General features: G+C 41.4%; 4 protein-coding genes across 6 annotated transcripts; all 4 read left to right on the top strand.

The window, feature by feature from the left end:
* Window positions 1-2,964: 2,964 nt before the first annotated feature.
* Window positions 2,965-26,736, top strand: gas2l1 (growth arrest-specific 2 like 1). The gene is made up of 5 exons (XM_083912494.1): window positions 2,965-4,165; window positions 13,369-13,476; window positions 19,282-19,378; window positions 20,258-20,567; window positions 22,010-26,736. The coding sequence occupies exons 1-5, from the start codon at window positions 3,464-3,466 to the stop codon at window positions 24,078-24,080; spliced, it is 3,288 nt and encodes a 1,095-aa protein (XP_083768620.1). The 5' UTR covers window positions 2,965-3,463; the 3' UTR covers window positions 24,081-26,736.
* Window positions 26,737-27,580: 844 nt separating this feature from the next.
* ap1b1 (adaptor related protein complex 1 subunit beta 1) lies at window positions 27,581-51,367 on the top strand. 2 transcript variants are annotated; one of them, XM_083913068.1, is made up of 22 exons: window positions 27,581-27,614; window positions 29,499-29,559; window positions 31,039-31,144; window positions 31,251-31,386; window positions 31,471-31,716; window positions 31,899-32,089; window positions 32,206-32,427; window positions 32,594-32,714; window positions 32,828-32,923; window positions 33,426-33,541; window positions 34,906-35,071; window positions 36,033-36,131; window positions 36,790-37,049; window positions 37,232-37,439; window positions 38,477-38,506; window positions 38,602-38,739; window positions 38,834-38,979; window positions 39,062-39,191; window positions 42,876-42,960; window positions 43,386-43,472; window positions 44,008-44,162; window positions 50,009-51,367. In XM_083913068.1, the coding sequence occupies exons 2-22, from the start codon at window positions 29,523-29,525 to the stop codon at window positions 50,081-50,083; spliced, it is 2,850 nt and encodes a 949-aa protein (XP_083769194.1). In that variant the 5' UTR covers window positions 27,581-27,614; window positions 29,499-29,522; the 3' UTR covers window positions 50,084-51,367. The 2 variants fall into 2 exon arrangements, with proteins under 2 accessions (XP_083769194.1, XP_083769193.1); XM_083913067.1 differs by lacking the exon at window positions 27,581-27,614 and adding an exon at window positions 27,780-27,875.
* A 3,026-nt stretch (window positions 51,368-54,393) lies between these two features.
* Window positions 54,394-64,746, top strand: rasl10a (RAS-like, family 10, member A; the record flags this gene model as incomplete). The annotated part of the gene is made up of 3 exons (XM_083912554.1): window positions 54,394-54,609; window positions 62,069-62,193; window positions 64,476-64,746. 3 exons carry the CDS (start codon window positions 54,394-54,396, stop codon window positions 64,744-64,746), a joined length of 612 nt encoding a protein of 203 aa, XP_083768680.1.
* A 3,447-nt stretch (window positions 64,747-68,193) lies between these two features.
* osbp2b (oxysterol binding protein 2b) lies at window positions 68,194-116,404 on the top strand. Of its 2 annotated transcripts, XM_083912533.1 has the most exons (15): window positions 73,439-73,555; window positions 73,661-73,708; window positions 75,455-75,663; window positions 98,544-98,794; window positions 102,621-102,819; window positions 104,457-104,580; window positions 105,558-105,624; window positions 106,080-106,232; window positions 106,321-106,566; window positions 106,721-106,841; window positions 107,551-107,654; window positions 109,164-109,259; window positions 109,651-109,835; window positions 109,964-110,184; window positions 111,611-116,404. In XM_083912533.1, exons 2-15 carry the CDS (start codon window positions 73,680-73,682, stop codon window positions 111,751-111,753), a joined length of 2,148 nt encoding a protein of 715 aa, XP_083768659.1. In that variant the 5' UTR covers window positions 73,439-73,555; window positions 73,661-73,679; the 3' UTR covers window positions 111,754-116,404. The 2 variants fall into 2 exon arrangements, with proteins under 2 accessions (XP_083768658.1, XP_083768659.1); XM_083912532.1 differs by lacking the exons at window positions 73,439-73,555; window positions 73,661-73,708 and adding an exon at window positions 68,194-68,405.
* The last annotated feature ends 6,975 nt before the right edge of the window (window positions 116,405-123,379 follow it).

Raw genomic sequence — 123,379 nt, 5'->3', positions numbered from 1 at the left:
ACTTTTGACACATCTACTGTATATTGTGTGCAGATGAGAACATCTGCAGGTCTAAATGGCTGCTGCTGTTAATTTTCTTGCCAGTAGATGGTGCAGTTCTGACTCATGATACTAGCTGAGCCTGGTTAAAGAAAGAAAGAATGTCTTCATCCATCCTGCAAGGGGAAATTATTTTTTTTCAGTTATATTATTTACGTTACACACGCATGCACAAACAGGACCAATTAATGGAGATCTGTCAGAGCGAGGGAGCTGCCAATGGATCGACGCCCTGAGCTGTTGGGGGTTCAGTGCCTTGCTCAACAGCACCTCGGCAGTGCCCAGGAGATGAACTGGCTCCTCTGTAGCCACCGGTCCACACTCCATTCATGGTCCACACGGACACGAACCGGCGACCCTACGGTTCCCGGCCGAGTCACCTATGGTCTGTTTCTGCTGTTCTGCATCAACAGTCTCCTTAACCTGAAAAACTGAAGGGACTGACCTTACTAAACGGTAGCATACAGGACTTAAAGCATTTTATCATAAATGATTTAATTACATTTTCTCATTCAGTTTGAAGTAACGTTCCAAGGTGATTACTTATTTTCTGATTTCCATGACTTACTGCTGCCAGCAATAAAAGTGTAAACTTTCATAACTAAAGACAAAATGAGATACACAATTAGCCGATCTTAACGCTGGCGTCAACTCTGAGTTGCAGAAAGTTTTTTCTCCACATTATCTGCAGTCAGGTTTGGGTTTCATCACTTGTTTTTATTTATTTATTATTTAGCAATACTCCCTAAAAGGCAATCAAGTTGAATTAAACTGTTATTAATGACAGATGTAAATCTGGGCCCCATTTTTAACATCTGGCAAACATATGCTTGTTACGACCATCCTGCTGCTCTTTGATGTTTTCTTTTAATTCACCTATTGGGTTACAGCTAGATAACCCAGCCTGTAGGATACTGTCAAAATACTAGGTGAGACATTATGTTGCATCCTTAACATGTTACATGTTAAGGATGTATGTCCAGTTGTTCAGAGCTTTGTACATAAGAAGTGATCACACATCACAATGTTATTGACCAGATCCAGTCATCAAGGGTCATGTCTTATGGTGTTGTTTTTACTCACGGCCCTCTTAGTTATCCGTCGTGGAAACCTTGTCGCAGCTGACATCTTTAAGTGCTTCTCATTTACTGTGGCCAGTTGTTCGTGTGGATTAATAGTGCTGAATTCTCTCCCTCGCTCTCTCTCTTTACTGACAGAAAAGCTGATTCATCCAGGCCCAGAAAATGATCTCATCAACCCCCACCGTCTCCCTCTTTTTCTCTCTCCCTCTCTCTCTCTCTTCCGCCCCCTCCCTTCCTTTCTTTCTCTCTTTCTTAAACAGACACATCCCTCTTTTTAAATGAAAACAAGCCCTCCTTGGCAGTGGGCTTTGCTTAAATTCAAACAGTCACACGTGAGGAGAGTTCATGAGACGCTCCAATAGATTGTTAAAGGGGAAATTAGATGGTGGAAATGACTTTTAAAGGACCAGTCAGAAGTTTTTGAACAGACAAATTCAACATGTGTTTTTGAAATCTTCAATTTATGGATGAAAAATAAGGGTTTCTGTGTGTCCCAACAACTGATACTGTTAAAAAAAGAGTTTTCAACAGCATTGGAGCACATTAAAACTTTACTTGACTTAGTATTAAAAAAAACACCTGAGGATTCTGAGTTTCTAATCAAAGTCTTGGTGGTGAGGACGCCCTTTGGTTTACCGTTTGATTACAGTGTCTTTAAAGCCCAGCGCAAGTTTCCCTGATGTTTTGCCATATTTTAACATACCACTAAAACCAGAAAATCTGATCTCTTGCACCAACGTTTGACCCAAATTTGAAACCTTAGATTGAGCTGTACAACCATCAGCCCCCAACTGTACCAATGTCTGGTCTTGCATTCTCATTCTGACCTTTGGTATTTTTAAGATGATGTTGAAGAAGGAAAGAAATGTACCGCATTTTCCTGAGTTAATATAACACTAAAGTAGCACTAACAGCAGCCCTGTTATCTTGTGCAGTATGTGACACACATTTTCTAGCATGCACACAGAAGATCATGTGCTCTTGAATTGACTACTTTGTCTTGCGCTCTGTTTACAGCCTATTTGACTGGACTGGATAACAGCCTGTCTACTGTATATATATCACTATCTCTCTTTATAATCCCCTATCTCCTGCTGTTTCAGGTTTACTCTCCAGGTGTGACATATGTCTTGTGTTGTGCCTCCTTCAAAACCACTAATCATGCATTAACTACGAAACAGGTTTAGACAATATTGTTCAAGCTTACCTGACATATCATGTTCTTTAACTATTTGTTGAGATGATACAGATGGAAGGGGATTTCTTGCACTGAGCAGAGCTGGTGTCTCGTGATGCTCAGATGCAAACTTTATTGGTCTTTATCACTTTAGGCGATTTGGCAAAAGAGACCACACAGAGACTTCATTATAAAGGGACTATGAAGTCTGCTTGTGTGCTAACCCAAACCCATAAAATTACAGCAGAAAAACAGCATTAACATCCGGTGCAACCAATGCAACACCATCATGAAGTCATGGATGGAAAATTACCGTAGAGTTGAATAAATAACCCTGACAGTATTACAGGCTGCAGTAGTATACTAACTAATACAGAAGCCTACTATGTTACTCTTCTCATTCGACAGCTGTAATCAATACTTTGCATATTCATACATATGATCATCAAATACAATATGGTGTACTGTTATAGAGGAATCCAACTATATATGGAATAGCTTACTTTTGTCCCCGTTTTTAAAGACTGTATGTTGACTTGGTGAACATGGGGTTAAGTTTTCTTCCTCTGCCGAGCGTTGATCCCTCATAATGGGATGTGCCACCGAGTCGCTCTGCTGGTCTAAGCTACAGCAGGTCAACATATTCAGTGCAAGAGGCGGGCCTTTATTGCAGGGGTAGGATGAGCTGCGGACTCGGTGCTGCTCAGTGGTCGTGATTTCATCGGTGAGGAGATGACCGGCCGCCTCACAAACACACACACACAGACATGGTGACACGTGGATTTCTGTGGGTGAGAGGACCCACCGGCCACCGGTTGGATTAACGGGGGTCGTCGCATCGGGTGGTGTATCGGCGTCGCGGACTGCTTCGCCCTCTTTTCTCACTCGTGGACCGGGGCGATGCGCTCTTTAAAGGAAACGGGTTTCGCAGAGACATCCGGAAAACGCATCCATGCGCCACGGCCAGTCCGCATCCCGACATGCCTCTGACAACACAAAGCCTGGTTTCAAGGAGCTCCCATAAGACAACCACACATGCAATCGGCATGGGTGCGTCAACACGGTTATTTCGCTATATTTTGCGGATGAGGCTTTGGAGCGCAGTTGTGCAATGAGACAATCGGGAATTATCAAGTAGACTTTTATTGATACATAATTCGACAATATGGCTGATCAGAGCAACATCCAGTCCGCCGCCTCCAAGAGTATCAGGCCTTTTAAATCCAGCGAAGAATACCTGTATGCCATGAAGGAGGATCTGGCTGAATGGCTGAACACCTTGTACGATCTAGATATCTCCGCGGACACCTTTATGGATGGGCTGGGGACGGGCTGTGCCCTCTGTCGGCACGCCGGCAACGTGAACCGCGCGGCGCAGGAATTCCAGCTGGAGCACCCGGAGGCTGCGCGGTCAATGAAGGTGCCATCCAAAGATGTTGTCTTTCAGTCACGCAACGTCGTCCCCGGCTCGTTTGTCGCACGAGATAACGTGTCCAATTTCATCAGCTGGTGCAGGCAGGAGCTCTGGATCAAGGACGTCCTCATGTTCGAGACCAACGACTTGGTGGAGAGATGCAACGAGAAGAATTTTGTTCTGTGCCTCCTCGAAGTGGCGCGGCGTGGGTCCAAGTTCGGCATGTTGGCCCCCATGTTGATCCAGCTGGAGGAGGAGATCGAGGAGGAGATTCGGGACCAGGAGATCCTGCGGGTCGATGTAGGGGAGCCAGTTGAGCAGAGTCCGCCCAGCAGGTGTTTCAGTCGGAAGGAGAGCAGTCAGAGTGTTGAGGATGAAGATGAACCGGATCCAGAGCCGTTCATCTGGCCGCAGAAGAGAGTTTTATGTGACATGCGAAATTTGGATGAGTTGGTGAGTGAAAAAGATGAAAACACAAGCCTCTGTATATTAGTAGGCCTACTCTGATTTAACTACTCTGAATTACTCAGTTGAATCCATAAAATTGGTCATAACTGCAGTATGAATCATGCTTCATGTCATAGATGATGTAATGCTCTTACAGCTCAATCTTCAAACCATTTAATCATCACTACTCCTATATCAAGTCTGAAATACAGTCTTGCACAGGCTTCTCAGCCTCTGGTCAGAAGTGAATATCCTCCAGTGTGCTTGTTATGGTGCGAAACAGTATGAAGCAGCTGAGAGAAGGCCAATCTCCCAAAGCAAAACACAGAAAACTGTCAAAAGTGTAGCACCCTCTCTGAAAATATCATGTAAGTGTTATGAAGAAGGCAGGCGCCATAAAGATTCCCTGTGGTGTGTGTGTGTGTGTGTGTGTGTGTGTGTGTGTGTGTGTGTGTGTGTGTGCGTGCGCATCTTAACTTTGTTTTAGACTGCAGTTGAATTCCTGCTCACCTGTAGGGTCAGATTCTTTCTCTCTGAAAGCTCGCAGGTCAACTGACATTTCTCCTGCATTCTTGTAGAAATGTCAGCTGTGCCTCTGCAGTGTTGACAACCATCTTTTAGCCTCTTTCATTCAGCTTGTCCATCAAGAATAATGAATACAATCTCCTGCAGGCAAGGGATATTCTTCTGCAGCTCCTTTGCCAACACCAGGCCTACAAAAAAATGTCCCATTTGGCAGTTTGGTTCTAACACATTTACTGTCCGGTTGAGTCCAAACCATTGATTCTGGTCGTTTGTCCCGTTGAACTGACTGACCTTTGCCAGGGCCTGCCTGACACGAGCACATTAGAGAGGCAAAGGTCTTTTCAGGGCAAAAGCTAATGAGCAGACAGACAGGCCGGCGCTTGGGTTGTGAGTGGGGGGAGAAGTTGATATTTTCATGTTGATGGAGTGAACAATGTCCGTCTTTGGCACCCAAGATGTGAGGGACAGCAGAGAAGGGAGGAGGGGAGACAGTCACACTCAAGCTAGTCAGGCAGCAGAGCGGCTCCAGTGTGACCTCCACAGACAGAAATAGGAGAACATGTGGAGGAGGATGTGCGCTGTTCGTATCCAGACTGTCTGAGTCCGCACACTCTCACTCATATGACTGAGCACTGAGGATTAAACAAGCCGACTGCGTTTTGGGACAAAAACATCACAGGGAAGCTGACAGAGCATATGCCTGTCTCTCCTTTTCTGTCATCCGCACTGACACATACCTCAGCAGTCCGACAGCGACCACGTTTGACTTCTTGACTGATTTGGGGAGTGGTATTTCCAGTCACCGTGTGTCTGGTGAATTTAATCTATTGCCTGTCAACTTTAGAAATTGTTTTCACCCAAGCTGTGTAGAAGAGCGTACAGCAGCAACATGAGGCTCTTCAAACGAGAAACCACAGTGGTCTGAAGATGAGAGGCCGCAATATTAAAATAGTAGTTTATTATGGAGGGTAGTTGTACCAACACATCCTGTCTAATGCATTCAGCTGTTTGTGGTCCATTTTGCATTTTAAGGCCCAGATGTGTTTCCATTGGATGACTCTTAAAGGTCCCATATTTTAAGAAGTGAGATTACCATGTCTTTTTAGATTATTAAGCAAGTGGAGGTGCTATATAAATACTGTAAAAGTATCAGAACTCTCAGTCTACAGAGAAATTAACACAGCTCGTATTCAGAAACTGTGTCTTTAAACGACTCGTCAGGACTTCTGTACGGTTGTGATGTCACAACTATACTATAAATAGGTAGAAAGTGCGGATAGAGAAATGTTACAGTAATTCCCCGGCTGAATAGAGACGCTGAGAGCGCAGATGCAGAAGAGCTGTAAACACTGACCAATCGGAGCAGACTCTGCTTTTTTGGAAGGGGGGCTTTAAAAAAACGGAGCATTTCAGACAGACGACGAATTCAGGTATATACAGGTATTATGAGAAATAATAAGGTGTTTTTTGAACATTAAACCATACAAGTCTAAACCTCTAAATGAGCATGATATGGGACGTTTAATGTCCTGGACATTAGTGTATTTTCTAATCAGCAATCAAAATTAAATCCACGTTTTTCTTCGTATTATCAACATCGGCTCAAAGAGCGACCCCGCTCAGTTCTTGCCGCAAGGCATCAGACCTCTCTGTCCCCTGAAACGTTAGTCACAAGTTTATCTTGCAGAATACTTGCCTTTGTAGTTCTGTCTTACACGAGATTAGTGTCTCATTATTACTGGAATCCTCATGGCTAGTTGACATAAGTATCTGACAGGCAGAGTGAAGAAAAAAAAGTTAAAGGGCTTAGTTTCATTGGTCCACAGCTGTGACACCAGACTGTGTGTCCCCTGCCCTCAGTCAGAGATGACTTTCCTGCATCATCCAAGATGGATTGTATTTGCCAGGATTGTTTGGTTTGGCTCTTTTGCTTTTATTTTGATTCACTCTTTTTTCCTCTGTACAAATGCATGAGCTGCTATTCATGATGACTTTATTTTCAATTACTTTTTTAAAATAGTTGATTTATCAGCTTATTGAGGATTTGCCTCCCTATTTATAACCAATAACATTATTGATGAAATGTCGTCAATTAATTAGCAGGCCATTAACTCCCACAGAGATGTGCACACAAAGCAGCCTCAGATGCTTGTGAAAACTGAAATGCTACAAATGTTCAGTTTCCATTTAGTTATCATGTTTCCTTTACAAAAACCTGAATGTGAGCCAACAGCAGGTTGTGGAAAACATCCACCTACGATCCCTGTCAGTAAGAGAACCCGTCATTACATGTCTGTGCCATGCCCTAATACAATTAAATCTCAAGCAAAAAAGGAGTGCTGTACCTTTAGTACTTTAAGTATTTTACAAAACGTGTAAACATTGCGTATTTATACATTATTAAGTTGTTAATCTAATTCTAAATAGCATAACAAGAAAAACAAATATTCTGGTGTACTTATCTTCAAAAAGTTTGGCATTTGTTTCGTGTGCCGCTCATAGTGTCTCAATGAGGTTTGTACATTCAACAGTTGTAGTTTCTTCTCCAGATTGAGTTGGATGAACAAACTAATCTTCTTGTTGACTTCAACGAGACAATACAAGTGTAGTGATAATAGGATTATAGGACATTATTCTAACGAGTTTATAGTAACAGTCTGCATACAGACAAGTCCCTCTAAGGACATCTGGTCATTCAATAATCAGAGTAAAAATACCTCTCAATATATATTGTGAGCTATGATTTGTTATTTGTATGTTTTGTTCTTGTATAACAGTGAAGTGAGTATGCTTGTGACTCTTAATGCAAACAGTTGGGATGTCACTACCTGCTGTATACAAAAGGTATTTAATCTTAAGGAACCAGTAGTCTATCCGGGTTACAACACACCCTTATGTAAACAATAACCCCCGCTGTCTCTCACGTATTTGTCACTACATGTGTTATTATTACTCATATCACAGTGGCACGGTTTTCCACTGATGAGTTGAGGAAGTGACCGGCGTCTCCTTTCCTTCATCATAGATTGAGTCAGTGATAAATGTTTCTTTTCAATATTAGTCCAGACAGCAGCTAGTTCACATGTCCATTTAAAGTTTATCCTTTATCCATTAGGGGATTTTCTTTCATATCACCATTAGACAGGGATTATTGGATCTGTACTATTTTCCTATACATTGCAAGCAGCCTAATGTAAAGAAACACGGCCATCTACCTACAAAAACTGACCTTTCTGTATATTTTCTAGGTCTTGCTATTAGGCCCTGGGAACATACAGAGCAAAGTGACATACATGTTTTAATTGAAATTACCCTTACATACGCCTTAATGCACTCTAATTGTTCTCATGTTTACTGCATGCATAGGTATCTATACAGCACAGCATTTGAGACTACAGTATAAACAACAGACTGTTGGAGCTTCACAGCTTTCCTTTATTCGCATCTTTCATCCTTCTTGCTCAGTCATATAAACTGGTTCATGTGTCTTCTCACCCCTGGGCTTCAACATTACACCCTTGTTTAGTACATATATGTACGAGCCCTCAATCCCATCCCCCACCCCTGTCGCTGCTATAGAGATGATAAAGCAAAGGGCAGAACAGTATGTCTTGTTGGTGGCATTGAAGGGTGAGATGTGAATAGACGACCACTGTTGTCAGCGAGCGAGGTAATCACAGGGTGATGTCTCAATCAAAGACTTGATGGAGACACCAGCAGAGCAAAGGTGGGGGAGGGGTAATAAAGAGGGAAAATAGTGTATTATGCGTGTATGAACTGTTTGCTCCATTTACCTTATGGCCCGATTCATGTATTCAGGGAATAAAAAAGGAGAGTAGACAACAGCTAGTGTGCCTAGAGTGACTTCACTGTACACTCTGTTAAACCTGACTGGAATGGATGCTACTCTGGGAGGGAGAGCTACAGTAGAGAGGGGAGCTAGAGTGAAAGAGAAAAGTAGGTCATCATGGTTTGCATTGGGTCACACTCAAGCGAGCGTGGCATCTTTCAGTGTCTCTCCCTCCTGTGTCACATGCACTCATGTTTTTAGGTGTTTAAAAATCTGAAATGTTTTTCTAGAGTTTTGCACGGCAAAACCAGACCAGATCCTGCCTCTCCTCCTTCTCACTATTTTGCGTGCGGCACGGTGCATATGGAAACTGCTGACTCTTCGCTTTGCATGTTGCCCACTTATGTCGTTAGTGCATCGCGTTTGATGCTATCCCCTGATCATTTGCATGATTATCATTTAATTGGATGTTTATCAGATCGGGCTTCTGTTTGTGTGAGGTAGTTTTCTGCACCTGTCTGAAACCTCCTCATGCTGGTCTCAGGCGGACACTGTCATGGCGAGAAGAGAGAATGACATCAATCCCTCTAACCTCGGCTGTCATAAGGAGAAGTGCTGAGTGTTCTTGAGCCTCATCGCGACAAACAGACGGATGGCTGTCCTGATGTTTAACTTCCTGTGCTGGGTGATTACACTGCTGTCTGACTGAAGCAGATGAATTACAGCGTTGTTCGCCTTGCAGCACTTGATGTCCATTAGATTCATATATTCTTCCAGCACCTCAATGGGCAGTTTGTCATGGGGCCAAAAGACAGGCATCGATTTTTTTAGATTTCCTTGAGGCGGTGGATGAGGCCTGCCCTGGAGCCAGTATCATAACATTTTTCACCCTGATTAAACACACAACACAGGTTATATATATTATAATTTTTGAAACCGATAAAAGCACTGGTTTGACATTTTGTATCATATGCTCATTCGCTTTCTTGTGTCAGTTTTCTTTTGCCTGCATGGTAACCTTTGGACAGAGCCAGGCTGGCTGTCTCTTCTGTTTCCAGTCTTTGTGCTAAACTAAGCTAACCGTCTGCTGACTATCCTGATATTTAATGGATGTATCGACCTTTCTCATCTAACTCTCAGCCAGAAAGAAAGTAAGCTTACTTCCCAAAATGTTGAACCATTGCTATATGCATTCTTTGTTATGCTATTCTGCCTATTCTCACGTTGGAAAGTCGCTGTTATTAACTGACACACCTCATCCTGAGGCGCTTATCCAACTCTGTTTTTCTGTCTCATGTCTGCTGGATAGGCCTGTTGGACCAGCACGCTAACACTTTCTACACACATGTATTTACATGATCTCTCCAGTCTGTCCTTCCAGGTTATAGGTCCGCCATAATCAGCATTAATTCAGTCATTTGTCACCTGTTTGCCCCCCCCAGGTTGTTTAAAGAGATCACTTGTGCAAAGGAGGTTGTTTCTATGTTTATGAGATGTCGTCCAAAAGAGGAGTTGTAAATGCAGCCTGTCAGGACAGTTGTTTAATAGGAGGAAAGAGTCTGATATGTAGCTGTTTTCAGCGTGCGTTCACAGGCTTTAGGATTGCTTAGTGGGGCTGGTGAAGCAATAAACCCCACAAGTTCCAAAAAACGCTCCAACAGTGCAGGCGCCCTCTGTGTTTTCTTGTCTCTGTGCTTATCTGATGGTGAGGTTTCTTTATCTCGGAAAGTTTCCAGTCATGACAGGAGATCCTTAGGGTGACAAGATAAGCTAAGAGAAGAGTCTTGTTGTCATTTTTGGAATTCACCCTGAAAGCACCGCGTAACTGCCATGCCATCTTTTAATCCTCCCAATTTCCCTTACCTTTTGAAAAGTCTATGTATTATGTCGTAAACCCTTCAATCATCTCTCAGAAGTCAAATTTTGGAAACACCCCCGTGTAAATTCCTGTGCAGTGAGTTGTAATGTTCACTTTTAATGGTTGGAGTTTGGCAATAATTATCCTTTGCATAGCAATTGTAAAAAAAAAAAAAAAAAGCCTGTTACAACAGGTCAACACACCTATGTTTGATTACTGCACTGGAACAAGCTGTGGTTGTACCTTGTTTGTTCACTCATGAAGAGAGCAGACTTTTCAAATGGAAGTGCAGCTTCTCACAGTACGTTTAAGAAAAGTAGATCCGAGAAATCTAAAACCAGATCTATATTTTGTATATTCATAAAAAAACCACACCTTTAAATTCAAGTCATACAACAGCACATTTTACGATTAGATCAGAACAGAACAGGACATTATTGGGACCTTGTATATTGCTTTGTTATAGTACCATGATGTTAAGCTACCGTACACAGTATTCGAGTAGAATGTAAGTTCACATTTCAAATCAGTAAAGAAAATGGGGAATAAATCCTAAACATCTTTATCTCCCCCTCCCATTTCCTCTCTTCGTCCCCGGGGTTTGCTCAGCCCTCTTCCACAAACTGCCCTTCAGATGTTTGCAGGTCAGGAAGGAAAGGAATGAAGAGATTGTTGACTCGCACTATACAGATATGACGCTATCTGAGCAGTGGGGTCATTAAATCAATACGTACTGTATATGTCATGTACATTAAAGTGCCTGCAGACAAACCCAGCTGCTCAATCCAAAGGAAAGGTTGCAGCGTTCTCTTAATAATGAAAATGTTTCTCTCTCAGCCCAAAACATCTCTTGCATTCCTATCTTAAGATAGCAAATTCTCATAGGGGCGTGCCAGGGATTGCTCAGTTCCTTTCTTTTACTTCTCAAACATCTGCAGCTCTTGCTGAAAATGTCTCTCATGTGACCAGCATGCATCCATAATTCATCCTTTAGTTTTTTTTTTTTGCAGTGTTCCAGATCCACTTCCGCATGTTTCCTGCATGACCTTGTCTCCCTCCTCCCCTTTTGTCTCTTTCTGGTGTGTGTGTGTCTATGTGTGTGTGTGTGTGTGTGTGTGTGTGTGTGTGTGTGTGTGTGTGTGTGTGTGTGTGTGTGTGTGTTTGTGTGTGTGTGTGTGTGTTTGTGTGTGTGTGTGTGTGTGTGTGTGTGTGTGTGTGTGTGTGTGTGTGTGTGTGTGTGTGTGTGTGTGTGTGTGTGTGTGTGTGAGAGAGAGAGAGAGAGTCTACCCATTGTTGACACATTGAAGACATGGGAAGTGCACACATTTCATGCCAAAGGCTCCAGAGTAAATATTTCAAATGCCAGGGCTGCTATTGATTAGGTTATTATTATAACCTCTCCATGGTTCTTCTGTGTATCCTGCTCAGTGTTTCAACTGAGACCCAGTGTGCGAGTCCTTCACCTTCCCTCTAGAGGAATGATCTCAGCTGAACAGCTCTGGGGGAGGTTTAGGGAGCGAGAGAAAGGCTTTACTATAGCAAGAATGAAAAAAAATGAGTACAGTTTAAAAAAGGAAGGGTAAGTCTGTGTGTGTGTGTATATGTGTGTGTGTGTCTGTTGCCATAGAAATCTTTCCATTAAGTCACTGGCCTGGGTTTTTCCAAACAGGGCTCGTCCACCTACTGACAGAGTGAAAGACGGAGTGACAGAGCGGAGAGAAAGAGAGGGAGCGAGCAGATGTAGAAATGTAAGCAAAACAAAGAAAGCGAAGACAAATATAGAGCCGGTGAGCGAGCGCACGGGGCTAAGAATACAGGCTGATAAACGACAAAGACAGAAGCAGGTGAGAGGGAGAACAGAGGGGCAGGTGAGCTGCTTAGGCTTAGCACTGATTCCTCTTTAATCAGCATGGGAAAGAATGAGGGGTGCTGTTTCAAGAAAATAACAAGGTGCAACCTTAATCTTCCCAATACACCGTAATGTAGGTGGTATAGTCCAGCCTCAACACACACACAAACACACACACACACACCACATGCGAGCCGTATCCTATCGGCCCTGTACACAGCATGAAAGCTATTGTAAACAGCCAAAGGGTGGGGAGCTCACAACCTGACATTTTCCTCTAACACGTCATTTGATCACTTAGATATCAATAAAATACCCTCCTGCTCTCTGTAATGGCTGCCCCTGCGCGCACAATTATAGAGCAGTTATCCACTCTGTCCACTTTGCTGCTTTACTCTCTCTCTCTCTCTCCTCCTCCTGGTTGACAAGTGTGCATACGCCTTTGTCTGAGAGAGACGCCAAGAAAAACATCAAAGTTGTCCAATCCTGCAAGAGGCCAGGCCTGCGCAACACAGGCGGATCTCACTCCACCCTGCAGTTGTGCCTGTGCCTAATAAGCACCCCCAACCACAGCAAGGGCACCAGCTCTGATTCTCCCGATTCAAAACCCAGCTGGCAGCACAGTCCTGCTGACATCATCAGCACCAGTCTGGTTTCTCAGCTCTTTCTCTCCTCAGCTTATGATGTCATGACCAGAAGTATTGTCATGTAACAGCCCGGGAGGCAGAGAGGGAGAGTATTCATTAGCATGTCCATGTATGTATTTTTGTGCTTTTGTGACACTTTGCGGTGAACTAAATGACCAAAATGTTCAGGGAGAGATGAGATGAGGCAGGGCTTTTAATGTGGTGAAAGAGCGGGGTGGGGCACCTTAACACCCAGTGGGTGCTTGAAAAGAAAAGTTGGCAGGAAGATGACGCAAAAACAAGCCACACTCAACACCCTTGTACACTCAGGCAGCCAAAACTGCTGATTTCTCACACAGTAAAAAAGAGTTGTGTTGTTGACACATAGCGCTAAGGGCCGGCAACGCTTTGGCCATCGGTACAGATATATGTGACTAAACCTGTGTCGTGTGGGTTACTGACCTGAAGAACAGGAAGGGGTCACTGTCAGGTTCCTCTCGGATGTGTGTGTCATGTTTCTCGTCTGTGGATGTTAAACTGCTTTTGTTTTGTTCTCCTCAGGTGCGTGAGATTCTGGGCCGTTGTTCCTGTCCAGCTCAGTTTCCTATGATCAAGGTGTCAGAGGGGAAGTACAAAGTGGGAGACTCCAGCGCACTGATCTTCATAAGGGTAGGCTCTCACCACCATAAACAGATTATCTGTCATTGTGAGCCATGAGACACGTCTTTTACTTTTTGTTTATAGATTAGACAGAAAAATATTTAAATAGACATTGTATTGTCAGTGCTAACTTTGTATTCAAGATGTGTTTATCACTTGCATGGATGCTTTGAATATCAAGCACAAATGCAAAAGTTAATTGCTTTCATTAATGAAATAAACTTTAACCTCCAATAAAACTAAAAGGCCTGGTACAAAAAAATTCACCCCCCTCAGTGCTGCCATGGAGATATGACCTAAACATACAGACCAGAATGCTTTTTTTGTTCCAGGCCTTAAATAGGTTTAATTATGCTCACTTTCAATTTTACCTCCAGAAAAAGTGGTCTATCTGAGTGAACAGTCTGATTTATCTGACCACAGTATTTCTTGCTCCCTTCGTTGTGTTGCCAAATATAGACCAAATTTGTACTAAACCTGAATTATGAGTCAGTTTTACATCAGATGTTAATAGAATATGCTTTGGCACAGCGCAGAAAACTGTGATGCCTGGAGAAATTGCATGGAACCCTACGGTGTTGGCATATGGCATCATATGCTATTTTATGGAGAGCAAGGTTATGTAGCAACAGATAAACCACTCAGATGCCTGGCTGCATTAAAGCTCAGATAAGTCTACACTGTATAAGCAACAGCATTGTGATTACTCTCTTTCTCTCATTCAAGTGTTTACAAACTGGCTTCATCTGGCCCACACCCAGGACTGTACTTTTTTCCACTGAGACACAATTAGAGCTTTAGGTCATTTCCTGAGTCGGCCCTTATCTTAGCTATAGCCTGTTTCTGGACTGGACTGTTTGTCTCAGTTTCAGTATAAGAGCTGCCACTGAAACCATATCAGGCCTCTTAGGACTGGGCGGGAAGGCTGGTGGATACCAGGGATTGATTTGGTCTCAGTTACCTAAAATGTACCCCAGCCAGATTATTGGACTTGTTGGATGGCATTCCAAGTTGTCTGCATTTACATTATAGCTCTGTAGTGTCAATATTTCTTCACTTTTAGTGGCACCACTTATTCCAGACAGGGATATACACTATATGAAGCAATGTTTGGCACACCCTTATCTGGGAAATAGCTTCTTCTACATTCTTCAAAGGTGTTTTATTGGGGTTTGGAGAGTTGAATCTTGTACACTAAAAAGACCCTCCCCAGTGTAAGGCAAGGCAAAATTATTCATACAGTACATTTGAGCAACAAGGCAATTCAGAGTGCTTTACATTAAACTATTAAAAGAATATTATCAATTCAAACCAGTCATTTAAGAGAACAGCCAACAAAAACAAGCTATACAGTGCACTGTAAAAAAGTATTTGATTTAATAAAAAGTCTTCAGCCTTAAAAGAACAGAGTTTCAGCAGACTTGCAGGTTTGTGTTTTCCATATGTGGTGTGTAAAACCTGAACGCTGCTAAAGCAACTGTAGTATTAAGAAATTAATTCAACTGGTGTAAAGACCTCAGAACTGGAGTAATGTGATCCAACTTTTTTGGTCTTACTGAGGACTCAAGCAGCAGCGTTCTGAAACAGCTGCAGCTGTCTAAGTTTTTTTAGGGTGACCTGTAGAGACATTGTAACAGTAGGCAAGTCTGCTGAAGACAAATGCATGGACAAGTTTTGGTGATTTTAGGCTGTTAAAATCCATGACACACCAAGATTTGTCTTTGTCTGTGTTTTTTAACATTGCTGATGAAAGCTGAGCACTGACTTTTAATTGTTTCTCCTTGGATCCAAAAACAAATACCTCAGTTTTGTCTTTGTTTAATAAAGAAAGTTCTGGCACAACCAATCCTTGATTTGGCCGTTTAAGCAGCCTAGCTCTGCTGGCCATTGAGAGGACACTGGTCAAGTCCCTGGAAAAGACGCCTAGTTGGTACAACAAGGTCACAGATACTTTTCTTGAAAAGGAACGAAGGGTAGAATTTACATATAAATAAACAAACACCGGTTGGCCGGAAAAATGAGCTTCCATTCCTTGAAAGTCCAGCAGCCGCCACTGGACTAGTGCCCTGATGATATGGTTATGTAAATTTGTGTGTCATCTGCATAATACGTTAACTTATTTTGTTGTTTTCCAGAATCTGAGTCAGTGGAGGCATGTAGATGTTAAGCAGAAGAGGCCCCAGAATGGAGCCTTGGGGAACTCCACATGACATATTTATTCGCTCAGATGTGTAATTACCTGTAGACACAAAGTAGTCACTGTTCTTTAAGCAGGATTCAAACCAGTTTAGTACTGTGCCAGAAAGTCCAACCCAGTTTTCCAGTTGGTCTAGTAATATGTTGTGGTCAACCATGTTGAATGTGGCACTTAGATCCAGTAATACTAAGAGACATTTTGCCACATGACTGTATTTAAGTGGATGTCATTGAAGTCTCTAATAAGAGTTTTCCGTGCAGTGGTATGATCAAAAACCAGACTGGAAGACATCAAAACAGTTGTTTAGTGACAATAAGTTGTTAAGTTGTTGAAAAACAGCCTTTTCCCCATTATTTTACTTGAAAAAGGAAGGTTTCGTATGGGACTATAATTGCTCATTTAGCGATGCGTCTAAATTGTTCTTTTTTAGATGGCTTGATGATTGCAGTGTCAGGGCCTTTGGGGTGACACCTGAGGGAAGAGATGTGGTTCAAATTGGTAGAAGATATGAGTTCATGCAATTTGAAACTTTTTTTAAAAGCTTGTTAGCATCAAATTATATTTTCTTTGGGGCACTCTACTTTACTTAGAAAAAACACCCTTCACCTAATAGTTTAAAATATACCAATGACAAATTGTTTCACCACAAATAACTAAAAGAGGCCAAGCATAAAAATTATATAAATAATTTAGTGTAATCCCTAAAATGTACAACATAACATATAATATTGTAATAACAATTTCCACAATAGCCACCAATAAACACATTGACTCTTGAATTAAAATGTATGGCAAACATGACTCACAACAAAATTATTAATATTCCAGCCACTCTTTATTTTTCAAAGACTATGTAATATATTCTATATTTTATTTTCTGTAATGATACTGACTTGGGTGGCTGTCCTGAAACAGAGACATGATTGTTGTTTGCTGCTTCATTTCATGTCATAAAATGCACTTTATGAGTGATTAGGCGCATTAAAACGGTCATTAGCATCTGCTAAATTAATCCTGCGAGGGAAGGCTGAAACATAAATTCGGGGTAAGGAAAAAATAAAATACCTTCGTCCCTTCAACAAAATTAAAAATACATAACTGCTCCTCCCATCTAATAATTTTCTTACAGTCCCTAAGATGGAAGTGTTTGTTCAGTGGAAGCTCATGTTTGCCTGTAGGAACAGCCATTTGAACTGGACATATTTAGCGTGCGTGTGTGTGTGTGTGTGTGTGTGTGTGTGTGTGTGTGTGTGTGTGTGTGTGTGTGTGTGTGTGTGTGTGTGTGTGTGTGTATGTGTGTGTGTGTGTGTGTGTGTGTGTGTTTGTGTGTGTGTGTGTGTGTGCGTGTGTGTGTGTGTGTGTGTGTGTGTGTGTGTGTCTGTGTCTGGGAGCCTTTGACTTGTCAGATTAGCTCTCTTCACACTGTCTCCACCCTCTCCTGATTCCTCACTGGGGATGACAGCGATCACACATATGTCCGAGCAACTACAAGTGCAGTCAACACACTTCCCTTATTCTTCTGAGGGGAGAAAGCGGGCACACAGTTTGAAAGCCAACAAACCCCTATTCAGCTGCCAATGCTCTGACAAGGATCTCGGACTGAATGAGGGGATGAAGCGGAGACAGCAAATGGGCGAACAGGCCATATGAACAGAGGAGGGAGTTAATAAGGCGTCTTTGTCCCCAGGGAGGTCGCTCCCCAGAGGGAGGAGATGCCTTCAGTCGTGGTGCACATCAGCTGAAATGAACCATGAGCTTAATTTTTGAGCTCACCAGCAAGATTTAAGAAGAAATTGGTTCAACACGCCCCCACAATGATGACAAGAGGGCTCTCTGTTCGCTGTTGCCATAGAAACAAGGATTTGGTCTCTCCACACTGAAGACGGTGATACCCCTTCAGTGGTTGGTAAATTAGGCAGCTAACCCATAAAGTGGAACATGGTCCCAAATTGTCTATTTAGCCTCAACAGACTCTTTAGTAGTGCTGCTGCATTGTGTATAAAATATGAAATGCATCATAAGCTGGTTAGATATTGAAACAAGTGGTATTGAATGCAATTTAAAAAAATAATCATACAGCATTTGAAGACCCTAGATAATTTTATTGTTTGTTTTTTATAGTCATACAATTATCCCACTCCAGTTAAACAAAGACATTTATTTATTTGAATTCCCACTAGCGGTTACCATCATGACAGCTACTCCTCCTCCACCGTTAACAATAACACACTCATAAAATACATATATGAAGCCATGTCTATATATGTCGCAACATCTCTATTATAGTAGACTATACACCATTCAAAACTAATGAATTGATCACAGAGTCAGAAATGACAGCAAATCTTTTCTATTAACTGCTTTGACGAATCAAAAGTCAACCTATTGTGAATTCTTCCTATTGCTGTTGCAACTGTTATTCCTCCGTGGTATGTCGACCTTTGTTTTACAGCCTTTTATGATGCTTTTATTGTGGAAATTATACATCAGGAATAATAAAAATATGTTGAAACTCGGTCAGCATTGCTTTTCACCGCGGCACATGATGGGGACGCAGCATCACACAAACAGTAAACCTGTTATTGACGTAAGGCCAGAGCAGAGGAGAGTAAGCAGTTTATACTCTCAGGTCTGATAGAGATAAGCAGATCAGCTGTTTTGATGGATTTGATGTGGTAAGGGAGCAAGGCTGATGAAAAGACTTGCAGTGGATTGGCAGGGATTGTATTCAAGAGAAGGTGGGGTCGGACTTTAGTGCACTGTCTGTGGCCTCTCTCTGACCGCGGTTATGGACCTGGAGTTGAGGCGCTGTGTCACATGTGATTTGGTGGAAATAAACTCTGTGCCAACCCACGCAGACCAGTACCATTATGGCTTTGTTTCGCCTGCCATCTGAGACACGGGTACTACCTTTAAAACATGTGGCTGGCAGACCCTATTATACAACCCTCGGCAAGGTGGAAGTTTCCACAGGGCTCTCAAATCACATCAGGCAAAATGTGTTGCTTCAGTGACGGCAGCTTCTGCCTCGAGGCCCTTCGGTCTGATATTGTGGATGTGTGTGCTTCAGAGGGGAGAAGAGAGTAGTAATGGCCTCTGTTATGGCTGTACAGGCCTACTCTCCTGTCCTCTGTGAGCTGAGGAACAGAGAGGGCAGCAGGGGTGAGTTGTTACCATGCTAATTCACCCTACTCTCCCTCTGAAATCACGGGAAGCCAGCTGAGGGGCATGAGAGAGAGGCTAAAAAAAAAGAGTGTCTTTCACAGCACTTTGGCTCTTTCTTATGCTACCGTACTTTAATTGTGAGTCGGCATGGCAATGAACAGCGCTCATAATGGCAGCAGCTGGGGGTGATGTGGGAGAAAGAGGAGGTGCGGGGGAGGGAGAGGCAGGGGCACAGGCAGGGGTGCATCTAGATGTTATGTAACACTGAAGGACAGGCCAGCCTTCAACAAGCTGCCCCGCTTGTATAATTTACATATCTATTGACTTGTGCAGCGTGTGTGGTAGTGCAATATATCAAAAGGTTTAAACCATTTTATTTGTGCATGAGTGTGTGTGTTGCTTCCCATTTATCTACAGTATTGAAGCCTTGTTGTTCTCTTTTCCTCCCTCAGGTCCTTCGTACTCATGTGATGGTGCGTGTTGGAGGGGGCTGGGACACATTAGAGCACTACTTGGACAAACATGACCCGTGTCGCTGTGCTGCTTTTGGTGAGGTCACTTCCGGTTCCCCGTCGGCACCCTTGCAAAACTCCATTGTTGTGTCTCTGTGTTGCATAATTCATAATTAATTTAAGATCCTAAACAAATGATTCACATCTGATGTACTGTGTTCGGACTTGGAGCAGACACCGTGAAGGTCAGCAATGTTGAGAAAGTGTTCATCATACTGTCCTAGTATCCAATTTGACATGGTAATATCATAGTTATATTCATACTGAAACCTCACTAAAATTGCTTTGAGCTAAGAAATGTCGGCCTGCAAATTGATGCAAGTATGTAATGGAAAATGTGAAGTCATTCTCCAACGCCGTAATTCCTCTTCTGCTACCTGATTCCACAACACATCCATGTAGCGACTCATCTCAACCCAAAGACTTTGCTTATAAACCCTAACCATCCAATGTTTACTCTCACTTTGATTAGCAGCACACAGCGCAGTGATACATGCCCATATAGTATGCTGGCTGAGACCATCCCCCCTTATCTGTGGGTCGAAAGCGCTGCTGAAGTGGTGATATCAAAGGCTGAGTGTCTGGCCTGGACAGCTGACATCATAATTGGTGCTACATTTCTAACCAAGTGGCCATGTTGATGAACATAGAGTATTAAGTGATTACAGAAATATGCCTTTTGTGTTCTATAAATGTTCTCCCTAAACGGTGGGATCATCAGCATCTCTCCGGTTGGCTAGTTTCACAAGGGTCTCTCTATCTCTGGTTCGGGGAAGCATACAATATGTAATCTACAGTATGTGATGGGATTATCTTGGACATACTTATGGACCTCTAAATGAATTTGATCGTTGGTGATTATCAGACAATGTCAGCTAGAGGTCTGTCTTAAACGCTTAACAATTTGTCTCCACAGCCCACCGATACCACCAGGCTAAAGCCAGTGGCCAAGGTCAGGGAGGCCAGAGCAAGTCCTCGAGCGCCCACTCCTCCCGCTCCACCAGCCCAGGTCCACACTGGCGAAATGATGGCATCGCACCATACAAACCCCCTGACAGGCGCTCCTTTGAGCCCCCCTCTGCTCCGTGTGCCTCTTCCTCCTCCACGCGGCCAGGTCGCTCTCAGAATCCTTCTGTCCCCGCCGAGCTCGACTCCGGCGCAGCACGCACTCTGCTCCCACGGCCGCCACGAGACCGCTCAGAACCCCGCCACTTTAATCCTCTCAGGTGAGTTTGTGCATCTACGCAAGTGTGCGGATAAGTCTGCGGTTAAGTGTGTTACCATGATAAGAAATTAATCTCTTACAAGTATCCCGGCAGGTCACGGCAGGTCAGAGTTTGCTGCTTGCTCTTTTGTGCCGACAAATGACCATTCACTCAGAAAGGCACACACACGCACACATGCACGCATTCACACACACACACACACACACACGCACACATGCACGCACGCACAACGCAAAGAACTGGGAATATACACAACAAATACACATGCCAGGAAGCCAAAGATTAGACTAGAGCAGATTTATCTAATCTCAGGTGACATTGCCCAGATAAACCCGTCTCACGCAGCCCCCTACAGCACTTCCTAGCTGCTACAAGGCGGACACTAAACATATTTAATCAGCTCTCCTTTCCCCCATGCATCTTTCTTCTACTTTCATCCAGTTAATCAGACTATCCACTGCCTAAAGATGGCTGTGATTCTGTGTGAGCTTTTGCTCTTACCATGGCAAACAGATGAATTAGTATGGAGCCAGTGACAAATGAAACCAAACATCAGTTTTCTCTGATATGCTTCTGAAGCGGCACACCAGTGATAGACTATTGGCATGTAAAGGTCATTAGAAATGTCTCTTTTTTTTTGTGGGATATAAAGACAATAAAAACTGCTTACGTTCTTTATGAAGCTGGCAAAAGGTTTAGTTGGTCACATACCTTCCCTATATGTCAGAGTGTGAAGGCGCCATTGTTTAACACAATTTGGAGCTGAATGGTGGTTTACTTTGGCTTGGAGCCAACGTATGGCTCATTTCTGGATTGGGAGATGGCTCAGACCAGACGTCAAGGCAACAGCTCATTGGAATTAACCCTGTGTGGGTGTGGCATTCCGTTTCAAGTGCGCCAGACTAGATAAATACTAATCCGACAACTATCCCCAGACAACTGTTCACAGCTAACTAGGGAAGTAGGTCAACAGGTGGGCTCCATGTCTGAATATATACATGTCTAATTTCTGAGGATAACTTTAGAAGTCCTGTGTAATGAACACTAATTAATGGCACAACCTGGGATCTAAATGAAAACTAAACCATATCTTCAACATCAAAATTCAAATGCTATTTTCGTACAAAATTATTTATAATATAGTATATTAGAATTATATATATTTGGGATGACACCTTGAATCTTCAAAGTTAAACAAATAAAACATCCTCTACTGAGTATTTAAAACTCCAATGTACGCACACTACAGACTTTGATAATCTGTGCTCATCAAATCTGTCAAGATTTGTTCTTCCTGTAAATGAACTCCAGGAGCTGATGGTGCGTGACAGTGGGGTGTCTAGTTGAGAAAGGGGGGTGCTATGTGTTGGATTAGAAATTTTACAAAATGTTTGTAGTATTATTTAAAAAATAATACTCCATGTCTTCTCTCTACATTGTAGGAATAAGGAGACAAAGTTGCCACTGACAAGACGTCTGTCTGGAGATAGTGACTCCTCTACAGCCTCCTCTAAGGGAGGAGGAGGAGGGGGAGGAGGGGCACGGTACTCTCTGGGCGGTGCCTCACGGCGCTCTGGTGATGATGTAGTCCTGCTTGTCAATCGCAAGGAGGGGAAGCATGTAATTGAGAGGCCTGGTGCTGGAAATCAGACCCCATCCCTGCGTCCCTCACTACCCCGTGCACGTAGCCAATCTAGGGAACGTCCTGCTCTCGCTCCAGTACTTAAACCAAACCCACCACAAGGATCCGCTGATGGATCGCGAACATCCCGCACAGAGAGGGGCCGCTCCCTAGGAAACGAGGGCCCACGGAGGCTCCATGCTCCACGTTCCCATAGCCAGAGTAGGTTAACTAGTCGTACTCGGTCCAGTGATGCCAGCCCGGGACCCGCTTCCTGCTACAGAGACCCTCAGCCCCCACCCCAGGACAGACGAGAGGACCTTCGGGCCAAACAGTTGCCCCCATCCTCTCCCAGAATAGGTGGTGGGTTCACCAAGAGACAATCGTCCTCATGCTCTAACTCACCTAATAAGGCGGTCCAGAACAACAGCAGCCCCAGTAAGAAGATTATAACTACTCCCAGACCTCCTGCCCCTCGCTCACCCTCCATAGGAAAAGGCAGACTTCTCCCACCAGTCACCTCAGGAGGTCGACGTTCACCTCACTCATCTCCCCGCAACTCTCACCATCATGCTGCCCGCTCCCCTCGGGTGTCACAGGGCCCCCGCTCTGCTGGGCGAGGCCACCATAGAAACTGGCCTGGCCTGGAGCACCAGGACCCTGAGGAGGAAGGACTGGGCCTTGGCTTCCAGATGCTGCCAACGCTTGATCCCCAGAAGGAGCAGGACCTATATCGCAGCTTTGAGGCTGAGTTTCTGGCCAATACACAGCAGGCTAGAGGAGTGTCTTGTAGAGCTCCAGTAGGAGTGACCCTTCAGGGAGCTGGGACACATTCATTGCCAGCCCCCACTGATCCTAATGTCACCGACTCTGCCTATTCCTCTTCTAACTCCTCCACCTCCTCCCTGAACGTGGGTGCAAAGATAGGAACTCTGCCTGACCTCAGGGAATCCAAGAGAACTAATCCCCGTCACTTCCCACTGGAGGAACCCTTGAATTTACTTTATGGACACAACATTGGAGGACCACACAGCTTTGGTCAACGGGAGCCTGAGCACTGGGGGGGACGTGGAGGGGGGCTCAAGAAGCTCCCAGCTATCTCTAGCTCCATCGAGGAAAGGGAACCTCCATCTTCCCTTCCTGGTCTTGGAGACACAGACAGATGGATGAATCAGGTCCCCTCACAGCCCGCTTTCCATTGTAGGAATATGAATGGGGACCATGGAGGTTGTCCTCCTACAGGGAGGCTGACAGGGCAGCAGGGTCAGCATGGCTGGGGCACAGGGCCTGAAGGAGATGTTCCTCTGGAGAATCATCAGCCGGGCTTACCTTATGACTTCGAAAATGGGGGTGGCAGCGATGACCTCCCGCCCCCAGAGGCTTGTCCTTCACCTGTGCCCTTCCCCCCCTCTGAGGACTGCTCCTTCCAGGATTCCTCTAGTGAACACTCTTCCATGTGCTTCAGCCTGAGCGAATCCCGCTCTGAATCCCCCCCACCATCTTCACCCCTGGCTAACGGGGACACCAATGGAGAAGGGCTGCAGACTAAGAAAGGACAAAAGAAGGCAGACGGCGTAGCCCCTATCTCTAAGCACAAACTGAGAGGCAGGATGAGGCCTCGCACTGACAACAGGCCAGAAAACAGCCCCTCACGCATCCCCACCCCAGTCAGCTACAGAGATCTGCAGGCTCATGACACGTTTTCACCAAACCACACGCCACCCATGTCCCCTCAGAGCTCGCGCTCTACCGGCCGTCTAGCCACGTGCAAGGGCTTGCACCAGGCCTTTGCAGATATGATCCATCCTCAACCACGTTCCCCAGCCATGGGTAACAAAGAGTGCTCCTACCCTGGACAGTCAGGGAGCCTGGACACTGAAGCTTGGATGTAGCACGATGACACAGGGGGTTGTTCTCATGAACTTTGACTACTGTGTAAAAAAAAAAAAAAAAAGGACTTAAGATCGGGCTATAGACTGTTTTCATTGCATGTCTAACACTCCTTCTATTTTACTTAGTTTCTCCCCTGGATAACTGCAGGGGGTTCACATTGCTTTTATGTTGCACTCAAGCCAAATTATTTATTACCAAAGGAATGGTCTTTAATATTACTTTTACTGTAATTTTAATGTGTGCATGGGGATGCCTTGCCAATCATTTTTTTTTGACACTTGTGAAATTCACACGATTGATACAGAGAGATAGAGAGAGAGCATATGTGCTGCCATGTGCCCCGTTGAGGGGCATGGTGAAGTGCCAGGGATCTAAAGCTGCAACTCTATAAACAGTGTTAACACTAAACCTTTAGTCAGATGATTGGCTCCCTCTTGTGGTTTGCCACTGCATCTCTGCTTGCCTTGGTAGTCTAAATACTGGTATGATGACTGTGATATTTTCAGTCTCTCCACATTAGTGGTCTTCATAAATGACTCACATTTACTCTCATTTACAATATGTTAATAGGTTACATAGACAAAGGTACCCCCATCATTCCTCTGACTTTAAGAACACTACATGCACTACCGATCTAGTTGTCCGCTGTTATGATATCACTTTTTTCCTCTGCAGAAATTGATGTGGTCAAGTTAGATATTTGTCTTTAAATGCTTAATGTGTTACAGGTTTTCAAGTTTATGTTAAATGCAGTAAAACATTTTAACTTTATTTCTACTTTTAAGTGGATTCAGTGTAAAAATATGAGGAGCAGCAAAGGTTTTGTTACTTTGTGTCATTGTCACTGAAACAGCTCCTCCTCTGACCAAACTGTTCTCTGGAATACATACTACATATATACAAAAGACAAAGGCTTAGGAGAATGAATGTGTAAATACATGTTGAAGCACTCACTAATAGATGTGGGTATTTTGTATATAAAAAGGCGTTGAATATACTGTTTAATGTACATACTCACTGTAATCAGTTCTGTGCTGCCTTAGCTATGCAATATTGGTGTTGGAAATGCCTTGACAATTCCCTTTGCCTTAAAATGTATTTGCAGACTAGTTTTTGAATGTTTTTGCCCGACATCACTAAGATCTATTTGGTAACACTACATTGCCATCATTAACTGTTTATCATAATAGAAATCTGAGAGTTTGAGTGTGAATGTTGAAATAAGTGAGGAGCATTGCCAATTTTAATCATACATTATACTGCACAATACTGCCCTTAGATATATCTATAATTCATTGCCTCGGAATCCTAGCAGTTGTTTTGAAACACAAGAAGCCAGATAACCTACTTAGCAGATGGATTTCAAAGACACGGCACAATCTGTGGTGACCTCTAGTGGCTAAAGAAAGACATGTTTCCTTCTCAGTAAAAAGAGATACTGTTTTGGGAATTATGTGTTCTGGTGTTGATGCCAGCCAATAACAATGGTATTACAAGATGAAGTTTGATGGATGAAGAATGACTTTGACTTGAGTGTCTGAATGTGCAACAGTGCATTAATATACTGTACTGAATAATAGAACTGAAGCTCCTGTACAGCACAAGAGGCCAGACTTCAGCCATAGTACGTCTGTTTTTTGGGTATTTAACAGGTGTGGACTTTGTAAAATATATTTGGAAGTGGAAAAGTTTGACTAGTCAATTAAGAGAAGTTGGTGGCCATTTGTTTTTGATGTGTTTACAGTGGTTTTAATAAATCTCTCCCAGAGAGATTGTGGAAACCTTGTGGGTAAAAAAGAAAGTGTGGAAAGCCTCTTTTTGCATAGCACTGACAGTGAATGGGCTAGAAAAAAAAGAAGACGCGTGCGCATATATTTGTGTACATACAGTATGAGAATATGTACAGAGTTGAAGAGGGAAGTGATGTAGGTCTAAGTTATTTATTTATGAAATCAAGTCTCTTTGGGCTCACATGACATCTGTGTCTCAATACTGTTAAATCAGCTGTAAACGTTTAGGAGAATCTAAATGGAAAGTATGCTGTAAAGAGACGCACTCCCTTAGAAATGTTGCCAGTTTAAAAACTGGTATGAAACAGACAAACATATATTTTGCAATATTCAGCGATTAAGTAATTTGATTTAATTCAGACTGCTACAAACAGTTTATGATGTGTCAGTATTGTCAGTAGAGCTACATATGTAGCTGAATATCACTTTCACCTGTATAAACTGATTTTTACATGTATTGTTTTAAATTTGAATTTGTCTCGGCTTATTTGAATCCATTTAAATTTTTAAACAACTGGTGTTTAAAATCTACCAGTTGCGTGAACTGTGACTTCATACAAACATTTGGTTATCAATCACAAAAAGAGTGATGTCCTCAGAATCTGCTCTTTGTCCTGCACAACTTTGCAAATTTCATGAATCTCTCTCTCCTTCTCTCTATCCCTAATCAGTAAAATCTGAATGTTCATGATTTGACAATTCTTTGTTTGCTAATGTTATTTTCACTTAAACTTCAGTTTAATGTACAGATTGCTTGACTTTGTTGAATTGGTATGTATGAAATAGCAATACTGCAACATTTCACAGTTTTTTTTGAAGTTGAAAATGCTGTCAAGTTGTTCTTGTAATAAATATTTTCCTCTGAGATTCATGGGCTATCTCTGGTCATCTTTCACGTAGAGCTGCGGTCACAGCTGTGTGCAGAACAGATCGGGGTTGGATTTGGGGAACACCATACAGTGCCTGTTTGAGAAAAGTCAAAATGTGACCATTGATGAACGCATTATCATTGTCCACGCATAATGTGATATACTAACTTTTTGTACTTGAACTCCTCAGCATCATCAGGAGTAACAGTGAGACTTTTACTACTAAAAGCCACCAGTGGGTCCCAGGTTTGGTGGAGTGCTGTCAAAGATTCCCTCTGTGAAATCCTTAACATCTCTAACCGCAGACGTTGTATAATTTCACGTATCCAACTGTTGTGAGTCGGTGGAGAAACATGTTTACAGCGGTTACAAGCATCACTGTGACTAGGGTGTATTTTAGCCAATTCAGCGTTAGTGAAATGGACTCTATGAAGCACAAATCGAAAAAGAGTGGACCAGTTTTAAAATGTCCCTCCAGTGACAATGCGCAAAGTTTGCAATGACAGGAGACTCTACCCCCCTAAGGCGGACCCACCTGACCCAAGTTTTTATTGTTGTTTTTTCCCCTGTTTTTTTTCATTGTTTTTCATATTGATACGTTTGAATTACAAGTTATTTTGTTTATTATTTTGAAAATAACTAAAATATGCACTTTTGAATCGTTTTAGTTGGTGTCAGATTATTTATGATATAATGGTGATGAATGCTGGGTCGAGGGGCCCCCTGTGATTTTCGGCCAGGGCCCCCCAGACTCTAGACTCGCCTCTGATCTTTGAAAGCTGACGCTGCTTGTAAACGTTATTTTGTGTGAAGACGGAAGTAAATCAAGTGGGAGGGGACGAAGGCCATCACAGCTACTACTACGCCTGTCACGGTAAGGTGTTTGTGGAGGTTTTGAGTCTAATTTTAACTCCAGAAGGTAGGCTAATTCGTTCGGTAGGGTTTTAAATCGGGCCGATAGATTAAGAGCTTAACAAAGACTTCCTTAAGCCTTTTCTCAGAAGGTCATGTCTCAGCTGCGCGACCTGAGAAAAGTGTCCAGGCAGGCACACTGCACCAGACAGTTTAGCATTTAGCACCAGTTTCATTCATCTAAACTACCGCAAACATGCAAGAATGGGCGAATCAATTATGCGTGAGTAATTGACCGAATAGCAATCGTAAATCGCAGACAGATCTGTACCCATTTAAGTAACTTTAACCGTCCCGTATTTGTAGTTTTCTTGTAAACTCGAGCCTGCTATGCTAACGTCATGGTAGCCTGATGCTAGCCAGTTAGCGAACAGTTCCTTTACTTTTACGGCTTTAAGTTAGCAGCAGTGATAACTTTAAAGTCAGCTAGTGTAAAGTGTTCATGTTGTCAGTCTGTAAACCATTTAAGGGCATTCTGTTAGTTTCGTATCAGTATGGCGCCGCAGGAGCATGAATTATCGTGCAGAAGTACCATAATCAGCTTGTTAGCTTAGCTACGTCGACAGTTGTGGTAACGGTTAGCATCTGGCGTTGACAGCTGACGCGACCTGTTAGCTCAGTTAATAATGAAGCTGATGTTACTGTGGATGCATGAAACAACCAAGTCTGTAGACGAATTTCTTTGTCGCTAATGGAAAGTTTACAGTTAATGACTGTAAGGCCTCCGTCATTCATCAGACGACTATTAGCTTCACTCTCTGTTAGCATCACATTGTCCCTGCAGGTTTCATTAAATTAAACTTTATCAGTGCAAAATAACACTGATGCTACAATCTCTATAGATTTAACATCTATAGAGGTGGATTTAAAAGGAAAACGTTAAATCCCTTCAAAATTGAATTTTAGAAATATATTTGAGTCTATTTATATTATTAAATATAAGAAATGTATTAAGAGAGCTGGTATAATACACGATGTTTTTTTAAAGAAATGTGGTTATATAGCCTACCTTTCAATTTCTGTTTTGTATTTATTAATTTACTTTGTATTGTTTCATTTGTTGCTATCTTCTTAAATTTACTTATGTCATCATAATGTAAGATTGTAATGTTCAAAAGGAGGAAAAAAATTAATGACTTCTCATTCATTTTAATTGAATGAACGAAAGGCTAATTAATTGCCTAGCCATAATAATGGTTTCAGTGTTTGCAACAGAGACGAATCAATGTTTTTACTGTGTATGACGTTAACTTACATTCATAACAATACATTATGGTCCCCACTAAAAAAGACACAATTTTTCATGTTGTTAACATTGAAACCAGACTCATTGTATATTCAGGGCCAGCTAAGAAATAAAAGGCAACATCATATGAACTGAATGATCATGTGCACACATTTCTTAAAAGAAAACAACAGCTCAATGTTTTTGTGTAAATCCTGGTTTTTACTTTCCTCACAGCAGGATAATGTTTCAGTTTTTATTCAGAATTTCGTTTTGCGTTAAACTTTTTACTTGAGCATTATTTTTCAAATTTTGTAGTGCAAAGCGTTATTGCATAAATGGGAGAATACCCTTTACGGAGAGGTGCTGCACCAAGAGTGGAAATCACCACCAGGAAATGCATAGTTACATGCTGACCAACAAGATACATGTTTAAATGGGAGATATTAGTGTCTGTTTTCTAAGCAAAAATCCATTTTGTATTCTCATGTATCACTGCTTTTTGTTCAGGAAAGGCAGGAATTCCTTTTATTTCACTGTGATTGCACTTCTTGTGTTTCCTGTTGCTCGTGATGCTCAAAGTTTCCACTCATCGATCTCACCCTCTCTTATGTTTTGCAGGAGAATCGACAATTCGGATCCAAGATGACGGACTCCAAATACTTCACCACTACCAAGAAAGGTCTGATAGCTAGGCTAATTTGTTAAATAAGATAATTGATTTAACATGTAAAGCACCTCAGTGACAAGTTACAGTTTTCATCATTGCGAGCATCCATACATTATAAGTGCTTTGTTGATTTTTTTTTTTTGCATGGCCTGCTGGTTGGTGCTAAATTATCATTTCTGCAGAGGGAGACCTCAACTTTTGGTTGCTGTTCAGTGGCTTCAGAGAAAGATAATGTGTTACATGTTAATTACCATGCAATCTATGAAGCCAAAAATGCTTACTTAATTTAAGATTTCCTCAAGACATTTATGCATATTCTGTTGATGTTTAAGTTGTTACATATATATATACCCTGTTACACTATCTAATTGACTTAGCTAGACCCTGACAAAATGTAACTAAAGATCACTCTGCTTTGTGAAGACGTTGTTGCCAAAAACTGAACAGCTCTGCTTATTGTAAATCAGATTAGACATATTGTGCATTGGCTGTCAGAGATTTAACTGTCCTGCTGTGCCTCCTGTTGTTTTTGTGTTGCTCCCTCTCACATGACACAGAACTGTGCATGTTCTCACACAGCGGGCTTTAGAAATGCAAGCAAACGCTTATGAGTGACAGTCTACTATATACACTCATACAGTTTGCTGGGATTGCTTGAGACATAAGAGCATGTTTCTTTCAGTGTGTGCTGTATGTGTTCATCTGCCGATGTTGCTGTGTGTAGTCTGTTCTTAACATCTTAAAGGAGATTGGGAGTAATTAGTGGTTTACAATGTCTGGGAAAAACTCAGAGTAGGTTCCTCAAATTTAAGCCCAAAATTGACTGTACTGACAATTAATGTTTTTACAGTCTAACATGTCAGTGACACGGAAATGCAAACAAATTAAAGTTGAGTCTCTTTCAGTTGCAAAGCAAGAAAAAACTAAAATGACTGGCATCCCCAACATGTGATCATTTCATGATATTAATAACAATATTATTCTGTTGTGGAGACCTACTCAATAGTCAGGTAACAAGCCTGTTTTATGGAGCTGTTAGTCTGCCGCTGTTCAGCTACTAATATTGGCAGAGGAGCACGTCCTGCTGCAGCTCTGTAATATAGGCTTTTTATCACTGGACCACTAAAAGGCTTATAAGGAGCAGCAGCTCTTGAAAGCGTCTCCTTAGTCACCGAAGTCGGTGATGTGCTAACTCATTGTTAGTTAAAAACTTTAAGATAAGGACAAGTTTTAGATTTATATATTGCAAGGAAAGAATGGTAGAAGAAGCAGCAGCCACAGTGAGCTGGTTGCACAAAGAATGCAGGTGACGAAAGAAAAATAAATCATGCACTGTTCATCAGGATGGCTTCTTGCAGCATCTAAACAACACCCTGACAACCACTACCACTCACCAGTATCAGAAACTGACTGCTGGTCAATGCTTCCAGTTTCCTAAATCCCAAATGGATTGCTAATGTGCAATGGCCGTTTGTTCTCTGGTGTGTACAGGGGAGATCTTTGAGCTGAAGGCAGAGCTAAACAGCGATAAGAAAGAGAAGAAGAAGGAGGCTGTGAAGAAGGTTATTGCATCCATGACAGTTGGCAAGGATGTCAGGTGAGCCAGGGGAACTGATGTCTGACACATCCAAACAGAAATAATGCACTCAAACAAATCACCCTCCATTTTGAGTCAGTAGTCACATAACTTGTCCCTCCTTCAGTGCTCTGTTCCCAGATGTTGTGAACTGCATGCAGACGGACAATCTGGAACTGAAAAAGCTGGTCTACCTCTACCTGATGAACTATGCCAAGAGTCAGCCGGACATGGCTATCATGGCTGTTAACACCTTTGTAAAGGTAAAGCTCAATCTCATGAATATTTAAAAACTAAAGAATTCAAAAGTCATGACAAAAAGTCTGACTTGTCTGAACCCCTTCTAGGATTGTGAAGACCCTAATCCTTTAATCCGGGCCCTTGCTGTTCGTACAATGGGCTGCATCCGTGTGGACAAGATCACTGAGTACCTCTGTGAGCCACTGAGGAAATGTCTAAAGGATGAAGACCCGTATGTGAGGAAGACAGCAGCTGTGTGTGTAGCAAAGCTCCATGATATCAACGCCCAGTTGGTGGAAGACCAAGGCTTCCTGGACACTCTTAAAGACCTCATCTCTGACTCCAACCCAATGGTAATATTGAGCCAGCCAGATTAGATTTCTTACTCAGGGTGGGGACACAGCTGTCTACAAGCCCCAGCTCTGCCTTTCACTGATAAGCCCTTTGCTAAACGGCCTCTCATTTATAACTTAATGTAGCTGGAGATTTCTTTGTTTCCGTCAGCATTTATCTGTACTCTTGTCTTCATCTTTAGGTTGTAGCAAATGCAGTGGCAGCTCTGTCTGAGATAGCAGAGTCTCACCCCAACAGCAATCTACTGGACCTGAACCCTCAGACCATCAACAAGTTGCTGACGGCTTTAAATGAGTGCACAGAGTGGGGACAGATATTCATTCTTGACTGCCTGGCCAATTACACACCTCGGGATGACCGCGAGTCCCAAAGGTAAAAGAAAGCACTGTCTTCATTAACACTGCATGGCAGTTAGCAAATACTCCCAGTAAATCCTGTGTAATTTTCTGCTCTCTGTTTTTTTTCCCAATGTCATCAACATCTACTAGCATCTGTGAGCGTGTGACCCCACGGCTCTCCCACGCCAACTCTGCAGTGGTGTTGTCAGCTGTTAAAGTTTTAATGAAGTTCATGGAGATGCTACCCAAAGACTTGGACTACTATGGCACTCTGCTGAAGAAGCTCGCCCCTCCACTGGTTACTCTCCTCTCTGCAGAGCCAGAGTTGCAATATGTGGCTCTTAGAAACATCAACCTCATCGTACAGAGACGGTAAATGTGGGGAGGGCTAGTATTCTTCATACTTTGGGAATATTAGGTCCTAATAAAAGTTGCATTTACTGTAGCATGGTGCATTTCAGCAAGATCCCTTTTTTACTTTATTGTATGTTGTATAAGTTGATTACAGTTAACAACAAATGTTTGGTTTTTTTTTTAGCCCAGAGATCCTGAAACATGAGATGAAGGTTTTCTTTGTAAAGTACAATGACCCAATTTATGTCAAATTGGAGAAGCTGGACATCATGATTCGCCTTGCATCTCAAGCCAACATCGCCCAGGTAACAGACCAACAGCTGTATTACTTCATTGTGTTGGAATGTTTTTTTTGAGAAAGCAAAGAGGTTGTTCACAAGAGCATCTGAGTGACTAATGCTTGCCTGTCTTGCTGTAGGTCCTGGCTGAACTGAAGGAGTACGCCACTGAGGTGGATGTGGACTTTGTCCGTAAAGCGGTCAGAGCCATTGGCCGCTGTGCCATAAAAGTAGAGGTGGGTGGAAATTATGTCGCTGACTGACGCCAGATGTTTTGTCGGTCAAACCCTTGTGTCAGCTATGTTGTGCAACAAAATAGCAAGTCCTTGGACTCTCAGATCATAACATTGTAAATCACAAAAGGCCACCACTCAGGCACCATTTCAGTGTTTTTATAATTGATACAAGGTAGCTCTGTCATCATCACAGTGCTGTGTGTTTTTAATAATACACTATAATAGGCTTAACTGTAGATTCCATTTTGGACATGTCAGACTATAGAGTATATCTAGTCTTTTTCTATAAAAATTTCAATAGAACACACTCATACTTTTTAAAGGCAGCAAGGAACGAAGAACAGGATTTGCAGAGCTTTACACTGCTATAAAGGGTTTTGCTCAGCAGATGTATTGAGTAATATATGCCTGTTATATGCACATATTTTATATGCATTTGCCTCTACTGTTTAAATTTGCAGACCTATTCTGAGAGATTTATTTTTCTCTCTCCATTCATTAGCAATCGGCGGAGCGCTGTGTCAGCACACTGCTCGACCTCATCCAAACAAAGGTCAACTATGTGGTGCAGGAGGCCATTGTGGTCATCAAGGACATCTTCCGCAAGTACCCAAACAAGTAAGTTAACTCTTAAGCATCAGTGTTGACATCTGCACAAAACCCTGCATTATCAAGATCAGTTGAGGAGTAAAGAACATTGAGCTTGTGCTTAATTGAAACATCTATTTAAGCGAGGAAGACCATTGTGAGCAGGCTCTCTTTTACAAGGAACCCCTGGTTATAGTACAAAATAAATGCACATGAAAGTTCTAGGATACAGCAACAAATTGTATAAAAAGCAGACCAAGGACATAAGGGACATCATCAATTGAAAGAAAACACATGCATGTACCCTGTTCTGTCAGTCAAAGGGGATACAAGGGACTAGCTTGTCTGATTTTACACACTTCTGCAGATTGTCAGTCTCAGTATTAACTTGATGATTTCTTGGGACCCGGTGCAGTGTAAAAATGATCTATCGTTTAGTATCTTTCTCTTCTCACTGCCAATGCCTGCCAACCAACTGTCTTGTGTAGTAAACAATGATGCGTTTTAAAGCCATCCCCAGTTAAGAACCTGAGGGTGGAATGATAAATTGCATCGGGAGGTTTCATTGTAGAGGAGGGAAAGTGCATAGAAATTACATGGGCATAGTCTGTAACAGATCTCAAATAAAGTTAACTGAGCAATTTGCTTTCTGCAGTTTGTAGCAGACAGCATTGAAAACCCTGCCTTGATTGCACCTGATTAAAGGTCAGGCACATTTAGTGCAATCCTGACTTCTGCTGTGGATCCAACAGAGTCAGAGAGATGTGCCAGACAGAAACCTCTCTCACGCGGCAGAGGACACCATTGAGTTGTGAGTCTCCAAGGGAGCAGTTTTGGAAAGTTACCAGCTTAGCATGGCTCATGTCTTTTGGCTATATGAGTCACTCCCTATTCAAACTTATTCCTTTTCTATAAATGAGACATAATAATAATAATCTTTTAGCCTTAGCATTTCTTGTAATAAAATAATTTTGTAAATTGGTGGTCATAACCATGATAATAATGCACTTAATGCAGATCAGAAATGCCTCAACCACATGAATTCATCGACTGCAGAAAACATTGGCTGGTTGAACATCTAGCAGGTGAAAGACCCAAAGATCAAAGCAGGGCTAAAAGGACAGTAATATCTGCTTTGTCAAGCTGCCAGAACACACAACACCAAAATAATGCTAATGTTGCTCTGTGTGTGCTAACGTTGACGTAAGGTGACTGTCTATAAGTCTTGTTTTACTGGAGTTTTTTTTCTTTCTCTGGCTCTTTTTCATAAATAGATTAATGAAGCATTGTAAATTATAGTACATTTCCCATGTGATTGTTTGCATTTTGCATCTCTCCTAATACATTTGCAATATTTGAGTGACTACAATGTGGATTTGTGTTACTATTTCCAGGTATGAGAGTGTGATTGCCACCCTGTGTGAAAACCTGGACTCCCTGGATGAGCCGGAGGCTCGTGCCGCCATGATCTGGATTGTGGGAGAGTATGCTGAGCGCATCGACAACGCTGATGAGCTGCTGGAGAGCTTTTTGGAGGGTTTCCATGATGAAAGCACTCAGGTGTGTTGAAAAAAAAGTGTGAGGAGGTTATTTCAAAAGTAGGAAGTCCATTTTTAACGGTAGTGGCAGCCATAATTTGCAGTCAGTGCTGGCAGTAAGCAGCACACAATGGTTTCTGTAGTTGGAAATAATTAGTCATTGGTATGCCGCTAACCCCATCTCCCAGAGTTCCTTTTGAAACCAAATGTCAACTGTATGATGTCAGTAGATTGGCAGCTCTCCACTGCCTGATACTACATGATGCCTTCATATGCTCCACACTGCTAATGGGTCTGAAGAGAGAAGGGGACCGACATGAAAAGCGTCTGTCCACTGCATTTGACTTTAGTGTTGGAAAGTTGCCACAGACACTCAGATCGTATTTCTCGGCAAAGTAGTAAATACAAGCACTTTCATTAGTGGGACATATGCTGAATCACCATTTTTTTTAACTCTCTCTGTGATAGATTGTAATTTAACAGACAGTTAACTCGATGAAAATTTTACAGACTACAACTTTAACAAGAAGTTATGGGAATAATAGGAACACTTTTTATATCTGGCTCAGACACATTTTGTAGAAAAGACAGCCTTCACACTGGACAGTATTCTGCCACAGGCCTTTGTGGGACTACAGCTACTTGTTTAGATAAATCAATTCTCATATCATTGCCTAGGAAAAGCTGATTAAAATATCATAAAATGTTCCCTTTTGTGCTGTTTGCTAACAGCAAATTAAAGCCTTTGTAGCAATATTTACAGTTTAACAGGGTGTGGCATCCATGGGAAACCTCAACCCTGAAAGGTAAAATTAGTTTAAATGTTGTTTATTATGTGTTTACTGTAGTTCAATCAGTACAGGTCATTGTTTATAGCTCATTGTTGTCATTGTATCTGGATTTCCAGGGTAACTTACACTAGCTGCATTTAAAAGTAGTATGTGAGCAGTTGTAACATTCTGTGTCTTAACTGTGTCCTCTAGGTGCAGTTGCAGCTGCTGACGGCAATCGTCAAGTTGTTCTTGAAAAAGCCCACTGAGACCCAGGAGCTTGTTCAGCAGGTGTTAAGCCTAGCCACACAGGTGAGACACGCAGGCACGCACATACGTCTGGTAATGTTTGAAGATTTCATCATCGTGGAAATGAGTCACTGTGTTCATCTTTTGTCATCTATCATTTATGTACATGAAGATGAAAGAATAGGAGAAAAACATCTTTCATGATGCAGTCTAATAAAACACCATTGACAATTATGTATTCAGAAACAATCTCATCTCTGTGACACAATGTCAACAAAAACGGAATGTTATAATCTTCACAAAGATTTAGACCATGGGTGTCAAAGTGATCCAGTAAAGGGTGTGTTCTTGCTTGGTTGGAATGAAAACCTGCATCCACACGGCCCTTTACTGGATCAGTTTGACACCAATGATTTAGACTATTACAGGCCGTGTGTACTGGTAAGACTAAACGTGTGCAACAACATTGGATGAACTGGATGGACAAACATTCGTGTTGCACTGGGTGAACAAGAGTCTTGCATATTATTGGCATTTTTGAAATTATACTGCATTCATAACATTTAGGTCTCTTTGATTTAGTTGAAACCCTGAGAACTTTTTTGATCACTTTGAATCAGTCTCTCATATCAGGACCAAGACAAAAAAAGAGTCCAACATTAAGTATTTATTAAACATGCTTCATGAATAATAAACCTTCATCCTCCATCTCTCTCTGCAGGACTCTGATAACCCAGACCTCAGGGACCGCGGCTACATCTACTGGCGTCTGCTCTCGACAGACCCTGTGGCTGCCAAGGAGGTGGTTCTGGCTGAGAAGCCCCTGATCTCTGAGGAGACCGATCTGATTGAGCCCACACTGCTTGAGGAGCTCATCTGTCACATTGGTACTCTGGCCTCTGTCTACCACAAACCTCCCAGTGCCTTTGTTGAGGGCAGCCGAGGTGTTCAGCACAAGAGACTCCCCGGCAGTGCTGGATCGTGAGTCATGCACTTTCTTTTTATCTTTTTTTTTTTAAACACTGGAGGCAAAACTGTTTGTTCACTCAAGTGTACTAGATTCTTGACTTTTCTTTTATGTTTTCCTTCAAATCTGCGAAGCAGCTCTTTTTTTGTTCCTTCCTGCCTTTAAATAAAACTCACTCTTGCTTTATTTCTGCTAGTGGGGAGAGTGTTGAGAGCCCAGATACAGGATCTGCTGCTGGAGCTTCTGAGGCACCCCCTGCTGTCATCCCATCCCAGGGAGACCTCCTCGGAGATCTGCTTAATCTGGATCTGACGCCTCCGACTACCACCGGACCAACGCCACCTGCCTCCTCTGGCATGCAGATGGGTGCTATGGACCTTCTTGGAGGAGGACTGGACAGCCTGGTAGGTCTGCTGCACACCACTGTTTGAGTGAAGCTGTCGGGTTCTGATCAGCTGTTACCGCATATCTTTTTTCTAGCTTTTGATGCTTTTTTCTTTACTTTTGACCTTTGTGTGTTTTCCTTTCTTTGTTCAATGCTGCACCTGCAGATGGGGGATGAGTCTGAGCCGGTAACTACATGCAGGGATAGGGCACAACATTTATAAACCATGCCAGGCCATTTTAGGATATTGATTTAATCACTGCTTTTTTATTGTAGTTCTCATGCATCAGTCTGACATTTTCATTCAGTTATCTTTTATTCTTGTGATATCTACAGTAAGTAAGCATGCTGTTAAATCCTTGAGTCCATCTCTTTTCTTATCTCTGGGCTCTGCAATGTCTTTCAATCAGCCGCCCATACCCCTGCGGACGGACACTCCTCAGTCACCTCAGCTCCCACATCAGTCCCCATCGCCCCCAGATTACAGCCCCACTGAGGTTGGTCCAGGGGACCGAGCTGGATCAGTAAAGGCCAGCACCAGCCTAGAACCTTCTCTTGTCCCCTGTTGTACCACTGTGTCCTCTGAGTAGTCTTCCCCAGCAGCAACCTCTGCCTGTTTACACTTTGTTGCATTGTTTATGTTTCCCACTCCATTTAGGTTAGATTTTAGTCAATTTCGCCCGTGTTTCTTGTCAAAATATTGTCTTCCACAGTAGTTAGGTTTTGTCACTGTGGTATCACTATATATATTGAACCATCAGTCTTGTTCACAGTACCCCCAACCTTTTTCTCACCACAATACACACATTTAGTGAGTAGCATTTGAACAAAACCTATTAATAGCCTGACCTGTGTGAGCAACAAAAGGTCAGTTACATAAAAGGTTCTTGCTGTCACTTGTAAATAGTGTAAACCCCATAGCTGTCATTAATCACGGGAGGACACTTCTTAGACCTTTACACCCCTCCATCCATCTTCTTGAAACCTTCTGAAATATTATTTAATGTTTGACCAATAGATAACCTGAATTTCTTGTTCTTCTTTCCTCCTGTCTAGCTTGGTGGAGACCTTGGAGGAAGTCCAGCTGTAAGTCATTTTGTCTGAGCTTTGGTTGGGCTTTGATTGCTCAGTTTCGGTGACATTGAATGTGTTAACGTAAGCTGTTGTTTTGTGACCCACAGATGGGGACAGGTTTTGGTGCTCCTCCAGCTTCAATGCCAGCCTCTTTCAATGCCCCTGTTAGTGGTGGTCTGGATGACCTGTTTGATCTTGGAGGTGGAGTTGGTATGTCTATGGGACCCTTCAACCCTCCTAAAACAGTGAGTCTTGATTAGCCGGGATAAGAAAATACTAGAACAATGTAACACCAGTGATGGGATCCATGATAAAATAACTGAGCTTGTCTCTGTTCAGGTTTGGCTTCCAGCAATGAAGGCCAAGGGTCTGGAGATATCAGGCGCTTTTGTCCGCCGTGCTGGGGTCATCCAAATGGAGATGACCCTCACTAATAAAGCTATGAGTGTCATGACTGATTTTGCCATCCAGTTTAACAGAAACAGGTAAGACGGCCTACTAAGTAATGTGCTGCGATTTCTGTATCTTTACATATTTTGTGACACGTTTTTCTGTTTCCGTCCGTAGCTTTGGTCTCGCTCCAGCTGGTCCCCTCCAGATTCTTACTCCTCTTAGCCCAAACCAAAGTATTGAAGCAGCCCTTCCCCTCAGTACTGTGGGACCTGTGATGAAGATGGAGCCTCTCAACAACCTGCAGGTAACGGCTTCACTTTCCCCTTGAATTTATGTGACTGTTCTAGTTTTGGCCGAACTTCCATTTTTCAAGAATGATTCAGGACTGAGTGTTTGCGTATACCGCCCGTGACAGTGATGCGACTTGTCACCATCAGTCATTGTCAATTGTCAAATACAGACTAGAAGCACAATGTTACATATGCAAAGTGTTTTCATTTTTTCCACACCGGTCTTATCAAGACCCTGAAATTTCTCAGGGATGCATTGAAATAGGGCTGCACAGTTAATCGATTGGCATGTGCTGCAGTGTTTACATGTTCCCACTATATACATTAGCCTGGTGAGCTGAGCTTGAGACACTGTGCTGCAACATGTGTCTTTCGGTTTAATTAAAGGCATTCATTCTGAAGGATTCTGTTATTCTACAGGATTAGGGGAAAAAAAGAGTTTAAAACCAAATACCTACTGAGCAAACATTTATCTGAATAGTCAAATATTCGGGTCCAGCCTTATGCATTTTGATGCAAAGATTTGTACATTGAGCAGGAATGTAGCACAGCATGGAAATAACGCAGAGCTCTTGTTTTTTAAATGTGAAAGTGCAATTAAAAATATTTTGTCTTGGGGTAGCCGGTGGCTGAGTTGGTAGAGCAGTCACCCCATGTAAAGGGCTAAAGGTCTTCGAGGCAACGGCCGTGGGTTTGACTCCGACCTGCGGCCCTTTGCTGCATGTCTCCCCCTCTCTCACCCCATTTCCTGTCCGTCCTATGTAATAAAGGCTTGAAAAACTGCCAAAAGATATATATTTATTTGTCTTAATCAATAAATAATGGTGATACATAATCACAATTACAATATTGATTAAAAATAATCATGATTATCATTTTGGCCATAATCCTTCAGCCCTACATTGAAATGTATACAAAGTTAGCAATCATGGCTGCATCTCAAGTTTTTGATAATTAAATAAAAGCATTACTATGCTCAAATTCAATTTCAACTTCTTTGTCATGAATTGCATCTTACATGTACAGAACAAACGTATAAATGCCTCATTGAAATATTAATGGACATAAAGTTGGGCATTGAAAATATGACCATGTGTCCAAATAACTTAGTAATGTGTCCTCTGATATTCAGCTATACTGTTGAATTCCCATGTCGTGAATATAACAGAATTAAAACATGAAACAACCTTCAGAACGGTTGTGATAAGTTGTAAATAAAAAGAGCGGCAGAGGCTGGCTCGTTTTTGATCAGGGTGGTTCTTTTCACCGTGCAGAACTGAGGCCAGGTGCTGTGTGTAGCTGGAGAGAGAAGATAAGAGTGGCGAGGGGGAGGACCGAGGTGGGGGCCGTCATTAGTGGTCACACGGCACATGCCTCCTTTGTGTCCCCTGCCTCGGTAGACCTGCTAGCCTTTCTACTCTACTGCCTCTGGGCCCGGCTTTGATGGGTACTATCGTCTGTTTTAACATTATCTCAGATATTTTATTTTGAGAGGTTCTGCGCTGTTTTTATCATGATGGAAGAATGTCACAGAATATTATTTTGCGTACTCTTTTAACCACTGATGTGTGGTAGCTATCAATGAAACCCTTTCATCACAAATCAGTACAATTTAGGGAAGTTCAATTTTATTTATAGTGTGAAATCATAACAAAAGTTATCTCAGGACACTTTCCAAATAGACTAGGTTTATATATCTATGTATACTATAGTTTATTTATGACGTACAGAGACCCAACAATTCTCTCATGAGCAAACGGCAACCGTGGCAATAAAAACCTTATTTAATAGACGGGTACGTCAGACACAAACCCTAGGCTCTAGACCCGGAGATGCACTGCAACCACCATAACAACGACCAACAACAACCAACAACCAATATAATAATAGAAACATTACTAATAACAAATATGCCAGTGGCTATACTAGAATGATATGAATAATAGCAATGAAAGCAGTAATAGTGGTAGAAATATGATTTATAGTTATCGGAGTGGATATACCAGAATTGTATGAATAACTGCAGTTCTTTAGTACGTTTTGGTGCAAACTTTCTGCAATGACACAGCAGTTAAATTTAAATGTGCTGCTGGTAACAGAAGTTGACATATGGTAAAGAAATGGTACAGTGCCCCCCAAATTTGTGAAGGCTGACTAAATGCTGTGGTACTACTCCAGTGGTGAAGTGTGGTCTGGCAATGTGAGACGATTAATACCACGGAATTTGTGGGTATAATGTAATTTCATTTTTATTTGAATCTCTTTTGGCTTATTAGCTAATCTTCTGACATTCTGCGTTACAATTGTTTATTAATACAATCGTTAATAGTCAATTGTTGAGGCACACATATCCAATACAAACAAACACAAAAACAATCTTTGTACGTTGACTATGTACGAACATGTATACACATATTTCTCTACATTCATACATACTAGATACAGCTTACATACAACACCAAACTTACTGACAATACAATAGTGCAACGATAACCACATTTAAATATTAAAAACCTTGGAATCAACAATCTAACTGTCTTACGGTTCTAGAGTGAGTTATTGTAACAAATTACATAATTTAACAGTTGAAAATGAAAGTCTGCCCTCCCATTACAGTTTTTATTTTTGGTATACTATTTGTATTCTTATGTTACTTGTTTTGCATGCACAAGTTACAGGTGGGCTTTTGTAAAGCGTGTTTGCACATGTGCGAGCACGAGCGTGCGCACGTGTCTGAGTCTGAGCACGATATCTACGGCGGCTCTGACGTCATTTTATGTGCGCCTGTTCGGACATAGAAAAAAACAAAAAGATGAACCATGCGCGGACATTTAACAACAACAACAATCTCTAGTCTTAACTCAGTACATGAGACCTATAGTTTGACTTCTGATCTCCTCAGATTTATACTTTATAATAGGGCTCTTTAAGTTCACAAATATACAGGATGAATCTTTGTGTAGTTTGTGTATGAGTCGCTGTATTACTGGCAGTCCTGCATTGCACCCAGGAATAAGACACCTTAATGAATTATTCACCAGTCATTCTGCTGCTCTCCTCTGGCCGAGCTCACTGTCCTCAACACTTCTCTGCCACCTGTTACTTCAGATGGGTCCATTATACCACAGTTGTGTTTGTGTCTCAGTGTCTTGTACTTTTGCCATCGAGGTCAAAAGATGTATCTGAGCAGCTGAGGCCAACAAATTCATTCTTTTTCCAAAATACAGACCTGCGGTTAGGTGCTGTTTTTATTTTCTCTCACCTGTCAGCTGTGTTTGTGTCTTATCTTTTTTCTTTTACCTCTGTCTGCTATTATCTCGTCATATTTTCATATTTATTTATAGCCTCATGTAAAGCACTTTGTAAAAAAAGGCTGCTTGTAGAAATTGTTATTTTTGATATATTTAGCTTGTAAGTAATGCCTGCTGATATTTTTTGGCAAATAAAAGCATCTTGCTCACTGTGAGACAGTGTAATGACGCAAGTAAAAAACATAGATACCATCATAGATACACTATTACCTGTGTGTTTGAGAGAGAGTGAGATTCCCAAAGGATTGTAGCCATGTTGTTCAATAAACGGCACACATGCACCAGCAATGACAGTCCTTGAAGGGCACTCGAAAAGTAATTACCTATGTACTGCTTCTTGTTTCTCCTCCTGTCCTCCTCCTCCTCTACCCCCTCCTCCTCTCGCAGGTGGCTGTTAAGAACAACATTGACGTATTCTACTTCAGCTGCCAGTACCCTATCAGCATGCTGTTTGTAGAGGACGGGAAGATGGGTGAGTGCGTTTCGGCTAAACCTCTTCACTCAAAAGCCTCAAACTCCCTCTGACGTCAAAGACCTACACATACTGTGTGTGACGTAGATGTGTGTCTTTGTGTGTGTACTCACTCAGCTCTTGGGGCTGTGTAGTTGCTCCTAAATCATACACATGTGCCGTTTGATCTTTTTTTTTTCTTTCTGTGAAAGTGTGTTTGCCTCCTGTCGGGGCTATCAGCAGGAGAAGGCTGCGAGCTAACGCTCCAGAGCCTAAGCCATAGCAGGAAACCTTGTGACTAATGTTGAATCAAAGTACTTGCTCACTACTTTGATATGTTTGTGTGCACATTTTCCTTTACCACAAATCCTATAGCAATTCTCTTTCCATTTCAGTGTGTGCTCTGCTTTTGGACTCACCCATTAATTGTGTCTCTTTGTCCACAGAGCGACAGGTGTTCCTGGCCACATGGAAAGACATTCCTAATGACAACGAGTCCCAGTTTCAGATCAAAGATTGCCATCTCAACTCAGGTGAGAAGGATGGAAAGGGAAGAGAGAGTGCGCTGCCACTACCACTACACCATGCAGCCATATCCTGCTGCTGCTTCTTCATATGGGAAAATAGCCTGACAACGCAGTGGCGATTTAAAATTCAGATGCTCGCTAATGAAACAAATTGCATTTGATGAGAGCTCATCAGCTGCAGTCCCAGTATTTACGTGTGGTAATTTAGTTTTACACAAGCGAGAGAGCAGCTGAACTGGAGAAGAATTCCTAATGACAGCTTAATGGAGATTTCCCCCCACAGATTAAATTTCTTCTTTGCGAACAAAGAGATGGTTTCGCTCCGACTGGAGAGCAGCAGCAAGGCTGAGGAGAAAAGTTAATTCCAAATTAGTGACTGTATCTTTGCTGCACAGATAGCCTGAGGTGATATTATAAAGAAGGAAAACTGCGTCGTCTTGTACATTAAATGATTTATTTATTTTTATGACTGAAGTTAAATACTACAAAATTAGCAATAGCATGTTCATATTTATTCATTTTGTATTACTTCCCTCAACAGATGCAGCTTCCAACAAACTGCAGGGTAGCAACATCTTCACTATAGCCAAGCGTACAGTGGAGGGTCAGGACATGCTGTATCAGTCCATGAAACTCACCAATGGCATCTGGGTGCTGGCTGAGCTCCGGGTGCAGGCAGGAAACCCAAATTACACGGTGAGTACTGTGCTTTGTGTGATAGCTGAATTCCTGAGTTGTGCTGGTGCTGCTGTGTTAACTTTTTACCACCAAAAGAAACGGCTGGAATAGTTGACAGTGACAGCTATTAGGCACCATTTAAAGACCTACTACAGTTAGTGGTGCCTCCAACGGAAATACATGTCAGGATTAAGGGGAGTTAAGTTTGCCCACGGATCTTTAAGAGCGATTTGGCATGGCAACATTTATGTACATACAGTTTGTCAAAACATTATTTCTGACAGCATTATTATACCTGCCACATAATCGGGAACAACCATCTTTGGTAGAGATGTCGAACTTGATATCGGTCCTGGAGTAAAATGCCCACATTAATTAAAAAATTGGCCTGCCCTTACTCTCTACCCCACTACGTCTGGCGCCTTTGCTCAGACCACACCCATTTCCAACCTCCCTTTTGATCTCACCGCACCTTTAAGGTTTTGTGACTTTATCTTATACCATTGTGATGTTATTCCAGTGACCAAATTTAATAACGACTATTGTATCATCAAATTGTATTTTACATTTCATTCATTGTTTACCTTATAATTAGCCCTACTTGTTTATATCTTTTTATATTTCAAGTTTTTTAAGTTGTTGTTTTTTTAAGAAAGGGTTGTTACACTGCAGGAAGAAGATCTCTACATCATTTCAGTGTCACAGGAGTAGACTATAATATAATGTATAAAAAATAAATTGTGATGAGTCCAACAAAAGTCCCATCTTCCGCACTACCGTTTTAATCAACTGTGCACTGACTGACGCTTTCCCTAACACTGCTTTCACCCAAGATGTAATCATGCCCATCATAATAACTGACTACACACATTTTGATATGCTTGGTATTGGAGATCTGTCCCATAATGAATCAGGGCTTAAATCAAGGGATTACTGAACGAAACCATCCACCCAGGTTATGGAAACTTTGATCCAGAATAGCCTCACTACTAATCTACATTCAAACATACAGCGTAGGGAAGTTATACAAATTACAGTCCGACGTGTAGAATTAAGTCTGTTTGATGGAAATGCTGTCACTGTCATGGATGGAGACAAGTGACACAGCAGAGACATGACAGACTCATGTGCAGTAATGAGTGGTGAGCGTGCTGAAGGGGGGAGGCTGGTTGAATGTGCGGGGGAGTGTGCGCTAGTATTGGTGACTGTGTTGTTGCGTGTCTCTGCTTCATCAGCGTGCCACAGTCTCTGCTCTTGATGGATTGTGTTTGGCTTAGAAATTCAGCATGACTAGTCTGGAACGACGACCTTGGTGTGACTCTCCTCCCCGCTCGTCACTCAGTCTGCTTTCAGATCGTGTTTTTATTTATAAGGTGGCATTAACTGTCTTTTTGTTCTCTCTGGTCTTGACTAATCCATTTGTCAGTCACCCAGCTCTGATCATTAAATCTTCAGAGATTGTATCGGTTGACACCTTCTTAGTTTAGTACCTAATCGTGCAGACTGACCTCATTTATTAATTTCTTGAGATGAAGTACGAGATTAATCGTCTGAAGTGAAGTTATTTTTACTTAATGATTATTTGTAGAGCATTTATTTTTTCCATGTCTATTTTTAATTGCATTGCTCTTGATTTGTTGCTTTTTTCTCCCCCTGTGCATCCATTTGTGGCATAACCTCATTAATTCAGGATTTTTTTTTTCTTGTCCTGTACTTTTCCTGCCTTTTTGATTCCATGTTAATTTTTAAGTTCAAATGTTTCCTCAGCAGGGGCTGGAAAGGCTCTCTTACTTTTTGGATCATAACTTGTTAACTGAAGAGAAGGCTACCATGCTGGATGGACAGTGTGTATTGTAATGTTCGCCTCCTTCCGCTTGCTCTCTGGTTGCTTCATGGCACATTAAAGGCAAGCTACTAAAGCCTTTTTGTCAGCAGCTATTTTTAGACCTGAAGAAGTAAAGCCCTGCAACTGCGTTTTTTTTCTGGGTTTTATTGTGCTTCTGAAGACGAGACATGGAAACAATTATGATTCAGTACCATCAGTGGAGATGGTACGTAGCATGTTTGAGTTTTACTGCTGCTTCCCCATGCTGTTTTAAGGGCTTTTCTGTTGTATCGAAACATAATTGCCTCCAGCTCTCCCATGATGCATCCCATCTCATATCAGAGAGCTATAGCTTCATGGTGATTCTTACTAGAGTTTGTCTAGGTTATACTATGCATTAACAATAGTGTTGATGGGAACTATTACTCCCACAATGCAATGCACAATGAAAATGGAGGAAAGTTAAATGGTGGTTGACAGTAGTATGACAGCTCATGGAAGATATTCAGTAGACAGTGTTGGAGTTTTTTTTTTTTTTTACATTTAGCTCTCTTTTTAAACAACGGAAATAAGTTGTGAACACAGCATTGCCATATCATCACCTTTTAGGTTGATGCGGCAAACTTGTTAGCAAACAGTTGCACAGTGTGAGGCAGCAGAGCTTCGAAACCTGCAGAACCAACTCTATTAAAACTCAATAGCAGTGAAGCTGGCAGCGTGCTACCAACGCAGTCTGTGTAGCAGGTAAAAAACCTGCCCTGCCTACTTGTGTTGCGTGTGTTATCTCCGTGTAGTTTGGCTGTAGGGCTCCACTATGTTCCCCAGCCAGTCACGGGCTTTGTCTTTCTGTTGTTTGGTGCTGAGCAGGTACTGTAGCCTACAGTGGGTTTTTAGAGCTTTTTTGTTGAAAACTGCTGCCTGCTGTGACTGAGAACAGTGAAATTGTCAGTAGCTCTCAAATTCCCTTTGACTGACTTCCATCGCAGCTCGTTTTTACTAGATCAGGACACCAGTTATCATTTTGACATGAAGCACGGTGTCCTAATCTGTCATCTCCTGTCCCCATGGCAACTATGATGTTTGCTGCCTTTCTCTTTTCACCTCTTGAGCCGACAATTCTGAGGGTTTTGGTAAAATTGAGCTTTGACACAGAAATGGACACCAAAGTGCTGTGCAAAGATTGTGCAATATCCCCATGGTATCTGTCCTTTTGATATCACAGAATTAGACCGTTTGTGGGTAGTGTTACTGTAGAAATCGATGAGAATGATGGCTGCCTGCTATTGCTGTCTGCTATTATTAGGTTTCAAATGATTTTTGCAGCAATATGATAAAGTACCTTTATTCATCAGGTAATAAACCTCGAGTATGCAGTTTAATTTTGCCGTTGTCCGATTATTCAACCCATAAACAAGTTTCTTAATTGATTTATCCTGAAATGTATGATATCACTATATACAGTTTATCAATACAATATGACTTTTACAATTTCAAAGGGTCTTATGTATATTGCCCACCCCCAGTTAACACTTACAGGTGACATAAAGGACACATTTAATGATAGGGTATTAGGTCTAAACCATTCGACTGGATTCTGACCTGCTAACCAACTGTTGCCCGCTAAACAAGGTTGTATTTAAGTATATCAAAAGGTAGGATTATGAAACATTTCCCCTAATCAGACCTTGATCGTGCATTGAACGGTCACCTTTCTCTGATTTGCCCTTATGCAGTGCTGCAGTGCTGCATCAGAGAACTGCAGTGGCTCCAGATCCTCTTTTATACTGTTTTTACTAAGACTCCTGCGGTGTTTTCAGGCTGGTTCGTCACCTGTGCGATCAGTGTTGTGAACCCATGTTTCTGTCTGTCACGGGAGAATTTCGGTTGAAAAGAGAATACCACCTGTTTTTGTTTTTAAACATCAGAAACACAGAATCATGTAATCACCTTGATACTTGAAGTTCATTGTGTAAGTATGATGAAAGAACGCTGGATTTAAAAACAAGACTTTAATATCTTAATCCATACCAGACACACACATTCAGGTGATTACACCCTCCCTCCTTACTATGGCTGCTTTGTCCTTTTATTGTCTGTTATTTTCTCATGTATAATATTTTACCAGCAAGCTGTAAGATGAACACATGAACGTCGCAGTTTCTAGCTCTCTTAATAGGAACTTCCACACAGCGGCTAGAACATCCACATTTCCTCACATCTTACCCCACGCTGACAGGAGAGCGGCTGCCTAAATGTTGCCAGCAGCAGCATGCATTAGTAAAGAGCCTAGAGTGTGCAGAGGCAGCACTTAAGAAGCTCTGCAGTGTTATTATTATTTCATTGCAGCTCTGTGGTATCAAACGCAAACACAATCGCCTTCGGCAAATCTCGGTCTCCATTGAGTCAAGGAGGAACTGGTGTCAAACTCTTGTCAGTCACTCACCAAATGTCTGGTTTATTACTGATCACTGTTATAATAATAATGGCGTCTAAAAGACAGTCTCACAATAGAGGAGTTTCAAACTGAGACACTGTATGTTAAAAAATATTAATTTTAGGTCGCATTTTCTCAACTACAGGGAAAAAACAGTTGAAATTTGAAGGCTTCAGAACCAAGGAAGTACTGAATATTAAGTACTTATTATTTTTAGATTTCATTTCTTCTTCCAATTGTAGAGGTTCTGCACTTTCAATCTTGAGCAAACATACACCGTAACCCTCCCAAACTATTTTCTCCTGGCACAAATATGATTCTAGGGAATGTAGGTGATGGAAGCTGAAAAGTGTGTGTGTGCTGTTCTTGACTTTTTACTTAACTTCCCACACATCACATAGCCGTTGGTTAAGTACTATATTTGTAATGGGAGAACACACAGCAGGTTTTGATTGTGCAGCAATTAATTAGTGAAACATTTTTAAATATTCAGGATGGCTGTCTTTTGTATTTATAAGTGCAGAATCATGACAGCATCTGTCCTGATACAATTATTGCTAAACTCCAGCTGTGTTGTGTTTCTGGATCTGAGGAAATATTGTCTCTAGTAAAATTACTGATGTGGAAAAAACTCACTTAGTGGCGCTGCATCAAATCGTAAACCTGCTCACCAGTTGAGACAAACATCAAAGAGTGTCTCTAGTGTGTTTATCTGTCCATATGTTCTGTCTGTGTGTCAATCTGTGTCTCTGATGAGACTAAACTAAGTTTCAATCCAAAGATTTTTATTTTTTAAACTGAAAATAAGTAATTTTGTCTCCTGGAAAAAAGACCAAGATACTTCTTGGACTTGGGTCGCCCAAAATGTCTGTGATTTTGTTTTGTTTTTCGTGATTTAACAATTTTTTTATTATATCATTTCAGCAACACAACAATAACAGTACCCCCCCCCCCCCCCCCCCCCCAAAAAAAAGACAAAAATCCCCTCCCACGCTGCCACCATCCATCTTATATAGCTTTTACGGCATCAATGTAAACTAAACATACACTAATCTAACCATAGTAGGATATAAATAATACACATAAATTAAAAATTAACTCCAAACAACATTGTTTCAACAAAGTAAATGCTACATTAAAAGAATAACTAGCTAAAAAAAAAAGCAATAGCTACACAGAATACAAAAATATGTGTTTTTGATTGTTTTTAAGAAAACAAGCCAGAATGTTATTTTTTTGTTTGTTTGTTTTTTACCCTTATACCAGAATGTTGACTCATGTAGCCAGACTTCTCTCCAGGGATGACACAGTGCGTTGGAGATCTGGTCTGGCAGTCTGAGACTTGCCTGCTATTACGTCATCGTACTTACACTAACTCAATTCTTCTTCACATAGTTATTAAAACAACTACTGTGTCTCTACATGAATGTATGAACAGACCTCAATATATTGGCTTCTTTGGTGCATTTTGTTGTTAAAGGTTTATGGGACATGTACTTGTGTGCCGTTTGTCCAACAGCGAACATTTATGAAACCTTTTTTTAAAACCCATTTATTTCAACGGTGAAATCATATTCAACCCTGCTCGACTCTTCTCTCCCTCAGATCTCCCTGAAGTGCAGAGCCCCAGAGGTTTCCCAGTGTGTTTTCCAGAACTACGAGACGGTGCTGAAGAACTGAAAAACCCTGGCTGCCGCCCTCACAGACTCCCCCCTGCTCTCCCTCGACACCCCCACGGATAATGTTACAACCTCACGCAATGCAGGAGCAACTACCTGCTGTGTGCCCTCTGTATGTCAATCCATCTGTAAAATTAGGATGTTTAATGATTTTACTGGTTCTTTTTCTTTCCTTAGACTGCAGGAAGTCTTGGCTAGCCTTATCATATCCCCTCTTTATATGTTTTTTTTACAGAAGTTTAATTTCAGGATATTATTTCAGGATACATTTTCTGAATGAACACTTTTGGTCCAACACTCTGTGATGACCTGTGTTCTTTTGGGGACCGACGGCTGTATTCCTGTGCACAAGGCTCTCTAATTATTATCTCGCCCCACTTCTCTGCAAATTGGAGTTTTCTTTTTAGTGTCTGCAGTCAGCTGGTGAATCATCACTTTCTGCATATTTATTTAGGGTATACCCTAAAAATAAAATATAGTAGAAAATAGGACTTTGACTCCGTAAACCCCGCCCCTGTATCAAGTGGCAGTCCGGGCCTAGAGACGCGTAGATGCTTACAGACTACATTATCGCTGTCTTTGTCGTTTTGAGTTTTCTTTAGTGTCTATGTTAGCAAAGGGAGCGGCTCCTCTGCTGTGCCTGAAAGCAGAATGTGTGCTGTGTGGTGCGTGGCAGTTGTTTTTGTCTGTGTGCATTTCTTTAACTTTTCCATGACATTTTTATTGACTGACAGCAGTCGTCCACTGCCTGCTCTCCTACTTAGTCATTCCATGGTTTGATTTGTGTTTGTCGTGTTGTTAGTGTTCATGTGGCAAACTGGGAGAGAGCCTCAGGTGTTGAGGATTTTTGTATTTGCTGCACACACATCCCCCCCGCAGCCTCTCGTGTATCATGGCCACCTGAGATGAAGGCTCAGGTGAGATAACTCTCTGAAAGTAGGAAGCCATGGTTTGTAACACTTGTGTGTACATATAGGCAGCACACCGTCTACATCCAGTGTCCCTTCTTAACCTGCAGACTCGACCACATTAATTGGCGTCCTTTTTTTCCAAGTCATTACACTGAAGCCCTTTTTACGGGTTCCACAGGACGTATGTGCCCACGCGAACACCTTGTAAAGATTACAACAGAGGTGGCTGTTTATTCTGAGCGTGTGTCTTTGTGTGTGGTGACAGCTGATTCATATGAAATGCTGTTTAAAAAAAAAATAAAAATCAAATGTTTAATCAGATGTTTTTGATTTGTATGATTTTGTTCATTGTGTACATCAAAAAGAACTATTAAAAGTCCTGATAACTTCACATAATCAGTCTTCAGTGTTTATGACGTTTATGATCGAACATCATTTCTTTTTGTGGCACAGTCAGCTGGTGCCAGAGTCCCAGTGTCACAAGATGCAAAGCGTCATCTCTGTTTTATTTGCTCGGTGAACTCCGCATTCTCAAAGTGCCTGGAAACCAGCGTGCATTGTGCATTTTCTCTCTCTCACACACACACACACACACACACACACACACACACACACACACACACACACACACACACACACACACACACACACACACACACACACACACACACACACACACACACACACACACCGTACATTCTGTAATCATTGATGACCTTTTGAGACGATTACGTCTCCTCTCATGGGCGGCTCAGCTTCTGCTCCAGTGTTAGACTTGGCAGCTCTCACAGCTTTGCAAACACAGTCTCTGTGTTGTTCAACCTTGAGCCATGAGTGAAGTCTGAGGTTTATCCTCAGCAGAGTGCACCTTTTTAAAGGCGTAGCAGCTCCATTAAATTCCGAGCTGCTGGGTAAATAACAAGGATTTCACCTGCATCACCTGATAGTGAATGCAAACACCTCTGGTCTCAGATCTGTTCCTCTGTGAATGGTGAAGGTCAGCTCTTTTCAAAGACTGGAGAGGAGTCAGTGGTCCAAAGCTGTGACAAGAGTCTCTTCTACTAATGTATGATCTATAATATCGATCCTGTGTCTTTATGATGAATGGCTTCCAATAGGGGGCGCCACTGAACTGCATTTTGGTAAAGGCTCAGTCCGTATAGAAGGACAACCCCTCAAAGCAATTTCAGTCAAAAACAACTGGACTGGTTGTTTGTCTAGGAAGACGTTTTACCTCTCATCCAAGAGGCTTCATCAGTTCACTGATGAACAGTTCACAGTTGAACTGATGAAGCCTCTTGGATGAGAGGTAAAACGTCTTCCTAGACAAACAACCAGTCCAGTTGTTTTTGACTGAAATTGCTTTGAGGATAACGATGACCTGGACGAATGAGAACATTCACAGGCTTATAGAAGGACAAGTATTGACTTCCAAACCACTAAAAGGTAATCCTGAGAAAGTGATCATTTTATTCAGTTGATTCCCAAAACAATAGGCAAAATACAGTTTATTTATTTGGCCTACACGGAATAATCCATAGCAACACTTTAAGCCTCCAACTGCCTCCATTTAGCAAATTTAGGCATTATTTATAAATTTAATAATTGGTGTAAATAAGTGTTGAAGGTTTTCAGATCATTTACTCAATGCGAAATTACAAAACTACAAGTAAAAGTCCTGCATCCAAAGTCTTGCATCAGTAAGAGTACAGAAGTAAAAGCACTTATTAGGTGGTGTTATATTATTGGATGATTATTACTTATTCATTACTGTGTTAGAGAAAGATGCATTTTATAGTGTGGACTTGATGCAATTGTTACAAGGAAAAGAAACTCTTTATTGCTGGAATACTAACATTTGTTACAGTATTATTATTAATATTGTTTTTAACCAAACAGAAAAACAAATCGGGTCTCCCCAGATTCATTTACTGTAGCCTCCGAAACCAAACTGTGTTTCTACCGTTGAATACCCTCATGTCTGCTGTCTAAGTAAACACGCATTTATCCAGAAATATCTACAAGAACTCAAGGCCCATTTGCCCGCTTTCCCAACAACCTGAAATAAACCTTTTACAAGCAGCGTCTCTTTACAAAGTGTCGCATTGGAAACCCATCGGCCAAGGTTACAAGCTCATCTGCGGTTATTGTAAGGGGCTATAAACTGTGTAATGTTTATCCCTCAGACCTGTCACTGCGCGGATGTGCTGATGCCACCCAGCAGTGATTGATGGGACACATCGCCCCTGACCTGCCCGAAGACCCTCTCCAGTAATAAGTCGTGTCCCTCAGAGGCATGATGTTCAGTCTTGCGTCGCTCCTCCGTGACCCCAACACTGAGATGATGTATAGTGTATGGCCTGTTGCCATTTTCGTGTACCGTATAGGAGCTCAAAGCTTTCACACGCCTTGCGAATGACAAGATCCTATTGGATGGGGAGAGAGAGAGAAATCTATCTTCACCAGCTCATGTCTCTCCAACGACACACACACACACACACACACACACACACACACACACACACACACACACACACACACACACACACACACACACACACACACACACACACACACACACACAATGAGAGAGGGAGAGAGAGAGCGAGAGAGTGCACGTCAATATGCTCCAGATGCCTTTACAGAAGACGCAAGTCTGCAGGCGGTGTGTTGTGGACTGACTCTTCCCTCCTGAACCGCGCACATGTAAATCTATTTTTCTATCATCGACAGATTGGGGGGAGGGGGGTTGCGTGCAATTTCAGAGCACGTGGGAAGCTTATTTGTGGCTTCTTGTGCGCCCCTGCTCACTGTGATGGAGGAGCGTCGGAGGAGGTGGTGCATCGGTGGAAATGAGCGAGAGGTGCAGAGGAGATAATCAATGAAGACACCGAGAGCTCCTGTGCGTTCGGGCAAGGTCAGAGTCTAGCCTGGATGAGATTATGCCCGTGCGGGGACAACAAGGGCGGACTTTTTACGCATCCTCACGCGGGGGAAGGGGTCGCCCGGGGATGTCCCCTGAAAACCAAGAGTTTCTCTCTGTGTTGGTTTGCACAGGCAGCAAAAATCCCTCCGTCCGCTTGACTATGGCTGAGCTTTATTTTTGACAACCTTCAAGCTGCATGGCTTCTTTCTTTTCTCCCTCAGCCCGGAGATAAAGTTTATACGCTCTGCTCGACGGCCGGGTGATTTATTCGGCCGCCGTTCGGTGCCCTCGCACCCGGTTGAACCCCTGGTTAAGGTGATTCAGAGGCTGCTGGTTAAACAGGTTGGGGGTCGCAGCGGCGGATTGAATTCCTTCAGAGCAGCATCCAAAACAGCGCGCGTGTGTTTTCTGGACGCTCGCATCTGTCGCCGCTGCTGTCGTCGCTGTCCATGGTGCTGAACTCGTGCTCCAGGAATGGTGGAGACGCTGAGTATCGCAGTCATCGGTGCTCCCGGAGTGGGGAAAACTTCTATAATCCGCCAGTTCATCTATAACGATTTCTCGGAGGTGTACACGCCGACCAGGACCAGATATGTGTACAGACCCTCCGTCATCCTGAACGGGATCATGTATGAGCTGAAGATTTTGGATGTCCCGCCGATCTCCTCCTTTCCATCCAGCTCCAGTCAGGTATACCAGTCTCTGTTTGAGGACTTAGATTGAACTTTATTAGAGAAGGGGTTTATAAAAGCTTTGGTCATCCATCCCCAGGTCGTCTGCATCTCATTTATAGATCTCTACTTAATATCCCGTCTGTTCAGAGCCAATGGCGAAGACAAAACACACCAATTTTATTCATTCCTCTATCACAATCAGATGTCCCTGTAGTCTACTAGTTGCTATGGAGACCCGACTGTCTTAAAGCCTTAGACAGCTTCACTTTGACGTTGTAAACACACACTCTCTCTCTCTCTCTCTCTCTCTCTCTCTCTCTCTCTCTCTCTCTCTCTCTCTCTCTCTCTCTCTCTCTCTCCCCCCTCTCTCCCCCCTCTCCCTAAACCCCCTCATGAGGAAGGAATGTCAGTTTGCATATTGTTTATTAATCAAAACGCGTCTTCAGATATATTCAGATGAGTTGGTAAGAATATAATGCTTACAGTGGTGAAGTTGGGTTGAATCTGGCTCACATGCACAGAAAATGATGCAGGATTGTGCCATAGCCACGCACAGCACCTGGTTAAAGTCCCAATTTAAAAATAGAACCGGCTGCCCTTTTCTTCAGGCCACAGGTCATATGCCACACCTCATTAGTTGGAGGCACGTCTGATTGCACGATCAGAGCATAAATGTACTGTAGCTCCACATGCCCAAAGTCACTTCTAGTCTTCTTCTTAGGGGACACTGGAAATCTCTCAAGCTTTTGTCTTTGGATTTTTATTTTTTACCCTTTTAAGGGTTTTTACCCTTTTACAATTTGTTCAAGTCTGTCTCAAAACAATACCCAAATGCTCATTATGTATACATTAAAATTAAACATGAATGTTTACATAGCTCCTAGTGCATTCTTTTTGTTTTTCACCGGGGACCATCGATTTACTGTACAGTACTGTGGTACTGTATGTAGATGGATAACAATAAAGTCTCTTTGGGCTTTTCTTAAATGCATTAATGTATCGCTGTAATCGTTTGCCTTTAAAGTTCAGCCAAAGCCTAGATGAGACCTCAACAGTGTTAATGAGTTAAATGTGTAGCAATAAAACACTGTGAAAACGTAGAGAGGGAATTTGCCACCAAAAGGCTGTAATGTTTTCATATGTCCATTTGATTTGATTCACTCAGACTGCTGAACCCTCATTTTAGCTCCAGCTGATTTTCTACCCCATCACTCAGGTTGCAATCGCTGTAGCAAAAGGAACACTTTCAGGTGACAATGCCTGATCCTGTGTTTTTAAGATATCTCTTTCCCTTCCTTCACCAGTACAAAAAGGTATGGATTTGCTAAATGTTACCCTGTCCTTGGGTATTGCAACAACATGGCCAACTCCAAGTCTCTATTTACCTGAGGGGTGTGTTTGACTCATGTCCATTGCAGCCTCAGTGGAGAGGCTTAAGAAAAACTCTCCAAGGTCACCACACTGCTGCTGCTGCTGCTGCTTCTCTCCCCTTTTGTGTCACAGATAGCCCTCCAAAGAACAGCTGTTGTTATCTACACAGATGGTGGGGGTAAGTCCAGGGAGAACCAAAAAAAAAAAAAGAGCTGCTTGAAAGAGAGACCCCCCAAAGTGTTGGTTTAATGCATGCTCAGAAAAGCACAGGACACATCTGACAGACGGGCTGACAGGCCACAACGATCGTTCTGTCAGGTTGCTGCAGAATTACATGTAGCCGTTCTACTAGATTTAACGTTTTGTTATGGAGTGTTAAGAGGTCTGCAGGGTGCTTCACTGTTTCCTGCCCACGACGTTCAGATCGAGTTTGTTCTTTCTCCTGCTAAACGATGCTTAACCCCCGTTAGGGAACAAGTTGGTAAGTGAGCAGAAGGCAGGAGTGAGACAGGATGAGTCTGGTGTAGGTTGTGTTTAAGTCTCAGAGTTTGAGTCACACAGCTTTCATCATTCGACATCATGTTGTGTGAACATTTCATGCTCATTTCAGAGTGTAGTACAGCAAGCGGGTGCCTCTTTGTCAGACCCTTTTGCGGAAGGTTTACTGTCCAGGCAGAGAAAAACCATTTGCTGAGTGCTGCCACAACATTTCTATCAGACAGATTTATGGTTACTCATTTGCTGAAGAATGACCCTAGGAGGCCTGCTGTACTTTTTCCTCTCCTCTTCTGTCATGTCCTGCTTTGTTCTTCTGCTTCATCTGATGGCGTTCTCTATTCACAGTGATTGGACTCACCGCCCTGCTCTGTTTGTACTCTGTTGTTCATAGAAACATAACCTGGGTCAGGGGCAATGGACAGCAGCACAAAGAAGAAAGAAAAGCTGATTGAAATTTACTTGCAGTACCCAGCAGATTGAATTAAAGCACAGTTCCCCCGCTAGAACACTGCTGGGAATAAAAGACCAACAGAGGAGACAGTAGGAATTCACTGCAGTCAATTAGAAAGGTTGCACAGAGTTTAATGGACACTGTCGAAGTAAGGGTTACCAAATGAGGTTTTATAATGTCCTCTGAAATTTGTGATGAATAAGCTGCAGAACGGAGTGAGTCAGTACGCCTCCATGCTTGCAGCATGGCAGTTTCTCATCAGTTCAGATTATATCTGAAGTAAAAGCAGCGATGTTCTGGCAGGCTACTTGTGACCCCGTTTTTACCACGCAGACAGCCATTTTTATCCTTTCGCACCCTGGAGACAGGCAAGATTGTGAGGCTGCGATGGTGTAATGATTTGTTTGCTTTGCGGTATGTCTGTTGCTGATAGCATTGCGTTTAGAGAGCATCTGTCACAGTGTGTCAATAGGATGTGATGACAGATGGATTTTAGCCTGACAGCGGATTCGGCAATTATTTTTCTTCTTCTTTTAGCTATAATGTATCTTCATGAATTCCTCCCACACAGAATGCTCCCTCTCCCTTTCCTGCTCTTTCTGGAGATTTTTCTCAGTTATCTCCATCGATACGGTGTGTGACAACAAGGTGGAAACTATTGCTTTTCATGTCACACACGTAACTGTGACTCTTGCAAGCGTGGGAGGAAATAAGCTGTGGGCCCTCAAAACCAAGTGTGTGTCAAAGTTTTTGCTTACAGGAGTTGAAAGCTTCTTTTAAAATGAAATGAAATAGAAATAGACAATTTACTGTTAATAACATGAATTATTTGTTCTTAGAATATAAAACATTTAAATGAATTATAAACAATGCACGGCTCATTGAATAGTGTCATGATTGTTATGTACAAGCATGATCAACATTTTGAGAAGGTACAACCAGGAGATGGTTAACTTAGCTTAGTATAAAGACTGAAAACAAGGAAAACAGGTGGTCTCCGTCCAATGGAAACAAAATTCACCCTAAAGCACCTCTTATGGTCACCTAATAATATGTTGTTTATATTTTGTTTATATATGTTGCGTTGTATATCTTGTTTGTTTAATCCATAAAAAACTAAAGTTATCACTGTTCCAAAAAATAGCCCTGCACATGCTTCTGTAAAACCACAATGGTCATTTTTACACTTTGCTCTCTTGCATGGATTAAACAAATGAGACTTAACATGTAGACTAAACGAGAGAGCTGAAGAGGCGCTTCTAGGTTGATGTTTTACCTTTGCACAAAACCAGGCCAGCTGTTTCCAGTCTCTATGCTGAGCTACGTTAACTGAGTGCAGGCTGTAACCTCACATTTACTTTAGAAATATAAAAGTGGTTACAATCTTCTAAACCACTCTACTCAAACTAGAAAGTGAATAAGCATATTTGCAGGAATGCCAAACTATTCCTTTAAAGCTGTCTTAACTTGTGTAAAATCGTTGTTACAGTAGCTCCAGCCAAAAACCCACCCTCTCCATATCATCCCCTGCAAAGTGCATTAATCACGAATAATGATAAAACCTACAGATTTTAATGGTAGCCTGGTATAGGTCACCATTGAATAATGGGAGTTTCATTCCTGAGGGATGTTATACATTTTAATTACTATAAATCTGCCAGGGTGGCTTGGGTGTGACATATCTCTAATTGCTCGGTACCCTTCCCCCAACAGGTTACCCTGGCCTTCCTCCTGTGATTGATCATTGATCCATTACAACCACTCATTACCGTTAAGCTGTGTTGAGATGCGAGAGCTTAGCCGTAGCCTGCAAAAAAAAAAAACTGACCACGGCCTGCGGTTGTCAGGGAAACATGTTCTGTTTGGCTCTTGAGGAGCGATGGGTGAGATGCTCTTTTTGTGTGCTCCGCGTTAAGAAGACCAACTGGATGATACAGGCGGTGGCACCACACTTCACATTCACGCTCCCACAAGCACATTCTCACATCCTTGCAAGCACACACAAATAAACATGCCCACACATGCATTTTAAATCCAACTTCAGTTTATCGGCCGTGTAATGCTGCACTGTCATGTCCTCCCCAGCTCTTAATTTCTTTTATTTTGCCTCTTGTTGAAATAGTGTTGCTGTTTCTAGCCCCTCCTCCACATTTAAAAACAGGACTTGGATGAAAAAGAGATATGAGATGAGAACACAAGCTGCTATTTTTAGCTTCATAGGGATGCAAGGCTGCAACTGAAGCCGCTGTGCACACCTCACATTGTCAATCGCCTCGATTATCAGAAAAAGGGTGAGCTGTGATGAAATGCTTTCTTATGACAGGGATTACGTCTTGTGTGTTTGACAAAAGGTGCTTGACATAACTTTAAATCGTACTGGACAGTCTACAATAAAAGCGTCAAGGGAAAATTACAGTTCTTTGACATGTATTCCCCTCTCTCTGACAACTGATTCAGCATGGAGATAGACAGAGAAAGTCAACCCATAATGCCAGTTTTCACAACACAGTGCCCCCCCCCCCAAACTTCCTCTCTTCCTTTGTCCTCTCTTTCACTTTTGATGACAGGGATTTTTGTGCCACATGTTTGTCTTAATGCCTGATCGAGCTCCTTATCTCCCCACTGATGTGGATTTGTTTCTTCCCCACACTCACCTCGACACAATCCCACAAACACCCTTATCCAAATTTGATGCATGTGTTAACGTTATCATCATTAGAAGTTATGCTGATTATTGTCTCCTCACTTGGCCTTCTCTGTCATACATTTTCAGTTCATCTTATTTGCACAGACTGCCTGTACAGATTTGAAAAAGCATATTTTCTCCACCCTTGAGAGAAATGTAATTAGATTTCCTGCATTTCTATTTCAAGTTGTTGCAGGAGGTAAAACAAAATCATGCAAACACCACGTGGAAAAATCACGTCCATCAATTTCCAACACTGCTGAAAGCCAGGGTCATATTAGCTTGATGCTAATCAAAAGCACTGGTATTAAAAGAGGTCTGATAATCAGCGCTTTGATATCTGAGTTTCAAAGCAACACAATGAAACAAACATGGCCGAATCATTTGTGCCAGGTGCAGGTGCATCAGTCAAAAAACACAAAGCCAAATTATCGGCTACATCAAGCAGGAAAGCTTTTAAAATCATAAACATGTTAAAAAATAAACCACTTCTGCAGTGGTCATACAAGGGATTATATTCGTGTCTGAAGTGAGTGGTGGAAAGATATTTTGTGAATACAAATGATTCAGGTTTTCTTTGCTAAAACTGCTCAGAATTTAAACACAAAAACAATGTTATGATCACAAGATGAAACACACCTACTCAGAACTTATCTTACATTGCCAGACCACAGTTCTGTGTCAGCCCTGGAGTATGGTTTGGCTTTAGACCTGAGAAAAGCTGGTAATTTAACCACTCTGAAGTTAACATTTTGGGGAATACACTTATCGGTTTAATTGCAGAGAATAACAAGAGTGACTTCCTGGTGTCTCCACTGGTTGCCTGGCAACTTCACAATGATATCAAGTCATTGCCCCTGGCCAAGACAGAACCAGGCTGTGTCTTCTTGTTTCGAGTCTTTATGCTAAGCTAAGCTAACTGACTGCTGGCACCAGTTTCATATTTAGTGTACAGACATCAGAGGGGTATTGAGCGTATTTCCCCAAAATGTCAAACCCCTCCTTTAAGATCTTCTGTGATGAACTGGTTGAAATGATGACAGCATTCTGCCATACATTAGTAAAGTATATAATAGTGAATAGAATATAATTGAATTGAACTGCACACATTTCTCCCTACCCTTTATTAGCATTGTGCGTACACACCAGAGGCTATGTTGACACCCTGTCTGCTCGTCCCTTGATCCACGGCTGCTTTTTTCATCTTTTCAACCTTTTTTTTTTTAGCTGCGTCTGTTTGTTTTCTCATTCCCTCAGCAGATCTTTTCTTTCCACCCCCTGAAGTTCCTCTATATTTTCCGCCCCCTCTTTTATCAGATCAAATGCTTATAAATTCATTGCATGCTGTTGGCAGAGGCAGTGAGGGTGGCGGCGGGTTGGTGAGAGCTCTGGGAGAAACAGCATGAATAGAACAATGGGTCACTGTGTTTCAATTGAAGCAACTGTTCCCCAGTAAGGTGCATATGTACCCACTTGTGCCATGTGCTTTAAGTACAGTTTGAAATTCAGTATCATCAAACAATTATTGCTGCGTGTGCACTATATCACAAAGCTTAGAACAATTTTATGAGTTCCTTTTCCTTCTCCTGACAGAAGGCTCCATGTTTATCTCTTATCAGCTCTAAAGTCATTGTCCTTGGACATATGTAGCTAGGACACTGTGCAGTGCTTACTGCTGGGCGGTTACAATGTTTAATAACTTTATTCTAGGCTGTGGGACTCCTAGAGCCATGCAACTTCAACTTTATTGGCTCTCTGAGTATTTTTTCAGAGGCTAGGTAGTAAATGAATAAAGGAGAACTGTGACTTTGACCCAAAGTGCTTTAGAATAATAACAGAAACACATGCACATGCTGTCCAGCAAGCTGCTCCCTTCTGACATTGTTTTCTAGAGATAAAACTAGATATATTCTAGAAAAACATGATAATGTCTCCTTTAGGGTAACATTGAAAAGACATGATGCAGTGCCCTACATGTAAGCAAACATCCTGTCCACTGGTGCCCCACTGCATTTATCTGGTGCATTCTTTTCCTTTTTTTGCGCCCCTGCTCCTCAGACAGCCTGAATAAGCTGGTGGACCTATGAGGCTCTAGTTAGCACAGTGGTGCTTTAAACTAAATAGTAACATCAGCATGTTAACATTTTGTAAAATAAAATAAAATAAATATGATTAGGCAATACTTTCTACTAGCACTACAGCTGCGGTTAATGGAAATGTCTTCAGTGCTGCAAGTATTTGGTCATAAAACAGATAAATGGACAAATTTACATTTTACCTGATGGTGACAAAAAGAGAAAAAGTGAGAGGATAAGCATTTGACAGGAATATTGTGAACCAAGGATATCTGCACCAAATATCATAGCAATCCATCCAGTCGTTGAGTTGTTTCTAGCATGGCTCAAAAATTCTCTAGTTCATATCTGTTTGTTCTAAATTTATGTTTTTCTCTTTTTGTCTGTCCTGTAGGAGTGGCTGGACTTGCGATGCAGAGGTGTTCGTAATGCCAACGCCTACATCCTGGTGTATGACATCTGCTGCGTAGAGAGTTTTGAATACGTCAAGATGATCCGACAGCAGATAGTGGAGCACAGGTATGGTCAATCGCACGTTCTCAGCCGGCTCGACTGTTACTGAACAAACAACAAAGTGACACGCAGCTTGTTAACCCTCACTGCTGATTTATAATTGCGTCATCTTGTCATCCGTTGGGGGACAGCATGCAATTTCACAGTCCTGCCACAAAACTGTACAATTACACATTTGTGACAGTGTGGCGGTGATAGATAGTCTGATTGCGGTGGTGATAGATTCTAATTCAGCACACTGCGTCCTGACAGTTTAGTAATGACATTTGATTCTGCCATAGCTGCATGAGAGACACCTAAGATATCATTAGTGATTCGAAGAAGATTTATGCTTAACTGGTCAGAGCCCCGGCAGCAAAACACAGTAAGCTTGAGAACCAGAGGGAGATACAATAAAGGTGTCCTAGCTGGCTTTGAACAAATACAAGAGCCAGGAAGGACCCAACACTAGTGGGGGAAAAAGACCAATGTAAAGGCATCCCCTGCTCTCTATCATCCTTGCTGGTGGCAAACTTGCATACATTTACATATTGAAAGACTACAATAAATGGTGTCTTCTACTCCGCTCCCTTGTTCTGTGCCCCTGCACAGATCATCCCCGCCTTCCTGTGGCTGCAAATGTGTTGCCATGAATGTTTATGGCCCATGACAGAAAAACCATTATCACCAGCAGCTGGGGAAGGAAAGGTGAATGGAAAAAAGGAGAAATGTGTAATCATAGGTCAAAGCTCTCAGGCCAGACTGCAGAGGGCAAGGAGAGAGCAGAGAAGTGACAGATACATAAACTAAGATTATGAATAATGGAGGCTGTTACAACACGGGCTGGCTGTACTGTAATTATCATATTTATTTTTCCCGGCTTGAAAAGGGCCATGTGCTCATTTTCAGGTTAACACTGTGTTTTGGGTTTCTACTAGAACATGTTTACATACATCTGCGCTATCGGTGTCTCTACAGAAGTCCTGAAACATTACTTAAAGTCACGGTTTCTTAATAGGAGCTGTGGGCATTTCTCTGTGGATTGAGAATTTTGATACTTTAATAGTATTTATATAGCACCTCGACCTGATTAAAAAAACATGGAAATCTCACTTCAAAATATGGGACCTTTTAAATATATTGTTAAAATACTCCAAGAGAATCTCCTGACAAAATCAGTTCATGCACACACACACACACGCACACACACACACGCACACACGCACGCACGCACGCACGCACGCACGCACGCACACACACCCGTGTACAGTACATTTCATTCCGTTAAAATACTCGAGCAGATATGTGAGGAGATATTTTTAAGTCTGTTATGTGAGCACAACCTGTGAAAAGGAGCCAAGTGAGATGATTACTTCAATGAGTTTTTTAACCCTACATCTTTAAAAACATCGCCTCAGTGGCTATAAAATTGAACTGTACATTTCTCACTCTCTTTCTTTCCTCTCTGTCGAGTTATCCGTCCATCTGTGAAGGCAGGCGTGCAAATATGCATAAGCATGTGACGCCTTGTCAGAAGATGAGGCACAATGTGTCAAAAAGAAAACCTCCATTCAGTATAGGATACAATTTATACCTCAGCTGACACTGAGCTCAGCAAGTCAGCAGATGCCTTGTGTTTAAACACATCACTCAGGTTGTTACATTACTGCTCCTTAAAGTTTCATAATTTACCTGACTATACTAAAGTTTGATATTATTTTTCATGAAAAACAATAATTAAAGCTCCCAGCTCCCCTGACTTTGGTGCCCAAACAAACAAAGCCTTCAAAGTAAAAATTAATCTCCTTTGTAAGAGATTTATATAATGAGCCTTGCATCCCTCATGGTGTTTGCTCTACAATCTAATCCAGGATTCCTTGTAGTAACTGCTTTTTTCTGCACTGCCGTAGAAAATGTCTCCTTTTTAAGCAGAGCGTCAGATCCTATATGCAAACCACCACAAATCCGGTGTTTCTGGAAATGATTAGACTGACATCCTCCTAGTTATTAAATTATATATATGTTAATTAACACTGTAGGACTAAGCATTACAAGTCTCGAGCCACTAATTCATTCCTACCTCTGGCTTACCATACATTTTCACACTTCATAATGCTGTAAACCAGTAGCTGCAGTGCGTGGTGGGAGGCCCCTTGAGCCTGTGTGCTCTAATCCTCCAGTCCACCCCCGCACACCTCAGAAGGAAGGGGAAAACTGCACACAGACATGTTGCACACGCCCAGCGAACCAACACCAAAATGATAACTGTGCCTTTTTTTTCTTTTTTTACCTCTCACATGCTCCTGCAGGGAAGGCAGCAGCAGCGAGGTGCCAATCCTGGTGGTGGGCAACAAGAGAGATCTGCAGCGGCAGCGCTTCATGCCTCGCAGGGCGGTGTCAGTCCTGGTGAAGAAGACCTGGAAGTGCGGTTATGTGGAGTGCTCTGCCAAGTTCAACTGGCACGTGGTCCTGCTCTTCAAAGAGCTGCTGGGCATCGCCGTGGCGCGGGGCATGCGCCAGAACCACACCTCCATCCGTCTGCAGGGGGCGCTACAGAGGAATCGCTGTGCCATCATGTGACCTAGAGAGCTCCCTCCACCTTCTCACCTCAGGAGTGGAGCGGCCGTGGAGAAAAAAAAAGGACTTTTATCTAAATGGCTGGAAAAATACCCTGTGGCCTCCTGCTTTACTGAGCTGATTTTTCATAATGAGGTTTATTAGCGCTGTAAAAGACACTCAAATTTCACACATGATCATCCAACCACTTCCTTGTCAGATTCTGCCAGGTGTGTACATGCAAGAAGGGACGAAGGACAGAAAGCAACCAATACGACAAGCATAGCACAGTTATTTTCTCTCACATCCACTAGATACTCATTTGAAGCTTCCCAAATTACATAGCAGCAGGTCTTATTGAGGGTTGTCTCATGTCTGTAGCTGGGCCTGACATGGTGGAAGCTTTGAGCCTCGAAACGGAGAGGCAGCAATACCGTCGAGTCTTCCTTTTGGAATTTGTCATATTCAGTAAGGTTAACAGCAGTTTGTGTGTTTATGGTCAACAAGGCAAGAATATCGTGAAATGAAGTGTATAGATATAATTAGATGGTATTTCATTTTAGATTTTGAGAAGTAGCCAGCATTTTTTTTCCCCTTTCATTGTCCCTGTTTCAAAGTTGGCCCTCGGGCAAAGCTGTCTGTTCAGACGAAGGGTTTTTAAGGTTTTCTTGCAGCAGAAAATGCTGCAGTCCCTATCATGATGTACTGTGGGGCTTTAATCTGCTCCCTCCCCTCACTCAGTGTCTGTTTCTGATGAATACATTATATCCAGCAAGCTGGGAACCTGCAGGAGGCTGCAGAGTCTGAAAGGAGAACATGTACATGCAATGTGAAGGTTTGTGCGTGTGTGTGTGTGTGTGAGAGAGAGAGAGAGAGAGACAGGTTTGATAGCTGACATTCAAGTAAAGGACAGTGAGATAAGAGACCAATGTAGAAGCTTTGGATTAGGGAGGAGCAATAAAATCTCACAGTGACTGACTATATGTACCACTATGTTATATTAAAAATGCCTCACATATAATAGACGTAATCCACTCGCGATCAGATATCCCGCAGAAATAAGGAAGCAGAGCTTACCGACTTCCACAAAAACCCCCATGAGTGCATCACAGATAACAAGGAATCTTAATAAAAAGCTTTCATATCAGTAAATGAATAGTATCTAATTGGTAATGTTGTAACAGTTGCTTTTTCATTTGATTAGGCCTAGTTGGGTAGTTTGTGAACACGGCTGCACTGAAAGTAAGCAGACCTATTGTATATAAGAGTGATTCATGGAGTAAATCGACTTGCATGCGTTTGTTGGTAGAGCCAACGGGTCAGGGTTTAATTGCACTCATGTGAAACTTTGATATTGTGTTTAATTTTTGTACTACATGGTTTTCTGACACTGTAATGAGCAGCTGAGTGGAGTGAATGTGGTCGATTTTCACTGGCATGTGAGAGCACAAGCTCATGATTCTCTCCAAGATGTAGTGTTGGACCCTTCAATGAGGGCAGATGGCTGTGTATTTAGTTATTTATTTTCTAGTAAACAAAAAAAGAAGAAGAGATATGTAGCAGCAACTGTGTGTAGCATGAGTTCTCATCGGTTTGTCTGTGTGCGCGTTTCCAAATAAAAAGGGCTACAGTTTTTTATCAGAAACATGTTAGTATTTATTTTTACTGTGCTAGTACTGTGAATATTTTTTTGGACATATGATGAAATATTAATTAAAAATGAAACAGCAACCTTCCTCTCGTCACTTTTCAATCCTGTGCTACACTTCCACCACATTAAGATCATTTTGACAACACTGCCTCCTTGTGGTAAAGTGATGTTATCAGGAGCCACATCAGAGGCAACGGATCAGACATCACACTGACTGAACACGTTCCCGTTACTAGAGTTTTGTTTAAATGTATTCTTGATTGCATTCAGCAACACTAGATGACATCTGGTGACTTCCCCCGATAGAATAACAAAATCATTTAAGTTGACAGTGTTATTATGATTATAGTCAATAAGCAAATTACTAAATCAACTGAGCAATTATCCATGTTACTGTACTGCCTGTGAAGCCTGACTGATGCCTTGTTGTGGAAAAACTCCATACTAATATTTCATCATATTTTAATTCAAGTGTTGAGAGAGCAAACTAGACCAGCACCTCATCTTGGCTGAGAGAGAGAGAGCTGCAAGAAAAGGTCTCACTCTGCTACAAATTTTGGCATCTGAAGCTTTAACCTGTTGTGGAGTCCAGGGGGGGAAATGTAGTTTGGCCCATTATCAATCAGTCAATATTGACTCCAAATTCCAGATTAAGTTTGCAAATGCCGGACCATTTGTGTTAAATTCTTTTGATGAAACAAATGTATTCAGGAATATGCACAATGGGAGCACAATAGAGGCTGAAATCTTGTGAAGGTCTTAATTCATTTCAAACATAGGATCCCCTCTATAAGACAGAGTGTTCAGATTAATACAGAAATAATACAGAACTAACTAGCAAAAGGCAATAAATTCCATTTTCAATTTAATTGTATTTATAGTGCCAAATCAGAACAAAAGTTATCTCAAAACACTTTACATATAGAGTAAGTCTAGACAACACTCTGACTTGTGATTTACAGGGACCCACCAATTCCTCCATGAGCAACAGCAAGTCACACTATCTTTAATACTAATAAGAGGAAGAAGAAGAATATATTCGTTGCCACTTTGTACAAGATTGCTGGATAAATACTGCATCAATCTTGTGCACAGTGGCAACGTAAACCTCCTTCAGTCCTCAGTCAGCAGGTGTCTTGGGTGCTTTGCCTGCTTGATAACCCAGACATGGATCACTGATAATGTAGTTCATCATCTTCATCATTACTTGCAATGATAAGAGGGCTTCTTCACATGTGCAACGGTGCCAGAAGCGTATCATAACTGTGTAACGTGTGTTTATGTGCGTTGTTTATAACACATCTAAGCGCCTATCCTAACTCCTCACCTGATCAGCCAGCAGCCAAACCAAACAGCATGTCAAATGTTTGGGAATGTTTAGATGACAACATCACGTGGGGGCAGAGCGGAATCATAGACTTGACTTTATAGAGCGGCCATTTCCATTCAAACACACTTCACTTCTTTAGGCGTCAGGTCAGCAGCTGCTCCGCTCCCTTACTGGAATTGCTGCCATAAACTGTTTCAGCCCTAAGGAAATCATTGTTGACTTGGTGACAGCAGCCTTATCATCAGATTTTTACGGAGGCCATGTGAGGAGGGGTTTCTCTTCTACCGTGTCCAGCTCTGTGCTCTGAATCCTCTGCAGTCTGCATCAGCAAAGTGTCTTGGCATCACTTCTCGTCCTTCCTTTTTGGTGTCCATTCCGGCGTCATGTGAAAGGGGGGTTCACGGCGGTTTATCTCGCCCTAGACCGGACCCTCATTCAGTCAGTGCCGACGTCCTTACCCCCGGTTGTCCTAGTGGTGGGGTTTGCCCTGCCCCCCGCTGTTCCCCGGTTCATCCTTCATCCGGAGCGGAGGATGAGCGAGCAAGGGAAGGGCTCGGCGTCCGCCTCTGCCTCTGCCTCTGCCGCGGCCCCGGCTCCAGGGTCGGATACTTACAAAGGCTGGCTTTTTAAATGGACCAACTATTTGAAAGGGTACCAGCGACGATGGTTCGTCCTCAGCAACGGTCTGCTGTCATATTACAGGTAAATTCTGAAGACGCAGCGGTCGATACGTCTCTGGATAAACGTCTTATTACTGTCACCATTACAGCTGGCTGCCCCTGGATAGCATCAGGCTAAAGCTAGCTGTCAAACGGACAGTCAGCTGTTTACTTTAAAGGCGGACAGTGACGTTTTACTGTAAATTAATGTTTTGCAGAAAGGCACCGACACAGACACACACATATACACACAGCAGCAACAGCAACACGGCTTTTTACTCAATAAAGTGACAGAAATGTGGCAACAGTTGATACAGACGTTGACGTTAGTTAGCACACTGAGCTAAGCCAACTAGCCTCAGTGACACTAACACAACAACAGGTCTTTAAAGGTGTATTTAGTAAAGTCCACGTCCAAATTACCCTTTTATGGCAGTGTCACAGTGTCAAAATGTTATTTCCTAAATATAGATTAACATGAATTGAACGTATTATTAAAAAAAGATACATTTGAAAAATAAATTAATACATTTACACAACCTTAATGACAGGCTTACTGACTTATAGGAAAGGTAACTACTAAGGTAGATACAACGATAAAACTGAGCTAAAGAATTTAATCTCTCTTCCAAATGTATGTTTAACATTAACAAATGATGTATAAATATATGAATATGTAAATAATTATCATTGTAATCACTGAGTATTTTTGCACCATAAAAAATAAAAGTTAAAAAGTTGTTTGTATAGGCTTTGGGCCACTCTAGCTTTTAGGCTCAATTTAATATGCATCTTAATTTAATACAATATAAGTAGCTTCGGGGTCATTTCTATGTTCCCACATTATAAGATTTATTTTCAAAGTGATGCCCTATGTATTAGGGTTAGTGTTAAAAAGTTTCCCAATCCATCACACCGTGGGATAAATCTCAAACGTGGCAACATAGGACTGTGGGAACATATAACTGTGGGAACATAGAACTGTGGGAACATAGAACTGTGGGAACATAAGACTGTAGGAACATAGGACTGTGGGAACATAGAACTGTGGGAACATAGAACTGTGGGAACATAGAACTGTGGGAACATAGGGCTGTGGGAACATAGGACTGCGGGAACATAGAACTGTGGGAACATAGAACTGTGGGAACATAGGGCTGTGGGAACATAGGACTGCGGGAACATAGAACTGTGGGAACATAGAACTGTGGGAACATAAGACTGTGCGAACATAGAACTGTGGGAACATAGGGCTGTGGGAACATAGGACTGCGGGAACATAGAACTGTGGGAACATAGAACTGTGGGAACATAGGGCTGTGGGAACATAGGACTGCGGGAACATAGAACTGTGGGAACATAGAACTGTGGGAACATAGAACTGTGGGAACATAGGGCTGTGGGAACATAGAACTGTGGGAACATAGGGCTGTGGGGACATGGGACTGCTGGAACATAAGACTGTGGGAACATAGAACTGTGGGAACATAGGCATGGACCCCCTGCTTCATCTCTCTTTCAGTTAAGGGGTCTTTGGCCCAGAAAGACCCCTGCTCTAACGAGATGCAAGAGATGGTCGCTATCATTATCATCCTGTGTTCACTCCGATCACGCAGTTGTTTGCTGTGAGCTAATATTGGCTGCACAGCCGAACACCTGTGGCTCAGGTACTTCTTCGTTTCCACAGGTGTGGGGGTAGAGGCACCATAAAGGTATTTCCCCTTTATGTTGTAAAGGTTCATGAAGGTCTAATTTGACTTTAGGCCATAAGGGCAAATTAAATTCAGTATTTAAACATGCCTTGTTGATTGGACGGTTAGAACATATCCAAACTTAGCCTTCCAAAAAAACCCCAACAACAACAACTTAGCCATTGTCAGTCCAGTTAAATTAACTGTCCCATGATCGAGTCTAAGGAGGTTCAGTGCTGGGAACATGGGTGGCAAAATAGTCTGTACTTTAAGGTACACTTTCTTGTATTTTTCCCGAGCTAGCCTCTTTACTGTGATTATTTAGTCAAACAAGAGCTTGATACTTTTATTTGCTTTCATCGCTGGGTTCTTGCATGTTCAGCCATCTTGCTTGCTTTAACGTCACTGCTTTTGTCAACATTTAAATAGTCTGCCATATTGCCTTCTCGGTCACACCGCCCTTGGTGCATAAAGACGTTTTGTTTTTTTAAACCAATTTAAACCTAATCTTGATTCCCATAATGTTTAGTGCCAGAGTATCTCAATTGTCCAGATAAACAATTCATCATAGACCTGTTGCACTATGGGAAGGGCATTAGGTAATGAACAATGCCACGCCAGGAAGTCCTGAACCACCTGTGTAGGGTCCACCTAAAAGGAGAGATGGAGTTCTTGTTGCTGTTGTTGTTCACTCTGTCTTACCCAAGTTTCTTAATGAAATGGTTCACAGCAGAATGAAGGTGCCCCCACTGGAGTTATCCTTCCTCTGCTAACAGTACTATTTATCAAAGCTGTGACTGTAAAGTTTAAGTGCCTTCACAAATCAGATCATTAAAAAAAACGTTCTAGTTTAATGCCTAAATGAGTACTGCAACTGCTTGTAGTAATTGAAATAATGAATATATGTGACTCTAAGCTGATCCCTCTAAGATAATTGTCTTTTCACAAATCAGATATGGTTAGAATAAAAAGAAAGATCTAACTTCCATCTCAATGTATTAATTCAAACTTTAAATGCTTGCAGTAATATAAATAATTAATGTGGCACTTAGCTGATTCCTCCCGGATAATTGCCTTCTCAAGTGTCATCTTTCACTGGGAGGTTAGAGACTGATCGGCTAAAGGGATTCCCTGCCCTGTTTAAAGGCCCTACTGCAAAGTCAATTCTTGTCAGTATGGTGAGTTTGAGTCTGCGTCCTCTGACTGCAGGGCACACTTTTGACTCACGTTTCTTCTGTGCAGCTCCAACAGTCATAGAGTAAATGCCATCTTTAAAAATATGAATTTTCAGATTGGATGGAGGACATTCTCTACTGATTGTGCTTGTAGAAAAACCTCCGATGCTATTCCTATGCCACAACACCCAAAACCTCAACTAAAGCCCAAAGCCCTATGCCTGCCTGAGCTTTTGATGAAAGGAAAGTTTCTCTCTTCTATTAATAGTCCATTATGTTGTAAAGTGACTGTTGTCCCTGATGTAGGCGTAGTCTCAGCTAAACAGAGGCAGGGAAGCGCTCAAGTTGTCCCCTCCACTGATGTCTTCCTGGCAGACCACATTGTGTGTGTCTGACTCCAGGCTTTGTGTGCCTCTGTCTGGGCCTCCTCTGGCCGACTATCTGCACTTTTATTGTGAGGGAAGTTAAAAGGGATACAGTCAGACAAATCAGTAACAACATGTCGATTAAACTTTGCTTTCTTTATATGTCAAGTTATTATTGTCTTTTTTTTCTAGTCCTATAATTATGAGAGGAATAGACAAATAAATGGCAGTTGTAAATAGCCGTATACTATTGACACTTACTATTTTAATCACACTTAAGCTTACAGTTGCCGCTCTTACACATAATATTGTCAGTCATATTTTGCCTTGAACTTGAAGCACTGTAAGAAACAAGCAGTTCTCTTTTTTTTTGTTAGGATATACTGTAATAATATCACTTTGGATAAGTGTATGTTAAGATTTGATGGATAGACATTTCATAATGGATTAAACTCGATAATAAGAGGAAGCACTCTAAAGCCAAAAAGACTCATCATGTCACATCACATCTACGCCAACATACATTGATCAGTTGTTTGATTTGTAGCGTTCGCCATTTGGATCCCCTTTTTTAAACGGCCATTTGTTTTTTTTTGATAAATCAATAGTGACTGACAACTGCCAATTAGAGATCTAACCAATAACCTGATAGTTCACTTTCATTCCCAAGGCCCGTTGTTGTCAAAGCAAAGGCTTAGTTCTCTTACTTGTAGCTGAGAAGCCAAAGGGCGATGGAGGACCATAATCAATGCTTTTTCTCTGTGGGCGAACTGACAAACTCAGCACTTGGGCCTGTTAAAGTGTAATGAGTATTACAGTTAGGTTTATTGATTAGTTCTGGCTCTGACACTGCCAGGTTGGCTGTCTTTTTTCCCACATCAGCCTTAAGTCTGGTCTATTTTCATATAAGTCAGCAAAAGAGCCTCATTGAGCCGTTCTCACTAGAACATGTGACAAGATCTTCTCTCTCTCTCTCTCTCTCTCTCTCTCTCTCTCTCTCTCTTTCACTGAACTTCTTTCATTTTTAATTTCTTAATTGACTTTTCCTCCCAGTTTTAATACTCTCAGCACTACTTACACACCTCTTAAAGTTTATCCGGCTTGGTGCGTTAGGAAAGATTACAGGGCATTAAAGCTTTGAGTGCTATTGGAGCTGCCATATCAGTGAATCCAGCCTTGACTTCAATAGTAGAGTGGGCCTGCCACATTTCCTTCTCAGCTGCAGGATAGTAACTAGATAGTATCAGTTTAAGTGCTCAGTGGGGGTTCGGCATCATTTGTGTCCCTTTGGAGAGTCAGGCTATTGTGTTGCTGCTGGCACACTGTGTGCAGGGAGGCGTGGTGGGAGAGTGGTGAACTGGCCAACATTGGGCCCAGCTGGAGGGTAGAGCCTGGCCTGAATCTGAGTCTGTTTACTCGCCTGGCACATCAGCAGAGTGAATAGAGCAAAAGATGTGGATGTGGATGTGATGCTGTAATATTCCTAATGGGCACTTGGTTAGTCTTAGGTGTGTGTGTGTGTGTGTGTGTGTGTGTGTGTGTGTGTGTGTGTGTGTGTGTGTGTGTGTGTGTGTGTGTGTGTGTGTGTGTGTGTGTGTGTGTGTGTGTGTGTGTGTGTGTGTGTGTGTGTGTGTGTGTGTGTGTGTGTGTGTGTGTGTGTGTGTGTGTGTGTGTGGCCTGTCCAGTTTGTCTTGGTGTTTCTATGTTAAGGTGAGAGCAACAGAGGGATCCTAAAGAGAGCAGGGAGTCACACATTCTCACCATCTCATCGTTTAAGACTCTCAGCAGGTCATGTCACGCTGTCCATGTTGCAGTGTCATTGCTTTGGTTTTCTTGTCTTCTGTTTCCTCTCTGTCTTCAGCACAACACGTTCCCCAGCGTTTCTCTGGCTCTCTCCCTCCATGTCTTGTGATATTTCAGCCTGCAGCCACAGCAAAACCTTTCTACATTTTCATGCTCTGGGTACTGTGTCCTATTTCCTCTGCCTGTCTGTGAATGTCTCCTCATGCTTATGGCTCTATGTTCTGTGTCGTTCACTGGTTGTTGTTCTGTCATTACATGTTCCAGATCGGTGGATTTGTGTTTTATGAGGATATGTACACAGGGGACTGACAGGTAAAGCACTGCAATTCTCTCCTGGCTCAGCAGGACCCTCTCTCAAGCCCTCAGCCGCCCCCACTCACCTTCGCGACCTACCCTACTAGTGCCTTAATAATAGCCTCTGTAGTCTCTCTCTTTCCCAGCTTCTGTAGTTTCCTAGACTTTATATTTCATGGCCTTTGCATGGCCTTGCCTTCCAACAGGGCCAAAACGATCAGCGTGGATCTCATGTCAGACACTCAGTTTTGTTGACCCACTAACAGCTACGACTCTGCAGCTGAGCTCGGGCTGGGTGAGGCTGGAAACTGGGCTGTCGAGGGTCCCTGCCGACCCTCCGCACGGCTTCGCATGGCCCCAGCGTGGTCTCGTCTGCACAACTGATGTGCACTGAGTGTCGGCAGAAGGGCGGTACACTGAAGCGCTTGTTCTGGATTGGCATTATAACAAGACTTGACTTCAGCCAGTAGAAGCAGTGTGAGGGAAATCACTGCCTGGCAGAACTTATAAAAACACTTCAACCTCTGACTTAATGAGGCGGCAGCCACCTTGTCAGTGTCAACCGAGAGTTGATCTGGTGTAGAGTTTAGAGGCAGCTGCTCACGGCAGCAAGGGCTCACTGAGGATGGATGAAAGGATCTACTGTAGCACCCACAGTTAAAATACACACGCATCCACATGATCGCATGGCTGCATGCTTCCAAGTGGCTGTCTCAAGAGTATGGATGGGCAATCATGTGACACTGAGAGTTGAACACAGCATGTGATTTTGCTGATTAGTGATTAGTAATCAGCAAATTCAGCTTTCTGTGGCTGGAGTGAAGACCTGCCTATGTTCAGCTCTCTGAGGGACATGATTTTCCATCCCTGCACTGCAGTTTAGCTCATCAACCGTGACGTAGTGACTGGCAGCCAGCTTCCCACCACATACTTGGTAATGTTTCACTCTAATTTCTTTTTCAGTATTAGCTGTGTTAACTCTGTTCTAACAGAGCCTTATGTATAAACTTGTCATGAGGTTGAATAACTTTCTCATAATTATGCTACTTAATAAATTCTACAGTATTTTTCCATTTCTACTTCACTTGTTTTATTGGAAGAGGTTTTTGCAAACATACAGTCTACACGTTTGGCTTGCACAGTGCATAAATTGTACGTACAACACTCTCTTGCTCTTGCTCTTTGTTCTAATCTCTTGCTCCGCTGCTTTGGCTCTCTTCCCCGCTATCTCTCTTTTTTACCACCTCTCACATTCTGTTCTCTCTTTGTTAATGCTGTTATTCATTGTTTGGTTTTGTTCGCTACAGAGGCTTGGAGGCAGACAATGGCCTTGTTATCTAGACTACTTTGGCCCACAACTGTGCAACAGTTGGTTTTAGTGGAGGCTACACTGAATACCCACAAACTGGCACACTCGCAGCAGGGCAGGCCAGGCCACACTGAGTGAATTAGATGTTAAAACTATCCATTTTCTTTAACATTAGCTAATAAAGGTTAAGGTTTCATGAGTGGCTGAATGTGATACAGAGAAGGTTAAGTGAAATAACCAAATACCTCCATTGCTGCTTGGCTTTCAAAGTGAATCCTTATATAATTTGTGGCATTTGTCTGTCCCTCCTTGCCTCCCTGCTTCTGCTTATTGGCCAAAGGAATGTCAATTGTCCTATTCTACCTGCATTACTCTTAAATGATTAAAAAATGTCCTAAATTAGTGTCTTCAGCTCTTTCTTGTTTCTTCTTCTTCTGCCTGGATTTCTGACGCAGGACACAGGCAGAGATGGCCCATACATGCCGTGGAACAATCAACTTGGCCACAGCGCACATCGACACAGAGGACGCCTGCAATATTGTCCTGAGCAGTGGGGGCCGCACTTACCACCTGAAGGCTAGCACAGAAGTGGAGCGGCAGAGATGGGTCACAGCACTGGAGTTGGCCAAAGCTAAAGCCATCCGTATGATGAACGATCAGTCTGGTAAGGGCAGTTGAAGCAAGCAGCTACTTGTATGGAAAATTTAGGCTGCATGGAATGTTTTTTTATAGCCTGATAGTTTTATATAGTGCAATCTGTAAGAGCGTACTGTAACACATCCATGAGGCACTGACATGAATGGTCATTATTTAAGCTTGATAAATAAAGGCTGGGCTGATACAGTCTCAAGGGTCAACATACAAGAGAGTGTTTATCTTGTGACTTACTTGTGTTAGTTCCAAGATCCAAGGTGAAAGGTGTGTTCAGCACTGGTTCAGCATGGTCTTCAGGGTCAGCCTAGATATTTGGATAGATTTGGTTTTCAAATGTCCCCCCTGGCATTTAATATTCAGCACAGCGCTGGTATTTCAGCTCACACCCTTTTTCTTTTAAAGTCATTCAGATTCCACTGTGAGACAAGAGGGGGCAGCGTCGTCTCCTCAGTCCAGTCGGAAAACAAACTGGAGTATGCTAATGGTACTGTGAAAACTGGGCTTCCATTCAGCCTGACAACAGACCACTCTCTTTTCCAAGGGGACTTATTCGTTTATGCTTGTATAAGGTGTCGTAGGTCAAAGGCTGTGGGAAAAGCCTGGGAAAAACGTATTTCTTCACATTTAACACTGGCATCAAACCAAAAGCCTCTCTGTCCCAGTCTTTTGCAGACAGGGTCTTCAGAGACTGAGGCAGGCTATATTTTCCTCTGGCCTCCATTTGAAAGTCAGATCACTAAATATAGACTGTGGGAGAATGTGAGTGCTTTTGAGCTCACCACTTCCAGTAATCAGAAGAGGAATGTTGGTATTTTGTATTTTGAAAAGGTTAGGCTACTGAACTACCTGCATATCTGATGTGTGTCCGATTGTTTGTGTGTATGCGTATTCACTACAGCCTATGTTCAACTACAGCCTGTTCTCAGACCAAATATGATACAATGCCAATTGCAAGCTTTACCTCCCACTATTCATAGCAAACTGTTGACATTTGAATTCATGAAAACATACAAAGACACCTCAACATACATCACCACCTGTATCTAAGATACTGTAGTCTGCTGCCACTTGTCACACGGGCACACACTATTAAATAATACTTTGTTTTAAACACGAAACTTTAAATGTGTAGTATTTATTGCATCATTGCTATAATTTTCTGAAGCAGTAAATTGTTTGTATTTTGTTAAATCTTTGACTTTCACACCTAATCTATCAGTGGGAGGAGGATTTGCGACAATGTGAGAAAAGGGACACTGTGTGGGTCTGTCTACAGAAAATGAAGTATTTGTTAATGCTTCAATACTACAGTGAATGTTATTTGTCCACTGTGTTAGACAAACATGGACCACTGCCATTCATTGACCTGCCCTCTTCTTTTCACCGCTGGAACAATTTGATCTCCTCAGCACATGTGTAGGTAGCAACCAAAGTTATAACTTTGTATCTTTGACATGGCTTGTTGTTACAGTACAATCTCAGATGTTGCTTTCATCTTTTCATCTTAGCCTGTGAGAAGCAGGTTTTAAAGCCCTAAATCCATTAATACGCTGTAAGACTCAAATGTCAAGTCTCTCTTTGTCTGCGAGACATGAGATTATTTTCTATGTACAGTTGACCTGAATCCTGAATCAATTATGTGAGTTTCTCATTATTACTGGGGTCACATCAGCAGCCTTTCCATTTATGAGCCCACTCTTGTAAATTGCCTGTCCTTCCATGAGTGCACCTTGTTCTAATTTGTGTTAAGATTGCAATTTTAACACCTTTCTGAAGCTAGTACCTGCAGTGTGGGGCAAACGTTCAGCAGGTGGCAGTGTTTGCCTTCACTTCAACATGCTCTCTCATCAGTTTGTCTGTGCTATTTTTGCCACAGCCTGGGAAAGTGAGCTCACAAGCCGTTGAATCACTGGTTCCAGTGGTGGCTTGAATTTGTGAGCCGGACATGCGGTCCCAATATAAATTCTACACCAGGGAAAATTTGCCAAGAGATGAAATTTAGTGGAAACTAGGATGGTTTAGTGGAAGATGGTGGAAATTGAGAAATACATAAATGCTGGAACCAGTCATCCAGTTAGTGGTTTCTTTGGGTGTAGCTGAGTTCAGACAGATACAGCTGACTGCACCTGACCCTGATGTGACAGCATGCAAGCTAATGTAAGGGCTAGGGATGTTTGAGATATCAGATTTCCATACCCCGATTAATGTCACAGAAAATATCACGGTTTTACGTTTTTCACGATTATTTATCAGTGAATGTATTCTTGGACCTGATTGAATAAACAAGACACACAAGCAGTTTTTTGGTCCAGTCCTGCACATAAAACATGTCAGTCTAAAGATTCTTCATGTACTTCCTGTAGAACTGAAGTTGCATCCAGGTAATTACTAAATATCCCCCTAAGATTCAGAAAGTAGACAGTAACACGTTGTGAACTACTTCCTTCTTGCCGACATTAAACTGTTTTGTTCCAGTATTTTGAAACTTTACAGTCACTTTTAGACGGCCTGCTTTGCAAATAAGATATACGCACACGCACACGCACACACGCACAACGTGACTCGCAAGATTGATGATTCATTGTCAGAGGGCATCGGAGGAATCTGGACTCCATAGTTTCTATAACTTTTATGGTTATGTAACCGCGGATATGGCAAAATCAGTTAATCCCGACATTCCTAGTAAGGGATGGGCGATAAGGCCAAAACGATATATATCATGATCTAGTATGTTTTCTGGTAATAAATAAATAGTCCATAAATAACCACATGGTAAAGCCTATTTTTGTATACTTTGTATACTCCTGTGTGAATTAAATACTTAAAATTTTCATTTTATTAAGAACTTTACTTAAAAGTAACATAATGTACACAACAAAGTGCAAACCATGTAAATATTGGCCAAACGCAATATGTGTGCTTGTTTTTCGGCATTGCGATAGAAACGACAAAAAAATGTAAATATCATAGACATTTTTATGTTGTTCTGATGAAATATGTATTGTCTTATCGCCCAGCCCGAGATGTATTTACATAATTTACTTGGTTTGCTTTTACATGTATCCTTTTGCTTGCCTTATTTTTCTCTTTCCTCTTTTCTTCTTTATTTTCACATCCCAACTGCAATTCTCCCTTTAGTAAAAGGTAGAGTGCTCTGTCCATGGTTCTGAAACTAAATATCCAAATTAGGATAGCCTCTTTGAACAAGCTTCATTTGTCATTTTCCCCACCCGCACTGGTCCTGACTGTCCCTGTTTTTTTCCCCCTACATTCGCTCTGCCGCTCGCGCTTCCTCTCTTTTCCAGCTACTCTCTCACTCGCTCTCTGGTTTTCTCGCCCCCTCCCTCTTTCTCTCTCTCCTCCTCTCCCTCAGTAAGCCATTTACTCTTCTTTTCATCCAGGGGGGTTTTGAGTTCTGAATGGACTGACCTTTTTCCTTCTCCAACTCTTCCCTCTTCGCTCGTTTCTTTTGCTTAATACATTGCTTTTGTCCTGCAAAGTCTGGAGGGAAAAATAGAGACCGGATAAGGCGTTGTTTTCTTTTTGTGAGTATCTGCCTTTTATTTCATCAACGCTGTGCTCAGGGATGTGTGTGCGTGAATGTGTGCATACATGTGTTGTCAAATTGATTAGATGCTGATTTGTTTAAATGCTTCACCTTATAGTATATTCAAGTATATTGGTGAATATTGGCAGATTTATGGTGGATAACTCAAGAATATCTGTGATTTCCTTTGTTAGACAGAAGGTGTTTACAGTAGACATCTGTCCCAGAGCTCATTAAGGGGACAAACTTTGCTTTGAAATGGAAAAACATTGCTAAATTATCAAAGGGAGTAGGTAACAAGTAACATGCTCCTCAATTAACAGTCAATTGAAAAACAATAATTTGTTTTTATTTACTCTCTTGTATACATTTTCCCTACATAAAGGGGCAGGATACTCTGTGTAGGCTGCGTTAGTTTAATTACATCCATCTACATGACAATAAATAACGATTTGCTAATAAGGTAACTAATGTATTCTGATGACAGGTCTATAAAATAAAGCTTGACTATTAAAGAGAAGATTCACTCCTGTACTACTCTAAATGTGTTTTAAAGTACTGTATTTTATCACCTGCGCTCCCCTCTGAGCTTGTGAACGGATCTTAAAAATGACAGATGTAATGCTTATCATCGTCATCAATTAGTTCTGCAGTGGCCGTGTATCGAATCGCTTGTCCGTGTTTGTCTTGTATGTAAAAGCGGCTGAGGTCGATTTGCTAGATCAGCTCAGTCCCCAATGACGAGGGAGATGCAGACAAAGAGATCAGAGTCAGTCTTGTAACATAACTTAAATCACCGGATGAATCCAGTCCCTCCACAGAGATCACAGGCTCTGTGGATGTCCAAGTAAAAATGATCCTATCACCCATGATCTGGGTGCTTTTCTATCTCATACTTGTTTTATTCAGCCATATTTAACTTCTTTCTACCTTAATTGTCTCTTAAATCTGTCGAAAATGTAACAGCCCGGTGTCTCTGTGAAATCAAACCCTTGCTATCTGATAATGGATTTGACCTGTCTGAGCTCACACTCCCTATATAAACTGCACATACCACCCACCATTGATCTTGGAGCTACATGCCACCTGCTTCCTATCCTACTGGTTCGACTTGCTCTGTGAAACATCGTGTCTATGCTGAAGTATATTCTAAACAATGGAAACTAATCAAACCCATTGTCTTTGTCCTGTTTCTTCTGGGCTTGCTGTCTGTTTGCTAACTTCCTCTCCTACATCTATATTTTCACCTCCTCTCTCTTTGTTCTTGTATTACAAGCAAACGGTGCCTTTTTAGCTTAAGTAAGTGGAATGGACTCTAAACCCACTAATTATTATGAGTGCTGTCTGGACAGAATAGGGACGGCACTTCCATTACCTCTGCTAAGGTTAAACCACAAACAAACATATACTGATACTGTTTTTGACGTATCACACATACTTTACTATTCCCAAAGTCCGCCCCAGAGGAGGTGAAGGTCGGGAACCAACAGTCGACGTTGACTTATTTTAAGTTACTTTACTTACATAACAAACCATGATTTTTCCTCAAGCTAACCAAATAGTTCTGGTTCAATACGAGGACATGTTGAAAACAAAGGTAGGATCTGGGAGAAAATACGTTCCCTCGAAACATAATTGACTCATAATTCATTTTTTTTGGAGACAGGGTTGGTTACATAAGTGGTTTGTTACATGAAAGTAACATTCATGCACATTCAGAAATAAATATTTTACAGTTAACATGATTTTGATTTCGTCTTTTTTCTTTATTTCTTTATTTTAAAATAAAAATGCATGTTTAGATTTCGTTATGTTTGTTTTCTGACTTTTAATTTTTATGTCTATAGATATATTGTGTGTGTGTGTGTGTGTGTGTGTGTGTGTGTGTGTGTGTGTGTGTGTGTGTGTGTGTGTGTGTGTGTGTGTGTGTGTGTGTGTGTGTGTGTGTGTGTGTGTGTGTGTGTGTGTGTGTGTGTGTGTGTGTGTGTGTGTGTGTGTGTGTGTGTGTGTGTGTGTGACCATTGTTTACTCTATTTAATGGATCTATACATTTTATTAATCATGACTCAATACAATCATTGGACAGCGTTATTGAAGCACTCCATTGTTACAGGATCCACACTTCATTACTGGGATTATTGTGCTGTCCTTTGTTGTACTAAGTATTGTTGTCTGCTCTGTAGGGTTCCAGTGTGTCCAGTGATCTGCTGTATGCTGCATGTAACTTGAATTCATTATTAAGCTCCAATTGTGTCCCAGGCGACAGTCATATTTTCTCTGTCCCTCGCTTTTCTGCTCTATCAGCAGAGAGGAGAAGTTGAGAAATTGAGAATGCAGTTACAGGCAGGTCATTAAATGGGAGTTAAATGTCGTGCAAGGCGGTCAGCTAGGACAATGGAGCTTCAGTATTCAGCTTTTCCATTTTGCTCCTTTCTCATCCTCTTAGTAGATTTCTGTCGTTGTTCTGTTCTTTTTTCGCTGGTCAGGTGTAGCTCTTTGTGACTAGTGCTAAGTGTTTTCCCCACAGCACCAATCCAACACACTGTTTTGTTGTTATCAAAACACTGTTGGAAGCGTTATTCTCTGTGAGTAATATTCATTTAAACTGTCCATCTGGCATTTAATGCTAGGGGCAGGGAGTGTTTTTTTTCCAGACATCAGAGAAGAGAAGCAAAGGGAGACATGATTTGTAATTATTTTTATGTCACCTTCTGTGCTTTCTCACACCATTATTTCCTTTCCATTTAGTTCTCGTGTGTGTCTTTTCTGTTGGGAAGAGTCAGCGTTCATAGCAGCATCGGTCATGGGATTGGCATGGAACCCCGTTTTATCTCTGTGGCTGCTTGTTTCTTTTTAAGCAACAGTGTAACATGATGCAGTCATTTATAGAAAACATGATGATGAATGTAGAAGGGATGAAGAAGGAGGTGATGTGAAGCACGTTTGTAGATTGTAGGGATTATTCCATTCCTTCATTTCAAACAGTAATACTTACCTACTCAACCTTTTTAAATCTTAGTTTTAATGTTTTGACACTAATCTAACCTTGTAGAGTAAAATATGAAAGGTATCTGAATGTTAAAGTGAGGTCAGGTCTCACAATACAGCACAGAAAGTCTTCCACACCAGGTTTTGACTATTGAAAGTTTCTTTACAGTCTATGGAGAGATCTGACCTTAAGCCAATTAAATTGTACGTGCTAGAAACCCCACAATATCACTGAACTGAAACTATTCTTTAATGAGCAAATGTTCAAACACTGCTCATTTCTGCAGCTCTGGTCAGCAACCATGGAAACATTTTGTTAAGGTTACTGCTTATGAAAATGGTTTTATCACGTCTTCAACGCAACATTTGCATACTTTTTTTTGAAAAGTAAGTCTGTTGATATTTAAGTAGCATCTTCATTCAGGACATACACTATGTACTATTTAATTTCAATGTGTTAGTAGACACATTTCTTTTTGAATATATTATCAAAACTCTTACACAAGGTTTATCATCTGATACCATTTTGGAGCTTCTGTATTTGCACATGAATGAGAAAACATTTGTATTACCATTACTTCTATGCTTCAATACGCGTTATGATATTTTTTCAGACTCCCCAAACAAAAAAAATGTAAAGGCATAGCTCACAGAGGTTCTTACAGTGCCAACACCAACAGCTGCTGCTCAAAGATGCTACCTGGATGCCAGTTTATTTGTCAGCGATGACTAAGTGCACTCAGGGTTAGATGATTCATTGCCCCAGCATATTGAGAGTCAGCTGTAATTTCACTCTGCTGCGAGGGGCATTGACATGAAGTGATATGTCTTTTTTTTTTTTTGATAAATCATCAAGTTGATACGTGGTTTATCCACTGTGAGCCAGTGCAGGCTGACAAAGGAAACAATTATAACTTAACTCTTATATTTGTGGTTAATTAAAGATCTTCCACCTCCTCTGGATAAGCAGATTGTTATCGCCACAGGAGGAACATCAGTCCATTAGGAGGCCTCAGTTTCAGCTTGTGTTTCACTGCAGTCAATAAACCGAAGACCTTCAGAAGAGTTTCTTTTTCTACATGCAAGACTTCTGTCGTCCCACAGTGTCACACAGCATAATGAGCCCTTTCAGCATGGCTCTAACATTTATATGGCTACAGCTGCTAGGATTGCCACAGCATAATGTTTTTAAAAGGTCTCAAACTCCGAATGTGACTTCTAAAATGTAATTTTCCTGTTAAAAGGAGTTCCTTCCAATTAATAAACTGTTTTTCTCAAGCTGTACGAGCTGGTTTTAATGAGCTCGCTGCTTGTGTATTCAGGCTGTGTGAAGTGTTTTGGTTCCTGGACTTAAATGCAGTAATTGGTTTAATGAGACTGTAACTCGTGCTCTTTAAATGCCCTTTTTTCCCTTTAGTTTGTCTTTCAGATGGTTTGGACTTCGACTGTCTCCTCCAGGGAAATGTGCTGTTGAATTTTTGTTTAACTGTGAGATTTCTAAAGAATATCATTTGGTGCAACTTGGGCTTCACTCCAGAGTTCAGAGTGCTTTTAAAACTCTCATGGAGATGATCTTGTATAGATTGGAGTCTGGAGTATTTAAAAATAAAAGTGCAGTAATGTTTTAACTTCTAAAAGGAAATTGGTGTAAATATAATTTAGATGTTATGTTAATTTATTTGACTCTTTTATTGTACTGCATGTGAATACGTGTTGGATAGCTGAAAGTAGAGTCTAACTACATAAACTCATACACAGGGATGAAACAGTTATTCGGTTAATGATAAACTGTGGTCAAATTTCAGTTTGGTTAGTATTACCGTCAAACTTCAGTTATCGTTAAAACTGTGTTTGAAAAACTGCAGCATAAACCAAAGTTGGCAACAGTTGCCCAGAAGCAGGTGCAGCAACGTGGGTGTGTTTTGCATTGGTGAAAAAAATGGCGAAAGGAAGTAACAGCGCTCCGGATGGTTTTCAGCCGGTTCTCGAGTCCGAAGTGTGGTTGTATTTTGGGTCCTTATAAGAGTGCTGAGAGAAGCTGGATGGAAGATGGTCAACCTGTCAGCAGTACATGCTATAAGTTTAATGTTTATGCAAAAGAAAAGTGCTATAAAACTTGGTGTGTAACAGTACTTTTTAAACATTAAAATACTGCAATAACACTGATAAATGTGATAATTTTGATTATAATTGAGATGTAAAATGATCATACCGTTTCATCTCTACTGTACATAACATAGGTGTGTGCGGTGCTACTGAATAGTCAAGCAGTGTTTCACTTCTATGAACAGGAACACCACAACAGTGACTTTATTTATTTCAGTTTAACTTATGGATAATAATGATAATTTCATAAATAAAATGCAGCTTAAAGTGTTTAAAATTAGGAGTAATGACTGAAAAATACACCCCAAACAAGACCCTATATGAAGTACATCACAAAGCTTTGTGTTTTCACCCGTCATGTTTGCCTCTCTGTGCATGGTTGAACTTGACAGTATTGAAGAAAAGAAATGATGAACGTCAAGTATGAAATTAATTGAGGTTTCATGCTTCACCATGCCCTAAAACATGCTCTGGGACATCTAATGGGATCTACTGTAGGTGATGTTGTTTTACAGTCCAACAATCTTTCCCTGTCAGCACTTCTCTCACCTCACTTTTAGTCCACAGCAGCTCTCCTGTTACCTGCTGTGAAGATATTTTACAGAATAAAAATTTTAATACACAAGCTTCATGTGATGCTGTAGCAGTTGTTCAATCAAAGAGGGACTCACTTTACTGCTGGCCTAGTTTGTGCAGCTGATTTTATGCTCTTTTCGTGCTTGGTCCAGAGATATTCATAGCATTACTGATACATGTGCTGTTTTCAGTGTAAAAATAGATCAAATTTGAACATATGACTGTGTGGTACCATCCCCCAAAATGATGGCAGTTACATCACACTTGATACCATGTAGCTGTGTCTTATATCTTATATAAGAATTTAAAATGTGAATGATAGCTGGCATAAAACAAATAACCTCTTGATCTTCACAAATCAAGATTGCGTTGTCTAACAATTACATAGCCTTCAGTGCTGAAAATAAATAAATAATTCAACTGTGAATTTGATCGAAGTGTGACCTTAAAATTGAAAGTATGATCCAATCCTGGATTTGGAGAATTGTGACACCCCTACTTACCTGGTATATATTTATCTGGATTAGTTAATACAGATTTTAGACTTATACAATTTGAGCTGATGGGTTGGTTGGACGTACAATTAGATGTCATTGGTTTTTGTTGATATTCTAAGTGTATGGGATTCAGATTATGGATTTACTGAAAACTGACATTAGAGTGTATTCAGATTTTGAGGGGGTTCACAATACTAGTAATTTGATACATTTCGGTTTCTGGTGATACGCTTGAGATTGTTATCACAATAATATTTAGAATATTTTTTCCCGATATATCACAGCAACATATAATCACACGTGATAAAATAACCAAATTGATTGTACAAAGCAATTAACTCTCTTCCATTGGCTTTTATTCCATGTGATCAGACTCTTCATACTGTATGTTTGAAATAAAAAGTAAAAAAACACATTTTAGCTTGCCAAATCAGTAATTTGACTAGCAGAAATTTGTGAAATAATGGCAGGATATGGTTATTTTGTACATAATGTAATTCAGCTGATAGTAAATTAACAATATCCTAATTAATTATAGGCCAGCCCTGCCAGCCCTACTTAGGACAGATGTAATGTAATGTGTTTACAAAAGCCCACGGTTAAATCTAGCAGAGGAGAAATAGTCCAGGTAGCCGGGGTGACCTTGAGTTACAGTACATTACAGTATGTGCACTGTCAGCAATATTTGAACGATGACCTTCCCCTGCTTTGAAAGGGGAGGGCGTGAGGCTTGTTATTGTAGCCCAGGGCTAACTAGAGTATGAATTGTGCTGTATTGGTACAGTGACACTGACTTTGAGATTTGAGGTGGCCCATCAGCAGCTGGTGATCAGCACTATAAAGAGATTCTGACATCTTTTATTGAAGGATGTTTTATTTTAGCTTCCGCACTTGGTTTAGTGACACCAGTCTGAGTAATCTGAAATTTTTCCATCTCTCATGTCTCATCATACATAAGCTCTTCGTGGTGTCATTTTTTAAGCGACACAGACTTTTCCTTATACCATCTCTGCCATCTTCGCTTTCCTGAAATAGTTGACGTTTTCTGTCAAGGAGGGGTTGACCGAGAGGAAAGAATGCATTCTGGTTTTAGTTGTGTTGATGACTGCTGTCTGTCGAGTCCTATATCTCCTCTCTGCTTCACTCACTCACTCACTCTCTCCCTCCCTCCCTCCCTCTCCGGTCTGCATTGCACTGAGAGAAGCATGTGGAGGAGAACTGTGAATGTATGTACCCCGAGTGCGTGTGTGTTTTCGCAAGAAAGGGAAGCAATGCAGGAGAGGAGACTGGAATCACACGAGGGAGCGCCTGCTTGGCTCCCCCGCCTGTGTACCGTATGTACGTGTGCAAGTGTGCATGTGTGTGCGTACATGCTGCAATGCTGAACAGGGAAAGTCGCTTCCTCTGCCCCCACCTCGCTGGGATTATGTAGTGGCACAGGGCAGCGTTGCATCTCAGGGAGCGCAGCGTGTGATCAGGCCTGCAGAGAGTGGGATGAAGGGCCGGAGCTGCTGGGAGCCAGGGACGGTCCGCTCCCTTTGCAACTCGGGCTGCCTGAGTAAAGTCAACCAGGGTCAGTACAGCTATGGTTAAAGCTATGACATTAGCATGGAGCTGTCACACTCCTCTCCATCTGTTCAATGACAAAACCTTCTTCATCCTGCCATCTCTTCCTCATCCTGTGTCTGAGAGGTAGCCGTCATCCCTCCATCCGTCTTCCTCGCTGTCTCTCATCTGTCGCCATGAATGCTCACATCTCGGCAGCCTCCCTCAACATTGCAGCACCTCATGCTGTAAAGAGTGCAGCGTGTCCTCTCTCCTGCATGCAGTCTCCTTTCCTCTTTCCCTTCTTTCTCCTGTGCTGCTACTCATTTCCCCTCTCTTCTTTGCGCCTGCTCCACCTCAGATTTGCATGTGGATGAGTCGAAGCCTGCCAGGCCTACGCGTTGTGGTGGCAATGTGCATCTGAGTTTGCATGTAATGTGTGTAGAGTTCATTGCACCATTAGCAAGTGTAAAATGCAACATTCTGTATTTCATAAGTTCCTAAAGTGCAAATGTGGCAAGTAGAGTGGTGAGAGCATTAACTAAGGTCTTCAAATTACCAGTATTTTATACTGCCCACTCACAATAACCTTGCAATACTAGCCTGTATGACATCCTGTTCAAATGGTGAAGGATTTTACACGGATCAAATCAATATTCTATTACTGCTCATGGCAGGTAAATAGCATCCCATACAGTGTACTTAATTGTGTATTCATATGAATATATACCTTGAGGAACAATAAAGAAACATGGTAACCATCATATCCCTTAGCCTCTCTCTGCTCATCCTATTCTACATTTCCACCTCTCTAACTTCATCTATCATTGTGTTTGCCCATGGCAGGGTTGGACAATGTGGAGTTGAACAGCTGTGCTCTTAAGCCCCGGGCTCTCCGTCTCCTCACTTTGCCTGTTTGTTCACTGAAATTAGTTTGGCATGGGTGGTATAGCCCATGTTGTTTTAAGACTTTTCATAGTAGGCTTCTGCACACACTCTGCATTATGAATGATGTGATTACGGAAGAAACGGAAAGAAAATGAGCCAGAAAACCATCGATGCAATAGTTCGAAATCCTCCAATAACGGACAATACTGTAGTACAAGCTGTTCTGTTCACTTTTAGTGTCTCAACATAGTGTGATAAATCAAAGGCTTTCATAAGGATGCCCTGTATGTCTCAGGAGTAACATTCAAATATGTAAGGGCTTTGATACTGCCAATAGAAACACTTGTAGTCTCGCATTGCAAGTCTGGCTGCACAAGTTCATTTTCTGAGATAGTCAGAAAAAATGTTCTTGCTTGTTTTAATCGCTTTCTTTAAACCATCACAATTGTCTTGGGCAGTGCTAAGCCCCAGATGCAGCAACGGTGCCCTTGCAAATAGATAGTGGAAGGGAAGGAGATGCCTGATTTTATCCCCACACCAGTAAGCCAGACTACCTCTGATGATATAGTGTTTCAGTTTGACGTGTTGAAATTTGAAACATAAAAAATGAAAATACATTTTACATGCTATGTATGTGGATTTAGGTTATTTTAAAACAAGTTTGGGACATAAAAAAAGTAGCTCAACCAGCTGGTTTGGATTGGCGATGAGTATTTCTTGGCCACGATCTTTGTCATATTGGCTACTAAATTAACAAAAAAATAAAATGTTACTGTATTATTTTCTTGATCCACTTTATTGTATCCGTGTCCATAAACAACTAATTAATTTAGCTGTAATACAACCAACAAATATATAGATAAAGAAACGTAGCGATGGACTATATGAATTGAAATCACAGCGGATTGCCTTTTCTAAGCCACTAAATCAACCTTTACTAGTTCCAAAGTAAAGACCAATTCTTAGTGAAACACAGTTATATATGGACCTTTTCAAAGATGTAAACATAAACATTAAACAGTCCTAGTTTGTTTCCAGTTGCAGTGAATGTGAACGACATCAGCTGAGAGGAAATTACCAAGGACCAAGGCTGTTGCCTAGCAATGGAATTCCATTGAAAAGGTCTATAAATTATGCAAAGTTCAGTAACAATGGTTAAGTGTTAACTGCAGTAGGGGCCAGTTTGGCTCAGTAAATTGGAGAGCTCACTGTTCCAGCATGGCCACTGCTAAAATAAAGCAACAAATACAACTATAATAAGAATAATAGTTGTAAGAATAATAAGATGCTTTTACAATGTTGCAGCTCCCTCATGATAGAGCACACTGGGAGGCACACACCTGCAAACAATCATTTCTGGTTGACAGCCATGTGTCATTGTCGTGAAGGCATTGCTCCACTTTTAGGCAGGAATTGTGATTTGTGAAAAATAGAAGAGGAAAGCTCCCAGACAGAAAGTCACTTTATGTAAATATGAATTCTTAATGCAAACTCTGTTGCAATCTGACATGCCCCTGAAACATTTTGAGACTTCTGCCTAATTAAAATTAGGTGACCAAGCAGTTGTGAAAGACCTATGGGCATCTATCCTTGTAAAGTGACTTATAAACCTATACAGACAAGGTCTAAGCCTTGTACTGTAATGATCCCAAAAAGAAAAACCTTGTACCATATTTTGTAGACCTGATCTGACCATCCATTCTTATAAACTTTTTAACAGAAGCATTAATCCCAGTGCATGAAAAAAACCTTTGAAGCTGAAGGGTGAATCATTGATTGAAATGTACTCTCCTCCAGTGGCAATAGCTGCTGTGATAAACAGACTTAGTTTGAGTGGTTTGTTGACATGTAAAACCTCATTTGGAGTTGCACTAATATGTGAGATTCTACATCACATTGATAATCCAACCTTTTCCAAACAAGCCAAATACAGCAGCTTGGTCATTGGCCCTCAGTGTCTGATACAGGCGCACAAGGCACCCTTTAGTTTGTGAAGAACGACACAGTCTGTGGAGGAAGGAGGAAGGTTGTGGATGGAGAGGTCAAACAAACAGGACAACTAACAAACATATTTATCTTAAACCAAACCACTATCTTTTCCTAAACCTGACAAAGTAGTTTTGTTGCCTAAACCTAACCCTTCCCCACAGGTTGATTATGATATGATAAATTACTTTTTATCCATCCCTTGTTACAGATACACATCTTTTTTTGCATTTTTTAAGAGGGGTCAGAGCGCAGGGTCAGACACTGGAGCTTTTTTAAATAATTCAAATATCAATGCATAACTTAAGGGTTCTTTAGAGACACCTCTACAACTGCTCTGTAAAGGCTCTTTTCTAGTTTGATGGCTACCTGCATGGCTCATTATCTTGTAGCTCTGGCCCTAGGACAGTTAGCATGATGGATCACGATCTTGACGTGTCCCCGGGTTACTGACTCATGGATCATGGTTTGCAAAATCATTCCACATCATTAGGGTGAGACAGTGACAGTAACATGAGTTCCTATCAATAGTATGAATTGTCAAATACATGTAGATCCAAATACTTTCCAACCTGTTAAAACTAGCTTGTTGTTTGAGAATTGTTATTGCAGTGCTAAGTAGGACTGGTTTATATGGATAAATTACTTTTTGTAATGTCATTTTTTATTGCCATATAGTTATGAGATACATGCAATCTGGTAAACTGTCTATGGATCTGTATTTGATGTATTGGCCAGTGAATTAAATGTTTTACCAGTTAAGATATTTTTATTACATAAAATGCAAAAATCAAAAAATACATATTCAGTATTGCTTAAAGCAATCCTGCTCATTGACATGCAACATGCCCATGATGACCTAATACAAAACAGACAGAGATATTACAGGGAGCGCTACCAAGGGATAAACAGTAAGGTAGAATCTTTCTCGGTTAACATATTTGTACCGTATCATGGTTAAAGGTTGAATATGGAGACTGAGCAGAACACCGCCATCTAGTGTCTCAAGATTGTAGTCGCAACAACAAAAATAATTAAAAGCAATCAGGTTGCCAGGTTGGTCAGACCTGGTCCAGTAGCCAACAGGAGACCGGAGTCTGAGTCTGTTTGAACTCATCACCTCCGGCAAATCACACCATAAAAACAAGTATTGCAGAGGAGTTTGACTGACAGTTACTGTTAGTCGTTACAGCTAAGTAAACATGAAAGTTAGCTTACCAATCAAGGAGAAACGTAGCCATTTGGGCGTGTGTTTTAATGACGTTGAACCCCTTTATCTCAGTCCATGGAGTGAATGCTTGGCCTGCATTGACTTTCAATTTTGCCTGTCTCCAGTCACTCCGCTGCTGGGACAAATAACGCTGCTGCAGGATTGGTAAAGTCCATTTCACCCAGAGCCAGCCTACAGTAGCTGCACCGAAAAACAGACAACCCTGGCAACCAGCATTGCCGGCTGCTATTGACTTTACAATGTAAACAGAAGGTGACGTCATTGTCAAACCCGTAAAAGTTAAATATAAATTAATTAAAAGACTAAATATATTTTTTTTATGGAAAAGCAATATGTTCATTCTGTACGCCTGTGGGTGTATTCTTTTTTCCTTTTTTAAAAATATATAGCTTTTAATGAAGATTCTACATATTCAACCTTTATCATCGTAGTGCTGAGAGGAATAGATGCAAGCCAGATTATGCCTTCTGAAGTTATTATTCAATCAGGAATCAGTGCATGATCTTTATGTAAGTCACACAAATTCTGTCATTAAAGTCCTGACACCTGTGGTTACCATGGTAACAGTGAGCACTGTTTAATATTACAGGTCCCAGAATATGTGGGTTAAAATTACAAAAAGTAATGCTGAATTGCATGTATGGATAATTTTCTGTGCCTCTGCCAATCACAATACACTACTATATAGAGGGGTAATTACAGAATCATTGTAAATACTATAAATGGTCCTTTCACAAAGGATAAGTTACTGTATTATGTTTGTGTGTTTGTGTTCATGAGCAACTACATTAGTGTGTGACACAAGCAAATCATTTAAGAAGGGAAGATAAGCACTACGATAAACTGTGCCTGTGTCAATGAGACATGTCTTTAAAAAACAATATTTTAATCCTTTTTTCTTTTAATACCTGTCCTGTTTCATAAGAAACAGGACAGCTTTCAACAGACCCTCCTCCTCCCACAGCCTGAGCAGCTCTTTGCACGCATATAAATGAAGGATGTATGTGTGTGAGCATGCATTCAGTTAAGGTATGCTTACCAGTCTTGCATACATGGGTTTTAATCATGCTCTATGCCTTTCAATGATGAAAACTCTCTTAAATAATGCACATCAGACAATAAAGAGATCGCTGCAGACTGTTTCAGATGGTAAACACAGGCTTCATAATTGGCTTGTGATTCACAATCGCTAGAGAACAGAAAACTTTTTATTTTTATTATTGCAGTAATTTCCTGAAAATCCTGTCATAGTGACCAGACTTGTGTAATTGAGCTCAGTTAGTATTCTGAGGTTGTAGGATAATTAATAACCTCAACCTTCAGACGGTAGAAGTTATACAGTAAGCTAGAGACTGTTTCCTCTCACAGGTTTGATGCACCAGCTGGGAATTCATAAATTGTACTCAGCACTCCAGAATATAAATCTGCATCCTGGTAGTCAGCAGTGTGATCGTTTTTCTTTTTGTCCATCCTTGCACATTGTAAAATGTTACTGAATTAATTCTCATTGCTTAGTTGCTGCAGTGTTGCTGGCTGCTTTCTGAGAGTGTTCGATTGGATACACTGCCAGAGCTGTACTGCAGAGCATCGGGGACAGTGATGAGTTGCACTGCACAGTTTCTCATTTGCTTGTGGAGAGCTGAGCGCCGCGGTGTTACTGGGTTTAACCTGCTGTCTCCTTGTTATGTATCTCAGAGGAGGTATGGAGCCAGTTAGCAATTACTGGCCAGGATTACACTCCAGTCCCTTGGGACGCGTCTTCGCTCTTCATCTACCTTTGTTCCCTCTTCTGTTCCTGATATACTTCTCATTTATTCTCATTCTCCTGCACGCACTGTGAAAACAGTCACTGCAAAACACTCATCTCCCTCTCTCTTTGCTGTCAGTGCTGAGAGAAATATGTTTCAACCACAGGTACAAACTCTCTGTGGTCAGATTATGTGCATTAAGGCTGGATAATTTGGAATCAATATCTGATAATCATGATTGTTTCTGTGCTGATATATATCACAGCATGTATGCAAAAGAAAAAGTCTCGACCTTTGAGCAAATAAAAAAGTAATGTGCTGCGATGAGTTGTCTTATACCTTTTCCTGTGTCTAATTAGGTACATTTGGATAATTGTAATTGTCTATTGTATTAGTCTATTGAGATTAGTGTGTACAGTATGCATTTTCCTGATCTATCTAATTTTTTTTAACAGACATAATTAATAGATATGTTGCATTCCGTGTGTTAATTTTTAGTCTACAGTCCACAGCACCACGGTGACTCTGACCTGTAAAAATTAACTGTAATAATTTATTTGCTAATAAAAATAATAATAATTCTCTGAACCTAGTTTTCCCATTGATAAGATCTTTCAATACCATCTTTAATCAAGACACATCTCCTATGTACTCTGGCTGCTCAACGTACATGTCTTTAGGCCTGGCTCCACTGATCTGACAGCCTGTCCTCAGGGACGAGCAGAGAGACGAGCCCTGACAGTGGGATGGCAGCAAGACTACTGCTCTCCCAATTACACTCTCCCACGTGTCTCCTGCTTCCTCTCTCTCCCTTTCTCTCTCTCTCTCTCATGCAAAATAAGGAAGGCGTGAAGGGAGAACAAGCGACATTATGCACATGCTGGGGAAGGACGGAAGACGGATGTGTGTTTATGTGCTGAGATGTTGTGATTTGATGAGCTGTGACCTGTTAACTTGTATCCCCGACCTTGCCTCAGATGTAGACATTTGCTTCAATTATATCATCATCCTCTGAGTAGGAGGTTTCAGTAGAGATAAGCTGGGAACTGGAAACAGACACATATTATTGTCGACACAGGGTTTTCTCCGAGGTGGTGGACTGTGGGGGAAGGGGGGAGGTAGACCGCCCTTGAGACATGACTGGCGTGGTAATGGGCTCCTGGCCATGTCTCGTGGTGTCGACTTCGCAACAGAGATCCATTCATCCTCCAACATCTGGAAATGTGACGGGGGGCAGCTAAGGCAGTGACACTGATGTACAGGCAGCAATAATAGGGTATTTATTGACACAGGTTTATTGTAAAACACTGTCTTCCCTTTTTATTCCACGTGTGAGTGATACGCAGTTGATAGAATATGTTTAGCCGAAAGGGTTTTCATCCCCAGCAATCAAACTTGTCCGCTGTTGCTTGACATTGTATCGATCCTACATGGATCTGGCTCAGTGAAGCAAAAGGAGATTGCAGAAAAGACATTTCTGACATAATTGTGGAGGCTTAATTTTAGTTGAAGGGTGTCTGTACAGTAAAGCCAACAGCCAAATTGTTTGTTCTTGCAGCTCACAACATGTTTCAGTGAAGTTTAGTAAAGAAGAGGAGACGTGCTTGCCCCGGTACGTGTGGCAGTTTATTTTTAAGTGCCATTGCTTTAAGCTGCTGAACTCATTGGCAGAATGAGGGAGTGAATAATAAGAGCACAGCTTCACTGCAGTGCTGCACATGTCTTCAGTCAGCCATGTATTTCAGTTTATTATTTAACGTCCCATCTGTGCATACCATTTACATTTTACATGTGTGTGTGTGTGTGTGTGTCATCAGATGTGGTCCTGAAGACACCTACTGTAGCGGGAACTACCACTTGTGTTCAATGCTCACTATACTGATAGACACAATCATAGCATCCCATGAGCCAGTGTTTTTTCCTCACAGCACCTCTGAGATGTCTGAACACCATCCTGTGGCCCTCTAACGTCCTCCATATTATGCTACTCTCAAATGTGGACATTATGCAGAGCAAAGCGGCAACCTCTGGAGCTAAAAAAAATTAAGCCAACACAGAAGGAAGCTACTTGAGGCTGGCTCAAAAAGCGATGAATCCCCATAAAGCCTGATGTTAAAATGTCAGCAGAAATAAACATGTTTTCAACCATGTTTACTAGTGCCTGACAGATATGGGGTTTTTGGCAGGTGCAGAGAACAGGTTTGGTCTCTTAAAGTTATGCATAATTAAGGGCTGGTTGAAAGACATTTTCCCATTTTTTTTCTTATATGAAAAATATATCTCAAATATCTTTTAGCAGTTTTATATGAAACTCTTCTCTCATCCTGTAAAAAAAAGTTTTGATGACTAATTTTTGAAGTTGGCGGTGTATAAATAAATGCATCCAATCAATTTTGGGGCAGGTTTATTGTTGCCTCGTGGGAGGAAGTTGAAAACTACATCAACTCGCTAACTGACTCAGTTTAAAGCTGCTCTGCCAAGGTCACACTTTATCAGTTTAAGGCTTATTTCATTATCATCCTGACGCTGTCATCTCTTTCGCTGTCGCTTGCTTTCCTTTTGCACTGCAGCTGCCCGTCTCTGGACACACTCCGGTCAATATTTTGACTTTACGACTTTCCTCTTCTTCACCTGCTTTTCTTATTGAAATGCAGTGTTATTTGATTCCTACTCTGTTGATGGCTGGTGATGGCTGGATGGATTTCTGATCCGTGTTGCCTTTAGGGTTTGTTGTCGCTGTAAAGGACCTTTGGCTGGACTGTACAACCCTTCTAATGGTCAGACAGTTTTGTCTATCTGAAAGCCTTTTCAACATGTTCACACATTACCTCTGAGGCTTGAGCTCAGTGTGTATGCTGCTTTTTCCTGGCGGAACTTTATTAGTTAGGTAATCGGGTGAGAATGGATGCCCAGGAATGCAAACATGGTGAGAGGCTTTGTTTTCTTCCCTTCTCTTTGTCCTCTTTTCGCACCCTGACCTGGTTTCTTTCTACCACCTCTCCTCGTGGTTCTCTATCTTTTTAGATGACAGTACTTCAACCCATTTGTTTATGATCACCATATGTGATTCTAACGTACAGTAGGCTTTTACTAAACACGTCTTGTCTTTTGTAGTTGTTTTTGTAATCTTGGTCTGTTGATTGAAGCCCAATCTATATATTCACATGGAAAATATTATCAGCAGGTTGTAGTTTATAATATGTGTATCAGCTAGAACAGGCATTGCTGCTGACAGTGTTTTACTGAACCAGTGTTTTACTGAACCATACCAACAAATTCCATCGACTCTGGTTGTGTGGCCGGTAAATTGAAATGAATGGAAATGACTGCACAATACATTTAAGAAAATATGTGTTTTGAGGCAATTCAAAGAAGACCACAGACACACTAGATGCTTTGTGAAGCTGCTCTAATTCACAGCGTTGCGTTGAGGTGATCAGCTCTCAGTGACAACGCAAACATGCTGATGTTTAGCATGTAGGCTGTGATGTTGTTAATGTAACCATGTTAACCATCTTAGTGTAGAGTTTCAGTATGCTACCATCTTCGAATCAGCACTAAACTCCAAGTGAAGTATGAGAATGTCAGTATTTTTTCAAGTCTTTGTTTGTGGACTATTGAACTATTGGACAAATTATAATTTTGACCTGATGGTGGTGCTGGGTAAGAAATCAGATGAACAACACATTTTTATCCTGAATGGACAGTCCCCCACATGACTGTCTGAACCACATTTCATGACAATCCATTCAATAGTTTTGAGACATTACACAATTTAAAAACACAAATGTCTGTCCCATTTGTCACACAAGATGACAAGTCAGGGGATCTCCAGTGTCATTAGGGTTAATTGTCTGGACTCCATGAATATCTTGGTACAAAATTTCAGTAAGATTTAAAGTGGTGGTCCGACTGACAGAAGAAGTGATTGTCTTTTTTGCCGTTATCAGACCTTTTTAACTCTCTTGGTTTTTGAGAGATAGAGAGAGATAGAGTATCTGTCACAGTTGCTTGAATCAAAAACTATTGATAACCTTCTAAGTCGTGATTTCTTGTAATAGAACTAAAATGTTGCTCACTTAGATGACCTTGATGACAGATTTGAAAACACTTTAATTGTAATTTTGTTTCTGATGTCAAACACCAAACCTTCCTAACAATAAGTCCACTGCGGATATACTGTATCTCTGCGCTGCTTGTGCCTCAGTGGAGCTTGATTTTCCAGTGGCCAAAGTTCAAAGTCAGATTTGAACTCTGTACATTGCTGTTACATGATGTATTCCTGACACTGCCAGGCGACCAGCATCCCCCAGGCGGAGGTCCATGGTGTACTTGAAAGGTGTAATTAGGCCTGACACGGGTGATAGTCTCTTCCACTGCGAGGTCACAGCTAGCTGCAATGTTCTTAGGAGAAAGTGTTGCTGTAGTGCTGCCTCTCACCAAGTCTGTGGCAGTCTCTCATATTAGCTATATAACAGACCTTTTCAATGTGACAAAGCATGCCCTGTATTGAGGGAGTGTAAAAGGCAGCAGAAAAGAAGTTTCTAGACATTAGAGCAGGGGTCGGCAGCCTTTTTGATATGAAGTGCCACTTTAAAAGTGCTCTTGTTAATTTGTGTGTCATATCGACATTAAGCCTGCCATTGACTACCAAGACTGCTAATTTATTTTGCACCCGCTCCACATTCTTAGTAGGGCAGGTCTTCACGAAATGCATATGGGGAAAAAGTCAATCAAACTGCTGTAAATAACAGGCCACACACCTGCCAATACTCTCCTGCACGCTTATTGCTAGTGTGCCATTGGTTGGGCTAGCATGTGCCAATGGTGGCTGACTTCTACATTACAGGAACAGCCTGTGGAATAGAGGGTGGAGAGACTGTCTCACTGCACCGAAACCTTTAAATATATTGTCCTCGTTAAGATAACTGTGTTCTCCTTGTCCTCATTTTCTTATTTTTCTCTGCGTTCCCCTGCTTCTAAAAACAGAAACACACACAAAAAGATGATTTTATGTCAGGGAATATTTTTCTGTGTAGATATAGATGGCGTGCTTGGATTTGTTCCTTTCACATTGTCACTTGGCATTTTCTGGTGTATTGATGCTGCAACTCTGTTCTCATATGTTCTGTTTAAACTTGAGAAACCTTTCTTCAGTGACATCATAGTAAAAAAATCATGTAGACAGGCTGTCTGTATTCAAATGCCCTGATATATCTTACATTTAAAACGTTACTGAGGATTTCTGCAATCAGTCAGTCATATTTATTGTGTCGCTGTCTCATGTAAATGTCAGTAAATGTCAATAAATGTAACTAATTTGTCCTTAAATTATTCAAATATGTTTAAGCCTTTTCATTATTCAACAAACACCAAAACAGAAATGACTGAAACAGCAGTTAATGGACACTAAGGCTTCCTATCTTTACCGATTTACCACTATTCTTGTCTCTCCATTTTTAAGTCTATAAGTCATGTGTGTCTTTTTTTTGTCAGTGGAAGTCATTGTGCAACGGAGGAATCGGATATGCGTTTGCCATGGTAGCTTGTGAAGTCAACTCTAATGGAAAATATGGGTATCATAAATAGGAAGATGTGTACTGTACATATTTGGCATTTCAGCAGCTATGCAGTGAGATATATTGCACATAATTACTAAGAAAATCCCTTTTAAATTGTCTTTGTTAATCTTCTCTTTCATGATTGGCGTACCCACACCTCAATAATCGTCTCCTGCTAAAGATGGTGTTTATTTGACCTCTTACGTTTCCCCTCCAGATGACTCGGGGGACGAGGAGCCAACATCGCAGTCAGACCGCAGTGAGATTCAGGGCACCTTGAAGATACTCGTCAGCAAGCTCGATGACCTCAGCACATGTAATGACCTGATCGCCAAGCATGGGGCGGCCCTGCAGCGTTCCCTGAGTGAACTCGAGGGTCTGAAAGTCCCCGTGGAGGGAGGGGAGAAGATCAAGGCAGTCAATGAGCGAGCAACCCTCTTCCGCATCACTTCCAATGCTATGATCAATGTAAGTAGCTGGGACGGTCCAGGTTTCAAGACACAGCAGCAGTGAGCATGCTTCGCTGTGATCAGTATGACAGGAATGCCAGTCATCTATAATGCCCTTGTTAGTGAGCGGTGAGAGATGAGATCACTTTACAGTGTGGCATTTCATACAAGAGTCAGCTGTAGTCTTAAAGAAGCACTTCCAGACCCTGCCAGAAACTGTTATTTCTAACTTAGTGTTTGAAAATTATTTAAAAACTAAGCTGGTAGGGCCCTGAACTTGCAGCTCAATAAAATCGCAACTTATTGATGAGAATACTTACAATTTTATTGACAATTTTTCCCCAAGAGGCTGTACAATGTGTATACCGTACGTTTATATACTTTATTTGATTTTGCAGTAAATTCTCCCTAATTACTATTTAAAAAAAATATATGTACATTTCAGGAAGAGCAAAAAAAAGAAAATGAAAAACTGTGAAGTGTAGCTTCATCTTATCAGCTTCAACTCAGTACAAGAAACTACCACTTTCTCAGTTATAACACATAACTGAGAAAATGACTGATGACCAACATGCTCTACTGTATCTGACCCTGGTCCATTCTCCTCAATGGTAAATACCATGGGCTTTACAGTGTGTTCGTAGTAGACGAGAGTTCACGGAGAGTTGAGGTCCTGAGGGAGTGATACTAGATATGATGGTGGGTGTGTGAGGGGGAACAGGAATAGCCCCTGCTCCCCCCCTCAAAAACCTTCGTCCCTCTCTGCCCGGTGAGGAATGTCAGAACCTTCTGGACTAAAGTTAGACAGACAGACTTGCTCCGACTAAAACCAGACAATCACACAAGGTTTGTCTTTTTTGCCTGCTTCTCTTGATGGCTTTGTTGATAGCACTGTATGCTCATTGATGTTTATTTTTGCTATAATGCACGCCTGACTGATTGTTCTGTGAAATGTCTGTCTGCTAGGTGTAAAATATTTTTTCCAGGGAATGATATCAGGCAGTAGGAAATCCGTACCCCTATTTTGCTTAGGTATGTGCTAACATTAAGTAGCATGTTAAGAGACTTGAGCCATAGTGTTATGATGAGAAAAAAAAGTCAAATCTACAGTAGATTGCACTTAAATTATGCAAAAGGCCGTTGCTCAAAATGATGAGCACTTTGTTTTTCTTTGTCATTCATTTTCTTTATTAATTTGTATGGGAAGTTGAAACTTACTGGACAAGCAATAAAATAGGCCCTCTTGGATTGCCTCTACTCATTAAAATGCCATTAGGTTTGCCAAGAATGTGTTTCTAATGAGAAAGAAGTGCTGCCACAAACTCCCTAGTAGTGATTTTTAGGCTTGTAAATGGCTGTCCTCAAGCAGAAGACAAGGATATGGGTATTTGGATTTCTACAGCCATATTTTCAGCCAATGTAAAGGCATTTACTTGGATATAACTGTAGTTTCCAAAGAAATTAGCTTATGCAGTACAGGTAAGGAGGTAAAGAGGGAGTAAAGGAGGAGGGGTTGAGGGAATCAGGGGGCCATAACGGCACGACACAACTGCATGCTCTCTGTGATCCGACCCAGGCCTGAGGAGAGGGTTGCATTAGTTCATTCAGTAGTGATGTAACTTGTCACGTGTGTCATCGAATCGAGACTCTTGCTCATTTGTGCCTGCATGCGTTTACACATCTACAACTTTATGTTTGTATGATTTTACCACATAAAACTTCACTCTAGTTCACTGTATTCTTTGCCACGTCATTCATTCATGGCTTCTTAATTTGACTCACATATCCCCGTCTGCACACCCAATCCCTTTTTTTAGCCTTCATCAACCCCGTCTTCCCCCCCAAACGGATGTCACATGCAGTCTGCGTTTGTACTGGAGACTCAGCATAAAAAAAGTGGAACTATCTTAATTTTCTAAGTGGGTGTTTAGTTTCATATCATGGTTATGTCTGAGGAAGTGGACCACGACGTCACATGCATGTCTAAAATTTAAACTCAGACATAGTTGATGTTTAGACACTTTGTGCAAGACTGCTGGAGGTAAGAGATCGATTGTATGTTTTTACTATCAGATACTTTGTGATTTCCATACATTGTTTTGAGTAAAAAAGAGTTATATTCTAAAACATCAAAAGCCAAAGAAATGTAACCTTTGTAGGGGGTAAGGATGTTTGGTATTTCAGTACTATCAATATGATTTTAAAAAAGTATGTTAAAATCATTTAATCCCCTCGATCTGTTCCATCAAGCCTGGACACTTCAAAAAAAAAGTGCTTGTAATGAAGCTAAATGGATATAACTGCATGACTGTGTGTCTTTTTTTCCCCCAACATACCACTTACTCTCAGACTCACTTGCAATGATCATTGAACAGTCAAAGCAATCATTTTTTTGTTTCTCTTCCTGGTTTCCCCTCTCTTTATTTTGGCCTGGTATGTGGAAATGTCAATTATGATTTTTTTCAATATAAGTAAACTTCTATATGGTTAAATAGTATATTATCTATGTAAGAAAATATGTAATAATAAATAGTATTGATTATGGTAAAAAGGTACAACCAAGATTTGTTTTTAATTAAAACAATTGATTTAACTACTTGGTAAAAGTAAAGACTTGAAATTGAATATATTTAGAATAAACTTTAAAATTTCAATAAAAATATCACCTCTTTAAAAAGAGACAACAATATTGTGCGTGCGTGTGCGTGTGTATGTGCGTGTGTACGTGCGTGTGTGCATGCGCGAGAGGAGCTTCATTTGGACGGAGGCTTAAAAGCATTTTTTTAAACAGACAGATTGGCATCATGCTGTCTGGAAACAAATCAAGTCAGGTGTTACTGCATCCTTCTTTCTCTTCCTTGCTGCCTCAAAGTGATAGTGCTCTATCACCAGCCAGGAAACAGAGATTATTTCAGTGACACATTCGTCCCTCCAGCCACAACTTTATTTAAGTGGTTCAAGCTACCTCTCAACAACCCCCCTCTGGCTCTGGAACCAAAGAGACATTTGCTGTAAATACTGAGAGGACCATATGTAACCATGTGCAATGATGAACCCTCACAAAACGCTACGCACATTTGAGGGCAATTATTTTCCAAATGATTATTCAGAAACCCTCCTCTTACGCTCATTATGCTGACAGCTCAGTGACCGTCACATGACATCTTCGTCGTGCATGTTTTCAGCTGTAAGTTGTTATTTAGGTTCATTGACCTTTGAGCGCACTACGGGGAAAGGCTGTCAGAGAAATGCTGACATGTGAGATATGTTTGATCTGAAGTAACCTCTCAGCAGTAAAAGCAAGGCAGTAACAATGATGCCCCCTCTGGGCTCAAATATAGTCTGCAATCCAATCAGAGCTTTAACCTCTGCCTAATCACTCATTGATGTTTTCTATGCTCTGAGACACATTTCACACCGCAGGGAGACCCTGTAAATGCTCGGCAGAAAGCTAATTAATATATTGCTGATTGCGCGAAACAATGGAGATAAATGTCCTTGATTGCACTGATTGGGACAAATGTGTTTCCGTCTGTTTTTTTGTTGACTGTTGACTCAAATAATGGTGAAAGCCTTTATAAAGGTTTTATGAGTTTGACTGTTTTAAGAAGGTGGCAACTAGACTTCAACAGGAACCAAAAGAAGTCACAATTTTTTTCAAAATCCCCATTAAATCTAAGAAACTGGAGCTGCAACTTGAAATTATCTTAAATCTTTTTGAGATTTATGAGCAACAGGTTTTTGTAGCAGATGTAAATCAATGTTTTTCCACACTGTATATTATAGAAATTAAACTTTCAGCGCTGTCTTTGTGTTAATGTTCTTGTGTGCATGTGTTCCCCAAGGCGTGTCGAGACTTTTTGGACTTAGCGGAGACTCACAGCAGGAGATGGCAGCGGGCGCTGCAGTATGAGCGAGAGCAGCGTACCCACCTAGAGGAAACCATTGAGCAGCTAGCCAAGCAGCATAACAGCCTGGAGCGAGCGTGGAGAGAAGCTCCCACGCTTGTTTCCACCACACCCAGTGCCCCTACCGCCAACAAGGGTGAGACTGACTGTCTGTGTGTTACTTACTCCCGTGGGCCTCAGTGTGGAGGTTATGTGTGACCTCAGGCTCAATATTATGGACAGTCAGAAGGTTTGGATTAATGCTCATTTAGAAATGGCAATTACCATCACAGAAAGTCATGTGGTCTCATCTGTCAGTATGTCCATCCATTTGTTTATGGTCTTGTTTGTTTACCTACAACCAACATATTGATAGCAAACGTCCAGGCTAGTATTAAGGAAGAAAGGAGGAGGAAGAAACCTGATGATTTTAGCGACCCAATCACCTTGGGTGGTGTAACTTTCTTCTAGCACAGCATGAAATTACAGGGAGGGGGACATGGTTGATGGAAAGACTTAAGTGTTTGTGTTTAAAACTGAAGAATGGTCGGTGTCCAGCCAAGGATCTGTCTTTCCCTCATTTCCTGCTATCATGCTCTGCTGTCCGTAATAAGGGCTTAAAATGCCCCCAGCCCTCCCCCCCCCCCCCCCCCCCCCCCAAAAAAAAACTGGAGGATATGGTTCATGTCCCTTTTCCTACCATCAGGCAATCTCTCCATAATAGTTAACTAATTGTTTAAGTTGCCTTTACTTGATTATGCCTAAACCATAGAAGCAAAACATGGGGAGAGGCTCCTATTGGTCAGGTACTGAAAAACAACCTAGGTTGTTGTTTTAAGTGTGTGGAATTCGGTGCTACCAGGTAAAACTTTGGCTACACTTTCTAGTATTCTGTAATGTATACAGTGCAATGCTGAATGGAAAGGCATTGGCTTACCTGAGTAATGAGTCTTTTCCCTTTTTTTAAAAGGTTGGAGCGGTGAATGAACATTTCATAACCCTTACAAAGATGTATTAAAAATCTTTATTGAATATTCACAATAAATATCGTGGTGGATTTTATCAGGATAATCATGAAAATCTCCATGAATGACTACAGTACAGTCCTGTATTGATCCTATATCGAGTCTGTATCTTTCCAGTCATTCCAAGTTTGTCACCATGGCTGAAGGCTCAGCTTGCCTAATGTATCCCCCACAAAAAATAGTTAAATCATATTTGTGGAAATACATGACATGCCCATCTGCAGAACCTGCCAGATGAAGGTGTCTGCCCGCAGCTCTGATCTGTTCACTAAAATAGAGATGTGTGTCTTATCTGTGATACAATAAAATATAATAAGATATACAGTATAATAAGAGTTTTAAGCATATTTTGATGTTTGTTGGGATAATAACATGAATCACAGTTACTTAAGCCAGGATAATCCTGATGTGAAATTTCATATTGTACCATGCCTAAACAGTACATTTTGTTGATATTGGTAGTTGTTAAATGACTGAATGTCACAGTTTGACCTCATTATTTAATAGAATCGGTTTTAGAAAGAACTGAATTTATTGTTGGATACTGTATTAGAAGCACACCCGAGGAGCTCACATCATTCAGGCCAGTTAACCAGCAGGAACACCGCCAATTTTACTAAGCTGATTATTCCATGATTAATCGCCATGGGTATGTGATTACACACTGCTCTCTCCTTAACTCTGTAAAACACAGACCCACCACCATGTGATAGTTCTGCTACTTTTGGATGCTGTTTGCATTTTCTCACAAATGTATATGTCTTGACAGGAGGGAGTGAGAGGCTGCGCAAAGAAGAGGCGAGTGATGAAGATGAGGATACTGAGTACTTTGATGCCATGGAGGACTCCCCTGCATTTATCACAGTGACTGCCACTGAGAACACACAGCACAGGTCAGGTGCACACTGGGTATTTTCTATTGAAATGTTTTAACAGCAGGACAACTGAAAGGCAGGGATGGATGTTTAGTTTAGTTTTAATATGTAGTCTCCATGTGCACACGTGTAATAAATCAGTTCTGTGGATGCTCTAGTTTGTCACAATGAACAAGCGTCTGTTGATGGCTCAAGGTGTGACAATTTAACCTCCACACACACAAATTAGTCTTGCGTGCACTTCACTCTTGGATTTTGTTAGAGGTGTTCACTCTGAGTTTGGTCTTGCATTGCCAGGCCTTACTGAAGTAGGTCTGGCCGCACCATCTTATCATTCAGGGGGGAAAAATGCTCTGGCTTGTTTTTATTTCTTCAAACCAATCATAATTATCTTTTGTGGAACCAAGCGGAAAGTGCTGTGACATCTGGCCACGCACCAGATTTATCCCACCACTGTACATACTACTCTAAGTAACACAGAAAAAATATGACTCTTACCCCTGCTGCTTCCCTGAAGAAAAATAAACCAATTTCTGTTTTGTTCGCCTTCAGTGGACAGAGGACATTGTAGAGGAGAGAGCGAGTGGGGATATGACATGCAACAAAGATCCCAAGGCTGGAACCGAAACCTTGACATTGCAGTTATTTAGCAACCGCTTTAACCACTCTACTACCACCAAGGCGCTCCCTGTTCCTGCTCTCTCGGAACATTTCCATAGCATATCTGTTTGCAGCATTGGAGTCAGTTTCTTGCTGGCAGCTTAACTTTTTTTTTTTGCAGAACTTTATTTCTTTACTTAAAAATATACCTCATACCTTTAGTGTTTTCTCCCTCATCATTGTTAAAGCCCATCTCTTGCAACATATCCCTCAACTCCACTAGCACCATTCTGAATTATAGAAACAGTTACACTGTATTCATCTGTAATACCCAGCTATCGCTTGGGTCCCTTCTGTGTATTTCATTTCAGAAAAATATTTTCATTTGCTTCCAGGCGATCTCAGAGTAATTTGAGTGGAGCGAGTGGAGGTCAGGCCAATGACTGGAACCAAGACGACCATGTAAGTGTCTTTCCTCCTATCCTCCTAGCTGGTCTGACTAATAGGACAGACATTTGTGGACACTGCTGACTTGTAATCTCAACATAGTTGAATTGCTGCTAGAAAGTGCACAGCTCATTGATGTATGCTCACACACACACACACACAACCTTTATACGTGTGTGTCCTGCGGTGCCAAAGATACACAGCTGCTTCATTCCACTAAATATTAATTATCAGTCAAACATCTGCACTTCTCTCCCCTCAACTCTCCCTTGCTTCCTCCTCTCTCTAACACACATCTGCGTCCTCTATTCCCTCTCCTCCTGTCTCTCACTCGCTCTGTCGTTCTGTCTCTGCCTGGTGATTTGCTGCCAAGCTGTCCATCCTGTACATATTGAAAATGCTCAGCTTTTCACACAAAGTTAAAAGAACACCTTCTCATCTTCCGGCCCTTTCCTTCCAACTCATCCCAGATGTCTCCAAGTTGTAATGATGTGTCAGGGAAGGAACTGCAGCCCCGCAGACAGAGGCGGACTCATGTCCCAGAAAAGCCCAACTACTCCCTCAATTTGTGGAGCATCATGAAGAACTGCATCGGCAAGGAGCTCTCCAAAATTCCCATGCCTGTAAGTGTATGAGGCATGCCCCTGCCTCTTGCTGACTGATTTACATAAATCTGTGTGTGTCTCACGTCTCCTTGATCCACCCATTTAGGTAAACTTCAACGAGCCCCTCTCGATGCTGCAGCGTCTCACCGAGGACCTAGAGTATCATGAGCTCCTCGACAAGGCGGCGCGCTGCGACTCCTCCCTGGAGCAGATGTGCCTGGTTGCTGCCTTCTCCGTCTCGTCCTACTCCACCACGGTCCACCGGACAGCCAAGCCCTTCAACCCCCTCCTGGGTGAGACCTACGAGCTCGATCGACGGGAGGAGTTTGGCTACCGCTCGCTGTGTGAGCAGGTAACAGCATGGCCACAGGGAGTTTTTGCTTACACGCTCACTGATGGGAATGCACGCAAAACTGAAGTACAAAGGGCCAGCCCGTATTCTTCAAAACAAGTAAGTTGCTGCTTATATGAATATTCTTTATCTTTATGTCTGTGTTTCTTCTAAGGTGAGCCATCACCCCCCTGCAGCAGCACATCATGTGATTTCCCAACGAGGCTGGACCTTGTGGCAAGAAATCACCATTGCCAGCAAGTTCCGTGGCAAATACCTCTCCATAATGCCTCTGGGTAAGACAATTCATATTCGTTGGGGAAGCGAACAAGCTATATGTGCAAATAAAGGTTCCATCTTGCAAATATAACAGTCACACTAGGTAGGGAGTTTGCTTAAGAAGGACTCCACATCCCACTTGAGAGTATCAGACGACTGTGCTGCCTCCCACACAGTCCAAAGCCAGAGGAAAGGTTGTGAGAATGAATCAGGAGGGTTTTATGACCCTTTTGACACATACATAAAGTATGGGTATAAAGGGAGTTCTCAATTGCACTGGGACAGCAGAGAGGTCTGTTGGCTCAGATAAATGAGATATTTGATGGATGCAGGTCCAGCCAAGGCATGCAGTGGTATTTATCTGACTCTCTCTGCCTCCACATTATAAGCCTGCTGTGAGGTGCCATGTTATAGAAAAAGAGTCTTAAGTGGAAAGCGTTTATGTTGAAATGCATGTTATCAATCTTCCAGGGTTAGGTCACACTGGAAATAGGTGGAAATGTATTGCCTGTGCACAGGGACATAAATTTGTTAGATGATGTGTTTTTCATCTGCTGCAGGTAGAATTGAACATGTTCACAATAGAATCACAAAAGCAAACTTACAATCTCACATTAACGCAACACAACACACATCACTCTCAGGTCTGTGATTGCAGATTAGTAAGAAGAAAGCAGCAGTGATATTTCTTTTCTCTCATAGCCTTTTGTCCCTGTCTTTCCCCAGGCGCCATTCACCTGCAGTTCCACTCCAGCGGCAACCACTATGTGTGGAGAAAGGTCACTTCTACAGTGCACAACATCATTGTGGGCAAGCTGTGGATTGACCAGGTTGGTAACCCTTCACCCAAAGCTCCAAAGACACAACCCTGCCTTAATGTCTCTGACCCTCCAGAGTGCATTATAGTTGTTTTTTCCCTCCCGTGTTGCAGAAGTGTGTGGTAAAAACCGAGCAGAACGCTGTAAAGAAGGGAATCGAAGCCTTACAACACATGAATAAGGAGCTTCACAGTCTCTAAGGATTCATCTTCAGCTTTGATCTCCATTAACACCCTAAAATAACAGCCTCTTCTTTCTCTGAGATGGCCCAGTTACATAAAGGGAGGGAATTCTTGGTTTTTTTCAGCACTTTTTCCCCCCTGTTTCCACTCATGCTGTGCGTCGACTTGTATCAATCATCTGTTAGTATGCGTGTGTGCTTGTGTTCACGTGTAACCTTGTGAGAAGACTTAAAGAAAATGGCAGATTCACTTGCATCTCTGAATTATTACACTGGCATGTAAAAATTAGATATCTTGGCTACAGGCTGCTATAGGAATATAAGCGCTGACTTATTAAATCAAAGACTGAGTTGGTAATATTGAATAGCTTAAAATATCCAGCATTTCCTCAATATTTATGTTATTTGGCAGTGTCCATACTGATGTGAACAAAGGCACCCTGTGGAGACCAAAACACCAACAAATTTATTTAATGCCTTTTCTATCTCGTACAAAAATTACAAAGTCTTTTGTTATATTAACTTGATTTATTATTATGCTGAATGTTTGGACACCCATTGCTTACAGTTTGTGATTACATTGGATTGTGGTCTGCTTCTGTGATTTTTTATTTGAAACGTATTTATGTATAGCCTCACTAGTGACTAAAAAAATGCCTGTAAGTTTCAGAAACTAGTGTAGCAAAAACAACAACACTTCTAAATTGATACAAATTCCTCTCGCCAACATTTGCTGATGTTCTGCTTTCTGCATTCAATACTTATGCACTCTATCACCGCCTCCATGCATCACCCTGCCACTCTGCTGCCCTCTGGTGCAGAGCAGGGTCAGCAAACAACTCCCTGTCAATCTAAAGAAACTATTCTGCTTCTGCTGCCAGCCAGTGTAACAGCAGATATTGCTGTCAGGAGCATAGTAAGTGAAGCCAGAGAGGGTGATCTATACAACATTGGGATATATTATGTGACAGTATGACTATCCATAACACATTTTACGGCTCTTTGATGCTGGAATGTGTGTCAACGGTTAAGTATGAAAGACACATTCCTCAGCAGTGGCCAGAAATGTTTATCACTCCACCCCTCCCATGCATGTCAAATCTCATGCAAACAGTATGGGGACCTGCTCACCAAAACATTGTTCTGCAGCACCACTACCTTTCAGAAACTCCATATGGTAGTGGTTAAAGCACCTTTCTTTATAACATCAGATATGATTAGGATGTGGCAGGATACTTTTCTGTCTCTGCTGTAAACACACTGTTAATAGTGTTGATATACTCGCTATCCGTGAGTTTGTCTCTCTCACTCTATGTCTGTTTGTGTCTGTATTTGTGCAGTCGGGGGACATTGAGATTCTGAATCACAGGACTAAGGAGACCTGTCAACTCAAATTCTCTCCCTACAGTTATTTCTCCAGGGATGTTCCTCGGAAGGTAAATGTTTCCTTTCCACATTTATCTACCCGACCTTGGTATGATGTCATATCATGAGGGGTTAATTTGTCAGATGCTGCCGCCTGCTGGACAGTTCCAACAAATATATTAGTACCTACAGTAGTGTAATATAAAAGTAGCTCACACTATGAGATCACATTGCAGTGAGGTAACCTCCTTTGGACTCATACCAATTATCTAGAAGTGGGGCTCAATGCTGCCCTCCTTGGTAGATGACATTTATGGAAATGTACCATTGTCCTGCCTAGGGGAGTGTGCATTTAAGTACTTAACATTAGAAAGAAAGGACATGGTGATACATTTGGACCTGCAGAATTTTGTTCTTCATTTTCTGTTGTCTGTTTCCTTATATCCTTTTGCACTTTTCCAGGTGACAGGTGTTGTTGCAGACAGTGGGGGCCAGGCTCACTACATCCTCTCCGGTACGTGGGATGAGAAAATTGAGAGTGCTAAGATCATTCAGAGCAGCCGAGGGGGCAGTGGATCAGAGGGCAAGCAGAAGACAGTCTATCAGACGCTGGCCCCAAAACTGCTGTGGAAGAAATACCCTCTCCCGTAAGTCTCATCAGCCTCATGAAGAGAAACATTGTAATATACAGATGTTGCATTACAGCTGCAATGTTCAGTTAATATTGTTAATTGTACAGCATGTAACTCCTGTTAATGTCCTGTTGCTCTCTCAGGGAGAACGCTGAGAACATGTATTACTTCTCAGCGCTGGCACTGACGCTGAATGAGCAGGAGGACGGAGTGGGACTGACCGACAGCCGTCTGAGACCAGACCAGATGCTGATGGAGGAAGGGCGATGGGATGAGGCAAACTCAGAGAAACAGAGGCTAGAGGAGAAACAAAGAGCCGTGAGGAGGAGGAGGGAAGCGGAGGCCTCAGATGCTCTGGATGACGGTATGGAAAGGAGATATATATATATATATATATATATATATATATGTACTTTTTGTCATATTTGTCATAAATTTCATATTTAACATTAGAGACAGTTTACAGCTGCGTGTCAAGACATAAGTTACTGGGACAAACAGCCAAGACCGACGTCAAACCAAAGAATTGGAAGAATAATGTTATTAATGTGCACTGTCCCTGTTTTCAAATAAACTTAAACTTAAGCTTAATTCTATAAAACGATTCATAAGTAGTAGCTGTTGTAAAAAAAGTTTGATTTAATTAGTATGGATCATTTCTTAAGGTGTCCCCACCTTAATGGTAAGGATTCAAGAAGTAGTTATTATCCCAGTGTGTCAGCGGGGCTTCAACACAAACGGTTTGGTCTAAAAGTTTCTGTAGACTGAAGTCAGCAGAAACTTTCTGTGTGTGTGTGTGTGTGTGTGTGTGTGTGTGTGTGTGTGTGTGTGTGTGTGTGTGTGTGTGTGTGTGTGTGTGTGTGTGTGTGTGTGTGTGTGTGTGTGTGTGTGTGTGTGTGTGTGTGTGTGTGTGTGTGTGTATGTGTATGTGTGCGTGCGCGCGCGTGAGTGTAAGCTAGATTGTATTCGATGTACCCATGACTTGTCTTTCTTTTCCTCCCTCTATTGGTGGTCAGAGTGTGATTATGACTCTGGTGAGTGGGGGTTGCCCTGTGCCCCTCAGTTGTGCATCACACACACACACACACACACACCATCCTCTGTGTGTCCTCTGTTTGGGAACTGCATGATACCCTTCTCATGTCAACTTCTCCAGAAAATGACTCAGGAAAATATACTTTTTCTTGCATACATGTGACATTTTCATTTAGACATAATAAGTTACATGAAATAACAGATACAACTCTCAGATCTACACATCTCAATGTGCTATGGTGAAGCCACATTTGCAAGTGATGAATTTGCACTGCATCGTCATCCTGTCTATTGGAATGGTTGTGGTCACTTTTCTGGTGCAACAGTAAATATGTTATTTATGATTTGGTCATCCAAGTTAAATTTACATGTTTTTATAAAGGGAACAACAAAATGAGCTGTTTGCTGAGCTGCAATTTCTCCCTTTTTTGGATTGGGTTTCTGTGTTAAGAAACAGATTGATTATTCAGTTGAAGGAGTTCCACAACTGTGATTATAATTTTCCCCTTCACTATGATTGATCCTGGCTTTTGCATCACACACATTGTACTTATTTGTACTTTACTGATGCTGAGTTCACTGTTACATTAGCCTGGTTTGGAGCTATTCCAAAAGCAGTGCACAGCCATTGATTGCTTTCCCTGTATATGCAAATGTAGGAAGTAAACCCAGTGACTTGCCTGCAAGTGTGGCTTCTCCATAAGAGTGTGGGCTAAATGAAGACGATTGAGTAACACATGTGCTTCTTCCTGCAGGGAAGGAATATGAAGGCTACCAGCCGTTGTGGTTTCACCAGAGGAGGAACTCGGTTACAGGAGAGACAAACTTTGTGTACAAGGGAGGATACTGGGAGGCGAAGGAGCGACAGGACTGGGGCATGTGTCCTAACATCTTCTAACCCAGGAACTCACCCCGGATCACTCCTAACCTCATCGAACAGGGAACTGCTCTGCCTCTGGTCCCTCAGCAATGGGTGTATCTTGCTTATGTGGACTTTGTAGTGAGCATGAGAATGTGTATGTTTCACACACTCTTGATTACCTCCAAATGTAGACTCACTCTGGTTTTACTATGGGGAAAAAGAAGGGGTGTTCCCCGTGTCTTTGACACTATACTGAAACAGCAGTGAGGTAACGTGTGGATGTGAGGTGGTGTTTGAGTTGAAACACCACACAATAAAGGCACCTGCACACTCCTGGAATCAGGTGCTCCGTGAATCTTACTCACAATGCACTTTTCTGTGTTCACCCCAAGAGTTTTTACCGAAAAGACACAAACCCATATCAAAACAGCTCACACTTATTGTCAACTAACAGGGACAAAATCATAAACGGGCACGTAGTATGAGCAGTTTTGAATACACATAATTTTTTCAGGGTTTACAAGAAAAGTGTCCTCGTTCTCCATTTTATTCAGCACAACTGAGATTATGCCAGACCTACTTTATAAATTAGTTTCACAGGAAAGATTCAAGTGCTCATTATTTTCCCCTTTTTAGTCGCTTTGAAAAGAGGCTACGGCCTGAAATGGTGTCTGGAAATTTCTGACACAAAGTTAATTAAATAAATAAGACATTCTGGGGAAAAGTAGAAATAACTACAGACTAAATAAGTAAAGTAACCATGACCTTGTGTAATAATGTAATACATTTTTACTCTTCGCTTTATTATATATTACATGTTATTCCAAGCTGCTTATTATCACAATAGTTTGTGGCAAGTGAGTTTATCACTTTTAGTTATGTATTATTATAGATTGTATTATGATATTTTAAAATGGCCCACACTAAATTCTATCATCGGGAAAATAAGCAGAATAACATTTCATAATAATGAGCAGTGTTTTAAAAATGTATTGGATTACTTCACAATGTTATCTTTTGTATTAATATGATTATTGTCTGCATAATGTTGTATTTATTTACTTTTTAACACTTTGGTTCTCCATAACCAACAGCTAATATTTGATTCGGCAAACCATCTTTCTTATACAGCAGAGGCTCATTTGTCTAAACTGATTAAATATGCAGCAGTGCAGAAATATATTTTATATGCTGTGTATGTTGGAGTTTCCCTCCAGAAATTACAGTAGTCAATTAGACTAGAGTCCTTGTAGAGATAATATGGCTGCTTATTCATTTATTATGTTGAATATGACTTGCCTCTATGCTTCAATGCATTTAAGTCCACTAAAAATGCTTCAGACATCTTACATTTGTGATTCTAATGAGTATAATTCTGCAGTAGTGAGTCATATAGTCGTAACAGTAACACATTGAACATCCACATCACTCTAGTCTCCATCAAAAAAAACAAATAAGCACTTTCCTCTGTGGTAGATCATAGGTTAGTAGTACATATATCTGTGTTGAGAAGATTTCACTCTGTTCATGTACTTTACCTTGTCCTCTGGTGCTCTCCCACAGCAACACATGCCGTAACCTTGGTGACGATTTTCAGTGACATCATTCTGAGTGATACCAAGTATTAAGTCTGCACCAAAGCACTGAAACATTTAGTGGTTTCCACCCAGTACATGTGGGAACATGCCGGTTTCTATAGTGTGCATTGCACTAGTTCCACAGCTTCCATCACTCACTAGTTTGTAGCTCAGGAGGACTACCGTACCTGAGACTGGAGCTTCAGCTGACAGGAGGTCAAAGGTTATAGAAGCAGACAGGGCTGGTTCCTGTAGCACACCTCTGTGAAATTAACCCCAGCCACAGAAGACTCGCCCCAGCTGCTGCTCCAGGCTCGACACAGCCCATGTGTGTTGTCCTTTAATTCTATGTTTGTGGACAAGCTGATCTGGGATCAGCTCACAAAAGTACCCCTCAGTCTTTTACCGTTAATTGACTGAACGGGGGAAAAGAGTCCCCTGACCTGTGCACTACATGTCTATGGAGACAAGAGTTTTGTTAGTATTTTTTTGTAATTATTGTTAGGAATGTAGAATTCAAGGCTGGAGGTATTGTATCTACCGTCTAGTCCGTTTGTCTGAATATTTTGTGATAAGCGAATGATATTGTGAAATGAAGAATAAGTATTCAGTTATCTGTACAGTGCAGTCCAAATCTGAAAACAAAAATGGACTGAATGAGCCTGAAGGATTTGCTGTAGTTTTAACTTTTAACCCAGATTGATTCTGCAAAGATGGATGTTAACTCCAAGGCACCAACAATTTCCAACCCAAGATTTCTTGTTTTGTATTTCCAAAAACTGTCTTAACACACTGAAAATATTTTTTTATAGAGTCCTTGATACTAGCACATTAGTAACCGTGGTTCAGTGATGATTTCATAGATCGACACATCTGTTAGTTCCTCTGGTGTGCAGGCTATAAAGATGTATCAAATGAAGCAGAAAAGAAAGATTCACACGGAATATTCACGTAGAGTGGAGGAGATGTTCAGCATGATGATATTATGGCAAAATGTGAATTAAGGATTTGATAATGAAGTGAATGATGATTGATGCTTTTTTTTGCACTGAAGATGCCTCTTCTTTACAGTTACATAAAATATTTTTAATGCATTAGTGATTTATGGTTGACATGAACACAGATTGACTAAATCACTAAATTTCTCGTACAGATTGACATGCTTTAAAAAACAATTCAACATTTTTGGAAATACACTTTACATTTTTGGGGGGCCAAAAGTTAAACGACACCGCTCTCTGTCTTTATGATAAATATTTAGCTGGTTAGCTTAGCATAAGGACTGGGAACAGAGGGAAACCGTTAGCCTGGCTCTCTCCCCAGGTAATAAAACCCACCTACCAGCACCTCTAAAGTTATGTTTTTAACTAAATATCTTGTTTGTTTAATCTTCAGAAATTCACATAGTGTACAAATTGCACACACACATACAACTCATTAATTAGTTGTTATTTGTGTCTCATTAAATAACTTTCCGTATTTCATCTGTGGACATGTTGCTACAGTGTTTGTAAGAACAAAATACAGCATGATGCATTGGTATCAGCTGGTCTTGCTTACAGTGGCTATGAGCTGTTAAATATAATGGTCTTCCGAATTTGAAACTGGAACGCGGTCAACTTCGGTGTGACGTCATTCCCAGTTCCAAGTTTATAATTCGATTAAACTTAGACTTAGATGTTATTGGACCATTACAACGAGCAGCAATGTCTGGGGCTGAAAAGCGAATCAATTCCCATAGAGTCCCATTTAAAATTGCCAAACTTAACGTCTCACTCATTCACTCTCCACCTCTTTGCCCATTATAGGGTTAGCCAGGAGCAGGTGGCATCAGGCGCTGCCCAGATTGAGCTGCATATTTGCGCGGGCTATGTCTGTATATTATACAGTCTATATGTTTTACTCTAATGCTGAACAGAGAGTGGTATCAATCTTCTCATCTAACTTTTGGCAAAAAAAAGCAAATTAATGTATTCCCCAAAATGTCTAAATATTCCTTTAATTTCACAAATTACTGCTTCGGTTCTCCTCTTCAAGGTCGTACATAGATACGAGCTACTGATAGAGGTTGTGTACGCTTAAAATCATATCAAGGTTGTCACATATGAGTTGGAACACCATTGCAGCGAGACGTTTAATTTTTTTTGCTATTATGAAAACTGTACATTTAAATCTGTATCATCATGCACAGTCATGACATCACTGCTGAATGGCGTGGAAGAAATTGTACAAATGGAAAGTTAATCTGTGATTTCCTTTCTCAGTGATCACTTTGAGGATTTTACTAGAGCTTCTTAAATATAGTGTGTTTGAGATGATTTTATATTTTAGGATACATGTTATATTTTGAATGATAACGGAGAGCTCATTGTACGTAATCAGTGCATTTCCAAATAACGTGACCTCAGTACTTGATGGTGACTTGATGTTGCCCCGGCGAGGGCCTGTACAGTGTCGGACAGCTGGAGCAATAACACAGTGAGGTGTAGATGTGTAAGCTCACGGCTGCTTCAAACAGAACAGTTTTCGGCCTCATGCAGAAAGGGAAAAAAAACTACCAAAGCGTCTGTGGAGAGCGTACTGTAGACTAAAAAACCTCTGCATCTGCCTTCCCTATCTGGGAGGTTTCTAATGTATCATTGTTACTCAGTTCCTCTCACTTAATTACCTATGGTGTGATACTTTTGTTTTAATTTTTACGCTTTTATTTCCTGATTTCTACCTTCTCATGGGTGCCATTACTCTTCTGTTAGTGTTTTCATACTGTTTGTATGCAAAATGAGCTTGATTTGTGTGCACACGTCTCCTTCTCATTCGATGCTGCTCAGTTTGGAGGCAGAAGGAAACTAATGAAGATGGGGAGATTTCTCTTGCCTTGTCTAAACTGAACCCTGCTTCTCTTTGGACTGTGACTGACAGCTTTATTGTGAGACAGTGATGTAATAATCTGTAGGATGATGAAAGTTATCACATCACATCAGCGGCCTGGCACAGGAGGTCGAAGGTGATTGACCTGCCTTGGCTCTTACTCCCCAAATACACATAAGTGTATTCAGGTGTAACTGCAGATTCAACTGAGTTTTTGTTTCTTCTTTTTTTAATTGTGTATTTTCTCCCTTAATTTATACTTGTATAACATTGTCTTTAAATTACAAAGACACAATAATGAAAAAAGAAGATAATAAAGTTGTTATTGTTGATCCCTGTCTGCCTTTTTCTCTCTCTCTCTGCAACAGCTGAAAGATGGGATGGCTTCAAATGACATATTTGAGATTGTATGCCTTTTTTAGTTGAATACAAAACATTTTAAAGAGTAAAAAGTGTCAATCCTAAACAGTTGAGTTGGTGAGAAGCAAAACTACAGCAGTATCATTACTACTTAATGCAGTAAAAATGTCAAATGTAGCAATAGCCTATAGTAATAGTAATAAAACTATATGTAGTAGGCTACAGTACAGTTTTATTAGGTGGACAAATACAGTAAGTTGTTACAGGTGTTCAATAAACCTGACCTTCATTCCTGAGACTGTATACTTTGCAGCATCGTAGTGCAGTAGTGTGCCATTTTAGTATAAATGCCGTGACCACCAGGCAGACAGAAGGACTAAGACTCTGGGGCCCCATAGTGCACAAAACAGGTTTAATTATCTGCATATTTGCTGTGGCAATGCATTGTATCAAAAGGCCTGAGACTTATGTATAAAACACACTGCAAATTAGCAAAATCCTGAAATCTCCTGTGGCCTTGTCTGCATATATCAACACGCATGGGATCGTGATTCATAGGAGGTTTTGTGTGACATAGTGGCAGATCCTTTAATTTTGCCCGTGTAGTCCATCAGTTAGTTAATGCAAAACAAAACAAAAAAACCTGACTGGGCCTAAACCTCTGCTCCAAGGCTGACAAACTGGATCAAAATAGTAAAAAAATGCAATGATGGTGTTATTAGATGAGGTCATGTGGCCTATTTAAGGAGAACTGGGAGAGTTGGGCCTTTTGGTTAACAGCTGATCCATTTAGACTCAAAATATAGGCTGCCTTTAGCCTGTAGGTCAAGACAGAATAATTCATTCATTATTTCCCTGCCAAAAACGTATTCTTGGCTGTGGGTCCGGAGAAGGCTGTAGCTACTAGGAAAAATAATACAGGATATATAATTGTAAGCTATTTGCATAAATATATGTGAAAATCCAAATATTCAGACATAGTCTTTTAGTTGATTGGTCAATATTGTCTTAGGACTCCCTTGCGCTGGGCAGACTCATTACAGCATAGACATAGACTTACAGTATATATACATATGTATGTCCATGATATATGTATGGCCTGTGTCTATGAACTACAGCCTATTTATGTTTTCAACTCATTTATTTTCAATTCTTTAATGACTCCAGGCATGTCATTTTTTTTTTTTTTTTTGCTTTTCTACTTGTTTGTTTTTATACACATACATACGTATATATATGCATTGTCGTTTTTTTGTCATTGGTTATGAATACCAAGTTGAAATAAAGTGTTTTTTAAAAATTAAAAAAAAAAACTCTTTTCTGGACTTTGCCGCTAAATTGCCGCTGTTTGACCGTTTCCAGGGCAACCTACAGGCCTGTCGACGAAGCCCACGGAGCGCCGCAGCTGTCTGCTCCAGCATCCGCTCAAAATCTCCGCGTTTGTCCCCTGACTGAAAGTGAGTACATTATTAATGTGTAGGAAGGTCAAATGTGACACAGATACACTTTGCTATCTGTGCAGTTTTAAAACCAGAAATTCACAAATGCTAAAGGCTTAATAATGTGCTTTTTCTGAGTAGTCCGTGCTAAGAAAATAGTCTTCAACACTACTGATATTATCATTTAGGCAGTTCAGTCATGGCGAGCTAAACATTAGTAGGGATAAGTCCTGCGTTTAGGTGTTTAAGTGGACTTTTAACAGGAATGTGTTGTCTTCCTAGTGAAAAGAAGTCAGTTTGACTTGCTAACAAGCTAAACTGTTTTGGTTTCCTGGACAACAGTGCAACATAAACCCCCCACTGCTCATGACTGCCCAGTCAGCCTTAACCAGTAGGTAGATACTGGGACTGTTGTGAGTGTTTGGTACTGCTGAGTGTCTGCATGCTTGTGCTCAGCAACAGGTCATGGCTGACAGAGGACATGGCAGAGATGCAGAGGACACAGATGAGCTTCTTTACACAGGTTTTTATTAGTAGTACATGTATATCATACATAACGTACCCTCTTAGGAGTTTGCACCCTCTTTTAGTGGCCCGTTTGTCTGTCCTCACAGATCTACAGGACAACAGGAGTGTGTCTGGACTGGACTGTCCTCCACTCAAAATGGACCACTGTGACCTTCTCCTAGATGCTATTGATGCTCAGCTTGATCAGCTACAGGTCTGTGATTTTCATTCTGTCTGTCTGCACGTCTGTCTTTATGTGCGTATGTATGTATGTATGTGTTTTAAGCTGTAAGTGTGATTAATGTATGCAGGTCCAGCCCCAGAAACGTCAGGCGATTTCCAGAGAGTGTGACTGCAGTGATGCAGGTCATCTATGTCCTAACACACCTTATACCAAATTTGGAGGGTTTTTTTATTTTTCAGGTGATAATCAGTGTTTTTTATTTTATTTTTCTAGCTCCTCTCAACTGGAGTCAATCGCTAAGCAAAGACACGGGGCTTGGGAGTACAAGTCAAACAAATGACACTCCGGTGTCTTGTCTTGATTTCATACACACTCTGACACTGGAACAAACATCAGGTAATATTTCAATATTAGTGTCATTAAAGGAAGAACATGAGCACTTATAACAGAAGGTTATTAATTCTTTATCCGACAAACACTGCAAAGCGATATTTGAGACAGTAGTTGAGAAGGGTTTTAGATGTAAGGTATTGAAAGTGAAAATACTAAAGTGCACTGCAGAGTATCTAAATGTGCATGCTTTTTGAACTTTGCCAGTTCAGGGGCTGCATAGCTGTATCTGAGGGCATTTGGTCACACTTTGAGAAACTGTACTATACTATGTTTATGACATACTATATTATGACTTTTTATTACTTTTTATGACAAAGGATTTTTATTGCTTTTTATGGTATACTATACTATGACTTTTTATAATATCTAATGACATACTATACTATGACTTATATGACATTTTTATGACATACTATATCATGTTTTTATGATATTTTTTGTGACATACTATACTATGACTTCATGATCTTTTCATGACCCACTATAAAGACTATATAGTCAAGTAGTATATTAGATTTAAGTTATGAAAGTGGAAATACAGAAGTAATGAAATGTTGCTGAAGTCCATCTTTGTTTCACGTGCCACACTTTGAGAAACTATGATGTATGTGAAAGTGTTTTGTCCTTAGTGCAACAGGACCACAGAATCAAGCTTCTTCTACCCCATCTCTCCTCTCCTCTTCCCCCAGAGAGGAGCACAGGTTGCCGTGAAGGTCCTGTCACTAATGAGGAAACTAAACAGAAATCAGACAGAAAGACAAGAGACAAAGAAGAAATAGAGTCTCAGAGGGAGCAGGTCATCTGGAGGCTGGAGAGGCTGCTTGGAGACAACTGCAACCAGGGAAGGATGGCAGGAGAAACTCCCCCACCTTCAGATAGCATCTGCACTGAGGACTTTGTCAGATGTTTTAGAGATGAGATGGTCGAATTGGCATTGCCAGTGACTAATATGCAGCAGCTAAACAAAGAGGAAGAGGAGGATAGGACGGAGATACTTGACTGTGACACTGGGAAAAACAGTAAAGATGCAGAGACTGCTCACAATTGTCAAAGTAAGGAACTGGAGGAATGTTTTTACAGCTGTGGACTAAATGCATCTTGTGGTGAGAAAGCAGGAGCTGGACAGAGATACAGCACGCCACAGAGGCTTGTGGATGATGGCGGCAGTGAGTACTCGCTTCACAAACTCTTTAACTTAACAGAACTTTCCTCTTCCAACATCTAATGAGCATATGGCCTTGAAATGTCCTGAGCCCATTCATTTCCCTGAGAGGGTGAAAACTTTCCATTCTGTTTGTGATCATTTGCGGGGCCCTTATCCCAAAATGTCAACTTTACACACATACATAACCTACATAACCTGAATCTATTTAAATCACTCCATGGCCTTTCCTAAAGTGCCACCCAAAGTAAAAACTGTACATATTTATCCCCAAGAATTGTACAATGAGTATGTTGTTTGTATAAGCACTTTTCTATGGAGGGTTGTAGTTTACAATGCACCCTCTACGGCACACCATTCATTTTCCTTTTATGGGTTATTTACACGTTTATTTCGTCTCTCTCCTCTTTCAGTCTCTCACAGAGCAGAGGTTGTAACTGAAGACGAAACAATGCAGCAGAACAAAAGCTGTCCACCTAAGGCCAGGCGCTTGGCAGGTACCCCACGCAGAGTACACTGCACGTGCAAGCACAGTCGAGCTTATCCTCTTGAAAATTCTGCCACTACAAACAGTGATTGTAGGCTGCTTGTTTCTCTTGCAGGTGTACCTGTGTGGAGTTTTGACACCGTGTCCATTGACAGTGACCTCGACTCTGTCTGCACAGAGCAGGTCAGGCAGCATATTCACAGGCGGCCAGGTGAGAGACTGTCTCATTTTAAAATGACAAAACATGTTCATATATAAAATATCACTTATATATTATATAGATTAAATACTATTGAATACATAGCCCCCTGAGATGTAGCATCTCATTTTCAAGGGGGGTCCACAAATAGGCTAAAAAATTATAAAACACATACAAACGAAAACAGCATTACATAACAAACATACAGTGTAAATACACAGATACAGACAGATCACTCAAGAAAAAATTGAATACAAAGACCCACATGATAAATCATAAATTACATCATTAAACATCGCAATGTAGGCATTTCACCTATTCATTTGTAGCACAAATGAACTGAAGATTGTAAGTACACATAAATTAAAAAACAGGCTTTTCTAAGATAAAAGAATAAAGTTGTCCTGAACCAGCAGAAAGCAGATTACTGGAATGACCTACATCTGAAATGCATCCATTAACAAAGGGCAATTTTAAGAAATAATGCTTTAAACAAAGTCTTTAAATGCGGTAAATAGTAACAAGGGTAAAAAGACAATTTACGAAATGACAGTTCATATTTGTGTGATCAACTCCAGGATGGCGCTCTCTCATTCAGTCTGTCGAGGGCATGGACGACTACCGTACCAACCACAGTGACTATGACACACCCACACAAGAAGAAGGTGAAGCTCGTTCTACATCAGGTAAAGCAAGACCTGACTATTTCTTTATTAGTCCACAGTAACAAATTTCATCTTTAAATGTCACAGAATTTGCCTTTTTTTTTTCTTTCTTTTTTTTTACAAAGGCCAAAGATCCTCTCGTGGAAATCCTGTTCGGAAAGCACAGCGCAGTAAGATAGAAACATACAGGTAAATCAAATGGAAGATGAAAAAATGCACCAAATATTTTGGTCTTCTCCTCAGTGATGTGTACAATTTTAAAATGATTATTTTGCATATATTTCTGACCTGTACATTGTGCATGCTTGTGTATCACAGACATGTGTGTTCTTTGGGTGACGATGACAAGGACACAGATGAGGAAATGAATCAGTGGAGCAGCAGATGCAGGCCTGAGGGGACATCAGAGAAAATGCAGTCTGACTGGGCCAAGATGAAAGAGCGGCTCTCTACACTCCGCCGAGTGAGAATGAGACTCCCAGTCATATTTAGTACAATTGGATTTTTTTGGTCTCAACTGCATACATTTTCCTGTGTACGTGTGTATGAGACATTACTTAAATTGTTTGTGTGTCTGGTTTAGAAATGTGAGAAAGAGGAGCAAACACTAATGAAGAAGAAGATTCAGTTAAAAGATGTGGAGCTCTCCCTCTCTGAGCTCCAACAGAGAAGGAAGGTAAAGTGGAACATCTTATATGCAGTAGTTTATTAGAAGACTGCGCACTGAACTCTCACTAATACTCACAGTTTGTGGTATGTGTCCCAGCATGCCTTGCAGGAATTAGAGCAACTGAATGTCGAGACAGCAAAGATGGAGAAGGAGAGGAGGACTCTGGAGTTTGTTCTGCGAGACAGCAGGGCAGGGAAGGACTCTCTTAGGTATACAATCAAACTACTAACTGTATAAAGCTGTATTATCACATTGCGTCATCATCATCCTGTGCAGTATAAAGGATAGTAATACAACGATGAATGTGTTGTAGTTGCCAGCTGCATGAGCTGCAGAGGCAGAGAGAGTCCTGTAACCTCGGGGTAAGGTAATCTTGGTTGAATTCAATCATTTGCATGTTTGAGTCATTTTATGTTTTATTTTTTTTCCTGTTACTACATTTCTTTTGTTGCTCCACAGCCCAGTGTCGTCATGTCGGTGCTGGAGAGGGAGGAGATGGAACGACAGCTGGATAACGCCAAAACAGAACTGTTTGCTGAACAGCGACGTTCAAGGGAGAAGCTAGAGTCCGTGCAAGAAGTACTGCGTTAAAGCTTATTTATATCTGTAATTAGAAACATAACGATGATCATGAACCATAACAAGATTACAAGATCTTTCATGTAATTACAACAGTGTTCACACTATCAAAAATTAAATTCTAAATGATATAAAATACTGTAAATCATCCAAAATGATTACCACAACATTGTGTTTGGTTTGATGTCAGAGTCAAACCTTAGGCTACTAATGGGTTAGTTTGTAGATTAAACGTGAATTATTGTATGTATTCAGACTTTTAGTTCGAAAATAGGTTAAGTTTGACACATTAACAAGTATTATTATATTGTGAATGTATCATTTTAATTTAGCTGTTTTCTTGATAGTTATTGTTTGAGTGAAACTACAGGGAGAAGATGTTTGCTTTTGTGTGAAAGACATATTTGCCATGTGAGTTTGAAAATATCTCTGGATGTGTGTGATCTCGGAGCAGAAGTTGGAGGAGACTCATGAGGAGCTCCAGAGGGTCACAGACTCGGAGAGCTTACTGAAGAACAAGTGTGCTTGTCTGGACGAGAAACGGAGACAGAACAAGGATCAGATCAAGGTGG

The sequence above is a fragment of the Echiichthys vipera genome, assembly GCF_963691815.1.
Source record: "Echiichthys vipera genome assembly, chromosome: 4".
NCBI lineage: Eukaryota > Metazoa > Chordata > Actinopteri > Perciformes > Trachinidae > Echiichthys > Echiichthys vipera.
Note: the sequence above shows the minus strand (reverse complement) of the source record. Positions and strands in the feature narration are given on the sequence as shown.

Bases quoted from the DNA above. Each gene is read 5' to 3' on its own strand.
- osbp2b (XM_083912532.1), top strand. From the start codon at position 68,236: ATGAGCGAGCAAGGGAAGGGCTCGGCGTCCGCCTCTGCCTCTGCCTCT. The intron at 102,820-104,456 runs GTGAGACTGACT...ATGTCTTGACAG, and splicing joins TGCCCCTACCGCCAACAAGG to GAGGGAGTGAGAGGCTGCGC. The intron at 106,842-107,550 runs GTAAGACAATTC...GTCTTTCCCCAG, and splicing joins CCTCTCCATAATGCCTCTGG to GCGCCATTCACCTGCAGTTC.
- gas2l1 (XM_083912494.1), top strand. From the start codon at position 3,464: ATGGCTGATCAGAGCAACATCCAGTCCGCCGCCTCCAAGAGTATCAGG. The intron at 19,379-20,257 runs GTGAGGTCACTT...TTGTCTCCACAG, and splicing joins GTGTCGCTGTGCTGCTTTTG to CCCACCGATACCACCAGGCT. The intron at 20,568-22,009 runs GTGAGTTTGTGC...TCTACATTGTAG, and splicing joins CGCCACTTTAATCCTCTCAG to GAATAAGGAGACAAAGTTGC.
- ap1b1 (XM_083913067.1), top strand. From the start codon at position 27,849: ATGCAAGAATGGGCGAATCAATTATGC. The intron at 36,132-36,789 runs GTGAGACACGCA...CTCTCTCTGCAG, and splicing joins TGTTAAGCCTAGCCACACAG to GACTCTGATAACCCAGACCT. The intron at 38,980-39,061 runs GTAAGACGGCCT...TTCCGTCCGTAG, and splicing joins ATCCAGTTTAACAGAAACAG to CTTTGGTCTCGCTCCAGCTG.